Source organism: Triturus cristatus, chromosome 1_2 (assembly GCF_964204655.1).
Source record: "Triturus cristatus chromosome 1_2, aTriCri1.1, whole genome shotgun sequence".
Taxonomy (NCBI): Eukaryota; Metazoa; Chordata; class Amphibia; order Caudata; family Salamandridae; genus Triturus; species Triturus cristatus.
In genome coordinates, this window is record NC_140580.1 from 1,167,772,797 (window position 1) to 1,167,916,975 (window position 144,179).

A 144,179-nucleotide genomic window follows, 5' to 3' on the forward strand; every position below is an offset into this window, starting at 1 on the left:
AGAGATGCGCTCGCAGCCGCATGATCTGTGATTGACGTGCAACTAGAGGGTGAAGGGGACTTGACATTTAGCTCTACATGTGGAGACAGAAGTCTGGGGGTCATGTCAACCTAATCCCAAATCATATCTAATATCCTATGTTTAAAGAACTGTGTTATCCAAAAGGAAAGGTTTCTAGGATAGAATCTATTCTATACTGACTGTTAGTGCGTGTACAAGCGTCTAAGTGTCTACATGAGATGCGAGGGGGTAGGAATATTCCATGGTAACGGGGGCTATGAATTACTTGCATGAGGACAGCGAGGCCTGGCCCTTTGCACGGTAGCTGGAGGAATGTTTACCTAAACTACTAGACAGGAATGCATCGGATGAGGAGCGGAGTAGATAATCTTGAAGGTGAAATACAGTTTTTGGCAGGCAACAGGCTGGATCAGGCACCGTTAGCCGCGCAGGGAGTAGGACAAAGTTCATGGATACAGATGCAGGCTCAGACTGGAGCTTTCAGAGGCAGAAGGCAGGAAAAGGCTTGATGACAGAATTCAGGGCCTACTCGCCTGAATCTGTAAAATGTGGAAAGTGAACCACATAAAGTCGGTGGCCTTTCATACTTAGGAATGGAATATCTGACCCATTCATGGCGGATCTGAAAGAGGACATGTTGACGGTGGACGCACATATATTTGCGTCTTCAAAACTGGAACTGGAGGGAACATACATGTACTTATAGCATGCACATGGAGCCGTTGGGGTCTACGATAGGGGACATAACTGATCACAAAATTCATATTTCCTCACCTGTTCCAGAAAATGTGTAACAAGGGGGGCATTCATTTTCTTAGTCTTAATAGCTGATCTATGCTCTAGGAGGCGAATTCGTAGTTCTCGGCTTGTTTCACCAATATAGGCGTGTCCGCACGGACATTTCAGGAAATAGATGATGTTCTTGCTACGGCAATTGTTGAGAGTGTGTGTCACAATCGTTCTGCCGTTGTGTTGTATCTCTTTGGCCACGATGCACTGGGCACACACTGAACAGTTGCCGCATCTTACATTGCCTGTTGGTTTGGAGTTGTCGATCGTTTTCTGTTTTTGATTGCTAACCTCTCTATACGTGTGGACCAATTGATTGCGTAAGTTGGTGTTGCGTTTGTGCGCAAAAATCGGTCTCTCTAGTGTCACGGACTCTTCATTGTTCAATATAGTCCAATGTCTGTTGATGACATTTTTGATCTTATTACTGATTCCATAAAACTGACTCACAAAGACTATCTTGGTCATCTTATCTTCTTTCTTTTTAGGTTGCTCAAACATGGCCTCTCTGTTGTAGAAGCGCGCTCTTTTGAAAGAATGGGATATCAGCTTTTTGGGATAGCCTCTATCACCTAGTTTCTTCTTGAGGACCTGTGAGTGTTTGTAGAAATCATCTAGCTCTGTACAGTTTCTCCTTAGCCTGAGAAACTGGCTGAAGGGAATGTTATCCTTCTGGGATCTAGGGTGGTAGCTGGAGTAGTGAAGAAGAGTGTTTTTATCCATAGGTTTGGTATATAGTTCTACTTCCAATCTACCACCCCTTGCTCCAATCGTGATATCTAGATAGTCCACACTAACCTTGCTGTAATGTCCTGTGAACTTTAAGTTGGTATCCCCTAGGTTCAACCAACTCAGGAACTCTTCTAACTGTTCAGTGGGGCCAGTCCAAATAAAAAATACATCATCGATAAAACGATGCCATTCGCTGATGTTTTCATAAAATGGTGCCAATTGGTTGTAAATGTGCCGATTTTCAAAATGTCCCACATAAAGACATGCTAGACTGGGCGCACAGGTTGCGCCCATGCTGGTCCCCTTCTTCTGGCGAAAGAGTTCGTCTCTGAATAGAAAAATATTGTTTTTCAATACTAAGTTGGTGCATTCAATAATGAACTCTTTGTTAACTCCCTCAAGTGTTGTGTCATTGAGAATCTCTTCAATGACCTGGACAGTGGATTGTTGCGGTATGTTCGTGTAAAGAGCTTCAATGTCAAGGGTGACAAGACATTGAGTCTCCTCACAGAACATTTTGTTCTCAACCAAACCTATAATGTGGGTGGTGTCTTTAACATAGGATTTGAGTTGGCTCACCATGGGCTTAAGAAAAAAGTCAATATATTTGCTAAAGGGTTCTAGAATAGAACCCAAACAGCTGACAATGGGTCTCATGGGGGGATTTTGGGGGTCCTTGTGGATCTTCGGAAGACCGTATATGGCCGGGATTTTAGGGTTGGTGTTATATAGGAACTTATATTCTTGTTCACAGATCCAGTTTTCTTCTCTCGCTACTTTCAAGAGATCACTACATTTTTTGGAGAGAGCACTAATCTCCTTTTCATGAATTCTTTCATAATGTTCCGCAACATTAAGTAAACTTAGCATTCTATTGTCATAATCATGTGTGTCAAACACCACGACCCCACCCCCTTTATCCGCGGGTTTGATCGTGATGGAATGATCTTCCTTAAGAGTGCTAATAGCTATTCGCTGAGCTCTGTCTAGATTGTGTGTTTGAGTGAATTCATTTTTAAGGATGTTTTGGACCTCAATCTCAACAACTCTCTCAAAGATTTCTATGTTGTGCCCCACTGAGCCTAAGGTGGGCGTAAATGTAGATTTAGGTTTGAATCCTGTGATGTTGTTAGACTCACTAATGGGTTTGTCTTCAAAGAACCTCCTTAGCCTAATTTTCCTGAAGAATGATCGTAAGTCCCTTTCCAATTGAAATCTATTAGTTGTTGGTGTGGGGACAAAACTAAACCCCCTACTCAATATGTCTATTTCGTTCTTATTAAGTGCCCTATTGTATAGATTAATTATGGGCATTTTGTCTACCGCCAATATCTCTGGCGCCTGGTTTGCATGTACTCCTGTTGAGGTTGGTTCCGAACTGGTTGACCCCCTGCTTGGTTCCCATTGTACCTGCCTCTTCTGTTTCGTTGTTCTAAAAAAGTGCCCTGTTGTTCAATTGGTCCTCGTGCGCTATCTTCCCTATGTGTATATTCCTCATCACTGCTTGATCCCGTGGTATCAGAGAATGTTAAATGTTTTCTGTTATTACGTGTATATCTAGGTCTTCTAGAGTAATTTCTATCCCATCCTGGTTCAATTTTCTGATCATAATAATTTTCTTTGAGGAAAGGGTATGCAAGTTCCTGGCTAAATCTGTTTATATCTTTTTTCAGTTTGTTGGTCTTTTTGTTGGTAAGGTAGTCTCTATACCCATCTACATCCTTGTTAATCTCCTCCAATTTGGATTTAGCATCACCAAGCGCTGTTTTTTCAGACAATTCCTGTTCTAATTTGTCAATAGCTTCTCTTTCTATTATGATTATTTCTTGGGCAGTTTCTATAATGAGAAGCATCCAATCGCGACTACAGCGATTGGATATTTGAGTCCAAGTTTCTAAAAATTTTTTGTTTTTGTTCTCAATGAATAAACCCGGTTCATTGCGAATCTGGAGGCCAATCGGTATGACACCAGATTTGACATATTCAATTAAAAATTCCGCATGGGCTTCTGTTCTTACCATCTTCTTTTTTAAATTGAGTAAGGAGCCCCATTTTTCACCATTACCAGTAACCACTGTGATTTTGTTGCTCTTGTTACTATTTATGATTCTATTGTATTGGTCCTCACTAAACCCAAAGGTTTTAAATGGATCCATTTGTCAAAGCTAGTTAGGAGCCGAGGAACACAACAGTGTATTGAAATATACTGTACAAGGGACAAAGTCCCTAACTCTCCAGTCACACGGACTGTGCTTAATTGTCAAAAAACAAAAGAGAGGGGTCCCACTACACCAAGGGGAACAGGACACCAAATTAAGACACTATGTCAAATAAACAAGACCCCCTTGGGTATCTTATGTAGCATACATCCGTTCATTCACATTCAGATGTGTTAAACCCAGAAAAATAAACAAACTTTTGTGCAAAAGTTTGTGAACTACCTTTTGGTGGTATTGGGCAATGTTCCCTTTGGTGGTATGTGAAAACATTATGTGGGGCACTAGTTTTATGCAAAAAATTATGACCAGAATGTTGGCAACAATACAAGGTGTCAAAATCAGATGCATCATCACACATTTCATTTTTTCGAAAATACAGCAGATTGTTCTAAATCAGACAGCATACTATTTACAGTTTCAAAATCCCAATCATCAGAGAATGTACTGGAGGTGATGATATCATTCAAAGAAATTTTAAATACATGTGGTATTTTCAAAAGTTCAGTAGGACCAAAGACATCATATGAAACCCTATCCCAAACTATTCCTTCAGGAACGGGAACTGGTGTAATGTTCACAAAGGACAGGCCTCTTTGTTAACGATGAGATGACGTGTGTGGTTTCAGGACCAAGTTCACATGTGATGCGGTGGAGCATTCTGGGAGATGATGTCCATTCAGTAGTAAGAAAAAGACAGTCACTAAGCCTATCCAGAGGACTAGGAACAGTAGAACAAGTGCTATCTAAAGCTGTAGCCAGGGTGAAACTAGGTAAGTCTTTTTCAGCCAAAGGTAGAAAGCATGAAGCAGCTTTTTGTGAGAAACTGGAACTGGCGGTGACTCAGGTTCACTTGGATCCAGAAAGAAGGTGTCGAAATCAATGAAATAGCCAGATGCAGTTCGATCTATCTTTAGTAGCTCAGCAGGTTTTGTTGAACTTGTAGATGACTCGTTTTGAGGCATATTCACATAGATGTCGGTATTAGGCTGAATTGAAATCTGTGTTTCATTTGTGCTTTGTCGTTGTTCAACTTCAATAGGAACAAGTCCCTTTCCATTGTTGGCAACTTCATTACTCCGTAGACTAAAATCTTCAAATGTTATTAGTCTTTCTGTCTGAACCTCCTGTATGGTAGCGAAAGGAGATTGGTGGCCACTCAGGATCTCACGTGGCCTCTATTCAGTATTGGACACATAGTGTGGTTTAATCAGATCAGTGGAGACAAATCGTTTTTCTTTTTTACCGGCAAAGAGGTGGAAGAAGTCATTTTCTTGTTCCTTCGACAGCCAGGACAGGTACAGGCGTTCTGTAAGATGGCCCAAATTCTTTCTTGTCCACAATCTTTTCAATGACCAGGTCCCCGACTTTTGGGACCCAGACAGGTCTTACTGTGACTAATTTTACTTTCCCAGTGGTGGTGTGTTTTACTTGGATGCTGCTTTGTAGTGCTTGGAATTTATTGAGTTCCTGTAAAGCAGCCAAGCAGTTATCGATGTGAAACGGTTTTTCATCCGGCATTGTGCTGCCACAATCGAGGTTGGGTATCCACATTCTCGTCCCAAATAGGACCTTTTAAGGAGTATGGCCTCCTAGAGAAATTCTTGGCATGTTATTCAGTGCCCTCTGGACCCCATATAGGTGATTGACCCAACTACCACCCTAGACTAATACCTTTGCTGTTAAGGATTGCTTTAAGTCCTGGTTTTTCTTCTCCACAATTGAATTTCCGTTGGGATGATACAGAGATGAGTACCGCACTGCAACATCCAAACTTCCCATGGCCTCCTTGTAAACCCGCAAACTAAATGCAGGCCCATAATCAGAATGTAATGTGCCAATTGTGTCTGTCCCTATAAAGACTTACAAATCCTTTAGAACAGTTCGGGCATCAGCTGAGCACTGAGGCCAAACCCACAGGAATCTAGAGCATGAATCCACTGCCGCCAAGATATACTTGTAAGCCCCTTCAGATTGTAAGGGGCAGCAGTGGTCCAAATAGACACAAGTGAGAGGTCTGTCTGATATCGGTAGTGGTGTTTGTGCTGGACATGCCACGGTGGAACCCTTCATCTGCTGACAGATGTCGCACTTGAGGACAAATGCTTCTGTCTGTTTTGTTGAACCTGGCCAGCAATAGCGTTGTTTCAGTAGTAAAACTTTTGCAGTAATCCTTGCGTTTGCTGAACATAGTCCCTCGTGTGCAGCTAGAATTTAACCTATTTTGTGATCCATGTTTGGTATTACTCTATCCCCCACTCCTGGAATTTGAGCAAACGGAATATTTTGTGCATCTAACTTTTAGGAGTACTTGAGTGGAAAGCTTTTTGGTATGGCTGAGCTGTCTTCGCGTGAAGCAATGACAGCTACCATTATCTCTCTGTCTATTTTCGTGGAAGAACGAGTGTTTGCAGCTACGGCAGCAGTTCGCACTTTCACCTTGACGGCTTCATCAGCCAATGAATTCCCTTCAACATGTACGTCAACATGTTGATGACTCAGCGTATGAATCACGTGAGCCAGTGGCAAGCATTTTTTCAGCTTTGCTACTTGTTCCCAAAGCAGGTTATGCTTTCTTGTGCAAACTTTTGAGTCTTTAAAACCAATCTGACCCCAGTAGTGAAGATATTCATTATAGGACTAGACACAATAGAATGAATCGCATATAATAAGTGTGGGGAATTCTCGATCCATATTCTTTAGTGCCAGTACTAGGGCTTTTAGTTCTGCCAGCTGAGCTGTGAAATCTCCTAGAGACTGCATCTGCGTGTTGCTAGGATGAAACTTGCTGAACCGCATATGTCCTTTTACTATCGCACAAGCTGCGCTGTATTGCTGTTTACTTCCTACGACAGGCTGAGCAGATCTGTCAGCGTACATTATGTTTTGGTGCAATGGTAGTGGTGGTTTTGATAGTCGCACATCAGAATCTAAACATTTCTCAAGTAATGAATTAACCTATATATTGACGGTGCCCATCGGGGTTAGAAAAACATCCCAGTACCAAAGATGTAAAATGAACAGGACCTTCGGGGGGAAAGCCTGTTACCAAATACGTTTTAATTACTTAGAGCCACCCCGGCACTCTAACGTTAAAGTTGCAATGTCAACCAGTATTCTAAAACAATGAATAAACCCAACCATAAATGACTTCACAAATGATTGGTACTGTCCCCCAATAAGAGACCATATGTGTCATGGGACGCTTCCTTGAATGAACCGAAAAGAACATCAATGAGCAGACATAAATTGAGTAATTAATATCCGCACAGTTTAATCTGAATGGTTATGAAGCACAGAAAGTGCAGACAATAAACTAATATTACAAGCATACTATAAGTTACAATGAAGTTTCCTATAAGTACAGCACACTCTGTGTGGTTTCTAATTGATTCTTCAAACACTGTTCAAAATTCAGAGATACAGTTACAATATTCCGTTGTCTCATTAGTAATGCACCATATACATAGTAATGACCCAATGTAAAAGTCTGGTCTGAAATTTTCTCGAATAAGATTTTTTTAGGAGAAGACCAGAGAACACAAAGCCCCGTGGGGCAAAACAGTCCAACGTTGCCTCCCCGCCGGGGAATGATCCAGGACAGCCGACACGTGTTTCGTTACAGTTCGTAACTTTATCAAGGCTTAAATTCTAAAGGCACCAATTGCGAATATCGCAAAGTCCAATATGTGGGCCCTCGTCCATGGGACGGCACCAAGTAATTAAAGTGTACATTATGTATTCTTACTGATTTAGAGGCATTATTTCATTCAGGAGAGGATATTCTTGTTCGTACTGCAGAAATGCTTGAGTTTTTAATGTAGAATCAAATTTGTGGCCTACATCTGTTGCAGTGAGAGATTAGCCCTTGTATCCATTGTGGATGTAGTGCTTTTTCGTTTGGAATGCTAGCTTTTGTAACAGCCTCTAAAGCTGGTACTATAGTCACGACAAATATTAGTTTCCCCGTGTCAGTGCTCTATCTCTCACTACAGACGTCTGTACTGCTGTAAGAATCTTTTCAGTGGATGCAAAGCGCATCTCAGCATTTGAGTACAGATGAGATTTGTATGCTATGGGTACAGTTTCCCCGATTGAACCGCAACTACACGGATCACCAAATTCGTAGATGTTTAGACGTGTGTGTAAGTGTTTGAAAGCTATCATGTTAGCTTGTAGGGAACAAAGTATCTCTGTATGTTCCTGTGTCCAATGATAGACTGAGAAATCAGGTCTGATTAAGTCGTAGAAAGGTTTTACTTTTTCTGCGTAATCCAAAATGTATGTTCTGCCAAAATTTAGGAATCCTTATATGTTGGATGTTTTTCAGAGTCTTTGGAGGTTGGAGCAGCGCACACTTTTCTAGAAAGTTAGCTGCTAGGCTCTTCCCTTCACTTGACAACTCATACCCCAAAAATATGACATTGAGGTAGGCAAAATTAGATTTTTGAAAATTGAATTTTAGCCCTAAGAGGCGAACCCCCAAAATTATGTTGTTCACCCTGGCCAAATCATCCAATAGTTCATCATCCGTCAGATAAATATCATCTACATAGTACAATGCCTCCTCATCAAAAGTTTATACCAACACTGTTACCCTTTCTGAAAACAACCCGGGGCTACTCTTATACCCTTGGGGCAATCGACAGAATTGATGCTGAAAGTCTAGGGCTAAGAATGCTGCCAAATATCTGCTCTCATGTGCTATATTTTGGAAAAAGAATCCATTTGAAAAATGTTGTGTTTTGTATTTCTTCTGCACAATGTAATCATCAATGCAGCACTATGTGCATTTTGTACTGCACATGTGTTTGTGCATGTGTTCAAATGCCTACAGTCTAAAACTAGACAATATGAATTATCGGGTTTCATTATGGGAAACAAAGGATTATTCATGGAATAAGTGCAATTCTCTATTACACCTTGGTATTCAAGTTGATCTAAGATCTCTCTGACTTGTTTTTTCTCATCTAGTTGAGGAGACCCACCCCTAGATTCTGATCTGTTCTTTCTATTTTTTTGTTTTGTATTATCCCATTTCTTTTTAGAAGAACCAGGTGTTTGCTTAGTGGTATCTTTTTCAGGACTAGCCATTACTTGAGGTTTTGTAGCTCTAGAACCCAAATTATCTCTACCTAATTTGGCGTATGTATCTTCGATAATTTTAGGTAATTCTTGTTCTTGTTGTGCCGTAGTGCATTCCCTCAGGCATTGGCGTATAGCCACCGCAGCTGCCTCCACTTTTATGTTTGCTAACATAATTGTTGATACCTGGGGAAAATTGCCCAACATCTTCATCCCCAAGTTTAGAGGAGGTTCTTCTCCATACTCATTCTGTATGTGTCTGAATACTTCTGGTATCACTGCAATTGAAGGGATATCGTGAGTTCTGCTGTAGATGGCAGCGAAAACTGTACCCAAAGGGGTACAATCCTCTATCGGGGGCTATCCCCATTGGCAAGCAAATTGTCAGTATTCTGTGTTTTTCTTGTGGTCTTGTGTGTGGAAACACTGCCTCTAACTATGCTATTTTCTCTGCTATCCAGAATGGAATTTGCTCAAGTTTAGTGGGCATTCTTCCCATAACCGTGTTCAGCGTTTGTGGGGGTGATTTTGGTTGTAGTCCCTTGAAGCTGACCTGCTGTGGTAATTTTAGTTGGTTGACGTGTGAGTGTTCTCATAACGAACAGTGTCAAGTTTCTGTAAAGTTTGATTATTTCTTTGTGAAGTGGACGTAGGGCTGCTATTGGCAATGTGTCAATGTCTGGATGTGGTGTGTAAGCCGCTAGGACTGGCCAAGTCGCTCCGTCTCTGCTGCGCAGACCCAGTCTTACTTTATCTTTTGTGTGTGGGAGGGCGCCTTTAAGCCAGTTTATATGCTACTGGTAACTGAGCAGAACTTCATTGTCCTAGTACGGGCAGTATTCTTCCGGTGTTTCATCCAGGGTGTTTTCTGAAATGTTTATAGTACCTTCCTGCTCCCCTTCCCCTGCTGCATTCGCATATAATGCTGGTGAGCATTATCTTCAACAGACATTGTTGAAATTTCAAGGAAAATGAGATAAGGTTTTAAGCACAATACGGAACTTATAATCCTTAAAGCTTGAACAAACCTACAGCCAACACATATGATATGCCTACTCAGCGGTGGCAGAGCTTTTCCCTTCCCACTCCAGACGTCTCTGGGTAAATATGAGCACAATCGCAGGAAAAATGTAGGTGAAAGGTAAGGTGACTACCCAGACCTATATTGGGGTACATTATGAACCATAACACAATTTACTGATGGAAATTCTGGCATTGCAGAGGGAAAGAGCTACATTGTAGCCCAGACTCATTCAGTGGCCTCCACCCGACCCACAGCCAGTACTTTATTTGTGAAATAATAGGTGCCGGTACGCAAAGCTTTGCTCAGAAGACTGTTGCCGACGCTATCAAATGTTGGGGTGCCAGATACCACGGTAGTATAGTCTCGATTCCACCTCATGGCTCTTTCATCAATGACCAAAACACCCCCCAGGTACTTTGTCATCCCTTCTTTCTTTCTTTCTCTTTTTCCATCTTTCACTTATTTCTTCTTAACCCCCCCCCTTTGTGCTTTACTGCCTCTTATACTTGGTTGAAGTATGAAGCGACCACCGGCACAAATCAAGCACTGCTCTCAGCCAAGGTACCGGGGGGACATGTAATGCAGTATCCTCCACTTCCTAACCTCCAACCTAGCCCCCACCCTTCCAGTAGACAATTCCACAACTGTATGAAGAACTTTGCAGCCTGGATGATGAACAATGCCTGAGGCTCAACACAGACAACACCGAAGTCATGATCTTCAGCAGACACACTGCACTCTGGAACGACTCCTGGTGGCCATCGGAACTCAGACCCACCCCTGCTCCGAAATACCGCACCCGCAACCTTGGCACCATCCTGGACAGCGATCTTGCCATGAAATGTCAGGTCAACACAGTCTCCTCAGCTTGCTTCCACTCTCTCTGCATGTTCCACAAGGCCTTCAAGTAGCTTCCCTTCAGCACCAGGAAAACAGTGAGGCATGCCCTCATCACCAGCCGGCTGGTCTATGGCAACCCACTCTACAAAGGCACCACCACCAAACTCATGAAGATACTGCAGACTATCCAGAACGCAGCAGCCAGACTGATCATCAACCTACCCAAGAGGGCCCATATCACCCGGCACCTGAAGGACATCCACTGGCTCCCCATCCAGAAGAGATACCAATTCAAGCTTCTGACCCACACCTACAGAGCCCTCCATGACCTAGGACCCGCTTACATGAACCGCCACCTGAATTTCCACCCACCTCCCAGGCACCTTCGCTCCACTCACATCCCCTCGCACTGACACCACGCATCCGTTGCTGCCACGTCGGAGGACACTCCTTCTCCCACCTTGCTGAGAAAGCCTGGAACACCCTCCACCTCCGCACTGCACCCTCGCTGACCCACTTCATGAAGGGACTCAAGTCCTGGCTGTTCGACTAAGAACTGCAGCACAGCGCCTGGATACTCTCCCAGGAAATATGCTGCACAATATAAATACCGCTTTTGGATTAACAATTACCACCTGTTCAGAGAAAGTGGTGAATATCTGGGTTAAACCCCCCATAATAGAGTATTCTGTGAGGTAATCTGGCCAGTACTTCCAAGTACACGGAGTTATTCCCCATTCTGGAAGTTTAACTCGTAAGTGTATGCAGCGATTCCGGCTGATTTCAGAGATTTCGACAACCCAGGATCAGTGTTTAATTTGTTATATATAAGTGTCCCTTGTCATGAAGTCACTGCAGCTTGCACCACCCATTGCTCCGTCAGCACTGTTGTTGTGATTGTCTCTAAATAAACAGCGCCACCACATGGCAGACCACCATAAATGCCGGTGTTGAAAATTAAGTGCCGGTGCCGAGCACTGGAACCCACTAGCTCAAATTAAGCACTGTCTGGGATCTCTGCACACAGTTCTTCACAGGTCGTGATGAGGGCCAAAACAGAAATCAGACTTTGACGTGACAATTGAATAACTTCAGAGAGCTGACTTATGTCAGGTATATGCAGTTCTTCCGGCCATTTCATCCTCCTTTGCATTCTGTACCTGCAGTTTTAATAATTTCATTATAAATATAGAAGTACTTATCCCTGAATAAAATTAAAAACCAGGACTGGAGAACTCTGCAATACAGCACTTTTCTGTGTGTGATGAGGTGTTCCTGGCAGCATCACATTAGGCCTCCAAACATTGTGCCATGGGCTGCCCTTCGAGGAGCTGTACTCGATGTGAGCGGGCGGCTCTGAATGCAGATACACCTTTGAGTTGACGCACAAGAGGATTTGTTTTCAAATGTATTTGCACTGACCAGTCACTGGATAGCAGGACAAAGCGCAGCCATAGAGTTCATACCAGATCAATTAATTTAAATGCAAACAAAAATCCCACCCAGTGGTACTCAGTGATTAATTTGTTAAAAAAAAAAAGTGGCAGGGCCCAAGGCACATTATAAGAGTCAACAGCAGTTGGTACCACCAACAGCCCGGCCACCGCTGCTGAATGCCAGCTCCCACTTTACCTATGTGCTAGATTTATAATTTTTAAATAAACACTGCGCTGATAAATTCCGCTGAAAATAGACCTACAGCGCCACTATGTGGTGTAATCCCATAAATATGTGTCAGTGTTTAGGAATAAGTGCTAGTGCCAAGCACCTGAAAACACCAGCATAAATTAAACACCTGCAGTAAAATCTTAGCATAATAAATGAACAATGTGGCTCCATGGCTGTTTGGGCCTGAGGACTTCAGCAGATGCAAAACCTTAGCTGCCATGAATGGAACATTTTAAAGACCGAGTCACACAGCAAAACAGCACATGCAGAAATCACTTCTTTAGCCACAAAGTACTTGGTAAAATATTTATTTTTAAGAGTACTTTTTACAAAAAACATTCATTTCAATAAAAAAAAACATATTGATACAAAAAAACACATACATTTTTATTAAAAAGAATGCATAACAAAAAGGCAAGGCCTTACGAAATGAAGTGACATTGGAATCTCTGGCTCCGCCGGCCGTTGTCGTGGTATATTAGTGTCCATGGGGGCAGTGAGATGGGAGAATGGACTATAGGCGAGGACTGAACCATGAAGGGCAGTTGACCCCCACGTCTCTCCTTAGCCTGGAGGCACAGGGCATGGAATGCTTCTACCGCCACCTGCCAGACTTAAGAAGTAACTGCAAAGAATCTTGTACTCTTCACAGGGTTATGGTGCTGAGCGAAAGCCGCACCACTCAAGTGAAGCCACATCTGTGACATTGCTTCATTCACCCAAAATCAAAGCCATGTGTCACTCGCACCACTCTCCTCGACTGCTGTCTCAGTCATGAGAAGCTAAGTGTCACTCACCTCACTCACTGGAAATGAAGAGCCCGATTTGCAGCTTGTTGGAGAGTGAACTCCATCGTGATGGAGTCCCCTCGCCTCCTCTCCTAAGACTGTGGTCCGGCTGCCCGATTCAAATTCGGGTGAACAATGGACGTCAGCAGAGAGTACTCCATCTCTGCCGGGGTCAAACTCCTTCCACAGAGTAAGTGCCGTCGGAGGTTTGGCTGTATGTCCACCCACCTAATTTAGATGGGTGGACATATAGCCGTATTTCAATGCCAGGAAAAATCTGGCAGTAAGGGGCACTGAAAAGTGGTCAATGCCCTCATTGCCATGGAAGGAAACTCCCATGGCAAGGGGAGCTTTGTTTTTTCATTTCTAAAAATAAAATGCAGCTATGAGATTTTCTTTTTTATGTTATGTTTGACAGAGCCGTCCGGCAAAGTTACAAGGCACTGACAGCGACCGCAGTGACAGCAGTTTCTGCTTGAAATGTCTGCTTGACCAGCTGACATCTCATAATTTGCTGGGCAGTACCCCCGTCAGGGCGACAAAGTAATTTACTCCGCTGCTCTGGGGAGGATGGGCCGCACGCCAAAATACAAATCAGGCCATAGTCTGACTGATCATCTCACTGAATAGAAGGAATGGCATACAAACTATCTCACTCAGAGGAGGTCAAACCTTACCCATTGGAAGACACATCTCACTAAGCGCATGCCTCACTGGAATTGAGGCCTCACTCATCAGTGGAAGTGCAATGTCCTCATCTCCCTCATCCGAAGTGAAGGGTTCAGCCCTCTGAAGGCAAGTCTTTCTCCGTGTCTCACCTGCCAGAAACAAGGTTGTTCTCATTGGAAGTCAAGCCTCACTCACTGCCTGCCACACTGAAGGTAAACCTTCATTCAAAATGGGTAGTCACGTCTCACTCTTTGTCTTCCTCCTGAGCAGTCATGTCTCACTCTTTGTCTTCCTCCTGAGCAGTCACGTCTCACTCTTTGTCTTCATCCTGAGCAGTCATGTCTCACTCTTTGTCTTCCTCCTGAGCAGTCATGTCTCACTCTTTGTCTTCCTCCTGAGCAGTCATGTCTCACTCTTTGTCTTCCTCCTGACCAGTCATGTCTCACTCTTTGTCTTCCGCCTGAGCAGTCATGTCTCACTCTTTGTCTTCCGCCTGAGCAGTCATGTCTCACTCTTTGTCTTCCTCCTGAGCAGTCATGTCTCACTCTTTCTCTTCCTCCTGAGCAGTCATGTCTCACTCTTTGTCTTCCTCCTGAGCAGTCACGTCTCACTCTTTGTCTTCATCCTGAGCAGTCATGTCTCACTCTTTGTCTTCCTCCTGAGCAGTCATGTCTCACTCTTTCTCTTCCTCCTGAGCAGTCATGTCTCACTCTTTGTCTTCCTCCTGAGCAGTCACGTCTCACTCTTTGTCTTCATCCTGAGCAGTCATGTCTCACTCTTTGTCTTCCTCCTGAGCAGTCATGTCTCACTCATTGTCACATAAGAAGTAAAGTCTTCGTCACCTGCTCGGCCTTTATCCACAAACACCTGCACAGTTGGCTTGGTCGCTGCCCGCATCACATGTCTTAAGGATCTCCATCTTACATGTCACATGCGTCACCCGGACCTCCTTACATGCCGCATAGGTCTTAAGCACTTCATTCTTACATATCAAACAGGTCTTAAGGACTTTCTTCTTACATATCACACTGGTCTTAAGGACTCCATGCTTACATATCACACAGGTCTTAAGGAATCCCTTCTTACATTTCACACAGGTCTAAAGGACTCCTTTCTTACATATCACACGGGTCTAAAGAACTCCCTTCTTACATATCACACATGTCTAAAGGACCCCCTTCTAACATATCACACAGGTATAAAGGACTCCCTTCTTACATATCGCACAGGTCCTAAGGACTCCCTTCTTGCATATAACACAGGTCTAAAGGACTCCCTTCTTACATATCACACATCTCTAAAGGACTCCATGCTTACATATCACACAGGTCTTAAGCACTTCAGTCTTACATATCACACAGGTCTTAAGCTTAAGGACTCCCTCCTTACATATCACACAGGCCTAAAGAACTTTCTTCTTACATATCACGCAGGCCTTTAGCTTTTTCTTTTTACTTGTGACACTGGTCTTAAGGACCCCCTTCTTACATGTCATTAAGCCATAAGGGCTGTCCTTAAGTATTTCCTCTTACATGTCAGACAGGCCTAAATCACTTCCCTCTTCCATGTCACACAGGTCTTAAGGATCCCCTTCTTACATGTCACACAGCCCCTAAGGATCGCCTTCTTACATGTCACACGGACCCTAAGGATCCCCTTCTTACATGTCACAGAGGCCCTAAGGATCCCCTTCTTACATGTCACAGAGGCCCTAAGGATCCCCTTCTTACATGTCACACAGCCCCTAAGGATCCCCTTCTTACATGTCACATGGGCCTAAAGGATCCCCTTCTTATATGTCACAGAGGGCCTAAGGATCCCCTTCTTACATGTCACACGGGCCCTAAGGATCCCCTTCTTATATGTCACACAGCCCCTAAGGATACCCTTCTTACATGTCACATGGGCCCTAAGGATCCCCTTCTTACATGTCACACAGCCCCTAAGGATCCCCTTCTTACATGTCACACGGGCCCTAAGGATCCCCTTCTTACATGTCACAGAGGCCCTAAGGATCCCCTTCTTACATGTCACACGGGTCTAAAGGATTCCCATCTTATATGTCACAGAGGCACTAGGATCCCCTTCTTATATGTCACAGAGGGCCTAAGGATCCCCTTCTTACATGACACACGGGCCCTAAGGATCCTCTTCTTACATGTCACACGGGCCCTAAGGATCCCCTTCTTACATGTCACAGAGGCCCTAAGGATCCCCTTCTTACATGTCACACGGGCTCTAAGAATCCCCCTCTTACATGTCACACAGCCCCTAAGGATCCCCTTCTTACATGTCACACGGGCCCTAAGGACTTCCATCCTATATGCCACACAGGACTTCAGGACTTCTTTCTTATATGTTATACAGGTCTTAAACACTTTCTCCTATGTCACGCATCTTTTTACTGCACCATTCTTACATGTCACACAGGTCTTAAGGACCCTCTTTAACACATGGGTCTTAAGGATCCCCTTCCCACATGTCACACAAGTGTTTACGACCCCTTTCTTATATGCCACAAGGGTCTTAAGCACTTTCTTCTGAAATGTCACACTGGTCTTCAGGATCCCCTTCTTACATGTCACACAGATCACTGGAACATTCCTTTAATGTGTCACAGGGGTCTTCAGAACTTCCTTCTTACATTACACACAGGTTTCAAGGACCTGCTTTTTACATGTTACACAGGCTTTAAGCATTTCATTCTTACATGTCTAACGTCTTAAGGACCCTCTTTATCACATGGGTCTTAAGGATCCCCTTCTCACGTGTCATACAAGTGTTTACGACCCCTTTCTTACATGTCACACAGGTCTTCAGGACCTCTTTCTTACGTGTCACAGACGATTTCAGGACTCAATCTTACATGCTCCCCCCTAGTTATGCTGGGTCGAGAGCTGATGGGAGGTCGCTCCAAGGTTCCACAACCAATCCTGCGGTGTTTCTGCTTCATCCATGATAGAAACATTGTTCCTGAATCCATGCCAAGCCGGTGCTCTTACTTCCCTTTCAAGTAAGTGCTGGTTGCTGTAGGTCTCAAGATCAGAGAAGTGCTCTAGTAACACTCAGTGGTGCCCCCTTGAACTTCTTTTCTTGTAAAACACTTTTAGATCTTGTTACATCAACTGCTCAAACAAAATGTAGTGGATACTTCTACATGTTTTCCAGACTCAACCACTAGAAGGCGAAATAATGCTCAGCATGAGAACCTAGAGTAGGCTCTCGCTGCAAAACACTAACAACCCCTAAAAGACAAAGTGTCAGCTACTGGTTGCCATGAGTATATGTGCGAGGGGTGTGTACTCCAGCCTTGAGGTTAGCTCCTCGCAGACCAGCGTCTGCAGGTAGTGGGTGTTCCCAGCAATGAAATCTCGTAAATGTACCTCTTCCATTTCCTCACAGTGCTAACACTTAGGATTAGTCACCTCTAAGCACTCCTGATGTTTACAGATGAGGTGAACAAAGAGAGCTAAACCGAAGGGGAGAGGAAGACAAGAGATGCAGAAGAAGGTATGAGGTGGCTGGGCCGAGCGGAAGACGGAAGAAGACAGGGTTTAACAGATCGACAGAGGCAGAATGTTTGGCTTAAGGATGACTTCCAGACACTTCACTGTCCTAAAATTACATTTTGAATCGTGAGTGTTTTTTTTACATTAATCCATAAAAAGAAAAATAGGAACGCGTAATGAATTCGATAAAATGATAGGGCGTGGAGGTCTGTCACTGAAGCATGCAGATGCTCATTTTGAGGGGTAAAGACGCAGAGCCCCAGACTTTTGGCCTAATTGAGTTTGAGTGGAGTATTTTTCATTTGTCGGTGCTTTGAGTTTTCATTCTCTGCCAAGGGGACAGAGAGGGATCTACCACTACATGTGGCCCTCACCCAAGTGGCAGAGAAGGATCTACCACCACCTGTGGCCCCCCCAGGTGACAAAGAAGGATCTACCACCACCTGTGGTCCCCACCCAGGTGGCACAGAAGGATCTACCACCACCTGTGGTCCCCACCCAGGTGGTAGAGAAGGATTTACCACCACCTGTGGTCCCCGCCCAGGTGGCAAAAAAGGATCTACCACCACCTGCGATACCCGCTCAGGTGGCAAAAAAGGATCTACCACCACCTGCGATACCTGCCCAGGTGGCAAAGAAGGATCTAGGCTGTCTGTGGCAGATTCTAAACTTATTGACAGAAAGTAAAGAATGATGACATAGAAAGAAAGAAAGAAAGAAAGAAAGAAAGAACAAAAGAAAGAAAGAAAAAGAAAAAAGAAAGAAAGAAAGAAAGAAAGAAAGAAAGAAAGAAAGAAAGAAAGAAAGAAAGAAAGAAAGAAAGAAAGAAAGAAAGAAAGTGTGTTGAAAGGTGTAAGGAGTGCACAATCTGGTAATTTCAGGTAAAAAATGTGAAAGTGACTGAAAACGGTGACGTATGGAGACACAGGAGGATCGGAACGGATAAACAGGAGAAGGTGATGGAGAAGTTTGCAGCTGCAAAGGTGGAGATGAACAAAGAAAGGTGGACTGCGATGAAGGAGGAAGCAAAGTTGCGGCAAGCAGGTGGTGGTGGCAATATACGTTCCTTTTCACTGCAGCGATGGCGGGAGTGGTGGGGCAGTGCTGGTCCCGAGGCAGTCTGGCTGGGCAGTAAGATGTCTTTCTCTGAAGATTAAGGTCTGCAGTTACAAGTGGGTTGGAGTTTTCCGACCCTTGGACTTCGCCTCAAGTGGGGTGAATTGGCTTCTTAAATACAGGACATCTGGCTTTTGTCCCCGTGGTATCCCCCATTGCACTGGGGAGCATTTGCAATAGGTGCTATTCATTGCATCCATTCAATTCCGAACCCCAGGGCACCAGGTGTGGTAAACAGCGAATGCAACTTTGAGGCTCGTAATCGAGGCATACGTGTGTTGAGGGCTTGTGTTTCTATTAATTGAGTGTACCCAGTTGCCCTTTCTTCTCTATCTTATCACAATAGCCGTTCCCCTTGTTCTCAGTTTTCCTATGTTCCCAATCCTCTTATGTTCTCAGCTCTCAATGTCCCCATGTTCTCAGTTTTCCCATCTTCGCAGTTTTCCATGGTTCTTTGTCCCACATTTTCTGTGCTCCCACGTTTCCAGTTCTTCACAGAGCTTTAAATGGGCACGGACTGTCGGGTACTGAGTACCTGGACTTCTTTAATGTGAAAGGGAGAGTACCTGCACTTCTTTAATGTGAAAGGGAGAGTACCTGCACTTCTTTAATGTGAAAGGGAGAGAACCTGCACTTCTTTAATGTGAAAGGGAGAGTACCTGCACTTCTCAGCACTGCTGCGAAACATTTAATGAGAGAGAAGAGGTACTCTGGATTGTGAGTACCTACACTTCAATATTTCCATTTAAAGCACTGGTTCTTCATGTGCTTCCTCCTCCCACGTTCTCAGTTCTTCCAAGTTCACAGCTCTCCCATTTCCTCAGTTGTCAGTTGCTCTAAATTGCCAGACCCCCCCCACATTCTCTATCCTCCCCTTCTCTCAGTTATCCTATGTTTCAGTTCCCTCAGGTTCTCTATCCTGATATGTTCTCTGCTGTTCCGTGTTCTTCTTCCTCCCATGTTCCCTTTGTCCCTGGTTTATGTGCCCTCCACCCTCCTCTCTGTCAGAGTCCTTCCGGAGCCACCTCTGGGCACAGTCAGTTGACAGTGGGCACCTGGTTCTGGAACAGGCTGAACTCCTTGGCTTTCAGGCGCAGGCTGGCGATGCTGTTGGCCATGTTCACTCCCTGTGGAGGTGGTGGGCTACTGCTGGTGGCTGGTTGGGTGTAGGGTGGTACCGTGCTGAGGGGAGAGAGCAAAAGAAGACATGAGAACACACCTCACCTGGAGTACCACTTATGAACTACCCTACTGCCACACCTGGAGTACCACCCAACACACCTGGAGTACCACCCACAACACCTAGAGCACCACCCGCCACACCTGGAGTATTACCCACCACACCCAGAGTACCACTTCTTACTCACCCACTTCCGGTCTGCCAAAGTGGCAAGAAACAAGAGAAGCAACTTAGGGTGTGGGGAGTGGAGGAATGGTCCTGGGACAGTACAGAGAGGGTTCTGGAATAGTACAGAGAGCCCCAGAGTGGAATGATAATAAATCACAACAGGTTTGAGTTTTACGTAGGTACGACAGGCCTTAGTGGCTGTACCACTGTCCTGGTGCTGTCGCTGTACAGCCCTCAGAGGTGGGCAATAAGAGGGATTTCCTTTATTTTTCACACAGATTGAATCGGTGGAAGTCCCATTTTCCTGTTCATGGCCCAGATGTATCAAGCCTTCGCATTGTCCTTACATCACCCAAGACGACGCAAGGACAACACAAAGGCTTCAGTATTATTTACAAAGCCACGCAAGGGGTGATTTGTGCTGCCTCGTGTGGCTTTGTCAAGAAGTGTAACGCAATGCAGCAGCTTGTGCTGTGTTGCATTACATTTCAACTTGGGAGGCGTTCCATGGGTGAAGCGTGGGCATTCCCATGTATCAACCCATGGACTTTGGCGCGTACCCAAATTTACTAAGGCTAGAAAACCTGAGAATGTGTCAAAATTATTTGCTTTCCTCTATGAGGCGTGACGAGGACAAATATCTTTATTTCTCTTTGTTATTTCCTCTTCCAACGTGAGCGGCATTCTGCAGCACATGTAGAAAGAGGGAAATGCTCGAAAGGATTGTTTTTGTGCAAGAAGGTATTCCTTCCTGCACACAGAAACAATCCTGCCTGTAACATAGCCACCCGTGCACTCGAGTGCAAGTGTGTGTGCACCGGCACTAGGTAGCACACAGCTCACCAGCAGAGGCAGAGAGCAGAAATCTGACCTTATCTTTGTACGTAAGGAGTATTTCTGCCCTCTTCCTTTCAGGCAATGCAGCAAAGCAACTCTGCTTGCTGCCCTGCGCTGCGTAAAAGATTAGTAAATATATTCCAATGCGTACACGGGGCACCTGTAGTGCTGAACAGAATATTCAATTTACATTGACAGGTGTGAATGGAAGCTGCAAATTATGTGTATTATGTGTATAGTGTGAACATCATATAGATTACATGAAGTACGAGGCAAAGATTTAGGTTCAGTCATTACCACGTCTTATGATCTTTGTGTTTTTAGTCATTTTACACACAGTTTTTATTTCCGGGCTTCCTAAAGTTTGTTTGGAAGTCAAGAAATGTCTATACTTTTGCTGTATGTGGCATCCGTTTTACGCCTTTATCATGAATAACCGGAGCGGAATCCTGGTATCTACTGCCGTGCCATCACAACAGTGGTTAACTAGTCATGTGACGTCACCCAGGGAAAGCACTTGCTTCCCCTTTGTTCAGCCGCCTCGCTGAGCGCGACAGCAGAATGGCGGTTGGTGGTCCCGCCCCTCTTCCCTCGCCTACCCCAGGTCTCCACAATCCCAAAGGAGATGGGAGAACATGGGCAGCGCTGTTCTGGCACCAACCGCACCGACAAGCAGCGCCCACAGACCCACTGTTAGCACGGTACCGACTCTCCGCTCTCAATGTCGTAACAGAGAATACAGCTTTGGACTAGGAGGGGTGGGTGGCAGGAGACTAGGTTTTTTTGGGGGGGCACATTTTCTTAAGAGGGAATTGACTAGATATATGCAGAGGGTGGTGTGGGAGTAAGGCAGGAGGGCAGGGTTTTTGGTACTTTATGCAGGAACATGTTTTGGGTGGCAGGATGCCAGGCTGGTTACTTTTTTAATATATGTTGTTTATGGCTGCCTCATACACCTCTCCCCCTGCATGTATGTTGAAAGCGAGGGCGGATGATTTGGGGGGCCATACACAACAATACTACAGATAGGGTAACTGTGAATAACAGGCATGTTATTCACCTCGGGGTTCTGCATAACACCATACACAACGCGAGCTCTGCTTCCGTTGTCTGTTCGATTTCACTCAGACTCACTCTGTGAACAAAATCCACATTACCCATCTATAATTCGATATGTAATTGTCTGTGGAATGTTTTGAGATCAGTGGCGGCTAGTGACCTTCAAAATGTAGTACGGCGTAATCCTTGGTTCGAAGTCCAATCAGCTTCTTCTTGAAGGGTTCTCTCACACTTTCTTGCACGAAGGGCCGTATTTACAAAGATTTGGCGTAGGGCAGCACCGCATGTCTTCATTCTGTGCTGCCCTATGCCAAATCGAAAGGTCAGGCATGCTCCGACCCTACGACACACATGCATTCCTGTCCTTTCACCAAGTGCCGGCGCACAACTTGGTGCCCGGTGCCAACACAGGCACCCTTGTTCCGACTTTGTGGCAGGATTGTTGTGCAGGAAGGAATTCCATGGAGGCGCTGTCCTCGTTCACTGTGTGACTTTGTAAATCTGGGGCAGTGTCAAAATCCATGGGTGTCCATGGGAACACCCACCACAACGCCCATGCAACGCCTCCTTGACACAGAGCATGGCATGCAACGCTCAGTGCTGCCTTGTCTTACTCCATATCTATGAGATCATACAAAGCAACTCAGGGTGGCTTTTCTTCGCCTCACAGATAGGATTGAGAGGCCTGCGCCACCAGATCGAATAAAAAGTGATGCTCTGGCGGTGGCCTCTTGTGAATAACCCCCTATGTTTACTGTCTCCCTTTGACTCACTCAGTCTCACAAATTCACTCTGTCTCACGAATTCTACTCTGACCCAGTCTGTCTCACTCAGTCCCACACATTCTCACTCATTCTGAATTACTCAGTCTTACTGTGCCTTACACACAGTAACACTCAGTTACACTCACTGCCAATCCCCCTCACTCACTCACATGCATTCTCACACATACTCAGTCTTACTGTTACTCTTTCTCACTAACTCTGACTTACTTCTTCACTGACTTTCACTTTCACCTGCACACATAGTCACTCTGACATGCTCACAGTGCTGGAATGGCGCAGGCACCTTCATGCACCCGTGTCAGCAATCAAACAATGTCACTCGCTGCCTCAGTGTGTTGCTGGACCTGAAGCGGGTCTGCATTTTATTTTTATTGAAAAAAGACTGAATAATTATTTACTCTTGAAAAAAATGGACCACAAAACAAGGAGGGTGTTGTGTAACTGTGGAGCCCATAAAGGAGAGCCACCACTGGTCCAGGGACACCCATCCATCAAACCAATCCATTCACTCAATCATCCATCCTTTCACTTATCTGCCCCCTTTCATCTATCCATTCATCCATTATTTCAATCATCCACCATTCCTTTTGCTTATCCATTCACCCTTTTGCATTATCTATCCATCCTTTCACTCCATCCATCCATCATCTTCCCTTTGGCTCATCCATCTATCCACCCTTTCACTCAGCCATCCATCGTTACAACCAACCATCCACCCTTCGGCCCATCCATCCTTCCATCCATTCACCCATCCATTGTTCCATCCATCCACCCACTCATACATCCCTTCATTTAGCTTTTCACTCAGCCATCCATATTTTTACTTACTCCTCGATCTATTCATCCATCCATCAATTCACCCTTTCACTCATCCATCCATCCATCCTTTCATCCAGACATCTGTCTACTCTGCCTTTCACTCATCCATTGTTTTCCTCATCCATTTTTACATAAATCCTTCCACTCATCCATTCTTTTGCTCATCCATCCATATTTTCCCTCCATCCATTCATCCACTCATCCAGCCTTTTACACTTCCACTCATTCATCCATCCTTTCACCACTAATTATTCCATCCATCCATCTTTTCTCTTATCATCCATTGATCCATCCTTAACACTCCTCCATCTTTTCACCCTTTCACCTATCCATCCATCCACCCTCCCTATCACTCATACACCCTCTCTCCCTTTCACTCTTCCATCCATCCTTTCACTCATTTATCCATGCATCTATCCATCCACCATTCCATCCATCCAACCACCCTTCCTTTCACTCACTCACCCTCCCAAGTTCATTATGAGACGTTGTCTGCCAATCTGCAGACAGAAGAGACCCCATCAGCAACCCCACTCCTTCTGTAGCAGCTAAAGAAGGGAGGGGGTGGGGTGGGGGTGACGATGCCCCTGATGCAGAAGCTTAACTGCACACTTACTTACCATTTAATCCACTAGTGCAAATGTTGTCCCAGTTGGTTCCTTCCTTCTCTTGGGCTTGTACAGTGGAGATAAGGAGCACTCAGTGTGCTCGGCTCCATAATGTTTTTTTCAAAGTGAAACCAAATGAAGAAGTGAACACGTGTTACTGCCAGAAGAGCACCCCCTTGCACCCCTCCTACAGGCATCCCCTCTGTGATCATCAATCAATTGTTGCCACCCAGTGGTGGCTGCTACTGAACGGGGGTGGTGGGCGGGGCAGGGAGGTGTTGAAAAAATAAAAAACGATCATTTACCTGTAAACTGCCGCTGCCTCGCCCTCTCCTCCGTCCTCTTCTGACTCCCGGCAGCATGGAAGCACACGGGCTCCCAGACTCCCCTAAGCCAATCACGACACAGCAGTCACCAGCATGACAGCAGCCTCATGATCGGTCTGAGCAGTCTGTTTGGCCGCTCAGGCAGTGCTTGGGTCAGTCCTCCACCCGTCTGTGCTACACAGCCAGATGGAGGAATGCTGAGTGCGCACAGGGCCGGCTCTACGGCGGTGCGATCGGTGCCACCGCACCGGGTGCTGACTTCGCATGGGGGCGCCTGTCTGCTAGTTTATATTGTGCTTAAAAGCACCTGCTGCTGAGCTCCTGGCCTCCAGCAATTTTCAGGCAACAATTAATATGTCCAGAAAACTCCGGTGATTAATGTTCTTCCAGGCGAGATCGGAGTTTTGTCTAGTAGAAGTTTTAAAGCGTGGAAGTTTTGATTCATGGTAAGGTAGCGCAGAGGGTTAATATACCTGCTGCAAAGCACATGTACCATGCAGATCACAAAGTGAATGTAATGTAAACAGGTCTGTGGGTTGCTGCTTTTGTCTGAGACTTCCTTTTGTTAGTTGCAGTTTACAGTGAGCTCTTAACTGTCAAAGAGCTGCGTGCAGGCTTCAAGGTATAGATCAGAGCATATGGATTCTTTCCCCAGGCTATTATTATTCTAATGTTGCAAAAAGGGTTCATTTGGTTAAAAATCAGTTCTTGTTATTAAAGAGACATTTTAAATTCAGAGTTTGTGCTTCTCCAGACCAAGTACTCTTCAACTCTACTGCCTACCTGTATAGATGACATGTGAACGCACCCCTTGTCGTCCTCTATCTTATGTAACATTTCCTATACACTGATTTACACACCTATGATTGGTAGTCTCTGTGTAATGTGTGTGTTATGTAAAGTGCTCTGACACCCTTCACTTTTATAAGTGATGCTATAAAATTCATTAAATGCATCTGAGAGAGAGTGGTTCTGGCGGCTGTTAAAGGGTGGTGGGGAGGGAATCCGTGGTGGAGGTGGTCATTGGGGGGCACCAAAAACCTTGTCGCACTGGGCGCCACCAGTGCGAAAGCCGGCCCTGATTGCCCATGTCTGTTTGGCCGGGCCAGGACAGCCGACCAAGCTGCTAATGAGCACCAACCGCTCCTCCCAGTGACCCCAGCCCCACCTCCCCCCATCGGGCCCCGTAGCCCATACTACAAGGAAAATGATAATAATGTTGTGTTATTCATTTTCCTTTTCTACACTGATCAGAGAGGGATGACACACCTCCGCCCTAGGGGAGGAGCCGCTGCTGGTGCCCCCCACCCCCTCCTTGCCCTCATCAGCCCGCCCCACGCCCAGCATTGAAGGGCATGGAGCGTTGCAACTCTTCCCATGGCCACAGTTTAAGCGCCCCAGGTCCATGGCTTCCTAACTCGGCACTCCCTCTCCTGTGATGCCACTGCACTCCCTCTCATGTGAAGTCACTGCACTCCCTCTCATGTGAAGTCACTGCACTCCCTCTTATGTGATGCCACTGCAATCCCTCTCATGGGATGCCACTGCACTCCCTCTCCTCTGAAGTCACTGCACTCCCTCTCATGTGATGTCACTGCACTCCCTCTCATGTGATGTCACTGCACTCCCTCTCATGTGATGCCACTGCACTCCCTCTCATGTGATGCCACTGCACTCCCTCTCCTCTGAAGTCACTGCACTCCCTCTCATGTGATGTCACTGCACTCCCTCTCATGTGATGTCACTGCACTCCCTCTCATGTGATGTCACTGCACTCCCTCTCATGTGATGCCACTGCACTCCCTCTCATGTGATGCCACTGCACTCCCTCTCCTCTGAAGTCACTACACTCCCTCTCATGTGACGTCACTGCACTCCCTCTCATGTGACGTCACTGCACTCCCTCTCATGTGATGCCACTGCACTCCCTCTCCTCTGAAGTCACTGCACTCCCTCTCATGTGATGTCACTGCACTCCCTCTCATGTGATGTCACTGCACTCCCTCTCATGTGATGTCATATCATGTGATGTCACTGCACTCCCTCTCCTCTGAAGTCACTGCACTCCCTCTCATGTGATGTCACTGCACTCCCACTCCTCTGAAGTCACTGCACTCCCTCTCATGTGATGTCATCTCATTTGATGTCACTGCACTCCCTCTCATGTGATGTCACTGCACTCCCTCTCCTCTGAAGTCACTGCACTCCCTCTCATGTGATGCCACTGCACTCCCTCTCCTCTGAAGTCACTGCACTCCCTCTCATGTGATGTCACTGCACTCCCACTCCTCTGAAGTCACTGCACTCCCTCTTATGTGATGTCATCTCATTTGATGTCACTGCACTCCCTCTCATGTGATGCCACTGCACTCCCTCTCCTCTGAAGTCACTGCACTCCCTCTCATGTGATGTCACTGCACTCCCTCTCCTCTGAAGTCACTGCCCTCCCTCTCATGTGATGTCACTGCACTCCCTCTCCTCTGAAGTCACTGCACTCCCTTTCATGTGATTCCACTGCACTCCCTCTCCTCTGAAGTCACTGCACTCCCTCTCATGTGATGTCACTGCACTCCCTCTCATATGATGCCACTGCACTCCCTCTCCTCTGAAGTCACTGCACTCCTTCTCATGTGATGTCATCTCATGTGATGTCACTGCACTCCCTCTCATCTGAAGTCACTGCACTCCCTCTCATGTGATGTCACTGCACTCCCTCTCATGTGATGTCACTGCACTCCCTCTCCTCTGAAGTCACTGCTCTCCCTCTCATGTGATGTCATCTCATTTGATGTCACTGCACTCCCTCTCCTCTGAAGTCACTGCACTCCCTTTCATGTGATGTCGCTGCACTCCCTCTCCTCTGAAGTCACTGCACTCCCTCTCATGTGATGTCACTGCACTCCCTCTCATGTGATGTCACTGCACTCCCTCTCCTCTGAAGTCACTGCACTCCCTCTCATGTGATGTCACTGCACTCCCTCTCATGTGATGTCACTGCACTCCCTCTCCTCTGAAGTCACTGCACTCCCTCTCATGTGATGTCACTGCACTCCCTCTCATGTGATGTCACTGCACTCCCTCTCCTCTGAAGTTACTGCACTCCCTCCCATGTGATGTCATCTCATGTGATGTCACTGCACTCCCTCTCCTCTGAAGTCACTGCATTCCCTCTCATGTGACGTCATCTCATGTGATGTCACTGCACTCCCTCTCCTCTGAAGTCACTGCACTCCCTCTCATGGGATGTCGCTGCACTCCCTCTCATGGGATGTCGCTGCACTCCCTCTCCTCTGAAGTCACTGCACTCCCTCTCCTCTGAAGTCACTGCACTCCCTCTCATGTGATGTCATCTCATGTGATGTCACTGCACTCCCTCTCCTCTGAAGTCACTGCACTCCCTCTCATGTGATGTCGCTGCACTCCCTCTCATGTGATGGCACTGCACTCTCTCTCCTCTGAAGTCACTGCACTCCCTCTCATGTGATGTCACTGCACACCCTCTCCTCTGAAGTCACTGCACTCCCTCTCATGTGATGTCACTGCACACCCTCTCCTCTGAAGTCACTGCACTCCCTCTCATGTGATGTCACTGCACTCCCTCTCATGTGATGCCACTGCACACCCTCTCCTCTGAAGTCACTGCACTCCCTCTCATGTGATGTCACTGCACTCCCTCTCATGTGATGCCACTGCACTCCCTCTCCTCTGAAGTCACTGCACTCCCTCTCCTCTGAAGTCACTGCACTCCCTCTCATGTGATTTTACTGCACTCCCTCTCCTCTGAAGTCACTGCACTCCCTCTCATGTGATGTCACTGCACTCCCTCTCCTCTGAAGTCACTGCACTCCCTCTCATGTGAAGTCACTGCACTCCCTCTCCTCTGAAGTTTATACTGCAACAGATGCACCCGTACTTCATGTCATATGTACTCTGTTTACGTAGATCATAGGTACCTCTATTCCATTCCTATCTCGTAATTCAGATTACGTCCATTTGTCACCTGTTGTAGTAGAGTGGCACAATGAAAGGATCTGTGCCCACCGCCCTTCAACGACGAGTACCCTCTCCGCCAAACTCTATATCTGCCCCTTGGTCTAAGGTTTTCTGGAGCAGCAAGGGACAGAGCGCCCTAAAACGGTGTGTGTGCTGAGACGTGAGTGTAGCAGCGCCATTGTGTAGTGTGGCATAGTAGGGCGCGGTAGATGATTGGGGATGAGATGACATGGCCCTATGAGAGTACTGTGAAGCAGTGTGGCATAGCGGGGCACTAGTGTGGATAGAGGGCGAGATGGCTTGGGACCATGGCAGCTCCACGGTGCAGTGTGGCATTGAAGGGCACTGTCGAGGTTACTGAGTGAGATGGCATGGGACTATAGCAGCGCCATGGTGTAGTGTGGCATAGCAGGGCGCTGCAGAGGATAGTGGGTAAGATGGCATGGGGCTATAGCAGCGCCATGGTGTAGTGTGGCATAGCAGGGCGCTGCAGAGGATAGTGGGTGAGATGGCATGGGGCTATAGCAGCGCCATGGTGCAGTGTGGCATCGGAGGGAGCTGCAAAGGATAGGGGTGAGATGGCATGGGGCTGTGACAGTCATGGTGCAGGATGGCATCGAAGGGTACTGTTGAGCATAGTGGGTGAGACGACATGGGACTATGGCAGTGCCATTGTGTAGTGTGGCATAGCAGGGTGCTGTAGAGGATGGAGGTGAGATGGCATGGGACAATGGCGGTCATGGTGCATTGTAGCACAGCATGATGCTGTTGAGGTTAGGAGGTGAGATGGCATTGGACTGTGGCAGTGTCATAGGGCAGGGTGGCATAGTAGGGCGCTGTCATCAATAGGAGATGAGATGGCATGGGACTATGGCAGCGCCAAAGTGCAGGATGGCATAGCAGGGTGCTGTTATCAATAGCAGATGAGATGGCATGGGACTATGTCAGCGCCATGGTGTAGTGTGGCATAACAGAGCACTGCAGAGTATAGTGTTGAGATGGCATGGGACTAAGGTAATTAAGGTGCAGTGTACCAGAGCAGGGCACTGTTAAGGTTAGGAGGTGAGATGGCATGGGACTATGTCAGTGTCATAGTGCAGGGTGGCATAGCAGGGTGCTGAAGTGGGTGGAGGTGAGATGGCATGGGACTATGGCAGCACCATAGTGCAGGGTGGCATAGTAGGGCGCTGTCATCAATAGGAGGTGAGGTGGCATGGGACCATAGCAGCGCCATAGTGCAGGGTGGCATAGCAGGGCGCTGTCATCAATAGGAGGTGAGATGGCATGGGACTATGGCAGCGCCATAGTGCAGGGTGGCATAGTAGGGCACCGTCATCAATAGGAGATGAGATGGCATGGGACTATGGCAGCACCATAGTCCAGGGTGGCATAGCAGGGCGCTGTCGTCAATAGGCGGTGAGATGGCATGGGGCTATGGCAGTGTCATGGTGTAGTGTAGCATAGTAGGGGGCTGAAGTGGGTGGAGGTGAGATGGCATGGGACTATGGCAGCACCATAGTGCAGGGTGGCATAGCAGGGCGCTGTCCTCAATAGGAGGTGAGATGGCATGGGACTATGGCAGCACCATAGTGCAGGGTGGCATAGCAGGGTGCTGTCGTCAATAGGAGGTGAGCTGGCATGGGACTCTGGCAGCGTCATGGTGTAATGTAGCATAGTAGGGGGCTGAAGTTGGTGGAGGTGAGATGGCATGGGACTATGGCAATGCCATAGTGCAGGGTGGCATAGCACGGCACTGTCCTCAATAGGAGGTGAGATGGCATGGGAGTATGGCAGCGCCATAGTGCAGGGTGGCATAGCAGGGCGCTGTCCTCAATAGGAGGTGAGATGGCATTGGACTGTGGCAACACCATAGTGCAGGGTGGCATAGCAGGGCGCTGTTGTCAATAGGAGGTGAGATGGCATTGGACTGTGGCAGCGCCATACTTCAGGGTGGCAGGATTGGTCTCTGTGAGGCAGCACATGGAGTAGCGTGGCTGAGAGGGCAGAGCAGGTCGAGGTACCACTAGACGGGCATACTGTGGGTTTAGTAAACCATTGACCTCTCTAGAGGCAGGTTAGGAAAGCCGAGGCTCAATTTATTCGTAGGAAGCAGCTGGTGATAAGCGGGGGCAGGTGCCCTGGCGAGCAAACACCAGTGAGCTGTGGAGAGTGTTGGAACGACTGATATGCTGTAACTGATGTTACAGGGGGGGTCAGGCCTGGTGTACTAAACCTGCAGTTATCGGTCATCCCCTGTGAGGCAGACATAGTGTCCTTGAGAAGCAGTTAACTGTAGGAGGGGCGGGCAGGCTGTAAAGAGCAGTGCCGGTCTAGTGCCCTGAAGCCCAAGGTCCTGAGTTTTAAAGCTGTAGTGAGCTGTACAGCGGTCAGTCTTTGTGTACTGCACCTGCACTTACCTACAAAGGGGTGGTAGGCATATTTGCCTAAGAATGTGGTTCCGTTTTAAAGGGGCAGCCCTAGCTAGTTACCTGTAGGGGGGGCTGCTGCTCCAGGACAGGTAGTCCGAGTTGTGTCCCGCGGGGCGGGGGGCTACAGGCAGCTCTGTCACCACTTCTGGGCTGTAGGATTTCAGGAGGGACGCAGACCGGCTCGCCAACATCGCTCGCTCGTTGCGCCGGAACTTGGCCCTTCGGTTCTGAAACCAAACCTGGCGTTTTGAACAGAAAGAAAAAGGCAACATGTCAACGCATGTCACTAGTGTGTGAGCAGTGGTGCCCCTCCGCTCACTCCTCCACTCAGCTCTTCTATGAGGTGCCCTGGGGCGCCACCCAGTGGTAGCACTCAGCAATATCCCCCTACTAAATACCAATGCGAAAACAAACCTCCTCCTTCCTCTCATCTAGATTACAATTTGTAACAAGCACTGGCAAAGCCAATAGGTCTCAACCTTTGCATCTATTGCCCTTGACAATGCGGTGACAAAACTAAAACAAAGGTTCGATAGCGCTACATAAATATGTTGTCGTAAAAACTGGGGCAGTAGTGAGAGCTTCTTCTGATCAGTGAAAGTCATCGTGAGCTACTGAAGGCCCAGCCACTGGCGCAGTGTTAGCAGACACCCCCTCGCCCAGCTCCCTTGACTTTAAGCCCAATGACCATGGAGCCCAGTACTATGGTTTGAACAAAATACTGTGACTAGTGGTACTGTGACGGAGCTGCCGTGTGTGTCAGTGAGAGCGTCGTCATTTGAGATGTATGAGCGTGTGCGTATGAATGGTTTACATGTGTATGGGTGAATGAGAGCCTGTGTCATATGTACTTGTGGCACAGTGGCCACCTTTCGCCATATATTGCGCCGTTACATGTATAACACAAACATACAACCATTTTTAAAAGGGAGAAATATAAAGTTCAGAAAAATGTTCTGCAAAAATTTCATAATATGGAACATTTTTCTGCACTTTCAATTTCTTCCACTTATAAAAATGGCTGTATGTTTCAGTTATAAACATGACACTGCGTCTACCAGCCACTGGGAACAAGATGTCTTCTTTGTGCAAATGTGACACTTTGAAATGGGAGAAAATTAGACTGAAGAGTTAACTTTGTTTATATGAATTCCATAAAACTCATAATTTAAATTTTCTCCCATTTCAATGTGTGACATTCACAAACAGTAAGCATCTTCCACACAATGGCCTGTTGACACGGCGCAAAAATTATGACAGAAAAATACAGCCATTTGTTTAAATGGGAGGAATTGAGTTGAGAAGGATTTTTATTTAAGAGTTAAATACCCCAGTGCTTTAGTTCTTCACCTCTGTGCCCCAGCCTCAACCTGGAACATAAATCTGACTCAGCACTGCTCATTATCAGGCCTAAATCTGACTCAGGCCTAAATCTGACTCAGCACTGCTCATTATCAGGCCTAAATCTGACTCAGCACTGCTCCTTATCCGGCCTAAATCTGACTCAGCACTGCTCATTATCAGGCCTAAATCTGACTCAGCACTGCTCATTATCAGGCCTAAATCTGACTCAGCACTGCTCATGACTCAGCACTACTCATTATCAGGCCTAAATCTGACTCAGCACTGCTCATTATCAGGCCTAAATCTGACTCAGCACTGCACATTATCAGGCCACGCTCTCTGCCGCCTCATGATAATTATGTAAAATAAACACACTTTCCCTTAACTTTAAAAGGAAAATGTGACCCTGTGCTTATTTAAAAATTAACACCAGGCTGTGAGCTACTCTGAAAGCGTTTGCGAGTTTCTGGTGGCTCGCGACTGGTTGGAGGCACCTGCCGCAGAACAATGTTCACTCGAAGTGTCTCTCAGCTCTTGGCAGGTCTCACTTGAAGTGCCTCATGCAGCTCCTAGCAGGTCTCTCTTGAAGTGTTTCTTGCAGCTCCTAGCAGGTCTTTCTTGAAGTGTCTCTCACATTTCCTGGCAGGTCTTGCTCGGAGTGTCTCTCACAGTGCCTAGCAGGTCTATCTTGAAGTGTCTCTCACAGTGCCTAGCTGGACTCTTTTGAAGTGTCTCTCTCAGCTCCTGGCAGGTCCTTCATGGAGTGTCTTTTGCAGCTCCTGGCGTGTCTCTCTTGAAGTGTCTCTCACTGCTCCTGGCAGGTCTCCCATGAAGTGTGTCTCACAGCTCCTGGCAGGGTTCGTTTCAAGTGTGTCTCACAGCTTCAGGCAATGGTCGCTTCAAGTGTGTCTCACAGCTCCTGGCAAGGGTCACTTCAAGTGTGTCTCACAGCTCCTGGCAGGTCTCTCTTGAAGCGTCTCTCACAGTTCCTGGCAGGGGTCGCTTCAAGTGTGTCTCACAGCTCCTGGCAAGGGTCGCTTCAAGTGTGTCTCACAGCTCCTGGCAAGGGTCGCTTCAAGTGTGTCTCACAGCTCCTGACAGAGGTCGCTTCAAGTGTGTCTCTTGCAGCTCCGGGCAGGTCTCTCTAGAAGTGTCTCACAGCTCCTGGGAGGTCCTTCATGAAGTGTCTCACAGCTCGTGGGAGTTGTTGCTCAAAGTGTCTCTCTCAGCTCCTGGCGTGTCTCGCTTGGTGTGTGTCTCTCCGCGTCTCCCCACCCGTCTCTTACCCGAGAGGCTCCTTTCCTCCCAAAGGTGGGTGGTTACAAACACTGATCATGAGGCTGAGGCCAGGCGGGGGCATTTGTCCAACCTGCCCCTCAAAGATCCTTTTAATGCATGGACTGCTTAGCGTTATATTTACAGAATATAGAAAGCCTTCCCGGCCTTGGGTTTAAAGACAGGCTCGAGGGGGCGAGGGGAGCCCTGGGTGTGCCCCTGGTGTGTTAACAAGGCCCCGTGCATGGGGATGGGGGGCGAGGCTGCCATTTATTCTCAATTCGCCCCGCGGACCACTCTCCAGTCCATCCTCACAACTGGTCGCCTTCACTGTGTCTCCCCGACCACCCCCCTGCATTTCAATCACAACATTCACCAACTCACACGAGACACTTCTCAGGACTAGCACGAGCAGCACACTTACAACAGAAGCACAACAGGTGACATCACATCCCGCAGCCACGAGACACACACGTACACACAAGCCCAAGGCATAGCACGGCGACGTCAGTGGTTTAACCGGCACCAAAACTGCTGCTTCTGCCTTGGCAGAAAGTGTCTCTATTCTGACCTCACCGGTAAGAGCCAATCGTGCCCTGAGGTCTAAGGCGCTGAATCCCTCCGCCATGTGCTGAGGCTCTGCATCCCTCCACCATGTGCTGAGGCTCTGCATCCCTCCACCATGTGCTGAGCTCTAAGGCTCAGTATCCCTCCGCCATGCGCTGAGGCTCTGCATCCCTCCACCATGTGCTGAGCTCTAAGGCGCTGTATCCCCCGCCATGTGCTGAAGTATAAGGCTCAAGTATCCCCCCCGCCATGTGCTGAGGCTCTGCATCCCTCCACCATGTGCTGAGGTTTAAGGCTCTGTATCCCCCCCCCCGCCATGTGCTGAAGTATAAGGCTCAAGTATCCCCCCCCCCCCCCCGCCATGTGCTGAGGCTCTGCATCCCTCCAGCATGTGCTGAGGGCTAAGGTTCTGTATCCCTCCGCCATGTGATGAGGGTTCTCCTCTGTATCCCTCCACCATGTGCTGAGGTCTAAGGCTCTGTATGCCTCCACCATGTGCTGAGGTCTAAGGCTCAGTACCCCTCCGCCATGTGCTGAGGCTCTGCATCCCTCCACCATGTGCTGAGCTCTAAGGCTCAGTATCCCTCCGCCATGCGCTGAGGCTCTGACTGCATCCCTTCACCATGTGCTGAGGTCTAAGGCTCTGTATCTCTCCGCCATGTGCTGAGGCTTCTCCTCAGTATCCCTCCACCATGTGCTGAGGTCTGAGGCTCTGTATCTCTCCGCCATGTGCTGAGGCTTCTCCTCTGTATCCATTCACCATGTGCTGAGGCTTCTCCCCTGTATTCCTCCACCATGTGCTGATGTCTGAGGCGCTGTATCCCTCCACGGGGTGCTGAGGCGCTGTATCCCTCCACGGTGTGCTGAGGCGCTGTATCTCTCCACGGTGTGCTGTGGCTTCTTCCCTGGATCCCTCCACCATGTGCTGAGGCTACTCGGAAGTGTGTAGCTGTCTGGGGTAAGCAGGTGCCTCCCACACATAGTGCTTGTTCCCACAAACAGATTTCATAACAACTTCTATCAAGGAACTGCGGATACCTTAAGGATTTCGGGGCCCCTGGGCCAAATGTATTTTGGGGCCCCTCTTCGGAATAGCTTTGAATTTAAGATCCAGTTTCTGCTCTTTCCTGCCCTCTGTGACCCCCTCCCAGTTCTTATATGTGAGATCCTGTTTTGTTTTAAAAGGATCTTTTCTAGGAATGTTGCATCAAACATAAACACATTTCTCTGCAAAATGTCCGTAATAGGCTCTCACACATCACCCACATTAAAAATAAATTAAAGTAGAAACAGTATTTTAAACAATCTGTTTACAAATTATTCACGGTCATGAGGGCAAGACTCTCTGCAGAACAGGGCTGGATCTATCAGGGGCCCACAAGGGCCCACTGAAAGGCTGGGGCCCCGGGCCAGAGCCCACTTGGCCTTAAAATGTCTCTGCCCTTAGGACACATTTATTTCTTCATTTTGTGTGTTTTATAATAGTGTGAACATGACTCAACGGTATTTGAGCGCTGTGTAGATAAAAGGCCATACATAAGCAAAAATGGAATATAACATTGTTATTGGAGTAGTGCTGTGAAAATGCCGCTCTTGTTGACCCAAATGCATTATACGTGGGCCTGGGTCAGTGATTTCCCGAATATCGCTGGCTCTACTAAGAGGGAGCCGCACTTCTTAGAGAGCGACTACCACCTGATAAAGTTAGATTGTGGGCTCCATACTCAGGTGTACCACAGTGCCGGCCTTTGTGAGTCAGGCATGCTATCCTAAGAAGCATTGTTGCTTCGACCGGGAACCCTGGTCGAGTCTTGAGTGAGGGTGTCACAGTTCTGCCCCTCTGAAATGACCTGACCTCTGCTTCAGATCGGTCAGCACCCCAGTTCACAGGACTCTATCAGTATAGATGTGACGATTTGTATCCCAAGCCGCAGCGGGTACACAGTGTGGAAAACCCATTCGTAACTGACAGCCGGCTCCACTAGATATCCCATGGTTGGAAAGAATAACAAGCATTTGCAATGCAATAGGTCTCGCATTTGCGAGAGTTTGAGCTATTGGCATTGTAAATGACAATGCCTTTTATTTATGTGTTGGTTTTTAAAACATCAATAAAAGGAATTGTCAGATAACAGGAGAGGAGAAGTGAAGCGAACAAGGTCTATCACAAACAGGCACAAGAAAAAAGCCATAGCCTCATGCATTTAATCAAACTCCACCACCAGCAAGTAACTCTTCAACATTGTAAAAGAATTCTCCCACCCCTCAGCCACGGCAAACAACCTCACCCCCTCACAGCAACTCTGCAACAAACTCACAAACTTTTTCCATGACAAGATTGCCAAAATCTATAGGAATTTCAACCCCCAGCCCAAGTGCACCGACTTCTTCAACCAATACAACAACCCTGCTACCACTGCAAACAACTGACTGACCAACTAGAACTAGCTCGCCACCCAGGACACCACCTCCATCAGGAGCTCGATCCACTCGGGCCTGCACTGACCCTTGTCCACACCACATATTCAACCTAGGCAGTGCCAGCTTCAGCCATGAATTCACCACCCCGTTCATCACCTCGATAGCCACGGCCACCTTCCCCGATGACTGGAAACCCTTAAAGGTTAATGCCCTACTTAAGAAATCTTCAGCCGACCCAAGTGAATTCAACAACTACCACCCAATCTCCCTGCTCCCTATCCCGGCCAAACTACTAGAAAAAGCCATCAACTAATGACTCTCCTTATATCTGAAATGAAACCACCTACTTGATATCTCCCAATCTGGATGCTGCAGCAACCACAATACAGAGACAACCTTCATCCGGCCACAGATGACATCTGAGCCCCAATCGACCAAGGAGAGACAGTGGCTCTGATCCTCCTGGACCTCTTAGCAGCGTTCAACACGGTCTCTCACCAAACACTCATCGCAAGGTTGCACAACAGCAGTATCCAGGGAGCTGCTCTCATATGGATCGCCTCCTTCCTCACCAGAAGAACCCAAAAAGTCCACCTACCACCATTCACCTCCGAGCCCAAAGAAGTCATCTGTGGAGTACTGCAAGCATCCTCGCTCATCCCCACCCTCTTTAGCACATACATGACAACACTTTCAAAATCCACGGACTCAACATCATAACTTACACCGACAATTCACAACTCATCCTCTCTGAAGGCAGCACCACCAACACCAACACCAACTTCCACACCTGCATGACAGACAGTGCCAACTGCCTGAAGGACAACTGCCTGAAGTTCAACACGGACAAGACAGAAGTACTGATCTTCAGTGACAAAGGCTCCCCTTGGCATGCCTCCTGGTGGTCAACGGAGCTCCGGCCCACACCAACCCAGAGAGACCATGCTAGAAACGTAGGCATCATCCTCGACTGCAAGTTTACGATGACTGCCCCGACCAGCCCTACTTCCTCCTCCTGCTTCCTCATCCTTCGCATGCTTCACAAGATCCTCAAATGGCTCCCTCAAAGATCCAGACATACCATCACCCAGGCTCTCATCTCCAGCCGATTGTACTATGGCAACACGCTCTACGCAGTGGTCACAGCCCAACTCCTCCAAAGCCTACAGGCCATCCAGAATGCCGCAATCAGACTCGTACTTGAACGCCCAAGACGAACCGACATTACAGCTCATCTCAGGGATCTCCGTTGGCTCACTATTCAGAAAAGATGCCTGTTCAAGCTTGTGACCCACGCATTTAAAGCCACACACAACTGCAGACCCACCTGTATGAACCTCCACCTGAACTTTCACCAGCCCACCAGACACCTCCACTCTGCCTCCCTCTCGCGAGCCCACATCCCCCACATCTCACGAAGCAGGAGTAGAGGACGCTCTTTCTCCTACCAGGCAACGAAGACATGGAACAAACTACTGCTACATCGCCGGACCTCCCCATGTCTTCTGGAGTTCTGTAAGGCTCTGAAAACCTGGCTCTTTGGCTAAAAACCTGGACCTTTTTCAGCGTCTGGATACCCTCACCGGTGACAAGCTGCGCTCTGCAAATTGACTGATTGATAGCAGAAAGTGGGTATGGCCAGGCTGGACAGTCCCAGCACCTGCAGACACCTCAAGGTAGTTACAAGGAAAAGTCAGTCTGTAGAAGACGCTCAAGTACTGGTGAGACATCATGTCAGAAACTGGGTAGGCAAAGCCTGATTAGACATCCAACACCTACAGGCACCTCCTGGTAGCAACCAGGAATAGCCAGCCTGTAGCAGATGTCAACACCTGGGGATACTGCTTGGTAGGAAGGAGGACAAGCCAGTCGGTAGGAGATTTCAACACCTGGAGATACCTCATGATGAGAAGGAGGAAAGGCCATCTGTAGCAGATTTCAACACCTGGAGATACCTCATGACAGGAAGAAGGAAGGGCCAGTCTGTATCAGATTTCAACACCTGGAGATACCTCATGACAGGAAGGAGGAAAGGCCAGTCTGTTGCAGATGTCAACACCTGGAAATACCTCATGATGGGAAGGAGGAAAGGCCAGCCTGTATCAGATTTCAACACCTGGAGATACCTCATGACAGGAAGGAGGAAAGGCCAGTCTGTTGCAGATGTGAATACCCTGAGTTCCCTCCTTGTATGATCTGAAAAGCTCAGACCAACATACTCTCAACATTAGGAGATATTTCCTGGCAGGAGTGGTAGTAGTGTACGGGTGGTACTCATGGTAGGTAGAAAGCGTGCCCATGTGCAAGAGATGCCAAATGGCTGAGGATAGCTCGTGGCGTGCAGTCTGAACAAACACCCACACCTCAAAGAGTAATGTTCCGCTCTGTCAGCTTACCACTGGCGTGCTTACGTCTAGTGGCCTGTGCCGTCGTGGTTCAAGGCCAGGCTCGAACCCACAGGATACCTGGGTGCAATGCTCACCTGTACTCTGGCCTCGCTGAGGGTGACCCTCCGCGCCAGCTCCTCCCGGACGAAGGCGTCAGGGTAGTGCGTCCTCTCGAAGACCCTCTCTAGCGCCTGCAGCTGGCTGCTGTTGAAGGTGGTTCGGTTGCGCCGTTGCTGTTTCTTCTTCCGCTTGGCCTTGCTGTGCTGGGGGCTGAGAGCTTCGTCTGGGGCAGAAGAACCGAGAAATTATTAAATACAGTTCCGCCCCTCTTGTAGACATACACAATGCATACATTAGTACTGTTCGCTTTGTTGGGATTTCTAGCGTGATATTGAGTGGTCCCACAGAACCAATGCCCAGAGCTTGTAGCAACCATGAATAATGCATTTATTTATCATGTCTCCACAATGACGCCGGGAAGGAGGTAGGGAGTAGGGCGTGTGGTGGGTCTGATTTGTGACACCTGGGCCCATGTGATGTAAGGGGAGCACTGTCCCTGTTTGCACCACTGCGCACTTTTAAGCAAGTGCACTGGTAAAACAGGGACCGCGGACGCTGTTACAATCATCGCGCTGCTCCAAGGCAGCCACGAGCGCTATTACAGTCCATGCGCTGCTCCTAGGCAGCCACGAGCGCTATTACAGTCAATGCGCTGCTCCCGGGCAGCCACGAGCGCTATTACAGTCAATGCCTGCTCCTAGGCAGCCACAAGCGCTATTACAGTCAATGCGCTGTCCTAGGTAGCCACGAGCGCTATTACAGTCAATGCGCTGCTCCCGGGCAGCCACAAGCACTATTACAGTCAATGCCTGCTCCCGGGCAACCACGAGTGCTATTACAGTCAATGCCTGCTCCCGGGCAGCCACGAGCGCTATTACAGTCAATGCGCTGCTCCCGGGCAGCCACGAGCGCTATTACAGTCAATGCACTGCTCCTAGGCAGCCACGAGCGCTATTACAGTCAATGCCTGCTCCCGGGCAGCCACGAGCACTATTACAGTCAATGCCTGCTCCCGGGCAGCCACGAGCGCTATTACAGTCAATGCGCTGCTCCTAGGCAGCCACGAGCGCTATTACAGTCAATGCGCTGCTCCTGGGAAGCCACGAGCGCTATTACAGTCAATGCCTGCTCCCGGGCAGCCACGAGCGCTATTACAGTCAATGCGCTGCTCCCGGGCAGCCACGAGCGCTATTACAGTCAATGCGCTGCTCCTAGGCAGCCACGAGCGCTATTACAGTCAATGCCTGCTCCCGGGCAGCCACGAGCACTATTACAGTCAATGCCTGCTCCCGGGCAGCCACGAGCGCTATTACAGTCAATGCGCTGCTCCTAGGCAGCCACGAGCGCTATTACAGTCAATGTGCTGCTCCTAGGCAGCCACGGGCGCTATTACAGTCAATGCGCTGCTCCCGGTCAGCCACAAGCGCTGTTACAGTCAATGCGCTGCTCCCGGGAAGCCACGAGCGCTATTACAGTCAATGCCTGCTCCCGGGCAGCCACGAGCGCTATTACAGTCAATGCGCTGCTCCCGGGCAGCCACGAGCGCTATTACAGTCAATGTGCTGCTCCTAGGCAGCCACGAGCGCTATTACAGTCAATGCCTGCTCCCGGGCAGCCACGAGCACTATTACAGTCAATGCCTGCTCCCGGGCAGCCACGAGCGCTATTACAGTCAATGCGCTGCTCCTAGGCAGCCACGAGCGCTATTACAGTCAATGCGCTGCTCCCGGGCAGCCACGAGCGCTATTACAGTCAATGTGCTGCTCCTAGGCAGCCACGAGCGCTATTACAGTCAATGCGCTGCTCCCGGGCAGCCACGAGCGCTATTACAGTCAATGCGCTGCTCCCGGGCAGCCACGAGCGCTATTACAGTCAATGCACTGCTCCTAGGCAGCCACGAGCGCTATTACAGTCAATGCCTGCTCCTAGGCAGCCACGAGCGCTATTACAGTCAATGCGCTGCTCCTAGGCAGCCACGAGCGCTATTACAGTCAATGCGCTGCACCAAGGTAGCCACGAGTGCTATTACAGTCAATGCGCTGCTCCCAGGCAGCCACGAGCGCTATTACAGTCAATGCCTGCTCCTAGGCAGCCACGAGCGCTATTCCAGTCAATGCGCTGCTCCTAGGCAGCCACGAGCGCTATTCCAGTCAATGCGCTGCTCCAAGGCAGCCACGAGCACTATTACAGTCAATGCCTGCTCCCGGGCAACCACGAGTGCTATTACAGTCAATGCCTGCTCCCGGGCAGCCACGAGCGCTATTACAGTCAATGCGCTGCTCCTAGGCAGCCACGAGCGCTATTACAGTCAATGCGCTGCTCCCGGGCAGCCACGAGCGCTATTACAGTCAATGCCTGCTCGTAGGCAGCCACAAGCGCTATTACAGTCAATGCGCTGCTCCTAGGTAGCCACGAGCGCTATTACAGTCAATGCGCTGCTCCCGGGCAGCCACAAGCACTATTACAGTCAATGCCTGCTCCCGGGCAACCACGAGTGCTATTACAGTCAATGCGCTGCTCCCGGGCAGCCACGAGCGCTATTACAGTCAATGTGCTGCTCCTAGGCAGCCACGAGCGCTATTACAGTCAATAGGCTGCTCCCGGTCAGCCACGAGCACTGTTACAGTCAATGCGCTGCTCCCGGGAAGCCACGAGCGCTATTACAGTCAATGCCTGCTCCCGGGCAGCCACGAGCGCTATTACAGTCAATGCGCTGCTCCCGGGCAGCCACGAGCGCTATTACAGTCAATGCGCTGCTCCTAGGCAGCCACGAGCACTATTACAGTCAATGCCTGCTCCCGGGCAGCCACAAGCACTATTACAGTCAATGCCTGCTCCCGGGCAGCCATGAGCGCTATTACAGTCAATGCACTGCTCCTAGGCAGCCACGAGCGCTATTACAGTCAATGCGCTGCTCCCGGGCAGCCACGAGCGCTATTACAGTCAATGTGCTGCTCCCGGGCAGCCACGAGCGCTATTACAGTCAATGCGCTGCTCCTAGGCAGCCACGAGCGCTATTACAGTCAGTGCCTGCTCCTAGGCAGCCACGAGCACTATTACAGTCAATGCACTGCTCCTAGGCAGCCACGAGCGCTATTACAGTCAATGCGCTGCACCAAGGCAGCCACGAGTGCTATTACAGTCAATGCGCTGCTCCCAGGCAGCCACGAGCGCTATTACAGTCAATGCCTGCTCCTAGGCAGCCACGAGCGCTATTACAGTCAATGCGCTGCTCCTAGGCAGCCACGAGCGCTATTCCAGTCAATGCGCTGCTCCAAGGCAGCCACGAGCACTATTACAGTCAATGCCTGTTCCCGGGCAACCACGAGTGCTATTACAGTCAATGCCTGCTCCCGGTCAGCCACGAGCACTGTTACAGTCAATGCGCTGCTCCCGGGAAGCCACGAGCGCTATTACAGTCAATGCCTGCTCCCGGGCAGCCACGAGCACTATTACAGTCAATGCTCTGCTCCTAGGCAGCCATGAGCGCTATTACAGTCAATGCGCTGCACCTAGGCAGCCACGAGCGCTATTACAGTCAATGTGCTGCTCCCGGGCAGCCACGAGCGCTATTACAGTCAATGCGCTGCTCCCGGGCAGCCACGAGCGCTATTACAGTCAATGCGCTGCTCCTAGGCAGCCACGAGCGCTATTACAGTCAATGCCTGCTCCTAGGCAGCCACGAGCGCTATTACAGTCAATGCGCTGCTCCTAGGCAGCCACGAGCGCTATTACAGTCAATGTGCTGCACTAAGGCAGCCACGAGCGCTATTACAGTCAATGCGCTGCTCCCAGGCAGCCACGAGCGCTATTACAGTCAATGCGCTGCTCCTAGGCAGCCACGAGCGCTATTACAGTCAATGCGCTGCTCCTAGGCAGCCACGAGCGCTATTCCAGTCAATGCGCTGCTCCAAGGCAGCCACGAGCGCTATTACAGTCAATGCGCTGCTCCTAGGCAGCCACGAACCTGCGGGTGACGTGGGGGGTGTGCAGTCAGTGAAATACGGAGCGACGGCTTACAAACCCCTCCAGGTTCATAGCGCGGGTGGCTGCCGCCCTGCACTTTAAAGAGAGGACCACACACACAAAACACACTGCTATACACTGCCACACACAGATGAACAATGCAGTCCTGCACAAAGATACGTCTATCTCTCTCGCACACACACACGCACATGCACACACACACTCAGTATCACAAACCCACACAGCCACAAAAACACAAGACACACAATCACACACAGACTCTTACACACATATGGACACACAATTACACAACAAGTCAATGTCCCACAAAGAGACACACACATCACACTCAAGCAGTCACACATACAGCCAAATAAACACAGGCACATGGACACACACACAATCATGCACAGACTTTTTTACACACACACATACATTCTCACAGTCACTCAAAGAAACATTGACACATACAGTTCCACAGACACACACACATCAACACACTATCACTCACACACTATCTCACATACAGTTCCACAGACCCAAACACACAAACACAGATGTGCCCAGGCACACATACAGACACACTGTCACACAACGGCCAGTCAAGTACAGAGATACACACAGGTATAGAGAAAGAGAGCAGACAGGGGGCTCACTGCATTGCAAACATGTGACACAAGGAAGCAAGACTTAAGGGCATATTTACAAGGAAACTGTTGGAGCGAGGTGTTAAGCAAAGATTGCTAACTCCACACTCCGACAGTTTCCAGATACAGTGATGCGCCGTATTTACAAGAATGCGACTAATCCCTGCATTTCCCCTAGTCCTGGCACTAAATGTAGCTGCCTACCACCAACTCAGGCACCCTTGCATCATGGTGTGAAACCCGAAACTGGTCCTGGGATGCTTGTTTCCGGTCCAGGGAGGACCTGGCTTGGCAGTTCGGGCTGCACTGTTCCCATGAGGCACAGGGTCAAGACTGCTTTGCATATGGCTAGACTGGGGTGACATAGTGAGGAAAAGAATGATGGATTTAACCCAGATCTCTTGACTGGGGGTGAATGTTTTGATTTGTTCTGCATTCCGTCCATCAATTGTGTGTCTTTTCCTTCCTCACCCTAAGTGTGCCGGGTATGTCCAGACCTGGGTCCCAGGCTCACTGTGGCACTGGAATCAAGCAATCATGGCTGATGAAGGGTGAAACCCTGAAACTGGTCCTAGGATGCTTGTTTCTGGTCCAGGGAGGACCTGGCTTGGCAGTTCGGGCTGAATCAAGCATCCTAGGACCGGTTTCTGGCTATCAGCCGTCATCAGCCAGGATAGCTTGACTCCAGTGGCGTAGTGAGCACGGGTCCCACGTCTGGGAATACCCATCCCACTTAGGGCGAAAAGCGTTACAACAAACAAATGATGGACGGAATGCTGACAATGCAGACATTCTCCCCCAGTCAAGAGATCTGGGTTAAATCCATCGTTCTTTTGCCCACTACGCCACCCCAGTTCAAACATGGCCATATGCAAATCAGTCTTGACCCTGTGCCTCATGGGAACAGTCCAGCCCGAACTGCCAAGCCATGTCTTCCCTGGACCGGAATCAAGCATCCTAGGACCGGTTTCTGGCTATCAGCCGTCATCAGCCAGGATAGCTTGACTCCAGTGGCGTAGTGAGCACGGGTCCCACGTCTGGGAATACCCATCCCACTTAGGGCGAAAAGCGTTACAACAAACAAATGATGGACGGAATGCTGACAATGCAGACATTCTCCCCCAGTCAAGAGATCTGGGTTAAATCCATCGTGTAGTGGGCAAAAGAACGATGGATTTAACCCAGATCTCTTGACTGGGGGAGAATGTATGCATTGTCAGCATTCCGTCCATCAATTGTTTGTTGTAAATAGGAAGCAGCATCAAAAACAATAGGTGTTGCAACGGAAAGCCCAACACAACACTGATTGCCGACTCATTTATTGCTAAGAGATGCGTGAAAGGGGGCCTCATTCACAAGGCGGCATTAAGCCACATTAAGTGGCTTAAAATCAACTAGTAAATAAGGCGAAGGGCTTATCGCCACCAGAACATCACATAAAGTGACGTTCTGGTGGCGATAAGCCCTTGTAAATATGCCCCGTAGTATCAATATTTATCAATGCAATCTCTGCCCCTTGTCCTGGGAAGACATCGGGTCTTGTGATGTTACTTCTTCTGATGTCATTCTGTTCAAAGAGTGTGCCATGTTACTTCTGCTGCCCTGGAATCAACATCTATGGTAGCTATGCTCACAACCCAGAGACGGTACCCTCTCTGTTACAACCCCTGACAGCCTAGAGACTTTCCCCTCTCCCTCACAGCCTAAAGACCCCTTCTTTTCTTCATAACCTTTCACAACCTAGAGATCAACCCCTCTCCCTCACAACCACACACAAACCCTACATTTTCCTTCCCAACTCTGATGGGCTCTCACAGCCTAGAAACTCTCTGCTCTCCATCAATGCTCCGAGAGTATCTCACTGCCTAGAGACAGACCCTCACCCCTCCCTCAATACACCGAGAGGGTCTCACAGCCTAGAGTCTGACCCTCACCTCTCCCTCAAAGCTCCGAGGGGACCTCACTGCCTAGAGACCTTCCCCTGTCTCTCAAAGCTCTGAGGTGGCCTCACAGTCTAGAGACCCTCCTCTCTCCCTCAAAGTTCTGAGAGGATATCACATCCTAGAGACAGACCCTTGCCTCTCCCTCAAAGCTCTGAGAGGATCTCACAGCCTAGAGACAGACCCTAACCTCTCCCCCAAAGCTCAGAGAGGATCTCACAACGTAGAGACAGACCCTCACCCCTCCCTCAATACGCAGAGAGGGTCTCACAGCCTAGAGTCTGACCCTCACCTCTCCCTCAAAGCTCCGAGGGGACCTCACTGCCTAGATACAGACTCTTGCCTCTCCCTCAAAGCTCTAAGAGGATCTCACAGCCTAGAGACCTTCCCCTGTCTCTCAAAGCTCTGAGGTGGCATCACAGTCTAGAGACCCTCCTCTCTCCCTCAAAGTTCTGAGAGGATATCACATCCTAGAGACAGACCCTTGCCTCTCCCTCAAAGCTCTGAGAGGATCTCACAGCCTAGAGACAGATCCTCACCTCTCCCCCAAAGCTCAGAGAGGGTCTCAGAGGCTAGAGACAGACCCTCACCTCTACCTCAAAGCTCCAAGAGGATCTCACAACGTAGAGACAGACCCTCACCTCTCCTTCAAAGCTCCGAGAGGGTCTCACAGACTAGAGACAGACCCTCACCTCTACCTCAAAGCTCTAAGAGGATCTCACAACGTAGAGACAGACCCTCACCTCTCCCTCAAAGCTCCGAGAGGGTGTCACTGACTAGAGACAGACCCTCACCTCTCGCTCAAAGCTCCAACACGATCCTTCATCCTTGAGTACCTCGTCTCTACCTAAAAGCATTGAGGTAGTCTCAAAGCCTATAAAAACTCCCCTATCCCTCAAAGCTCTGAGAGAATTTCCCAGTCTAGAGATCCTGCTCTCGCCCTAAAAGTTCGGAGAGGATCTCACAGCTTAGCAATGCTCTCCTCTCCCTCAAAACTTCGAGAGGATCTCACAGCCTAGAGGCCCTCCCCCCTGTCTCTTAAAGCTCGGAGGTGGTCTCACAGCTTTCACAGTCTAGAGCTAACCCCCTTTCCTCACGGTCTAGAGACCCTCACGTCTGTCTCATAGCTCTGAGGGGACCTCAAAGACTATAGACCCTTAATTTACACTCACAGCTCTGAAGGGATGTTATAGCCCTCCCAGCCTAGAGACGCTCTCCTATCCCTCAAAGGTCAGAGAGAATATGACAGCCCAGAGACCCTTCTCTCTCCCTCAAAGTTCCAAGAGGATCTCACAACCTAGAGACAGACACACGCCTCTCCCTTAAAGCTTTGAGGTGACATCACAGCCCAGAGACCCTCCCGTCTCCCTCAAACCTCCATGAGGATCTCACAGCTTAGCGATTCTCCCTCAAAGCTTCGAGAGGATACCACAGCCTAGAGACCATTCCCTGTCTCTCAAAGCTCAGAGGTGGTATCACAGCTCCCAAAGCCTAGAGCTAATCCCCTTTCCTCACGGCCTAGAGACCCTCACTTCTGTCTCATAGCTCTGAGGGGACCTTAAAGCCTATAGACCCTTCCTCTACACTCACAGTTCTGAAGGGATGACACAGCCCCTCCCAGCCGATAGATCACTTCCTCTCCCTCACAGCCCCTCACTGTCTAGATACCCTCCTCTCTGCCTCACAGCTAAAAGGGGATCTCACAGCCCTCACACCCTAGAGACCCTCCTCTCCTGCTGATAAACCGTCACAGCCCAGAAACATTCCTTTACCCCTCACTGCTCTGAGGCCCTCCTTAACGCCTAGAAGCCCTCCTTTATGTTGATAGCTCCAAAAAAAAACAGCAAGCCCCTCACAGCCCAGAGATCCTCCCTTTTCCCTCACAGATCTGAGGGGGTCTCAAAGCCCCTCACTACCCAGAGATCCTTCTTTCTCCCTCACAGATCTGAGGGGGTCTCAAAGCCCCTCACAACCCAGAGATCCTCCCTTCTCCCTCACAGATCTGAGGGGGTCTCAAAGCCCCTCACTGCCCAGAGATCCTTCCTTCTCCCTCACGGATCTGAGGGGGATCTCAAAGCCCCTCACAGCCCAGAGATCCTTCCTTCTCCCTCACAGATCTGAGGGGGTCTCAAAGCCCCTCACAGCCCAGAGATCCTTCCTTCTCCCTCACAGATCTGAGGGGGTCTCAAAGCCCCTCACACCCCAGAGATCCTTCCTTCTTCCTCACAGATCTGAGGGGATCTCAAAGCACCTCACAGCCCAGATATCCTCCCTTCTCCCTCACAGATCTGAGGGGGATCTCAAAGCCCCTCACAGCCCAGAGATCCTCCCTTCTCCCTCACAGATCTGAGGGGGTCTCAAAGCCCCTCACAGCCCAGAGATCCTCCCTTCTCCCTCACAGATCTGAGGGGGATCTCAAAGCCCCTCACAGCCCAGAGATCCTCCCTTCTCCCTCACAGCCTAGAGACCCTGCACTCTCGCTCACAGCCTACAGACGCTTCTCTCCCCGTAGACAGTTTGAAGGGATGTCACAGCTGTTCACAGCCTAGAGGCCGCCTCTCCCTCACGGCTCTGCGCAGCCTAGAGACCTCCCCTCTCCCTAACTGCCTAGAATCCCACTCCTCTCCCTCAACTCTCATAAGGGATCGCACAGTTTAGAGTCCACTCTCTCACTCAGTACTCTGCCCAGCCCCTCACCTCCAAGGTTCATTTTCTTCCTGTCTGTTTCCACAGTTAACATACACTCCCACCCGTGTCTACGTTCTCCGTCGGCCCTCCTAGGCACGCATGTCCCTGGCCTCCACCCCCACGCCCCTCTCACTGCCTGGAGGGGTCCTAACGTTGCCAATCAATCAATCAATCATTGACACTTATAAAGCGCGCTACATACCCGTAGGGTCTCAAGGCGCTGGGGGGGGGGGGGTGCCGCTACTGCTCGAACAGCCAGGTCTTCAGCTTCTTCCTGAAGGAGAGGTGGTCTCCTTCAGGAAGCCACTCCAAAAGCCACTTACAGCCTAGAAAGGTTCCGCTCACAGCTTTAAGGGGTCCCGATAGACTATGAAAAGCTCCTCACAGATACAAGGGGTGCTGACACACTGTGAAAAGCCCCTCACAGCCCCCTCACAGCTATGAGGGGAGCTAACAGAGTGAAAAGCACCTCAAAGCTCCCTCACAGCTACGAGGGGAGCTAACAAAGAGTGAAAAGCCCCTCAGAGCTTCCTCACAGCTCAGAGGGGAGCTAACAAAGAGTGAAAAGCCCCTCACAGCTCCCTCAGATCTCAGAGGGGAGCTGGCATACGGGGGAAAACATACCACAGACCCCTCACTGCTCAGAGGGGGCTATCATAAGATCCTTTTCCGGCCTCGCTGCAAGGACCTGGAACTCCCTTCCTGTGAATCTCAGGCGATCACCATTTCTGCCTCAATGCAGGAAGGACCTCAAGACCTGGCTCTTCGACTGAACAGCTGACTCCCCCCCCCCCCTATCCCTGCAGCGCCTTGAGACCCTTGCGGGTGAGTAGTCACGCTCTACAAAACACTGAGGGCCCGATTCACAGAACTAACTTAAGACAAAATCCTAAACTTACTACCATTTTGGTATTCACAGAAGGCACTTACTCATTTCGGTATTCACAGAAGACACTTACTCACTTCGGTATTCACAGAAGTTAGGAGTCCTAACTTTAGGACTCCTAAATGCCTTCTGTGAATACCGAAAGTCTTAAAATTAGGATTTTTCTCAGTTTAGGAGTCCTAAAGTTAGGACTCCTAACTTTACTACTACTAAACGGAGACAAATCCTAATTTTAAGTCTTTCGGTATTCGCAGAAGGCATTTAGGAGTCCTAAAGTTAGGACTCCTAACTTTACTTCTACTAAATTGAGAAAAATCCTAATTTTAAGACTTTCGGTATTCACAGAATGCATTTAGGAGTCCTAAAGTTAGGAGTCCTAACTATACTACAACTAAACTAAGAAAAATCCTAATTTTAAGGCTTTCGGTATTCACAGAAGCCATTTAGGAGTCCTAAAGTTAGGAGTCCTAACTTTACTACTACTAAACTGAGAAAAATCCTAATTTTAAGACTTTCGGTATTCACAGAAGGCATTTAGGAGTCCTAAAGTTAGGACTCCTAACTTCTGTGAATACCGAAATGAGTAAGTGCCTTCTGTGAATACCGAAATGAGTAAGTGCCTTCTGTGAATACCGAAATGAGTAAGTGCCTTCTGTGAATACCAAAATGGTAGTAAGTTTAGGATTTAGTCTTAAGTTAATTCTGTGAATCGGGCCCTGACTGATTGAACATACAGTGGAAAGCCCCTCACAGCCCCCTCACAGCTACGAGGGCTCCTAACATACAGTGGAAAACTCCTCACAACCTTTTCACAGTGAGAGGTCCTAACATATAGTGAAAAGCCCCTCACAGTCCCCTTACAGTTATGAAGGGTCCTAACATACAGTGAAAAGCCCCTCACAGCGCTCTCATCACTCCAAGGGGTTCTAACATACAGTAAAAAGCCCCTCACAGCGCTCTCATCACTCCAAGGGGTCCTAACATACAGTAAAAAGCCCCTTACAGCCAGCCCCCTTACCGCTCCGAGGGGTCCTGACATACAGTGGAAAGCCCCTCACGGCTAGGACTACGGGTCCTAATATACAGGCGAAAGCCCCTAACAACCTCCTCCCCGCTCCGATGGGTCCTAACATTCAGGTTAAAGCCCCTCACAGCCTACGGATCCTCCCACCACCTTTACCACTCTGAGGTGTCCTGACATACAGTGGAAAGCCCCTCCCAGCCCCCTCACAGCTACGAGGGCTCCTAAAATACAGTGGAAAGCCCTTCACAGCCCTTTCACAGTGAGAGGTCCTAACATATAGTGAAAAGCCCTTCACAGTCCCCTTACAGCTATGAAGGGTCCTAACATACAGTGAAAAGCCCCTCACAGCCAGCCCCCTTACCGCTCCGAGGGTTCCTACATCTAACATACAGGGGACAAGCCCCTCACAGCCCCCTCACAGCTACAAGGGCTCCACACATACAGTGAAAAGCCCCTCACATCTTGGGAACCCTCCCGGCTCACACATAGCTCTTCGCAGCCTAGAGGCCCTCCGAGCTTCCTCCAAGCCCATCAGAGCTGAGGGACCCTTCCCCTCACCGCTCCAAGGGGTCTTGCTGAACCCACACTTCCCTCTTACACACACAGTCAGGGGCACCTCTTGTCGGGTGTCTGTTTTCTCCATATTCCCTCCAGGCCCTATGATGCCATCACCAGCAGGGGGCAGATGCCGGAGGCTATCCTGACAAGGCTGTGGTGTCGGGGGCTGCAGGACCATGTTGCAGTAAAAGACGAGTTAACAAAGTGGCCCTGGACCGTGTGGTGATTTAGTGACTCATACAGACAAGCATTTGCAATGCAATCGGTCTCGCCTTTGGGATCTTATATGTATTTGGCTATGCAGCACATTAGCCTGGGCGCTGAAACATCTACAGTTCTTCAACATGGAGGGCAAGTAAGCACCAAACTGCGTGACACGCCAGGTATGGGAGCACATGAAGAGAAATATTGCCTTTCAGCGGGAAATGGTAGGGTCCAAAACTCTGTTTTTAATATAAAATCATTGCCTTCGGTGTTCAAATTACTGAAAATACAAGATTTGAAAAAACTATTGTCTACGGGTGCCCGTGGAAGACAATTTCTATGGACTGGAATCTAGAGAATGCTAGAGTGATTCTGGTATTTTACTGACCTCTACTGGTCGTTTTCTATCAAGAAAGTTAAATAGAGGCAGTTGCCAGAATTTTTTTTTTTTAAAGTCACTGAGCAGAAAGCAATCCTGGCATTTTACTGACCTCTAATGGTCGTATTTTATCAAGACAGTTAAATAAACGCAGTTGAACAGAAAAAAAGTCCCTAAGCGGAAGCAGACAAGTCCTAGGGCTGATCTCCAGAGCCCACTCAGTACATACACATATAAGTAAATACTAAAGTATATACAAGAGGTCTCAAATGCTCAACCTAAGAAGTAAATTTTCCGATTCCTAAATAGACAATAATACAGATTCACCGTTTAGACGCCACAAAGTAATATATATCATGAGTCCAGTGTCTTAAATAATGATTTCTTGGGATTCGCTGCTTAAGGATACCGGGACAGAAGTATGAAGAACGCATTTAGTAAAAGGGGTAGCAATTCGCGCATCAACTTATAGCAAATAAATTTGTATTTTGTGAACCGTCCCATGTAATAATAGGTCGGTTCACAAACTACAGAACCATAGTGGTTTGCAATTTGACCTACCTCACCAATATTCACGAGGCAGGTCGCATATTGTGACTCATTACGATTGGTGGCAATCACAGGGATGGTGGCCTGCTGGGGTCAGCAGACCACAAGGTCTGTGATTGCTTTCAGATAAAGCAAACTTGAAAACAAATGCAGCCCATTTACTTTAAAGGAAGGATGGGTTTAAAAAATCACAGAAAAGTTACAAAACCTTTTCCAAATCCTTCCTTGGTTTAATACATTTCAAAAAGTGCTTTAGAGGTCGCAAGGGATCAGGCCTACTGAATCTGAGGGGCTGCAACCATTGACCCCTTTGTACAAGAGGCCCTTGATGAAGTATCAGTAGAGATGAAGGGGGGCAGAGCTCAGAGAGAGCCCACTTTCAGTATCCCGGGGGGGGGGGGGCCACACCACCATTCCCTGGAACCCTGGAATGGGTGTGTGCAGTGTAGGGACGGCCCCCTAGGAGGGGGCGGCAGTGACGTCCTTAGGACACGTCATTCTTCCCAAAAACAAAAGAAAAAGATGAGTCCATCAGTGGAAAACAAAACAATGCGAACCAGGATGTCAGTCTGAGTCTTTCAGTCTCAGAATCAGTCGCCAGGACACTAGTGGAGAGCTGGACGAACGATGCCGCCGGCGACAGGTCGAACGGCGACAGGTCGAACGCTGTGCAGCGGAGCCCACAATCCTTTGACAGCATCTTGGTGGGTCATGTCCCGAGAGTATAGAGTCTGCCTGTCTTGCTGATGCTCAGAAGAGATCGTGGCCAGAGTCCAGAATTCAAACAGTGCATCAGTAGCGTTGCCGCAGTCCTGAGCCTCAATATTGTGATTGAGGAGGGGAGTTCTATGCCTTAGTACTGTGGGTGAAGAGGGGAGTTGTATGCCTCAGTGCTGTGGGTGAAGAGGGGAGTTCTATGCCTCAGTGCTTTGGGTGAGGAGGGTAAATCTGTATTTGTAAAGTGCGAACTACTCACCCTTACGGGTCTTAAGGCGCTGGGGGCCGTTGTGGAAATTAAGGGAGCTATTGCCCAGAGTCACATGGTGCTGAGCTGAGCTGCCGCCGGAGCCGGGGATCGAACCGTGAATCTTGTGCTCCGAAGTCAGCTGCCCTGGCTGTGGGTGAAGAGGGGAGTTCTATGACTCAGTGCTCTGGGTGAAAAGAAGAGTTCTATGCCTTAGTACTGTGGGTGAAGAGGGGAGCTCTATGCCTCGGTGCTGTGGGTGAAGAGAAGAGTTCTATGCCTTAGTACTGTGGTTGAAGAGGGGAGTTCTATGCCTCAGTGCTGTGGGTGAAGAGGGGAGTTCTATGCCTCAGTGCTGTGGGTGAAGATAAGAGTTCTATGTCTTAGTACTGTGGGTGAAGAGAGGAGTTCTATGCCTCAGTGCTGTGGGTGAAGAGGGGAGTTCTATGCCTCAGTGCTGTGGGTGAAGAGAAGAGTTCTATGCCTTAGTACTGTGGGTGAAGAGGGGAGTTCTATGCCTCAATGCTGTGGGTGAAGAGGGGAGTTCTACGCCTTAGTACCGTGGGTGAAGAGGGGAGTTCTATGCCTCAGTGCTATGGGTGAATAGGGGAGTTCTATGCCTCAATGATGTGGGTGAAGAGAAGAGTTCTATGCCTTAGTACAGTGGGTGAAGAGGGGAGTTCTATACCTCAATGCTGTGGGTGAAGAGGGGAGTTCTATGCCTTAGTACTGTGGGTGAAGAGGGGAGTTCTATGCCTCAATGCTGTGGGTGAAGAGAAGAGTTATATGCCTTAGTACTGTGGGTGAAGAGGGGAGTTCTATACCTCAATTCTGTGGGTGAAGAGGGGAGTTCTATGCCTCAATGCTGTGGGTGAAGAGGGGAGTTCTATGCCTCAGTGCTGTTTGTGAAGAGAAGAGTTCTATGCCTCGGTGCTGTGGGTGAATAGGGGAGTTCTATGCCTCAATGCTGTGGGTGAAGAGGGGAGTTCTATGCCTCAGTGCTGTGGGTGAAGAGAAGAGTTCTATGCCTTAGTACTGTGAGTGAAGAGGGGAGTTCTATACCTCAATGCTGTGGGTGAAGAGGGGAGTTCTATGCCTTAGTACCGTGGGTGAAGAGGGGAGTTCTATGCCTCAATGCTGTGGGTGAATAGGGGAGTTCTATGCCTCAATGCTGTGGGTGAAGAGAATAGTTATTTGCCTTAGTACTGTGGGTGAACAGAAGAGTTCTATGCCTTAGTGCTGTGGGTGAAGAGGGAAGTTCTATGCCTCAGTGCTGTGGGTGAAGAGAAGAGTTCTATGCCTTAGTACTGTGGGTGAAGAGGGGAGTTCTATGCCTCAATGCTGTGGGTGAAGAGAAGAGTTCTATGCCTCAGTACTGTGGGTGAAGAGGGGAGTTCTATGCCTCAGTGCTGTGGGTGAAGAGGGGAGTTCTATGCCTCAGTGCTGTGGGTGAAGAGAAGAGTTCTATGCCTTAGTACTGTGGGTGAAGAGGGGAGTTCTATACCTCAATGCTGTGGGTGAAGAGGGGAGTTCTATGCCTTAGTACTGTGGGTGAAGAGGGAAGTTCTCTACGTCAATGCTGCCGGGGAGGAGGGTAGGTGTATGCCCGAGTGCTGTGGGTGAGGAGAGCACTTGTACGCCTCAGTGCTGCGAGTGAAGAGGGCAGTTTTAAGCCTCCTTTTTGTGGGAGAGGAGGGTAGGTGTATGCCTCAGTGCTGTAGGTGATGAGGGCCGTTCTCTACCTTGAGGGTGTGGGTGAGGAGACTGGTTCTATGCCTCATTGCTGTGGGTGAGGAGGGCACTTGCATGCCTCCATGCTGCGGGTGAGAAAAGTTGGTGTATGCCTCAATGTTGAGAGTGAGGATAGGTGTTTGTCTCAGTACTGTGGGTGGGGAGGGTATGTGTGTGACTCAGTGCTACGGGTCAGGAGGGCGATTGTATGCCTCCGTTCTGGGGCTGAGGAGTGCAAAGAGAACAATTGATGGAGGGAGTACTGAACAATGGCAAACACTCACCCCAGTACAGAGAATTTGGCCTAAATCCATGTTGTTTTGCTCACCACCCCAGTTTAGACCCATCCATATGTCCCTGCTCCTCATGGGAACAGTCCAGCCCGAACTGCCAGGCCAGGTCCTCCCTGGACTGGAAACAAGTATCCTGGGACCGGATCAGGGGTATCACCCCTCATCAGCCAGGCTAGCTTGACTCCAGGGAGATAGAGTCAGTCACATGTCAGCCTGACCTGTGAAAAAATGGCAGGATTCAGATAGAGTCAGTCACATGTCAGCCTGACCTGTGAAAGAATGGCAGGATTCAGATAGAGTCAGTCACATGTCAGCCTGACCTGTGAAAGAATGGCAGGATTCAGATAGAGTCAGTCACATGTCAGCCTGACCTGTGAAAGAATGGCAGGATTCAGATAAGAGCCAGTCACATGTCAGCCTGACCTGTGAAAGAATGGCAGGATTCAGATAGAGTCAGTCACATGTCAGCCTGACCTGTGAAAGAATGGCAGGATTCAGATAGAGTCAGTCACATGTCAGCCTGACCTGTGAAAGAATGGCAGGATTCAGATAAGAGTCAGTCACATGTCAGCCTGACCTGTGAAAGAATGGCAGGATTCAGATAGAGTCAGTCACCTGTCAGCTTTACCTGTGAAAGAATGGCAGGCTTCAGATAGAGTCAGTCACATGTCAGCTTTACCTGTGAAAGAATGGCAGGATTCAGATAAGAGTCAGTCACATGTCAGCCTGACCTGTGAAAGAATGGCAGGATTCAGATAGAGTCAGTCACCTGTCAGCTTTACCTGTGAAAGAATGGCAGGATTCAGATAGAGTCAGTCACCTGTCAGCTTTACCTGTGAAAGAATGGCAGGATTCAGATAGAGTCAGTCACTTGTCAGCTTTAACTGTGAAAGAATGGCAGGATTTAGATAAGAGTCAGTCACATGTCAGCCTGACCTGTGAAAGAATGGCAGGATTCAGATAGAGTCAGTCACATGTCAGCTTGACCTGTGAAAGAATGGCAAGATTCAGATAGAGTCAGTCACATGTCAGCCTGACCTGTGAAAGAATGGCAGGATTCAGATAAGAGCCAGTCACATGTCAGCCTGACCTGTGAAAGAATGGCAGGATTCAGATAGAGCCAGTCACATGTCAGCCTGACCTGTGAAAGAATGGCAGGATTCAGATAAGAGCCAGTCACATGTCAGCCTGACCTGTGAAAGAATGGCAGGCTTCAGATAGAGTCAGTCACATGTCAGCTTTACCTGTGAAAGAATGGCAGGATTCAGATAAGAGCCAGTCACATGTCAGCCTGACCTGTGAAAGAATGGCAGGATTCAGATAGAGTCAGTCACATGTCAGCCTGACCTGTGAAAGAATGGCAGGATTCAGATAAGAGTCAGTCACATGTCAGCCTGACCTGTGAAAGAATGGCAGGATTCAGATAGAGTCAGTCACCTGTCAGCTTTACCTGTGAAAGAATGGCAGGCTTCAGATAGAGTCAGTCACATGTCAGCTTTACCTGTGAAAGAATGGCAGGATTCAGATAAGAGTCAGTCACATGTCAGCCTGACCTGTGAAAGAATGGCAGGATTCAGATAGAGTCAGTCACCTGTAAGCTTTACCTGTGAAAGAATGGCAGGATTCAGATAGAGTCAGTCACCTGTCAGCTTTACCTGTGAAAGAATGGCAGGATTCAGATAGAGTCAGTCACTTGTCAGCTTTAACTGTGAAAGAATGGCAGGATTTAGATAAGAGTCAGTCACATGTCAGCCTGACCTGTGAAAGAATGGCAGGATTCAGATAGAGTCAGTCACCTGTCAGCCTGACCTGTGAAAGAATGGCAAGATTCAGATAGAGTCAGTCACATGTCAGCCTGACCTGTGAAAGAATGGCAGGATTCTGATAGAGTCAGTCACCTGTCAGCTTTACCTGTGAAAGAATGGCAGGATTCAGATAGTCAGTCACCTGTCAGCCTGACCTGTGAAAGAATGGCAACGTTCAGATAGAGTCAGTCACATGTCAGCCTGACCTGTGAAAGAATGGCAGGATTCGGATAGAGTCAGTCACCTGTCAGCTTTACCTGTGAAAGAATGGCAGGATTCAGATAGAGTCAGTCACCTGTCAGCCTGACCTGTGAAAGAATGGCAGGATTCAGATAGAGTCAGTCACATGTCAGCCTGACCTGTGAAAGAATGGCAAGATTCAGATAGAGTCAGTCACATGTCAGCCTGACCTGTGAAAGAATGGCAGGATTCAGATAGAGTCAGTCACCTGTCAGCTTTACCTGTGAAAGAATGGCAGCATTCAGATAGAGTCAGTCACCTGTCAGCTTTACCTGCGAAAGAATGGCAGGATTCAGATAGAGTCAGTCACATGTCAGCCTGACCTGTGAAAGAATGATAGGATTCAGATAAGAGTCAGTCACATGTCAGCTTTACCTGTGAAAGAATGACAGACTTGGGATAGAGTCAGTCACCTGTCATCTTTACCTGTGAAAGAGTGGCAGGCTTGAGAGAGAGTCAGTCACATGTCAGCGTGACCTATGAAAGAATGGCAGGATTCAGATAGAGTCAGTCACATCTCAGCCTGACCTGTGAAAGAATGGCAGGATTCAGACAGAGTCAGTCACATGTCAGCCTGACCTGTGTAAGAATGGCAGGATTCAGATAGAGTCAGTCACCTGTCAGCTTTACCTGTGAAAGAACGGCAGGCTTGAGAGAGAATCAGTCACATGTCAGCTTCACATGTAAATGACTTGTAGGCTTGAGATAGTCAGTCACGTCAGCCCAACCTGTGAAATAATGCCAGACTTGAGATCGGTTCCGTTACATGTCAGCTTCACCTGTAAAAAAAGTGCTGCTTTGAGGTAGTATCAGTCACTTGTCAGCCTCACATGAAATAATGATAGGATTGAGATTGAGTCAGTCACATGTCAGCTTCACCGGTGAAAGAAGTGCAGCTTTGAGATAGTATCAGTCACTTGTCAGCCTCACATGAAATAATGCCAGACTTGAGATAGAGTCAGTCATATGTCAGTGGCGCATAAAATAATGGCAGGATTGAGATAGAGTCAGTCACAGAGCTGCTTGGCTTGACAAAGAATGATAGACTCGAGACAGAGTCAGTCACATGTCAGCTTCACCTGTGAAAGAAGTGCAGCTTTGAGATAGTGCCAGACACTTGTGAGCCTCACATGAAATAATGGCAGGCTTGAGGTAGAGTCAGTCACATGGCTGCCTGGCTTGTGAAAGAATGATAGACTTGGGATAGAGTCAGTCACCTTTCAGCCTCTCTCTTGAAAGACTGGTAAGGTTAAATCAGACTCCGTGATGTCTGCCACACCTGGAAAAGACTGGCAGGTTCATGTCAATGAGGCACATGCCACTCCTTTCATGCTATGTGTAACAGGGTGTTGACAGTCCACGCATATATTAGAAAAATCCGAACTACAACTCCCAGAATGCCAAGGTCTGTAGGCTAAGATCCAGTAGAAGGTATGCCACTTGGCAGCAGTGCCTTAGGGAGGCTGGAGTCACTCATGCAAGCAGGAGGATATGGGACACGCCCGGATACTGGATCTTGGAGCCAGAACTGGGAATCGACCCGTTTTTTCCACTTTGTGGCCAGCTTCAAAGGGAGGCGGCTTGGATCACGCTGATGGCTCCAGGACTTGGAGCCAAACAGTCAGAGGCTCCACCAGGGAACTCGGAAATTGCTGAACAAGAAGGAAAGTCCAAGAGGCCTCTGGAACCAACAGAGAGGGCGGGACCAGCTTGTCCTAGCTGAGCAAGGGCTTCTGGGTAATGCTGGCCCAGCATCAAGTGCACATTGAAATGCACTGGAGGAACGTGGGCCGGGGTTATCCAGATATTTGAGGCAACGCAGCGCAGCGCCCAAAGTTACTGCGCTGCCTTGCACGTAAGTGAGAGACAGAGCAATGCACCACAGCTACTAAGGTAGGGCACATTTGTTCTCTTCCATGCGCGGGCGCTATTTTGGGTGCCATGTGCCAGTATACACACCCTTGTGTGATAGTGCAAGGGTGTGTGCGTTCTTTAAAGCATGGGCCTTATTCTGGGAGGGATTCCTTCCAGTACAAAAGCTATCCTTTAAGACTTTTCCGCTCTGTATGTGTGTTGTACAACGCAGCCGTGAGGCAAAGTTTGAAAAAAAGCAGAGGTGAACACATTTCTCCTCGTTACACCTGCCTCGAGGTGGGGTGAGGTTTTGGCTCAAATCCCTGTCTAGCAATATTAGGAGCTAGGGATTGGCGTCAAAACCTTTTGGGAGCTGTATGGGAACATCCATGCGCCACCCATGGAGCGCCCCCTTGAGGCAAAGTAGCACCAGTGATACTTTGGTGAACTTCCCAATGCCACTCCCGTTCTGCGTTGTGCTGTTAATCCCACTCAGCGCGTCATGCCGGGTCTGCATCAGGCGTGTGATGCACACCCGGTGCAATGCATTCGCAAATATGAACCTTGGCGGTCACTACTCATACATGGTATTTGTAACAACAAGGGCTGGACGCTTCTAACGATGATTCAGGCCTGTGGCCAGAAGGATATTTTTGGGGGGCATGGTGACCAAACATTAAAGCTGTCCAATATAGGTGCATTCTGTCCCAAATATGTTTATGGAATACGGTACCGTATGCGTGGTTTTAAAGCACACATTTGTTTTGGGTGTTTTTTTCATTATTGGCGTGATTCTATTTGAAGCAAGGCGGGAAGTTTTTAATGGTGCATATTAAAGCACATTCAATCAACTTTCCACAATTCAACTTTGGATCCCATCAATGGCATGTGATTTAATGTAGCGGGGTGTCCCGCTGTAGAGTCGGCTGAGGGCTCAAGCTTTGTGACATGGAGAGCTTGTGAACGGCTCTTTTTAAGAAGATGACCTGGCCTCAGCTGGGAGCCTCCCTCCCACACCTCTCTCTTGAGGTGGGGGGTGTCCACCCGCTACACATTGGAGGGTGGCCTGGCTGGGACATGCTGCTTCAGGACATCATCGCACCTGGAAGGCTCAAAGGGATCAACCTTACCTCCAGTATAGTTACTTTGTAAAGGGTGGAGTGTCCGAACTCCACCCAACTTCATACGTTTACAGAGAGTTTGGGGCTTATCCATTAAGGACAGCTTGGGAAATAAGTGGCGAAAAGGGCTGCAACAATTGTGAAAACTAAACAGAATTTAAATGCAGTATCACAGTGGGTGCTTTAAAAATCCCACAATGCATTTCACTATAAAGTTGTGACAAAAGGTGCATCGTTCAATCACATGGGATGAAAAGCAGCAGTCGAAGCTGCCTGGGCTTGAAGCAGGCGTTGGCACTGCCTGCACCCCTCAGTCACAGGCAGGTTGGCTAAAGCTGCTCTCTGAAGGGAGCCCTTCGTCAGACATCCACCAGCAAGACAGGCAGGCGCGGTGAAGGATGGGGGTTTGGTGAGCCGAACCCCCCCCTACAAGAACAAACCCACGAAGACGTCAGAAGATGAAAGGATTTTAAGAAGCAGCTCAAGTGGAAAAAGCCGAGCCGGAAAAGCGACCAATGAAAGGAGCAGGAACAGTCAATTCAAATCCTCTCCTCACTCGCTTTATCATAAATGTTAGGAGAATCTTTTATGTGGCTTGAAATACATTTCGATTCGCCTGAATCAAAGTGGATACTGAGATGATGAGATACTGGTTGTGTGTTCACCACTTCAATTCGAAAAAAGATGACGTCTTAACAGAATAATGGTCTGTTTCATTATAACATTTCTTATACAGATTAAGTCTACACAGAAGTCTGTGTCGTCAGATTGTGTTTATAAACGAGTTCCAAGGGAACACCTGTTTTCAGTTCCTACATGTTATCAATGATGTCATCGATCCTTTCAGGAGTGATGTCATAAGGGCGGTAGTTAGCAGTGCGTGGCGAGAGTGCCATTGGCCGTGTGAGCTGCTGCTGCGCATGACCTTCCGCCGTGTGCGGTGTGGGCTGGGTGGAGGTTTGGTCTGTGGCGAGGTCATGGGCACACCCCCGCAGGTAGCCAACCCCCATTGTTGGCCAACACCCCAAGGTCACGCAGCACCAAGAAACAACCACCCAACATTTTTTGTCTTTTGATTTTTTTGTTCCCAAACTCATTTTGTGGTATTCTCATGAATTTTTAGTACCGCAAGTCCAAGGTGACGTAGAATTTTTGTTTACACTTTGAACCCAGGAGGGGTCCCTCGAGAACACCACCATAAGGGTCAGGCTACCTCTTCCCTGCTCCCTTATATGTGTTTTACTTTAATTTTCAGGACACGCGGACCGAGTCCCCGAGCCCTAAAATGGCGGCTGCAACTTGTCTCTCCATGCTGCGGCCAGCCAATAGCAGCTCTCGGTCTCCCGGGTCAGGTCCCAGTCCGCGGGACCATCCAACCAGGATATGTATTTGCTGTTTTTCCCTAAGCAGTACCTCAGTGCCCCCTTTGTAGCACGGTACTGCTAGATTTATAAACATTTTCAAGCCTAGTTTCCTTCAAATGGCTGAACTGATTTTCACCAAATCACAGTAAACACACTTTCTGAGTCAAGAATTCGCCTTCTGTCAAATCTGGTGTCCTTCCGTACAGCCGCTGTGGCTGTAAGTCTGCTCAATGTTCCTATGGGATATTCCATGGGGGAAACATGTTTTGGGACCGCCCCTTTTTCCTGGGCCTTCTTGACAGACAACCAGGCACTTTTCATGAAGCAGCTGAGCTGGCGGAACCTTTTTGTGGAAAGTTTTATGAAGATTCGTCAAAACGCGCCAACGGTATTACCAAATCAAAAAATCCATTTCCTATGGCAACCTGGTCCTAACTATTATTACATTAAGGTGATCGCCACTGTGTAATATTTATATGCAAGCACATGCAAAGTCACTTGAACATTGTAAGTAAACTATGACTTAAACATTACTAAAAGAGGACGAGACCATGGGGCATATCAACAACAACCGGCGATAATTATCGCTAAGCGCACTTAGCGCTAGGATAATTATCTCCGGCTAGCGTTGATTTTTATCGCTGAGATAGCGTGCTATTAGCAACGCTTATCTCAATAGCGATAAAAATCCTCACGCTAACAGGCTAACGTGAGATTATCGCTGGAAACCCAGCGATAATCTCACGTTACCTTGTTGATAGGGACAGGCAAACTTAGCCATGATATCCTCCTTCCATAGGATATCATGGCTAAGTCAGAAAAATACCAGACGGAAAAAAGCAGCGTTAACCGCGGTTAGCGCTGCTTTTTTTGTCTCTAACAGGGTTAGGGATATTCTTGATAATAGGAGAAATGTCACTTAGCAACATTTCTCCCATTATTTTACTCTGGAACGCCCCCTTTGCATCTCATTAGAGATGCAAGGGGAAGCGTAGAGTAAAAGGGTGCTAACATGCAAATGTGCATGTTAGCACCCTGTTGTTGATAGGGCGCTAGTTTTATCTCTGCTTTTTTGGCTTTTAAAGCCAAAAAAGCAGAGATAAAGCCCTTGTTGATATGCCCCATAGAGAGACATACCTAGATCCATACAAAGTCACATTTAAACACGGTAAGCAGATCTGCAGACTCATGTATTTACAATGATCGTTTTTCAGGATTTTATTTTGTAAAATTGCGAGCCTGGGAGTCTGACCACAGAGTACCCTAAGCTGAAATACAGACCCTGTCTCTGCCAAGAACAAGGAATGGAAGGATAGCTGACAGATGCCTGAGTGTCTGAGGGCCGCATGTGGAGCATGGCGCCGCTCTGCGTCAGTGGTTTGGGGGGAGTGGGATCGGCCTTGCGCCCCCAACCACAAAGTCTGCCATTGGGCACAGAAGAAAGAGGGCAGGACAAGACTGCTTATGGGCAAGGAGTAGGAGTCATGCGAGGACAGTCTCATGAAGCTCTCTCTTACTGTTGATTGACAGTCTAAACTCACACAAGCCCAGCCCGTTAACGAACAGCCCACTGGGCTGGAGGTGGGGGGGGGAAGGGGGGAAGTGTGCTGGGCCAGTTTGGTGTGGCTGGCAGAGACGAGTCACGGTCGCCTCCCCCCCCCCCCTCCCCGCGTGAGTCAGATTGCGCGGCCCACTCTTGTTCTGACTGTAGAAACAGCTCATTCAAGGTTTTTAGGTCGAGCCTAACAAACAGCGCATGTCTGGTTGTGAAAGACATATTGAGGGCTTACCAAGAACATACAATGGAGTGCAGCCCGTCACTTGCTTACCACTGGTGGGCTTTACTGTTACTGCCATTAGCGTGCGTCTTATTCAATGGCTTTCCTTGTCCATCTTATGTCAGTCCCTCCTCTGGAGCAGTGCCAAGTTACTTGTGTCCTCCCACTGTTCACTTTTAGGGAACTACTTTTTTGTTTCGAGTCAAGCACTCCATGAGACTGCATGTGTTTTCGAGCTGTCTCCTTAGTGGCTTCTCTTTCCTCCACGTTCCATGTTGTTCATTCTCTTCTGTACATCTTCCCTGCACCCTTCCATGATGCGTTTACTCTCCTGTGCTTCTCCCCTTGCATCCTACATTGCTCTCTTTCGCACCCATTTGCTTTTCTCCCTGTCCCCATGTTTCCCCCTCCCTGCCTGCTCCCCGACTGCCTCCGCCATGTTGCATGCATTGTGTGCGTGCCTACAAATGACGTGGGCGGCCACATCATAAGACTATTTGTATTCTACTCCAGCTATTCTGCAGATCATTGAGGACGTTGCACGGTATCACGAAACCCATTGGGGAAACAGATAGGTCCCAAAAGCAAGAGCTATTGGCTTTGCAAATGATTATTTAACCAGATAACATTTCCTGTGACGAAACCAACATTGACATTCTACATTACGGCGATGAGAGCACTAAAAAAGGCTTTAAATAGAGTCTTCTTGCGCACCAGCCCTCAGTGAGTTAACCTTTGCTGCTGATCTCTGCTGTGATCTGCACGTCACAAGTTTGAATCTCAGCAAGACCAACTCTGCCTCTCGTTCTTCTGAGGTCAGTACATTGAGTGCCATTGGCAAGTGAGGTCAGTCTTGGGAAATGTATGATCAGCCCCAATTTAGCTTCCTGCGCCCTTCAGCACATCCATAATTATTACTGCAGTTATGCAGCGCTTTCTGGCATTTATCTAGGCTTTGGGAGTAGGTCTTATATATCACCCAAAGAAATTGAACTCATTCCATTAGCCTCAGAAGGATGAAAAGCAGAGTGGACTAACAAGGACTCAAAGCTGTAACTTTCAGGTTACACAGAAATCTCAGTAATGGATACATTGACCCCCTGAGCTGTCTTACCACCTCATCACAAGGCTAGTACACTGCAGAGATTGCTTACGAGATCAAACACATGTTAGCCGCGCCAATCATGATTGATTAATACTCTGGACAGATATTCGCTCATCAGAAACAGCCAAACTTAAGCAGGCAAGGAAAATCCCTGAACTGAGCGGAGACGGCACCAGGACTCCGAAGGATCTACATAACCAGGCACAAGAGCTGCACACGTACTGAAAACATAGCATTACATGGTTAGTTATGTCATTAATTTACAGTGCTTAGAAGCTGTGGAATTGTGATGTGAAGTGCTTTATATAAAACAAGTTATTATGCTAATGTGGTCAATTCTACAAATGCAAAAGGGATACCCCCTAATTTACGAGACCTATTCTCCGTCCGAGAGTGCTTTCCGGGTCGTATCTGTTGTAGGTTATGTCATTTACCACTGTGAACTTACCACAGTGTCTCTGGTCCTATTGCACTCACTTAGATAATCAAGCTACCCCACCTGCACAATTGAGCTCTGAGTAGTGAGGCAGCCACAGATAAGCCCCAGGAGACGAGGGTATGTTTGTAAGGAAGCCACAGCGCGGAACAAGTAATCACACACCATACACTCAAGTCCGGCCGGAGCTGCTAGACTCCGCTCGTTGGTGACTGTTCTACATCCACCAAGCTCTACACAAGGCCCTACGTTCCTAATCTGTGCATCACAGAGAAGTTCCCTTCAGATACCGGAGCCTCTTAGCCTCAGCTCGCAACCGATAGCATTACCCATCAACTACAAACTATCACTGAGAAAACAACAACCTCCTCCATGTTGTGAGTTGCAGCCTGCCTGTGCCCAGATCGCAGTGAGCAGAGTCCAGGAAGTGGTAAAGAGACAGACTAGTGCTGTCTCTTTCCTAAAAAAGTTTAAAAACCGATTTTCCCTACCTGTGTGTGACTTCGTTTTTTGGCCAGGAGAGGGAGTAAAGCTTCATACAAATAGTGTTGTTAGAGGACAAGTTTGTTAGGGCCTTACCAAAGTGTGGATTGAGCCTGTCTGTCTCCTAGGAGATTTCTGAATAGAGCAGCAGCTTCCAACTCCCTGGCCAGCAAACCTTGTCTGAGGTCGCTGGGACCTCATAGAGTCTGATATTGTTTGGTACATGTGTACACTGACTGGTGGTTGTATCTGATGTTTCTATTGGATATAGGTTAGTGTCCTCATTGGTTGGGTATTTGAGGGTTCTGATTGGTTTCTTGGTCTGTGATCCAATCAATGTAGGGTTGGGACCAGGGCTAGGGTTCGGATTTCTATTGGAAGTAGGGACTAGGGCTTCCTGTGTTATTGGTTGTTGGGACTAGGGTGGGACTAGGGCTAGGGTTAGGCCTTTAATTGGAAGTAGCGATTAGGGCTTCTGGTGTTATTGTTTGCTGGACTAGGTGTGGGACTAAGGGTAGGGTTAGGCTTTCTATTGGAAGTAGGGACTAGGGCTTTCTATGCCATTGGTTGCTTGGACTAGGGTTGGGACTACTGGTAGGGCTAGGGCCTCTATTGGACGTAGAGATCAGTTTTTTTTAACTGATTGGTTGCTTGGACTAGGGCTAAGATTGGCTGTAAGGTCCTGGTCTCCTATTGGTTCTAGATTTTAGGGCTAATGTTGTGATCAGATAGTGTTGGGGCTAGGGTCTCCATTGGCTGAAGGGGTCACCTGACTACTAGGGCTATAAACGACCAAGGTTTAGGGTGTTTCAGCCCGGGTGTCGAGGCTAAGGGTGGAGAGGACAAGGGTGAGTACCTGTTTGAGTCTGTTCGAGACTGGTCGGGACCTGGGCCAGAAATGCTGCCCATTTTCCCATTTATTAATACCCACCCTAAGTATGTGTCCCTCTGTATATAAGCATTAATTTCACTCTAGATATGTACCTATCTTTGTGTATTGCTTTGTATAAACATGTAGAATAATTATGTTGTTGTAAAAACAAACGAAAACAACCACAAAAAAATCATCTTTGGTCTACATGTACTTGCTTCCATTGTGCATCTATGTCCCTCCATGTACTTGGATCTGTGTGCCTGTTACTTCTCTCCTGACAAAGCATATCCAATGCACTACCCTATTTCTCATCCTGTACCTCTATCAATATCTTTAATCTGCATATACTTACCTCCTTTATGCATCTATATACTTTCAATGTACTTATGGATCTATATATTTATCACTTTCCTCTAATTTAGCATTTTCAATGCACGACCCAATTTCTCAGCCTATACTTCTCTCAATATATCTTCTAGCCCAACTTTCTGACTCAATTCAAACTTCTTTCTACTACTCTTTCCAATGCACTACCCTATCTCTCACCCTATACATCTATCATTACATCCTCTACACCCACTCTCTCATTTATCCCAAACCCCATACCACTACTATGTTCCCCAAAATAACCCTTCTTGACTCTCTCCTACTCTACCCCTCCTTGCATCATCTGACACTTCTTTTACTATACCGATCCCCAAAACAAACCTTTCTAAACTCTTCCCTCCGACTCTTCCCCTCCAAAAACCCTTTTTACTCATCCAAAAGCCTCCTCCTACTGCTATGACCTAAAAAAAAGAAATACTTCACTCTATTCCTCCACTATCCTTTTCAATCAAAATAACAGACTAACATGTTCACTTCTCTAATTCCATATTCCACTATACTAATTCACCACTAATCCATTATGGGTTCCAGAGTAGCGTGCTATTCGCCAACAAAGCATTTCAACACCTCATCAGGGTTACAAGCGCTATATAAATGCAAACCTTTCTCCCTTTTTTACCCCTCCCCAACCCTTCTCAATCCAAATAAGTGACTAACATATGCACCACTCAAATTACTTCATATTTTGCTATACTAATTTTCAACACTAATCCTTTATGGGTTCCGGAGTAGCCTGCTACTCGCCAGAAAAGCGGTTCAACACGCCATCAGGGGAAACAGCCGCTGTATGAATGCAAACCTTTCTTTCCCTTCTATCCCCCCGCTATCCATCTCACTCCAAATAACTGACTAATATCCCCCACTCAAATTACTTTCTTATTTCCCCATACTAATTCACCACTAACTCTTTATGGGTTTCCGGAGGAGCGTGCTACTCGCCAAAAAAAGCGCTTCAACACCCCATCAGGGGTAACAAGTGCTATATAAATACAAACCTTTTTCCCACTTCTATCCTTCTGCTATCCTTCTGAATCCAAATAACTGACTAACCTATCCACCACTTAAAATTTACTTGCATGTTTCACTATACTAATTCGACACTAATCCTCTATGGGTCCCGGAGTAGCGTGCTACTCCCTGAAAAAGCGCTTAAACGCCTCATCAGGGATAGTAAGCGCTATACAAATGCAATTACAATACAACACAATACAATATCAGCCCTGAGAAAGCCCTTGGCTTGATGGGCCGAAACACGTATTGACTGAATTGTTAGAAGATTAAGAGAATTTAAACAAGAAGTGAAATGCTGAAATTACGAGAAGACTAATAAAGTCAAAGAAAAGAGCTCAACAGGAGCTATCAAATGGATAATTGTTTAAACAGAGTGATGTTCATTAAAATAATGTTCAATCTATGATAGCTTCCCGAACTACAAACAATCTCCCAGGCTTGTTCCTGCTTCCATAATATTTTCAAGTCTGAAAGCGAAGCACATCTCAATGGAATTTGTAGAATTAAACACACAAAAGATGATGGGAGGAATGCTTGCAAATAGTCTAACCACTGGCAATTTTTCGGGTAGCATTCCAAACCATCATTTTTTTGCCCACCATGCCACCTCAAATTAGACCTGACCATATGCAAATCATCCTTGTTGCCTGCTCCAGTAGGAACAGTCCAGCCGAACTGCCATGCCCAGTCCTCTCGGAACCAGAACACAAGTAATACAGGACCGGGTTTATCCTGTTTGGGTCTCTTCAGTCCAGTGCAGTTTAGTTCCAGTGGCACTGTGAGTACAGGGCTCACATTTGGGCAAACCTTTGCTACCTAGGGCACTACATCAAACACCTTTGCCCCCTCTGATTGGACCCAGACATATGGAAATCAGCCTCCGTCCTGCTCCAAAATGAACAGTGCAGCCGACCAGCCGAGCGGCCGAGCCAGGCTCTCTCTGAAACAATTTTTTTTCTCGCATTTTGCGATGCAGCGCGCGCTATGAAATTCGTTTTATTTATTTAATTGTTTACTTACCTGCAATTATCCATATTCCGGTTTTTAGAACCCCCCACCCTGCCCTTCCCCGCCCCGCCTTACCGCCCCATGGAACTCCCTCCATGGGCCGCGGCTGATTTTAAATGCAGTCACCTGTAGGTGAAGGGTTAAAACAAGGCTCTCCCATGTACACACCCATAGGGGCAGCCTTGCTATCCGCGTGAGTAAGCGCTGCAGCGCCCCCCATGGAGGGAGCAAGCTCGCTGGCCCCACCCCACCCCCACTACAGTCAGGGTCACAGTGCCCATACTTTTTTAGACACTTCGGCCACTGGTAACAAAAGTTGAAATTGCACTGTGAACAAAATCAGTTTCCTGTGAGGGTTAAAGGAAGCTCCTAGCAGACCCTTCCAGGTGACCTTTGCCCTTCAGCTGCCCCTGGATGCCCTGGTCTTAGGAGGGAGGACAGGGTGGGGGGTCCTACTCCTGCCACAGTACTGGGGGAGGGAAGGAGTGGTCTCCGGGTGCCCCCTGCCCTCCTTAAGGGCAATGTGGGGTTTATGATCCTGCCAGACTCCTGGGGGAGTGGAGTGGTCTCAGTGTGCCCCCTGCCCTCCTTAAGGGTAGTGTAGGGGGGGGGGGGGTTATGATCCTGCCAGAGTACTGGAGGAGTGGCGTGGTCTCCGGGTGCCCCCTGCCCTCGAGCGCCCCATACTCCTGGGTGAGTGGGGTGGGGGGCAGCGTGGGGGCTTATGCTCCTGCCAGACTCCTGGGGAGAGTGAAGTGGTCGCCGGGTGCCCCCTGCCCTCGGGCGCCCCCTGGTCCTGGGAGGGGGATCATGTTCCTGGCAGCCCGGGGGCTCCAGAGGTGCCGGCGCCTCTCACATCTGGAGCTGCCTCGGGAGCTGGCGCCGACCTCAGCCACAGGAAGAGAGCGGCAGCCTTAACGAGCTGCCGGGGAGGGGGCGCCCGTGACGCCCCCATTACCAGAGCCCCCTCTTCCCCTCAAAGGAGGCCAGCCATCCTGTTCCAGGCCAAGAGGAGGCCCGCATTTGGCGCCAGAGTCACCCACCATATTAGAAAATTTATTTTATAGTGTTTTAAAAAAGCGCCTCCACCGCAAAGCGCTTGGAGAGCGCGCCCAGCCAGCACTGAAAAACAATATAAGAGATAATATAACGCAGCCAGTCAATCCGAGAGAGGTGGCACAGCATGCCAGGCTGTCAGCAACACCCCACCGCCCCCGAGTATGGAGGGGCTCCCAGCGAATGCCTTATATAGACCGTCCTCTAGGTGTCACTGCTGCACCGGTGTCTGAATGCTCCAAGCTGCTCATCAGACAAAACGAGGCGCTTACCACTAGGTGTCACTGCTGTACCAGTGTATGTAAGGCTTCTCAAATTAAAATGAAATTGAAATACTCTGTATTTGCGAGACCAAGATCACACTGTTGGAAACGTCATCACAGCGCGGGGACCGAGTGTACTCCGGGGGAAGGCCCAGACATACAGAAGTTGTCTAGAAATTCTTTAAGGCATTTCACCCAACCCAGAGGAGAGGAGGGGGCGCAGGAAATGTTCGAACCCCGTCAGAAGTCTGGGAACTACTGTATAATAGTAAGTATATCAAAGCAAAGACAGAAAAAAAGTAATGGTAATGATTAATTTATTGGTAGCAAGATACAGACAGGCACGAAGGGATGGAAGGAGCTAGAGAGGAGATGGGAACAGAGAGACAGAGGAAGACAGCAAGAGGGATACAAGCTGGAGAGAGTGGGAAGAGAGAGGAAAAGGGGCAGAGGAGAAGAGAGGAGTGTAAGAAAGGGAGAAGAGACAGAGGAAGACAGCAAGAGGGATACAAGCTGGAGAGAGTGGGAAGAGAGAGGAAAAGGGACAGAGGAGAAGAGAGGAGTGTAAGAAAGGGAGAAGAGAGACATACTTAAGAGGTGGGAGAGATAAGCCCAGCGAAAGAAAATGAGCGAAGAACCTAGAGAGAGACAAAGGGTGGAGAGAGAGAGGTAAATTCATGGACCACCTCTTCGGTTTCTTCATTCCTACAGCCAGGGCCACTGGAATTATGCAGCAGGAGAGGCCCAAATTATGCAACAAGGCTGAGTAAATAATGCTGCAAGAAAAGCAACATTTGGCGGCATAATGTGCCACATTTTCAAGTAGTACTGCTTCTTCATTTTTAAACTTAGTAACACTGTCTGGGCATTGGTTGCACCTCAGTAGTCCCAGCGTAACACACAAATACAGCAATAAGCAACAGAAAGGTGACCAGTGCAGCTTTGCAAAGGGCCTTTCACCGCACGGCAACACGTCAATGCATTTTTTGTAACTTTTGAACAGTTAGAGCTAGAAACTATTTTTTTTGCTAAAATCTGCAGATTATGCGGCAGATGATGGATTATGTGGCAAATGTGGTAGATTTATAATTTTGTGAAAATCGCAGCACAATCGCATAATTCAGTGGCCCTGCATATAGCCGTCAATCACCCGACTTCCACACTGTTTGCCAACTAGGCACGCGGCACATGAACATATTAGACAGTACACCTCACATGCCGCAAAGTAGCATGTGACTCCCAACACTGCGAGTGTGGTCACAACCTTCATTTGTAGTCTGCAGTGTACTACAGCTGTAGGTGAAGATCTGCGGACATTTCATAGCAGGAGAAACATCGACTGGCTCTTTACGCCTGTGTTTGCTCCACAGTGAATGATGCTTTCTTTTTTTCCACGGGGGGTCCTCCCCCCCCCGTCCCGCGCTCCTGCGCTCAGTTTTCCACCTTGCAGATGGGCATTTCGCCACCTACAGCTGCAGCGGTTTTGAAATAGGCGCTGCAGTGTAGGCGTTGAAATGCCCGTCGCCAAGAATGACGCGGCACAAAGCACGCATACTGTAGGTGAAAACCTCCACCTCACCTGTCTTTTCTATGGCGAGAGCCTCACACGTGTTAGGTTCTATAAATGTGGGCAAGACCAGTGGAAGTGGTGGGAAATAGGGAGTATCTACTACTAAAAGGGAGGGGCTTACGGAGGGCTGGGGTGGTCCCGGGATGGGCAGACGCCCACCACAAAAGAGTAAGCTCATTGCTGTTCACAAACTGCACTTCAGGGGGCACAAAAGATGACACAGGGAAAGAGTCGGACAAGGAAAACAAGCATTTGCAATGCAATAGGTCTCGCATTTACTCGAGTTTAAGCTATTGGCATTATAAATGACAATGCCTTTTCTTTGTTTTAGAAAAGAAAAATAAAAAGCATATTTATTTGCAATGTCAATAGCTCAAACTTGCGTAAATGCGAGACCTATTGCATTGCAAATGCTTGTTCAATTGTGCCTCTTAGTGCGCATTCTTCACAGGGGGCAAATTGGTGTGTGCCATTTCTGATGCACGTATTAGTGGGCATTCTTCACAGGGTGCACCTTTGTACGTCACGTTGGTGTGTGCATTTTGCACACTGGTGAGTGCGTGTTCTAATGCACAGCAGTGTGCACTCTTGACACTGCAACTTCCGACCGCACTTTGGTGTGTGTGTTGCACATTGGTGTATGCATGTTCTGAAGCACATGGCAGTATGCACTCTTGACACGGTGCACCTTCCTACTGCACTTCTGTGTGTGCATGTTGCACACTGGTGAGTGTGTATCCTAATGCACAACACAGTGTGCACTTTGACACGGTGCACTTTCCTATTGCACTTCGGCGTGTGTGTTGCACATTGATGGGTCAGAGTGTACTCTTGACACAGTGTATATTACTACTGCACATTAGGTGTAGTTTTGCACTACACATCACCTCGCATACTTTTCTACCACGCATCATTACGTGCGCTCCAGGATTAGAGCTCTGAAGAGAAGCCTACGCATTGAACAGTGAGTGTGGGTGCGGGTTAAAGATGGGACACTGCTTCCTTTGGGGAGGCCTGCTGGGGCAGGGTGGGGCGTGGCTATCCAAGTATCTATCACTAATGCACTCTACTCCCCATCTATACCAACGGAAAGGGTGATGGAGAGATGCGGAGGTCAGAGGGTAAACTTCACGACTGCCGCACGTCATAACAGTGAGCCCACAGCAGCCTCGCCCAAAGCAGATCTCGCATCCCACAATATCCCAGAGACTGGAAGCCCCCAGCATGGCTGTGAGTGTTAAATGACTTCAAAAGAAGGGGGCTGTAACCAACACCACCCCCACTCCATCACTACCCAACCTGATGTTTCATGTGCATTGCACTTGAATTAGCTGTAACTGGTTAGAGCACACATACATCTGAGAAAGAGAAAAATAGAGACCGTAAAGGCAAGAGACAGAGACAGAGACAGAGTGACTGTGAGAGAAAGAAAGAGAGAGATAGCGACTGATAAATAGTGAGGGATGAAAGAGCACTGCACTGTTTACAGTAGTTTTTTTACTCCTGCTCTCGCTAGTTTGTTACAACGTTATTCACGCCTTCGATCAAATTAAAGACTTATTGTTTTTATTAACATGTACCTTCTGCCGAAGTTATTGATTGGTACCTCTCGGTCATCATTTTGAAAATAAGCCTTGCATCCCAGTGTTTTTAATCAGGGTGTTCTGCTCTCGCTTCTTTGTGAACAAGCGCGGCCTCTAAAGTCAGCGGACCGTGCTCCAAATCAATTAAATAAATAAACCTAGCGCGGCCGCTTAAGTCAGTGGACTGCACTCCAAATCAATTAAATAAATAAACCTAGCAGGGACGGTAAAGTCAGCGGACCGCGCTCCAAATCAAATAAATAAATAAACAAGCGCGAGGACTGCGCTGCAAATAACAAAACAAGCTGTCGCCATTGGCGAATGAGGAAAAGAGTGCTCATAGAGTAATTGAAGGAGGCTGTATAACGCCGCAAGTAAAAAACTCCAGCCCGGATGGGCCATTGAAGAAGGAGACAGGGCGGTAACGAAAAAGCCTCATTCTCAATCACGACACAGCATTTAAAATAAACGATGCTGCCAGCCAATGAGATTGATGGGCGAGGCTTCAAGTCCCCTTCTGAAATCTTCTCGATTACAATAAGCCTCGCAGAGCGAGGAGCACATGCGCGCTCCAGCACTAGGTCTGCGAGACCTAAAAAGGTGAGCGAGGATAGAGGGCGGGAGGGGCTGTGAGACAAGGGGCAGAGAAGGCCACTGTGGGAATTAAAGGACAGAGAGCTGCTGTGGGAAAAGGAGAAGGCGTGGCTGTGCAAAACAGGACAGCAGGGGTTGCTGTGGGATAATGGGCACTGGGGGCAGCCGTAGTAAATGGGGCAGAGGGGGTCAGGGTAGACGGGCCAGAGGGGGAGGCTGTGGATAAAAGGGCAGAGGGGCAGATGGTGGAAAATCAGGCAGATGAGGCATTGGTGAGAAATGGGGCAGAAGGGGTGGATGTGGAAAAACGGCTGGGGGTTTGAAAAGGGGCATAGAGGGTAACTGTAGCAAAGGGGCAGTGGATGAAAGGGTTGGGGGAACAGCGAGGTAAGAGGCTTACAAGGGTGATTAACTGCCCTGGTGTGTGAGCATGCAGGCAGCTTTTGTCCAGCAGAGGGCACGGCCCAGCCCCACATGCAGTTGGATGGGGGACAGGTAGACAAGAAGGACAGGTTAATAAGGAGGGCGGTGGGGGTGGAGGGGGCAGAGGGCAACACTGGAGAGCGGGACAGCAGCACCGTGATCAGCCCTGCCCCTCTGGGGTGGAGTGACCACCTTCTACTCACAGCACCCTCTGGCATCTCCTCCACCACCAGCAGCATGCCCCAACAGACATGGCAGCCAGGCAAGAGGGTGGCATTTGTCCCTCTTACGTGGCTGAGCCAGGTGGGGAGACATCAAGACGAGTGCACTGCAGGTGGTGTTCATCCCATGCTCAGCAAAAGGGGCTCTGAAGCCCCCCCTCCCCACCCCGCACCAGAGATGCTCCAAATTCGACTAACTGTGGAGACACCTGAGCCACAGTGCCCGGATGAGAGATGCAGGCCCGGATGAGGGAGGCAGGCCCGGGTGAGGGATGCAGGCCTGGGTGAGAGATGCAGGCCCAGATGAGGGATGCAGGCCCGGAGGAGGGATGCAGGCCCGGATGAGAGATGTAGGCCCGGATGAGGGATCCAGGCCAGATGAGGGATGCAGGCCCGGATGAGGGATGCAGGCCCGGATGAGAGATGCAGGCCAGATGAGGGATGCAGGCCCGGATGAGGGATGCAGGCCCGGATGAGGTATGGAGGCCCAGATGAGGGATGCAGGCAGGGATGAGGGACGCAGGCCGGGATGAGGGACTCAGGCCCAGATGAGGGATGCTGGCCTGGATGAAGGAAGCAGGCCTGGATGAGAAATGCAGGCCCGGATGAAAGATGCAGGCCTGGGTGAGGGATTGATAGAAATTGGATTTTTGGCAGGCTAGGGCATGTGCCAAAGCCAGGCATAAACCACCACTCTAGTCAGGATAAGGGAGTTACACTCCTAAAATAACCCCTGCTCACCCCCTTGGTAGCTTGGCACGAGCAGTCCGTCTTATCTTAGAGGCAGTGTGTAAAGCATTTGCACATAACCAACGGTAATACAATGTAAGCACTACAAAAGGACACCACACCAGTTTAGAAAAATATCCAATAATTTGTATATACTTAAGACAAGACCAACAAGCATTGGCATAGCCAATAGGTCTCGCTTTTGGGACCTTATAAGTGTTTAGCCATGCAACAGTTGATGTTGTTGCACCAAGGATATTGTGCTGCATAACTAAATACGTATAAGGTCCCAAAAGCGAGACCTATTGGCTATGCCAATGCTTGTATGTGCATGTGTGTGTGCGTGTGTGTGCATGTGTGTGTGTGTGTGTGTGCGTGAGTGTGCGTGTGGGTGTGTGTTGTGTGTGTGTGTGTGTGCGTGGGTGTGTGTATGTGTGTGTGGGTGTGCGTGTGTGTGTGTGCATGTGTGTGTGCGTATATACAGACATATATAAGGGCAGCTTTGAATGTGCGGCAGCTTCCGCTGCTCTTCTGTGCTTTCTTTAAAGTGTAGATAGAGACGGTAAGTGGAATATTATCCGTGACACCATAGTACTTGTATGTCTACTGTGCTCATGTATGGGGGCCTGAGCGGCTACTGTTGATGCTCTGAAGATCTCTGTGGGTGGTGCTGTACACATACATAGACCCTGATTACAAGTTGTGCAGAATCTTAGAAAAGGGTTTAGTAAATTCCATGTTCGACCTGCGCTGGGATAACTCTTGCGCATCATTAAACATCTTAAATCAACGGCCAATGGGAGCCCGGGATTGCAGGGCTCCGCTTCCATGGATATGTGAAAAGGCCGCCATTGTCCTCCAGCTGGCTAAGGACCCACAACCCCCCGCGGTCTCCTCCCGTGGAATGCAGTACACGCGCAGGCGCAGAGCGGCCAGCCTCGCTTTGAGACAGGAAGGAGGGAGTTAAAAGGACAGGGTCACTGCTTTATTGTGGAGTTTGCAGTCTCAGTCTCTTGAACATTGGAACTTCTACTTCCGAAAACAATTAACTTGAACATTTAGAGAGAAACCTATAGTTAGAAGTTAACTGCTTGTAGTTTACATTTTGTTTAAAAATAGCTCATTTAAGTTGAGGGGGGAAAAGAGTTAAAAAACCATTTATTGTCATCTTCTCTTGGCCTGGGCATACTATTACGTCACGTGGGCTGATTGGGTGTCAATGTAAGTTCATAAATATTTAATTAAGGAATCTAATTATTTGCTGAATTTATTGCCACAGTCTAAACAACAATTGGTCCTGACCTACCTATTTGAAGCCACCAAAGGGGCGGAGTGCACACACTGTCAATCAAACCAGCCATTCAAAAGATATTTCTATGAATAGAGAATAATACACTCTAAAGGGGTGAACCAGAGAGAAAGGCAAACAACACTGAATATGTAAGACAACATCTTTGTTTATATAATCTTTGTAAATAGACAATATTCAATAAAGCATGTTGGCACTAGGCGGCATCCAAAAGAAAGGGCTCATGTGCAATGTGAATGAAGGGAGGGGAAAATCAGACAATTGAGAATCAAAATACCATAATTCGTACATAAACAACACTGGTTGGGATGGTTTTCGAGATAACAAAACCAATGTTAGGCCTGTTTACAATATCAATATGGCATATTATTATTTATATGACCTCACTACAGAAGGATGCCACATTGTCTAACATGCATCATCCAATCCTTCAAAATGGACAATGAGTTGTATTCCAGGCCACAGACAATGAATTGCCAACGTTTCGACCCATCTTGGGCAATGAGGGAAGGTTTTACATCTGCGTGCGGGTCTTCATCAGGACATAAACATGGTAAGAATGCACTTAGAGCCTGTCTCCCTGGTGAAGAATGTTAGTAAAAAAGAAATTGATGAAAACACTGAGAGTGATTGTTGCCTGAAAAGCCAGGGCAATCCAATCAAGTTTGTCGTCCGTAGTATTAGAGTGGATTAAATCCTTCCACAGAACACGAAAGTAGGTGGTCTACAACATGAAATTTAACCTTATTAGAACCACCATCCTACGGAAACTTAAACCAAAGTGTATGTTGTTTTAAAAAGCCATAATTGTAAACTTACCCCCACTTCGGAGTGTTGGGGCTCCCTAAAGAGCTTCCAAAAATTCAGCAAGGCAAATATTGTATGCATGAAACTTCACGGACATCTCGCCCGGGGTATCTAAGTGAATAAATAAAATGCGCCCTAAATTGTGTAGGAGGACTCGAATAATTGGGTGCACTATGGAAAAGAGTGGAAAAACTACCTTAATGTTCGACGATGCAAGGAATAAACTGCATTATTGACTTTGCGGAAAGGAATGGGATCCCTGCTGGAATCCGAAGGGGAAGTGAGCCAAGCAGGAAATGAGGGCGTGAGCTCTCCCGGCTAAATAATTGAGCCACACACCTCTGGTGTGCACGACTAGAGTGGTTGGCATGAGGCGGCAGTGAGCAGACCACTGTGAAACGCCGTAAAACGCAGTGAACTGTCACCGGCTGGCAGCGCCAGTGTCAAAGCAATGAAAAGCATTGGCCACGAAAGTCATCGCGATCACGATCGCTGTGAAAGCGAAAGTGATCGCGATGACGCGCTAAAACACGCACGGGATGCGCGCGCAAGCACGCGTGCTTGTTGCGCGTTCTAGCAAGCTGGCTAAAAAGCTGGGGAGAAAATGCTACTGCCGGCCACAGCTTGCGCGCGCCCATGCACATGCACTGCAAGCTGTAGCCGGCGGTAGCATTTTTTGAAGCCCTCACTTACTAAAGTCTCTCCAAGCAGCGCATGCGCGCTGACTCAGCAAGACCTAAAAACGATAAAAATTCACAAAACGGTACTTAAAAAATACGCTTTAAAAACAGTTTCTTGATGTCAATAGCTCCATCCGGGGCTATCACGGCGTTGTGAGCAAACAAATCCAAACAGTTCTGGCTGACCGCAGAGTCGCGGGCCAGCTACGGTGTCGGGAAGAGTCACAAACCGTACCTTTTAGAAATGCAGGGCATCATCAACCTCTTGTTGAGCTTCCGAAAACATGGCGTCCGCAGGCCTCGGGCCTCAGTTCCGGAGGTCGGTGCAGGAGTCGTCGGGGCCCTCGAAGTCACACGCATTGCAGGTCGATCTCCTCTCTGTTTGAGTCTGGAGCACTGACGTCGGCAGGCGTCGTGTGCTGCAGTGCGAAGTCCAGCGGTGCAGCGTGCAGTGCCCTCAGGTCGCGGTTCGAGCAAAGGCTCATCGCGGCATCAGATGGCGTCGTCGGTAAGACCAGGATCGCGGTGCGAGATGAAGGCGGTGCTCGTCACGGTGCTGGCAGGTCACGGTGCACGCAGCGTCGTCGTCGTTGCTGAAGCGCTGTCATCAGCTGACGAACTGGAGTCGTAGGCGCCGGCATCGGTAGGCCAAGGCTGAGGTGCAGGATGAGGGCGGTGCGTCGTGTAACTTTACGAGTGGTGCCCTCGAACCACGGGGCAAGCAGCAGCGGCGATTTCGACGTGGAGTAGCGTCATCGTGAAGCGAGGCGGTGCGGAGTGCGGTGCCCACAGGTCGCGGTGCAAGCAGTGGCTCGGTGGTGGCATCAGTAGGCGTCATCAGTGAGACCAGGGTCGCGGTGAGGCATTGCGGCGGTGCCCTCTGCAGTGCCTTCATGACACGGAGTCGGCAGCGGAGTCGTAGACGTCGTCGGGTTGCTTTTCTTCTGTTACGGCACAAAACACACAGTCCCCAGTGCTGAGGGCAGAAGAGCTTGAAGTCTTTGCTGTTCCTGAGACTTCTTGAACAGGGTGCAAGCTCTACCTCAAGCCCTTGGAGAAACTCAGAAAAGTAGATTGCAGAAAGTTCAGTCCAGCCCAAGACAGAATCAGCCACTGCAGGCCAACACAGCAAAGCACACATCAAAGTGGTAGTTCCTCCTCACAGCTTCTCCAGCTCTTCTTCTTGGCAGTCTTCTTGATCCAAAAGAGTTCTAAAGTTCAGGGGTCTGGGCCCAGTATTTGTATCCAAAAATCCTTTGATCTCTTAGGCAGAGCATGTCTGTGCCCAGCCAGAACCTGTTCTGCCTTCTCTGGTATGATTTCCCTGCATGGGGTGGGGACGGCATTGTCAGAGGCAGACCAGGCCCTTTGAGGTGCAAGGAAATCTCCTCCCTCTTCCCCCATCACAGCCCAGGTCTATTCAGCCCTTTCCTGACCTACCTAGACTATCGGGAGCCACACTTGCTTCCTAGGAATCTGTCGTCCAAAACCCAGACAGGTAATCCACATTCCAGCAGAGGCACACTGGATGACTGAGCAAGAAAATACCTACTTCCTAAAAGTGGTATTTTCAAACACATAATGTAAAAATCACCTTTACTAAAAGATGCATCTTTAGATTCTGAGTTCAGGCATACTAAACTTCATTTTCCTACCTAGTTCCCCGGAACAGTTATGTTTATTAGATGTTATAAACAAACTTCCCATTCTGTCCTATGGGGAACAGGAAGCCTTAAAATAGTAAAAAACGAAATGGGCTGTAATTCACTATCAGGACATGCCACACACACCAGGGCATGTCCTACCTTTCACATACACTGCACACTGCCCACAGGGGTACCTTGGGCCTTCCTTAGGGGTGCCTGATATGTAAGAAAAGAGAAGGCTAGTGAATGGCAAGTGTGTGCACTGGCCAAGTCGACATGTCAGTTACAAACTGCGCGCAGACTCTGCAATGGCAGGTCTGAGTTTACCTTTTTAGCTCTACCTGCGTGGGCGGCACAATCAGTGCTGCAGGCCCACTAGTGGCCTTTGATTTACAGGCCCTGGCACACGCTGTGCACTTTACTAGGAACTAACAAGTAAATCAAATATCCAATCATGGAAACACCAACCCATAACACAATTTACACAGAGAGCATATGCACTTTAGCACTGATTAGCAGTGGTAAAGTGCCCAAAGTCCTAAAACCAACACAAGCAAGTCAGGAAAAAATAGGAGGAAGAAGCAAAAGGTTTGAGGATATCCTTGCAAAAAGGGCCATTTCCAACACAACCCTCTTCCAGCCTAAAGCCAGGGTAGACCTATCCATACCTCAATGGACTTCCCTGTTTGAGGCCATAGAACATGGGACCTGGCCAGCAACAGCATTGTTTTATTCCTGTTCTACACCTTCCTGAACCTAGTTGGGTCCCTCTATCCATACTCTCAGGGCCCACTAAGCTGACACATGGGGATCCCTTCTCCTCACCTGTGGACCCCGTCTGTGCAGCACCTAAACTTACTTTGCTCACAGATGTGTCCCAACAGGCAGGCAGTACCCACATGGCCAACACAAAGGTGTGGCACCCGGGAGGGTAACTACTTTCCACCTCCCAAGGGCAACTCTGTCCCTCCGGACAGCCAGCCACAGGGGCCACTGACAACTGTCAGCGATGAGAGCCAGGTCTTATGCCTTTCAGGCCACTCCAACCGTCCAATGAGGGATGCAGGCCCCGAATGAGAGATGCAGGGCCCGGATGAGGGATGCAGGGCCCGGATGAGAGATGCAGGCCCGGATGAGAGATGCAGGCCCGGATGAGAGATGCAGGGCCCGGATGAGGGATGCAGGGCCCGGATGAGAGATGCAGGCCCAGATGAGGGAAGCAGGCCCAGATTAGGGATCCAGGCCCGATGAGGGATGCAGGCCTGGATGAGAGATGCGAGCCCAGAAGAGGCCCGGATGAGGGATGCAGGCCCGGATGAGAGATGCAGGCCCGGATGAGAGATGCAGGCCCGATGAGGTAGAGAGGTGTGGCTCACTGGTTAGAGGCGGCAGACCCGTAAGCAGAGAATTGGCCAGGGACCAGGGTTCAATTCCCGACGCGGCAGGGTCGTGGACCAGGGTCAAAACGGATTTGATAATTCTCGCCTCGGTACCTACTCTAACCAGGAACACACTCGGCAACTCTGGGCATTAAGCTTGCCTCATCTCTACAACGGCCCCCCCACAGACGCCGGGGATGCCTGGTTTCACCTTGGAGATATCCATGAGGGACCATCTCACAGGGATAGCCAGGACGGGTTCCCCAGCGGTCTATAGCGCCGGGACACCTCCTCGTGAGGTAGCTGTTCGCGCTCTACAAATATCAGTATTATTATTATGAGGGATGTAGGCCCGGATGAGGGATGCAGGCCCGTATGAGGGATGCAGGCCCGGATGAGGGATGCAGGCTTGATGAGAAATGCAGGCCTGGAGAAGGGATGCAGGCCCGAATCAGGGATGCAGGCCTGATGAGGGATGCAGGCCTGGATGAGAGATGCAGGCCCGATGAGGGATGCAGGCCCGGATGAGGGATGCAGGCCCAGATGAGGGATGCAGGCCCGGATGAGGGATGCAGGCCCGGATGAGGGATGCAGGCCCGGATGAGGGATGCAGGCCCGGATGAAGGATGCAGGGCCCGGATGAGGGATGCAGGCCTGGATGAGGGATGCAGGCCCGGATGAGGGATGCAGGCCCGGATGAGGGATGCAGGCCCGGATGAGGGATGCAGGCCCAGATGAGGGATGCAGGCCCGGATGAGGGATGCAGGCTGAGGGGAAACCATACACGGACGCTTCACTGTCCATGACTGCAATGGAAGCATGTCTTAAGCTGTACAGATGAAATGCATAGAATGCCTGATAGTAATGGGGATCCTTCCAGTGCTGATAATGAACTGTTTGGGATGTTTCATGAACATGATCAGCTGGGTTCTCTATGTATTGTTTATACTGCTCCTTTTTGGAAATAAAGATAAATGAATAAATAAATAAATAAAATGCGAAAGCAGCACTGAAAGGAGCACTGACAGGAGCACTGACAGGAACACCGAAAGGAGCACTGATAGGAGCACCGACAGGAGCACTGACAGGAACACCGAAAGGAGTACTGACAGGAGCACTGAAAGGAGCACCGAAAGGAGCACCGACAGGAGCACTGAAAGGAGCACCGACAGGAGCACTGAGAGGAGCACTGACAGGAGCACTGACAGGAGCACTGACAGGAACTCCGAAAGGTGCACTGATAGGAGCACTGACAGGAGCACTGAAAGGAGCACAGAGAGGAGCACTGAAAGGAGCACTGAGAGGAGCACTGACAGGACCACTGAAAGGAGCATTGACAGGAGCACTGAGAGGAGAACTGAAAGGAGCACCGAAAGGAGCATTGTAAGGAGCACTGACAGGAGCAGCGAAAGGAGCACTAACAGGAGCACTGAAAGGAGCATTGACAGGAGCAATGAAAGGAGCACTGACAGGAGCACTGTAGGGAGCACTGACAGGAGCACTGAAAGGAGCACTGAAAGGAGCAGTGAAAGGAGCACTGACAGGAGCGCTGAAACGAGCACTGACAGGAGCACTGAAAGGAGCATTGAAAGGAGCACTGAAAGGAGCACTGACAGGAGCACTGAAAGGAGCAGCGAAAAAAGCCCTGAAAGGAGCAGCGAAAGGAGCACTGACAGAAGCACCGAAGGGAGCACCGACAGGAGCACTGACATGAGCACTGACAGGAGCACTGAAAGGAGCATTGACAGGAGCACTGAGAGGAGAACTGAAAGGAGCACCGAAAGGAGCATTGTAAGGAGCACTGACAGGAGCAGCGAAAGGAGCACTAACAGGAGCACTGAAAGGAGCATTGACAGGAGCAATGAAAGGAGCACTGACAGGAGCACTGTAGGGAGCACTGACAGGAGCACTGACAGGAGCACTGAAAGGAGCATTGAAAGGAGCACTGACAGGAGCACTGAAAGGAGCAGCGAAAAAAGCCCTGAAAGGAGCAGCGAAAGGAGCACTGACAGAAGCACCGAAGGGAGCACCGACAGGAGCACTGACATGAGCACTGACAGGAGCACTGAAAGGAGCACCGACAGGAGCACCGACATGAGCACTGACAGGAGCACTGACATGAGCACTGACAGGAGCACCAACAGGAGCACTGAAAGGAGCACTGACAGGAGCACTGAAAGGAGCACTGACAGGAGCACTGAAAGGAGCACTGACAGGAGCACTGAAAGGAGCACTGACAGGAGCACTGAAAGGAACGCTGACAGAAGCACTGAGAGGAGCACTGAGAGGAGCACTGAAAGGAGCACTGAGAGGAGCACTGAGAGGAGCACTAAGAGGAGCACTGACAGGAGCACCGACAGGAGCACAGACAGGAGCACCAACAGGAGGAGCACCAACAGGAGCACTGAAAGGAACACTGACAGGAGCACTGAAAGGAGCGCTGACAGAAGCACTGAAAGGAGCACTGAAAGGAGCGCTGACAGAAGCATTGAAAGGAGCACTGACAGGAGCACTGAAAGGAGCATTGAAAGGAGCACTGGCAGATGCACCGAAATGAGCACCGAAAGGAGCACTGGCAGAAGCACTGAGAGGAGCACTGACAGGAGCACCGACAGGAGCACCGACAGGAGCACTGATAGGAGCACCGACAGGAGCACCGACAGGAGCAGTGACAGGAGCACTGACAGATGCACCGAAATGAGCACCGAAATGAGCACCGAAAGGAGCACTGGCAGAAGCACTGAGAGGAGCACTGACAGGAGCACCGACAGGAGCACCGACAGGAGCACTGATAGGAGCACCGACAGGAGCACCGACAGGAGCAATGACAGGAGCACTGACAGATGCACCGAAATGAGCACCGAAATGAGCACCGAAAGGAGCACTGGCAGAAGCGCCGACAGGAGCACTGAAAGGAACACTGACAGGAGCACAGACAGATGCTCCGAAAGGAGCGCTGACAGAAGCACTGAGAGGAGCACTGAAAGGAGCACTGACAGAAGCACTGAAAGGAGCACTGACAGAAGCACTGACAGGAGCACTGACAGGAGCACCATACAAATTCAATAGATGGCAACAGAGTGTCCATTGAGGGAACCTTCAAAGGCAGCAAGAAATCTGTGTTAGGTGAAGATCCCTAGGATTATATGATGCAGCCATGATGGATTGGGACTTGTAATTGGAAAGTCGCGCCCCTAACATGGCTGCCACCGGTTCCAGACATATGAACTTGAAATGGAGTTTTCCATGCCCACTCTTCCTGACAGCCCCATGAAATAGGGAACCCCTCCCGGCCCGTCCATGCTGCAACAAGGAGCCCCACCTCCAGGGACCCCACACTAGCCCCTAACCTGCACAGAAACTGTGTTCACGCCCTCTCGGTAGGCTACACTTCCTCACTGACAGCCACTCTCTCTCACATCTGTAAAGGTGTGGAGGAGGGCGAGCCACTGAAGGCCCGAGCCAGGCTCGAGCCTGAAGCCTGCCTGTCTCTGGCTCAGCTCGAAGTACCTTTGGAACCTAAGGAGCCGAGCCTTCTAGTGGCTTCTGCCGGCCCCCTCATGCACAAAGAGGGAAAGACAAGGCATTAACATTGAAGGTAAAGACAGACAAATAGATCTCTCTCTCTCTATCGCTCTCTCTTTCGCCCTCTCTCTCTCCTCTCTCTTTCTTTCTCTCTCTCTATCTCCCCCTTCTCTCGCTCTCTCTCTCTATCCCTCTCTCTCTCTCCCTCTCTCTCTCTATCTCCCCCTCTCTCTCTCCCTCTCTCTTTCTTCTCCATTGTATTTATCTCTCTCTCCCTCTCTCTCTCTCTCCTTCTCTATTTCTCTCTGACTCTCTCTCTCCCTCTCTCTCTCCCTCTCTCTCTCCCTCTCTGTCTCTCCCTCTCTCTCTCTGTCACTCTCTCCCTCACTCTCTATCTCCCCTGTCTCTCTCTCTCCCCCTCTCTCTCCCTCTCTCTCTTTCTCCTCCTTTGTGTTATCTCCCCTTCCTCTCTTTATTCGTCTCTCCTTCTCTATTCCTCTCCCTCTCTTGCTGTCTCTCTTTCTTTCTCTCTCCTCTCTCTCTATCTCCCCTCTCTCTCGCTCCCTCTCGCTCGCTCTCTCACCCTCTCTCTATCTCCCCCCTCTCTCTCTCTCTCTCTCTTTCTTTCTCCTCCTTTGTATTTATCTCTCTTTCTCTCTCTCTCTCTCCCCCCTTCTCTATTTCTCTATTTCTCTGTCTCTCTCTGTCTCTCTCTCTTTCTCTCTCTCTCCCCCTCTCTCTCTCCCTTTCTTTCTCCTCCTTTGTTTTTATCTCTCCCTCTATCTCCCACTCTCTCTCTCCCTCTCTTTCTTTCTCCTCCTTTGTTTTTATCTCTCTCTCTCCCTCTCTCTCGCCTCTATTTCTCTATTTCTCTCTGTCTCTCTCTCTCTCTCTCTCCCTGTCTCTCTCCCCCCTCTTTCTCTCAATCTCTCGCCCATCCCCTCCCTCCTTTGTATTTATCGCTTTGGTTTCACAGGCCGCGGATGTGGTTCAGCTGCTTGTGGACTCTGGCCCAGGGCCCCAGCCTTTCAGGGGCCCCTGATAGATCTGGCTATGTTCTCCAGCAGGAGGTCAGGGGCAAAGACATTTCCTCACTTGCTTCGGGGCCCCACCCCGTGCAAATGAGGGATTGTCCCTTTGGGGAGAGCTGACACAGAATGTGCCCCTGTGCAATTCATATTACAGAAGGGGCATCGCAAACATCTACGTTAATTAGCACCAAGGGCACAAAATGTAACTGTAATTCCATTTATACAGCACTTACTACCCCTGACGAGGCGTTGAATGATTATACCCTGGACAGCACACCGGCTTCAGGTGGAAATGCTTGTTTGACCCCTGGGCACTTTCGGTAAGAGAGTTTTGAGTACCTTGAGCAGAGTGGGGGGGTCTTCGCCCCCCCACTTCTCTGCTAGCAGCGCCAGACGGATCTCTCCAGCAGCCAGAGCCTGTAGAGGGCTGTGGGGTATGTGGGCACCTAGGCACATCCCAGACCATGGGCGGCTCTCCCCTCCGCTCTCCCGCCCCCCTGGTTCCCCCAAGGTGCTCTTGGAAGCGACTGAACGGCCAGGAGAGCCGTGAAGGCCAGAGTCGAGCACCAGGCGCCCTCCCCGCCAGTGCACATGTCTTGATGCACATATAAGGGTGCCCAGAAGAAATGGTGCCAGCCCCCTCCTGCTCTGAAGAGCCCTTGTGTTGACCCGGCACTGTGTTGATGTGGTCTTCAAGGCCGAGGTGAGGCTTAAAACCCTGACCCCAGCCCAGCACCTGCACCTGCACCCCGCGAGGAAGAGGAGGGGGCTGACGGAGGCACAGCTCCCAGAGGTCCTCTGTGAGGAGCTAATCCAGGAGGAACAGTCTGCCCACGACTCTTGTTCGCACCTCTGACTTGGGATTGTGTGTTCTCCCAGATCATGTCGCCTTGTAGTGATCTTCAAGGAGGTGGTTCACTGGCTCCTCTGCGGTGGTGCAAAGCACAGGGTGTTCACCAACAAAGCTATGCACTAATTCACCCTGGCGGCTCAGCGGGCACCTTACAACTTGACTGGGAACTCAAGGAAACCCTGCTTCGGATGTTCCAAAATAAGGGGCATATCAACAAGGCGCCGCGATAAAATGATCGCCGCTTTAGCGTCCGTTTTTGGGCGAAAAGCGGCGATAATTTCATCGCATTATCAGCAAGGTCACGCTATCGCGTGAATCCTTGCCTTAGCGCCCTTTCCCTCAACGTCCAGATTTGCATCTCTAATGAGGTGCAAAGTGGGCGTTCCGCTCAAAAATAACGCGAGAAATGTCGTTAACCGACATTTCTCCTATCAACAAACCTACTACTAACTTGCATGGCGATAAGAAAAGTAGCGCTAACCGCGCTTATCGCTACTTTTCTTACTCCTGCTTTCAACCTGACGTAGCCATTATATCCAATGGAAGGTGGATATAATGGCTGAGTCTGCCCTGCCCTATCAACAACATATCGCCAATCGTTGTGCGATTATCGCTGGATTTCCAGCGATAATCGCACATTTGGCAGATAACTCTGGAATTTTTATCGCTTTGGAGATAAGCGTCGCTGATAGCGCGCTATCTCCGCGATAAAATCCAGCGATAGCCGGCGATAATTATCCTAGCGCTAAGCGTGCTTAGCGATAATTATCGCCGGTTGTTGCTGATATGCCCCTAAATATTTTGTAAGGAAATTGCATTTCAGTGCTACCGACCTCCCCAGACACAAGCACTGTCCGCAGCGCCCTGGACAAGAACTACCTGTGAGCACCATGTTCACATTCACTTACCATTAACCGTAGGACTCAACCTTACAGCATCCGTAGCGCCTAGAAATGTCACCCTCGGTCCCAGACTGGGGCGCAAAGCAGGGTCAGAGCAAAGGCATGGATTGGGTGATGGTGGGGGCCTCCGTTGTTGATCAACAAAAGCTCCCAAATGGATCACCGCCTTCTTGACGAGGACATTATTTTGTCTATTTTAAATTTATTTGAAAATAAGTGTACATGGGGACCTGTACAAATTCTATAGAGAAAACTTAGAGCAAGTAAAAAAGCAAGTAACAAAATACAAACGAGAACAGAACTCCCGATGACCGCATGATGTTGAAATACCTCCATGCAACGTGCTGACAGCTCATCACACAGCGAAAGCGAAGTAGCACACGCCACCATCAATAAAGCCATCAACAGAGGCAGAAGGCTGTTCAAGACAATCAAGCACAGCATCAACCCTCTGCCAGAACCACCTATTCCTCAATCCACAGAAAGGTGCAGTGCCATCAACCCCTTCTTCAGTGAAGAAAGATCAGCAGCCCCTCAACAACACTAAGGTGCTCCATCCCTTAAATCCACCCCTTCCTGCAGGAGCCTGCAATGGCCACCCTCCAAAGCCCTCTTAATCAAACCTAACTCACACTCAAATCGATCAAAACCCCTTCCTATGGAGATGACGTCTTACCCCCGTCCTTCTTCAAAGCTCTCTCTGGAGATGCTCTCTTACCTCTGCTTATCATTGTTAAGACCTCCCTCACTCCAGGCCTCTTCCCAGGAGCACCCAAGACTGGTCAGACCCTCCCACTCCTAAAGAAATCTACCCTTGGCCCTCATGACCTCACCAGCTACCGGCCCATCACTCGCCTACCCTTCCTCAGCAAGATCATTGAAAAAGCAGCTTATGTCCAACCCCAAAATCACATCAGTTATAACCATCTCCTCTACGACTCTCAGTCTGGCTTCAGATCCCGCTGCAGCACGGAGAGCTTAGTGACCACAAATGCAGATGATCTTGGCCTCCTGATATTACTGGAACCTTCAGCTTCCTTCGACACAGTCGGTCATTCCACCCAGTATGCACACCCTGGAGTTTCAGACGGGATTGAGCTGTGATGTCCTTATTTGATTCTCCATCTTCCCAACTGTGAGAAGTTGGCCTGGTATATGATGCTCACTAGTTAAAGTGATCACCTTGTACCATGCCAAGCAACCCTTATGGTGTGGTTGTAAGTCAACCTTTTCGGACTAGCTGCCCTAGTGGTAGCGTAGGCTAAGCAGTCTTTGAGGCTAAACTCGTGAAGCGTGTTAAGCCAGCTGTTTTACCAAATGCAACCCCCTTTTATACCAATGAAAGGACACCACACAGATATATATTCAAAATATATATGTATTTATTTCTCAAAGTAACCCCTAGTCTCTTTATGAGCACAGGAGCACAAATCGTCAAACAAGATTACAGTAGAATACACAGAAGTTGCACTTTATATGGATAGGCCCTGGTGGCCGCTCGAACCATATACTAAAATAGTGGTATAAGTACCACGAACAGAAAAGGGAAAAGGCCTAGGGCCTCTAGAATCGCTGGGCCTACAAGGAGCTAACTTCAGTTAGTGACCAGGAGGTCCACGGGTGGCGTGTGCAGAGCAAATAGTCACACGCGTGCTCCCATAGGTTTCAATGGGTGCGTAAAAAGTACAAAGTTACTGCAAAGAGGATCTTCCGGATGGACTAGGAACTCAAGATTTGGAACACAGGCACTAGAGATGTAATACTACACTTGGGCACAGGTGTGCCAGCTTTACCTCACCCACAGAAAGCGGGTGCATAGGCCTCGAAGTGCGTCGGGTTTCTTCTATCTGTTCCGTGGAGCTTGAAGACAAAGATGCTGCAGGCGGTCGGTCCGGGAAAGATGCCGTGGATCCAAGAGTGGATCGGAGATGTTGAAGACCTGTAAGCAGAGGGGACAGTGTTCAGTCACTAGCCAGTGACCAGCGTGGCACCAGGTGGGTACCAGGCAATGTCGGGTGCAAACAGGAAGAAAGGTGTAGCTTGTCTCTGCAGCCACGTGGTCCCTGGAGGTCAACGACGTCCAGGAGTCGGTTCACGAGCTGTCCCACGCAGGCTCTCGCTGTCGGCGGTGTCGGCGACTTGATCAAAGCAAACAAGCCTTGGCAAAAGCAATTGTTGTAGGAGATGAAATAAGCTGATGGTTCTGACCAGCAAGGTCAGAGGGACTGCTCCTTTGGAGGGGAGCAAGGGCCAGTCTGGAGCAACCAGACCAGCGGTGTATTTCTTGAAGTTCGTCGCCAAGATGGCTACTAGCCAGCGGGCCAGCAACCGGTTAGGCGCGTCGAGTGGCAAAATGCAGAAGGGCCCCACGCAGATCGTGGAGATGCTGGAGGGCTCACCTTTGGTGCAGATGCTGCTCGGGTGTTGGGCTTCTCAGATCCCAAAGCACAACTTGGAGGGAGCCTCGGTTGTTGCACTTGTCAGCTTGTCGTGGTCGTTTCAAGATGGCTGGCTCCACGTGACTCGGTGCCTCCACGGGTCTCCTCTTTTCAGGGACTGTGGATCGGGCGGTGAGAGGTCTGGAGGTCCAGGTCTTGTCAGTCTCTGGGCTCGGGCTCCGGCGGGAGGCGGCGGCAAAGCAGACGTTGATTCGCTGGATGGTGCTTGCGTTAGCAAGGTGGTCACTCCCTGACCACAGGGGAGATTTCCTTCAGTCTTCTGTGCAGCAGAATGTCGAAGTTCCCGTCTTCTTCTTAGTTTCAAGTTGATTCCAGGATGTCTGAAGTCTTAGGACACAGCTCCTACCTTTAAGCGGATTCTAGGGGCCGGACTACCTGCTAGGTCCCTCCCTAAGGGTGGGACCAGGAAGGGGGGTGGTTACACCCCCAATCCTTTGTCCAGCTCGCCCCAGGCCCGGGACTGGTGTGCCCCAGGACCGGTTTGAACTGGCATATGCACCGAAGCTCCTTGTGAGCCACAGGCATGTCTGGTTTCTTTCAAGCCCTACCTGACCAATACACAAAATCCTGTCTGGGGTGGTGCATGCACCTCCCCTGGCAGGAAACCCTTTGTCCACACCTCCCAAGCTGGAAGGACTCCCAGCAGCAGGAGGGCAGACTTGTGTCTGTGGTGGCAGCATCCATTTTGTGGAGCTGAGGCTATGTCTGATTTTACCCGGGTTTCAGGTACTGTACATGTCGTGTCCCTCTAGAAGGGTGGAATGCTAACCCCGTCGCCAGAATTGGCGAGGGGTTAGTATTCCAATTCGTATGACACCTTACTCGACATGTTTTGATAAAGCCAAACCAAAGTTAGCATTTAACCGCGAGGTTCATAATGCACTTAAGAGTATATGGTATGACGATATCTGGAAACAGTAGAAGGAAGTTGTTCCGACCACTGCAGACAGGCTCAGCTCATGCTAGAGCACCATCTCACATGGAACCAAGCACTCTGCCTTCAGGATTGTTAAGGCCTGCCATAGGAGTGACTTATAGGTTACCAGGTGTCCCACTTAAGGTTAGGTATAGGTATACTACACCTAAGTAAGAGGTGATTACACCAACTTACCCCAGCTGAGTGATCAGCCAGTTGTGTCAGATTGTTAGGCCAAGCCTGGGGTGGCATAATACATGCTTCAGCCCCTGGCAGGCCTTGGGTACACCAATGCCCTGGGTACCTAGTGTACACTGGTACAGGGGCTGACAGGGTGATCCACTTCCAATTGGTTATGCACCTAGGGTGCATAGTTTTTATTTAGTAGAGCGAACAGCAGGCTGGGGGTCTGATTGGCAGGCCCACAGCCTCAATATGTCAAAAACCAGTGAAGCAAAAAGCAAAAATTTGGGGTGACCATAGGATAGCAGACCCTACTCTCCTACACAACCCCCCCCCAAACGCTGGGACATTAAACTAGCCTTGACCAGTCTCGTCTTCATGTCCTAAGTGGAAGCACCTGGAGAGACCATCTGCATTCCCATGGTCAGTACCTGGCCGGTGCTCCACTGTAAAGTCCATCCCCTGTAGGGAAATGGACCACCTAAGCAGTTTGGGGTTTTCACCCTTCATCTGATTTAGCCACAAGAGGGGCTTATGGTCGGTCTGAATCTTGAAGTGAGTGCCAAACAAGTATGGCCTCAGCTTCTTCAGGGCCCACACCACAGCAAAGGCCTCCCTCTCAATAGCTGACCAATTCTTCTCTCTGGGGGTCAACCTTCTGCTAATAAAAGCAATGGGTTGGTCTTGACCATCTACATTAAGTTGTGACAGCACAGCTCCCACACCCAACTCAGAAGCATCTGTTTGGACAATAAACTCTTTGGAGTAGTCAGGACTTTTCAGGATAGGTGCAGAGCACATGGCCTCCTTCAGGTCATCAAATGCCTTTTGACAGCTTACTGTCCACTGAACCTTTTTGGGCATCTTCTTGGATGTCAGATCATTAAGAGGAGTCACAATGGACCCATAGTTCTTAACAAACTTCCTGTAGTACCCAGTCAAGCCCAAGAAAGCTCGAACTTGAGTCTGGGTGGTTGGAGGAGACCAGTCCTTGATGGATTGTATCTTACTCTCCAGTGGTTGAACTTGGCCTCCACCTACAAGGTGGCCCAAATATACAACCTTACTCTGCCCTATCTGGCACTTAGTAGCCTTGATAGTGAGGCCTGCCCTTTGCAGAGCCTCAAGAGCCTTCTTCAGGTGGATCAGGTGATCCTCCCAGGTGGAGCTAAAGACAGCAATGTCATCAAGATATGCTGCGCAAAAGTCATCCAACCCAGTAAGGACTTGGTTCACCAGCCTTTGGAAGGTGGCAGGTGCATTCTTCAGACCAAAGGGCATCACCACAAACTGGTAGTGCCCACCTGGGGTTGAGAATGCTGTTTTGGCCTTAGACTCCTCAGCTAATCTGATTTGCCAATAGCCAGCTGTTACGTCAAATGTGCTCAAAAACTTTGCAGAAGCTAGTTTGTCTATGAGCTCATCTGCCCTTGGAATAGGGTGTGCATCTGTCCTGGTGACAGCATTGAGCCCTCTGTAATCCACACAGAACCTCATCTCTCTCTTGCCATCTTTGGTGTGATGTTTGGGGACCAGAACCACTGGGCTAGCCCAGGGGCTCTCTGAGGGTTCAATGACACTTAATTCCAGCATTTTATGTACCTCAGCCTTTATACAGTCCCTGACGTGGTCAGGTTGTCTGTAAAGCTTGTTCTTTACAGGCAGACTGTCACCAGTGTCCACCACATGGGTACACCAGTCAGTTTGACTAGGTATCAAGGAAAACATATGTGAAAATGATTGTAGAACCTGTCTACATTCAGTCTGCTGATGGGCAGTGAGGTTGCCTCCAAGGGTCACTCCTTCAACTGAGCCATCTTCAGGGTTCTGAGACAACAGGTCTGGGAGAGGGTCACTCTCTTCCTCCTGTCCCTCATCTGTAGCCATGAGCAAGCCCATGTCTGCCCTGTCAACATATGCTTTAAGCCTGTTAACATGGAGTACCCTGTGGGGACTCCTGGGAGTTCCTAGGTCTACCAAGTAGGTGACCTCTCCCTTCTTTTCCAGGATTGTATGGGGTCCAGACCATTTGTCTTGGAGTGCTGCTGGGGCCACTGGCTCCAACACCCATACCTTCTGTCCTGGCTGAAACTCAACCAAGACAGCCTTTTGGTCATGCCAAGCTTTCTGTAAGGCCTGGCTTGCCTCAAGGTTTTTGGATGCCTTCTCCATATACTCAGCCATCCTGGAGCGGAGACCAAGTACATAGTCCACTATGTCTTGCTTAGGCTTTTTGAGAGGTAACTCCCATCCTTCCTTCACCAAACACAGTGGGCCTCTTACAGGGTGCCCAAACAACAATTCAAAGGGGCTGTAGCCAACTCCTTTTTGTGGGACCTCTCTGTAAGCAAACAGAAGGCAGGGTAGAAGGATGTCCCATCTTCGCCTGAGCTTTTCAGGTAATCCTTTGATCATACCCTTTAGGGTCTTGTTGAATCTCTCAACAAGCCCATTGCATTGTGGGTGATAAGGGGTGGTGAACTTGTAGTTGACACCACATTCCTTCCACATAGCTGTCAAGTATCCTGACATGAAGTTGGTACCTCTGTCAGAAACTACCTCCTTAGGAAACCCCACTCTGGAAAATACTCCCAGCAGGGCCCTGGCCACAACAGGTGCTGTAGTGGTCCTAAGGGGAATTGCCTCTGGATACCTGGTGGCATGATCCACTACCACCAGTATAAATCGGTGCCCAGATGCAGTGGGAGGATCCATGGGACCCACTATATCTATTCCCACTCTTTCAAAGGGGACCCCCACCACAGGTAGTGGTATTAGGGGGGCCTTTGTTGTGCCACCTGATTTGCCACTGGCTTGGCAGGTCACATAGGAGCGACAAAACTCCTTTGTATCTTCATTCATGTGAGGCCAGTGAAAGTGAGGGACAAGCCTGTCCCAAGTCTTATTCTGGCCTAAGTGTCCTGCTAAAGGAATATCATGGGCCAAGGTAAGAAGGAAGCCCCTAAATTGCAGAGGTATAACCAACCTCCTGGTAGCACCAGGCTTGGGGTCTCTAGCCTCTGAATAAAGGAGCCCTTCATCCCAATACACTTTATGGGTACCTTGAGCATTCCCAGCAGCCTCAGCAGCAGCCAGCTGTCTGAGGGGTTCAAGAGAGGGACAGGATAACTGAGCCTGCCTCAAGTCAGCCCTTGAAGGTCCCCCTGTCCCCAGAAACTCAACCTGATCAGGTTCAAGCTCTTCAGGGACAGTTCCTTCAGGGTCCTCTAGATCAGCTTCCTGGGAAGGCTGATCATCACTCTGAGGCAGGGGGGAAGGCACAGCCTTGACCCTCCTGTTCTTCTTCTTGGTAGGTGCTTGGTCCATTGTTCCAGGATCCAAGACCTGAGGTTCAGTGAGGCACTTTTTGGCCTGTGACCTGGTCACAGCAAGGACATGTGATGATATACCTAACATCTCTGCATGAGTCCTGTACTCCACTTCTGACCATAGAGAACTCTCTAGGTCATTGCCCAACAAACATTCTACTGGGAGGTCTGCACTAACCACAACCCTTTTGAGGCCAGTTACCCCTCCCCATGAGAAGTTAACAACTGCCACACTATGTGAAGTAGTGGCATTGCTGGCATTGGTCACCAGGTAGTTCTCACCTGGTATGTACTGTCCAGGGTCCACAAAGCCTGGTGTCACCATAGTGACACTGGCACATGTGTCCCTGTAGGCTTGAGCCACTTTGTCATTAATTAAAGGAGTCTGTCTGTACTTGCCCAGGTTACTGGGGCTCACAGTCAGGGACAAATCAATGTCCCCATCACAGATCAAGACTGCCTGTGTCAGGGTTCTGTCTAAGTCAGAATCTCCTTCAGTTCCCATAGTGATTCCCACTACACCCTTTGTCTGGGGACCAACACTGCTAACAGTACTACTGGGAGCAGGTGCCTTAGGGGCAACAGTGTTGGGGGCTCCACCCTTTTTGCAATCACTAGTCCAGTGAGTTGTATTTTTGCAATGATTGCACCAGGGTTTCTTTTGACCTTCTTTCTTCTTTTTGGACTGTTGGGACCCACCCTCCTTAGCAGTAGTTTGGGGCCCTGTTGAAGACTTCTGGTCTTTAGGTTTCTGATCTCCACCCTTTTGGTCTGTTTTCTTCTGAATACCCCCTTGGCCCTGGTTCTGGTTCTTTTGCTTAACCCTGGTTCTGACCCATTTGGCTGCCTTCTTTCCCAATTCTTGGGGAGAGGTCAGATCAGAGTCAACCAAGTGTTGATGCAGTTGCTGGTTTTGACAGTTATTTAAAATCTGTTCTCTCATCATCAAATTATACAATCCTGTAAAATCAGATACCTTACTTCCCAGCAACCAACCCTCCAAAGCCTTAGTGGCACATTCAACATATTCAGACCAGTCCTGAGTCTGTGTCTTTTGGGTGTCTCTGAACATTAACCTGTACTGTTCAGTGGTTAAGCCTAACCCATCAACCAGAACACTCTTCAGGACTCTGTAATTTCTGACATCCTCTTCTCTAACAGTGAGGAGTCTGTCTCTGCCTCTTCCTTCAAAGGAGAGCCAGGGGATTGCTGCCCACTGGTCTTCAGGAACCTGCTGTACTTTGCAGGCTCTCTCAAGAGCAGTTATCCATTTGTGGATGTCATCCCCACTTTTGTAGGGGGGCACAACCTTAGACAGGTTCCTATTATCAAAGACCCTATCTTTGTCCTTAGGGACAATGCTGCCACCAGTGGGTATAGACCCACTCTCTCTAGGTTGCCTAGCCTTGTTCAGTTTTTCTTCCATCAGGGCTACTTCTAGCTCCTGCTTCCTGATCCTCAGGTGGGCTTCCTGCATTCTGGCCTCATGTTCCCTCCTCTGAGGGGTGGTCATCCTTTTCCTGGAGTGACCTTGAGAGCCTCTAGAGCCATGAGAAGCATTGGAGTCACCTGAGCGATTCCTTTGCCTCCCAAGCCCTGTGTTAAGTCCACTGGGGAGATCCAATGGGATGATCCCATTGTCAGTCCCCAATAGCCTTAGTTTAGCTGGGCCAAGTATAACACTTGGCACTGGGCTAGTTCTCCCTTCATCATCACTACTCTCTGTATCCTCTCCACTTTCCTCCTCTGTAGTATGGTTCTCATCTAAGGGATGGCTATTGGAAAGGGGTACTTCTGTAGCATCTTCAGAAGGGGGGCCTCCTGTTCCTGTCCCTAAGGGGGCTAACTGGGAAGCTTTCTTGAGCTCTCTCTGATTTTCATCATTTTGCAAGAGTTCTCTGAGCTCAGCAGAGGTAGGGTTCTTGGGCTGTTTAAGGCCTCTAAGAGTTGCCAAATGCCTGAGCTCATTCTGATTAAGGGTAGCAAAGATGGATGGTGCCCTCTGGGGGTCACTCTCAACAGAGATGGGTACAGTGGACCCCTCTGCCCCAGCCATTGCTCTTAAGTGTGGGTGGATGTGTTGCAATCTACCTACACTTGGGTTTACCTACTAAACCTATCTAGTAGTTGTAGTCAGGGTGTGCTACTCCCTTTGCTCTACAACAACTAAGTTCAGTAGAACTTATGTATATCTAATCTTGTTTTATATGTACCTACAGGTACCTATGTGATCTTTCAATTGGTAACCAAGAGATTACAATGGTAAAACACAGCAAGCTCAAATCCAACCGCTGCTCACCAATGTGAGAAGTTGGCCTGGTATATGATGCTCACTAGTTAAAGTGATCACCTTGTACCATGCCAAGCAACCCTTATGGTGTGGTTGTAAGTCAACCTTTTCGGACTAGCTGCCCTAGTGGTAGCGTAGGCTAAGCAGTCTTTGAGGCTAAACTCGTGAAGCGTGTTAAGCCAGCTGTTTTACCAAATGCAACCCCCTTTTATACCAATGAAAGGACACCACACAGATATATATTCAAAATATATATGTATTTATTTCTCAAAGTAACCCCTAGTCTCTTTATGAGCACAGGAGCACAAATCGTCAAACAAGATTACAGTAGAATACACAGAAGTTGCACTTTATATGGATAGGCCCTGGTGGCCGCTCGAACCATATACTAAAATAGTGGTATAAGTACCACGAACAGAAAAGGGAAAAGGCCTAGGGCCTCTAGAATCGCTGGGCCTACAAGGAGCTAACTTCAGTTAGTGACCAGGAGGTCCACGGGTGGCGTGTGCAGAGCAAATAGTCACACGCGTGCTCCCATAGGTTTCAATGGGTGCGTAAAAAGTACAAAGTTACTGCAAAGAGGATCTTCCGGATGGACTAGGAACTCAAGATTTGGAACACAGGCACTAGAGATGTAATACTACACTTGGGCACAGGTGTGCTAGCTTTACCTCACCCACAGGAAGCGGGTGCATAGGCCTCGAAGCGCGTCGGGTTTCTTCTATCTGTTCCGTGGAGCTTGAAGACAAAGATGCTGCAGGCGGTCGGTCCGGGAAAGATGCCGTGGATCCAAGAGTGGATCGGAGATGTTGAAGACCTGTAAGCAGAGGGGACAGTGTTCACAGTCACTAGCCAGTGACCAGCGTGGCACCAGGTGGGTACCAGGCAATGTCGGGTGCAAACAGGAAGAAAGGTGTAGCTTGTCTCTGCAGCCACGTGGTTCCTGGAGGTCGACGACGTCCAGGAGTCGGTTCACGAGCTGTCCCACGCAGGCTCTCGCTGTCGGCGGTGTCGGCGACTTGATCGAAGCAAACAAGCCTTGGCAAAAGCAATTGTTGTAGGAGATGAAATAAGCTGATGGTTCTGACCAGCAAGGTCAGAGGGACTGCTCCTTTGGAGGGGAGCAAGGGCCAGTCTGGAGCAACCAGACTAGCGGTGTATTTCTTGAAGTTCGTCGCCAAGATGGCTACTAGCCAGCGGGCCAGCAACCGGTTAGGCGCGTCAAGTGGCAAAATGCAGAAGGGCCCCACGCAGATCGTGGAGATGCTGGAGGGCTCACCTTTGGTGCAGATGCTGCTCGGGTGTTGGGCTTCTCAGATCCCAAAGCACAACTTAGAGGGAGCCTCGGTTGTTGCACTTGTCAGCTTGTCGTGGTCGTTTCAAGATGGCTGGCTCCACGTGACTCGGTGCCTCCACGTGTCTCCTCTTTTCAGGGACTGTGGATCGGGCGGTGAGAGGTCTGGAGGTCCAGGTCTTGTCAGTCTCTGGGCTCGGGCTCCGGCGGGAGGCGGCGGCAAAGCAGACGTTGATTCGCTGGATGGTGCTTGCGTTAGCAAGGTGGTCACTCCCTGACCACAGGGGAGATTTCCTTCAGTCTTCTGTGCAGCAGAATGTCGAAGTTCCCGTCTTCTTCTTAGTTTCAAGTTGATTCCAGGATGTCTGAAGTCTTAGGACACAGCTCCTACCTATAAGCGGATTCTAGGGGCCGGACTACCTGCTAGGTCCCTCCCTAAGGGTGGGACCAGGAAGGGGGGTGGTTACACCCCCAATCCTTTGTCCAGCTCACCCCAGGCCCGGGACTGGTGTGCCCCAGGACCGGTTTGAACTGGCATATGCACCGAGGCTCCTTGTGAGCCACAGGCATGTCTGGTTTCTTTCAAGCCCTACCTGACCAATACACAAAATCCTGTCTGGGGTGGTGCATGCTCCTCCCCTGGCAGGAAACCCTTTGTCCACACCTCCCAAGCTGGAAGGACTCCCAGCAGCAGGAGGGCAGACTTGTGTCTGTGGTGGCAGCATCCATTTTGTGGAGCTGAGGCTATGTCTGATTTTACCCGGGTTTCAGGTACTGTACATGTCGTGTCCCTCTAGAAGGGTGGAATGCTAACCCCGTCGCCAGAATTGGCGAGGGGTTAGTATTCCAATTCGTATGACACCTTACTCGACATGTTTTGATAAAGCCAAACCAAAGTTAGCATTTAACCGCGAGGTTCATAATGCACTTAAGAGTATATGGTATGACGATATCTGGAAACAGTAGAAGGAAGTTGTTCCGACCACTGCAGACAGGCTCAGCTCATGCTAGAGCACCATCTCACATGGAACCAAGCACTCTGCCTTCAGGATTGTTAAGGCCTGCCATAGGAGTGACTTATAGGTTACCAGGTGTCCCACTTAAGGTTAGGTATAGGTATACTACCCCTAAGTAAGAGGTGATTACACCAACTTACCCCAGCTGAGTGATCAGCCAGTTGTGTCAGATTGTTAGGCCAAGCCTGGGGTGGCATAATACATGCTTCAGCCCCTGGCAGGCCTTGGGTACACCAATGCCCTGGGTACCTAGTGTACACTGGTACAGGGGCTGACAGGGTGACCCACTTCCAATTGGTTATGCACCTAGGGTGCATAGTTTTAATTTAGTAGAGAGAACAGCAGGCTGGGGGTCTGATTGGCAGGCCCACAGCCTCAATATGTCAAAAACCAGTGAAGCAAAAAGCAAAAATTTGGGGTGACCATAGGATAGCAGACCCTACTCTCCTACACCAACCAACACCAGTTTATTCACTCGGGCACCTCCAGGACACAAAAGCCACCCATCCCCCCAGGAGTCCCCCAGGTTTCCATAATGTCCCTGCCATCTTGGACATCTGCGTGGCCTCACGGATAAAGCATCAAGAGTCATTAATATGTCGATGGTAGCTCTACTTAAATGTCTTCTCTGCTTCAGACATCCAACGCCTCAAACACTGCCTGCACATCACTCATGCGATACTGAGTGACGATCCTGTATCCATTGCATATGTGTATCACTACATCACTTGTTTTCAAACTTTTATTACATTTTCTAGGCAGTCGAGGACCCCATGAGTAGGCGACCTGGACCCCTTGGAGTCCCCGGACCACAGGCTAAACACTGACCTATATCACAAAAGACTGCCGTGTTACACATAGATGTATTGTGACTCTCACCTTTAGGTCTTCCTTGATGGGGTTGGCCTAAGGAGAAGGTTTTGTCTACAAAAATCTGCATTTCTACTACGGCTCAGCATCGTGGAGGGTGGAGAGAAGGCGAAACTAAAGGAAGGGCCTCGAGAGTCGGAAACCTCGACTGCGGTCCTTCACCGCGGCTTCCATGTTGGATCATATGGTATCAAAGGGAGACCACAAAGGTGGGTGCTGCCCCCCAATACTTGGGGGAGACCTTCGATCGCCTCCCAAGTGTGACGATGGCGTTGTCTACGATTGTAAGGCTCCCGCGATCAGTGCAGTAGGAGAAGCTTTGGAGACAACATGTGCTAGAGAGCAGCCTTTTTGAATTCTTGTTTCCTATAGATTTCCCCGAGGTATTATTGGGAAACTCAGGAGGGCTTTGAGGAGCAGCACATCATCTAAAGAGACTTTAAATCGTTATGAGTTTAATGTATTCTAGGAAGTGACTCTCCACCTGGGGATAGGACATGTACTGAACAACTCTTTCATTGTGGTTTATGTAATGAACTAATCCCTGTTGTACCTTAAGACGCGTGACCGTGACTTGCAAAGGGTGAGTGTGACAGAGGGAACAAACATCCAAAGATTTACTGAACTCAGTGTCAGAATGGGCCCCTCCTTTTCATTTCTTTTTGATATGTAGGATCAGAAGACAGATGAGAAAGAGCCTAAGCATCCTCACCTCAAGGTACTTTTAGTCTGAGACTATTTTCAGGTCTAATGTTGGGTTTTTGGTTGGAGTAAAGGTATCATCTTTTGCAGAACCATCAGGAACCTTTAGGACGAAGAGTCCACTGAAGAGCGAGAGAGGAAGACATGTTGTACCCGCTGTTTCTCTCTTATACCTTTCCCCTGTCCCCCCACCCCACAAATGTTTCCTGATTTTCTACAAGGAACCCAAGAATACAAGGGTTTGGCTGGAATTAAGATCTGGATCAGGAATTGTGTCACTTCTGCAGAAGGGACATTTGTGAGTTTACAGAATCGTGACAATCTGGACCTGAGAGTCCATCTACTCCCTGAAACTCAACCAAGAACAACGAACAAGATACAAACCTAGCTCAAGGACACGAAACATGAAACTTGATGGCTTTGAACCCCAACTTTTACTGAATGCCAAGTCACTTGGGTTCACCCTGGACACCAACCTCTACTCTAAAGAACACGTGGACAAAAATAAAGACAGAGCAAACACAGGGAGATGATGGACGGAGAGCTGAAACGTTTCAGACACACTCCCCCAATCACAGATCTGGGTTGTCATCGTTCTTTAGCTCACTTTGCCCCCCAGGTCAGACACAGCCATATGCAAATCAGTCTGACCATGTGCTCATGGGAACAGTCCAGCCCGAACTGCCAAGCCAGGTCCTTCCTGGACTGGAAACAAAGATGCTAGTTTCCAGTCCAGGGAGAACCAGGCCTGGCGGTTCGGGCTGCACTGTTCCCATTGGGCGCAGTGTCAAGACTAATTTGCATATGGCTGGGTCAAACCGGAATGGCATGTACAGCAAAAGATTATGGATTTAGGCCCAGATCTGAGTACTGGGGTGAATGTACGACATTGTTCTGCATTCTGTCCATCAGCTGTTCTTTTTGCATTTGTCACCACGAGTGGGACGGGTATGTCCACACGTGGGTTCCGTGCTCTCCATGCCACTGGAGTCAAGCTATCCTGGCTGATGAAACTGGTCCTGTGTTTCAAGTCCAGGGAGGACCTAGCCTGGCAGTTCGGGCTGGTCTGTTCCCATGAGGCACATGTGCTCATGGGAACAGTCCAGTCCAAACTGCCAAGCCATGTCTTCCCTGGACCAGAAACAAGGATGCTTGTTTCCAGTCCAGGAAGAACAAGGCCTGGCGGTTCGGGCTGCACTGTTCCCATTGGGCGCAGTGTCAAGACTGATTTGAATATGGCTGGGTTCAAACTGGAATGGCATGGGGAGCATAAAAACGATGGATTTAGGCCCAGATCTCTGTACTGGGGTGAATGTATGACATTGTTCTGCATTGTGTCCATCAGCTGTTGTTTTTGCATTTGTCACCCCGAGTGGGAAGGGTATGGCCAGACGTTGGTCCCGTGCTCTCCATGCCACTGGAATCAAGCTATCCTGGCTGAAGAGGGGTGAAACCCCGAAACCGGTCCTAGGATGCTAGTTTCCAGTCCAGGGAGGACCTGGCTTGGCAGTTCGGGCTGGACTGTTCCCATGAGGCACAGGGTCAAGAATGATTTGTATATGGCTGGGTTCAAACTGGAATGGCATGGTGAGCAACAAAACGATGGATTTAGGCCCAGATCTCTGTACTGGGGTGAATGTATGACATTGTTCTGCATTCTGTCCATCAGCTGTTCTTTTTGCATTTGTCACCCCGAGTGGGACAGGTATGTCCACACGTGGGTTCCGTGCTCTCCATGCCACTGGAGTCAAGCTATCCTGGCTGATGAAACTGGCCCTGTGTTTCAAGTCCAGGGAGGACCTGGCCTGGCAGTTCGGGCTGGACTGTTCCCATGAGGCACAGGGTCAAGAGTGATTTGAATATGGCTGGGTTCAAACTGGAATGGCATGGTGAGCAAAAAAACGATGGATTTAGGCCCAGATCTCTGTACTGGGGTGAATGTATGACATTGTTCTGCATTCTGTCCATCAGCTGTTGTTTTTGCATTTGTCACCCCGAGTGGGAAGGGTATGGCCAGGCGTGGGTCCCGTGTTCTCCATGCCACTGGAATCAAGCTATCCTGGCTGAAGAGCGGTGAAACCCAGAAACCGGTCCTAGGATGCTAGTTTCCAGTCCAGGGAGGACCTGGCTTGGCAGTTCGGGCTGGACTGTTACCATGAGGCACAGGGTCAAGACTGATTTGTATATGGCTGGGGTCAAACTGGAATGGCATGGTGAGCAAAACAACGATGGATTTAGGCCCAGATCTCTGTACTGGGGTGAATGTATGACATTGTTCTGCATTCTGTTCATCAGCTGTTCTTTTTGCATTTGTCACCCTGAGTGGGACGGGTATGTCCACACGTGGGTTCCGTGCTCTCCATGCCACTGGAGTCAAGCTATCCTGGCTGATGAAACTGGTCCTGTGTTTCAAGTCCAGGGAGGACCTGGCCTGGCAGTTCGGGCTGGACTGTTCCCATGAGGCACAGGGTCAAGACTGATCTGAATATGGCTGGGTTCAAACTGGAATGGCGTGGTGAGCAAAAAAACAATGGATTTAGGCCCAGATCTCTGTACTGGGGTGAATGTATGACATTGTTCTGCATTCTGTCGATCAGCTGTTGTTTTTGCATTTGTCACCCCGAGTGGGAAGGGTATGTCCAGACGTGAGTCCCGTGCTCTCCATGCCACTGGAATCAAGCTATCTTGGCTGAAGAGGGGTGAAACCCCAAAACCGGTCCTAGGATGCTAGTTTCCAGTCCAGGGAGGACCTGGCTTGGCAGTTCAGGCTGGACTGTTCCCATGAGACACAGGGTCAAAACTGATTTGTATATGGCTGGGTTCAAACTGGAATGGCATGGTGAGCAAAGAAACGATGGATTTAGGCCCAGATCTCTGTACTGGGGTGAATGTATGACATTGTTCTGCATTCTGTCCATCAATTGTTCTTTTTGCAAAAATAAAGACAGTCAAGTACCAGTTCTCACCTTTAAAAGAAGTGGAACAGTTTCTTCCAATAAGTACCTGCAGAACTCCTGATCAACTCCTCAAACTCTTGCATCTGGATGGTGATAATGCCCTACTCCAAGGCCTCTCAGCCTCCACACTGGCACCTCGAGGGGCATCCTACATGCTGTGGCACATCTCATCTAGTGCCTGAAGAAATATGATCGCATTACACCCAACTTGCTGCAACTCCATGGCTCCCCTTGTCTGCCCACAGCTTCTTCAAAACAAGCGGCTTCATTTACAGAACTATGGACACCAGTACCCCTGTTTATCTCACAGGCAAGCTCCCCGTCTCTGGTGGTGTCTGGCCCACTCACAGCCAGGACTCTAAGAACAGCAGACTAACAAGCGTAAAAAAGAAAAAACAATGCAACAGGCCTTTTCCATCTATGCACCAAGGACCTGGAACAACAGCCCTATATCCATCAACACCTCCCCAAAGCTGCTCCAACTTAGGAAGGATCTGGAGACACGCCTTCTTTAGAAACAGCACTTCACACCAGCCACCTCCCCTTTCACTCACTGACTTTATGCGTGTCTTTGACCCTGTTAATTGCCATGTTAATGCATACATACATGAAACACTGGGATAAAAATAAGATTATAAAATTAAAAAGGCAAGGAGACATTAGGGTTTTGCTTGTAGGTTTCTTGGAAGGGAGGTCATAAAGGAATGCTTTTTATTTATTTAGTTTTTTCCAAAGGTAGTGAAGGTAGCGTACAGAACATGACGAGTAAGGACGTCCCTGATGCGGGAGCTGCAGCAGAGGCAGGGACTCCGATAGAGTCTGGTGGACCTGGAGCACCAGCACACAGTGACAACGCTCCTGCCCTGACATGCTTGCATGTACCCCACACCCTTTAGTGGTAAGGGAACTGTAGGGTTTCTGCCGGCACAGCTGCAGCTAGCTGTACAGTTGGACACCCTTGACCAAGCGGCCTGTTCTCCACTGAGACACTTTGGTCGCCTCAACGGTAGCCCCGCCATCTTTAAGTCAGGCTTCAATCACTGCTTTGTCAGGGAGGAGGCATGGACGACCTTAAAAGAAAATGTAGTAGTAGCATGCGCGTGCGCGCAGTTCTCGCAAGATGTACGTCCGACGCAGGAGAGAGACGGCGAGGAGAAGGGCTGCCCGGAGACGTTGCAGTACAAGTAAGTGTGCTTTTATTTCTTTTTAAGTTAATTTGTAAATATTTTTATTGGGGGGTGGAGGCGGGTGACGGAGCGAAGTTCCACAGAGTATTTTCCCAACTCCGTGGACCTCCGCGTAGTCGCACTACGCCAGCTCCGCCCGGGGTTAGTTGTAATAGCAGTAGCAGCAGCATTACTAATAGTAGTAGCAGTAGTAGTAGAAGCAATAATAGCAGTACCACTAGTGGTAGTAGAAATAGCAGTAGCAGGAGCTGTAGCACTAGTAGTAGCAGCAGTGGTAGGAGCAGAAGCAGCAGCAGCAGTAATAGCAGCATTAGCAGTAGCACCAGTAGCAGCAGTAGTAGTAGAGGTAGCAGTAGTAGTAGCAGTACTCGAAGCAGGAGTAATAGTAGCAGTAGTAGTAGCAGCACTGGCAGTAGAAGTAGCAGCACTGGCAGCAGAAGTAGCAGGAGCGTTAGCAGAAGTAGCATTAGTAGCAGCAGTTCTTGTAGCAGTAGTAGCAGCAGCACTAGCAGTAGTAGCAGCAGAAGTAGAGGCAGCAATATTAGTAGCAATAATTGTAGTAGCACATGTAGCGGTAGTAGCAGCAGTAGGAGCTGCAGTAGTGGTAGTAGGAGTAGTAGCAGCAGCATTAGTATCAGAAGCAGTAACAGTAGTAGCAGTAGTAGTAGCAGCAGCAGTAGTAACAGTAGTAGCATTTGTAGCAGTAGTAGCACTCATTGTATTAGTAGTAGCAGTAGTAGTAGCAGTACTCGAAGCAGGAGTAATAGTAGCAGTAGTAGTAGCAGCACTGGCAGTAGAAGTAGCAGCACTGGCAGCAGAAGTAGCAGGAGCGTTAGCAGAAGTAGCATTAGTAGCAGCAGTTCTTGTAGCAGTAGTAGCAGCAGCACTAGCAGTAGTAGCAGCAGAAGTAGAGGCAGCAATATTAGTAGCAATAATTGTAGTAGCACATGTAGCGGTAGTAGCAGCAGTAGGAGCTGCAGTAGTGGTAGTAGGAGTAGTAGCAGCAGCATTAGTATCAGAAGCAGTAACAGTAGTAGCAGTAGTAGTAGTAGCAGCAGTAGTAACAGTAGTAGCATTTGTAGCAGTAGTAGCACTCATTGTATTAGTAGTAGCAGTAGTAGTAGCAGTAATAGGAGTAGTAGCATTAGCTGTAGTAGTAGCAGTAGTAACAGCAGCAGTAGAAGTAATACTAGTAGTTTTATCAGTAGTAATACCAGTTGCAGTAATCATAATAGTACTAGTAGCAGCAGCAGTAGCAGTAATAACAGTAATAGCAGTAGTAATAGCAGTACTAGTGTACGCAATAATAGCCGTCATACTGTTATTAACAATATCACCCCTAGTGCCTGGCTACTCTTAATAATAATAATGTAAAAGGAGAACAACAAACATTGCAGAATTAAGAATGTATTTCAATAAAAATGATGACTACATTACTTTTGGAATTAATACAACCAGCAGCATAGCTGGGAGTATCATTCTTACTACGATTCCTGCTGCTCGTTTTTTATTATCAGCTGTTCTTCCATTCATGCCACTACAATTATTATTACAATTAGCAGGATTATACGGCTCACGCATTGGGCGTGGTCCGATCGCCACTTCTCACGCGTCCTTTAAGCCGGGCGCGTGAACTAGTCTGAATTGAGCCCCTCCCTGCCTGCACTCCCTGCCTGCACCCCCTGACTGCCGTGAGGGTTGATGTCAGTATCGGAGACACAGGGCCTGGGGCAGGAGGGCCAGGCTGAGCCACACAGGGCTGCAATCCTCACTTCCGATCCAGTGACCTCACTTCCTACCAGTTCCGATTACCGAATAGGCAAGGTGAGCACGGCCTATGGGCCCCGTGACATCAGATCAAAATAATAGTAATTTGATTTTTAAACTAAATTACAATTTAGCTTTTTAAAATATGGATTCCAAAAGATAGAAACAAATTTATAAACTCGAAAAAATTAAAACTTTACATTGAAGGCTCTATAGAGAAAGTATTGTATTAATGTAATGCACCCATTAACAGCTTAAAGTACATAAGCCTGAGACATCAGATTCACATAACAGTTTGTCTCTTCAAGCTCATTTTCTGGCAGCTGTCTGTAAACTAATCTGGTGCATTGGGTATTAGGAGATAATTTATGAGGGGGCAACATTTGGACTTATCAGGGGTGCAGTGTACTTAATGTGACAGGGCCAGCAGTTACCAGGGGTGCACTGTACTTATTGTGATAGGGCCAGCACTTGTCTGGGGTAGAGTGTACATAGTGGACAGGGCCAGCACTTACCAGGGTTTGCAGTGTACTTATGTGACAGGGCCAGCACTTACCAGGGTTTGCAGTGTACTTATGTGACAGGGCCAGCACTTACCAGGGGTAGAGTGTACTTAATGTGACAGGGCCAGCACTGATCAGGGGTGCAGTGTACTTAATGTGACAGGGCCAGCAGTTACCAGGGGTACAGTGTACTTAATGTGACAGGGCCAGCACTGATCAGGGGTGCAGTGTACTTAATGTGACAGGGCCAGCACTTATCATGGGTGCAGTGTACTTAATGTGACAGGGCCAGCAGTTACCAGGGGTACAGTGTACTTAATGTGACAGGGCCAGCACTGATCAGGGGTGCAGTGTACTTAATGTGACAGGGCCAGCACTTATCATGGGTGCAGTGTACTTAATGTGACAGGGCCAGCACTAACCAGGGGTGCAGTGTACTTAATGGGACAGGGCCAGCACTTACCAGGGGTGCAGTGTACTTAATGGAACAGGGCCAGCACTTACCAGGGGTGCAGTGTACGTATGTGACAGGTCCAGCACTTATCAGGGGCGCAGTGTACTTAATGTGACAGGGCCAGCAGTTACCAGGGGTGCAGTGTACTTAATGTGACCGGTCCAGCACTTATCAGGGGTGCAGTTTACTTATGTGACAGGTCCAGCACTTTTCAGGGGTGGAGTGTACTTAATGTGACAGGGTCAGCACTTATCAGGGGTGCAGTGTACTTAATGTGACAGGGCCAGCACTTACCAGGGGTGCAGTGTACTTAATGTGACAGGGCCAGCAGTTACCAGGGGTGCAGTGTACTTAATGTGACAGGGCCAGCACTTACCAGGGGTGCAGTGTACTTAATGGGACAGGGCCAGCACTGATCAGGGGTGCACTGTACTTAATGTGACAGGTCCAGCACTTATCAGGGGTGCAGTGTACTTAATGTGACAGGGCCAGCAGTTACCAGGGGTGCAGTGTACTTAATGTGACAGGGCCAGCACTGATCAGGGGTGCAGTGTACTTAATGTGACAGGGCCAGCACATTAAGTACACTGCACCCCTTACCAGGGGTGCAGTGTACTTAATGTGACAGGGCCAGCACTTATCATGGGTGCAGTGTACTTAATGTGACAGGGCCAGCACTAACCAGGGGTGCAGTGTACTTAATGGGACAGGGCCAGCACTTACCAGGGGTGCAGTGTACTTAATGGAACAGGGCCAGCACTTACCAGGGGTGCAGTGTACGTATGTGACAGGTCCAGCACTTATCAGGGGCGCAGTGTACTTAATGTGACAGGGCCAGCAGTTACCAGGGGTAGAGTGTACTTAATGTGACAGGGCCAGCAGTTACCAGGGGTGCAGTGTACTTAATGTGACCGGTCCAGCACTTATCAGGGGTGCAGTTTACTTATGTGACAGGTCCAGCACTTATCAGGGGTGCAGTGTACTTAATGTGACAGGGCCAGCACTTACCAGGGGTGCAGTGTACTTAATGTGACAGGGCCAGCACTTACCAGGGGTGCAGTGTACTTAATGTGACAGGGCCAGCACTGGTCAGGGGTGCACTGTACTTAATGTGACAGGGCCAGCACTTACCAGGGGTGCAGTGTACTTAATGTGACAGGGCCAGCAGTTACCAGGGGTGCAGTGTACTTAATGTGACAGGGTCAGCACTTACCAGGGGTGCACTGTACTTAATGTGACAGGGCCAGCACTTACCAGGGGTGCAGAGTACTTAATGTGACAGGGCCAACATTGATCAGGGGTAGAGTGTACTTAATGGGTCAGGGCCAGCACTAACCAGGGGTGCAGTGTACTTAATGGGACAGGGCCAGCACTTATCAGGGGTACAGTGTACTTAATGTGACAGGTCCAGCACTTATCATGGGTGCAGTGTACTTAATGGGACAGGGCCAGCACTTATCAGGGGTGCAGTGTACTTATTGTGACAGGTCCAGCACGTATCAGGGGTGCAGTGTACTTAATGGGACAGGGCCCGCAGTTACCAGCGGTGCACTGTACTTATTGTGACAGGGCCAGCACTTATCAGGGGTAGAGTGTACTTAGTGGACAGGGCCAGCACTTAGCAGGGGTGCAGTGTACTTATGTGAGAGGGCCAGCACTTACCAGGGGTGCAGTGTACTTAATGTGACATGGCCAGCACTTGTCAGGGGTAGAGTGTACTTAATGGGACAGGACCAGCACTTATCAGGGGGGCAGTGTACTTATGTGACAGGGCCAGCACTTACCAGGGGTGCAGTGTACTTTATGTGACAGGGCCAGCACTGATCAGGGGTGCAGTGTACTTCATGGGACAGGGCCAGCACTTATCAGGGGTGCAGTGTACTTAATGGGACAGGGCCAGCAGTTACCAGGGGTGCACTGTACTTATTGTGACAGGGCCAGAACTTATCAGGGGTAGAGTGTACTTAGTGAACAGGGCCAGCACTTACCAGGGGTGCAGTGTACTTATGTGACAGGGCCAGCACTTACCAGGGGTGCAGTGTACTTAATGGGACAGGGCCAGCACTTGTCAGGGGTGCAGTGAATTTATGTGACAGGGCCAGCACTTACCAGGGGTGCAGTGTACTTAATGGGACAGGGCCAGCACTTACCAGGGGTGCAGTGTACGCATGTGACAGGTCCAGCACTTACCAGGGGTGCATTGTACTTAATGTGACAGGGCCAGCAGTTACCAGGGGTGCAGTGTACTTAATGTGACAGGGCCAGCACTTACCAGGGGTGCAGTGTACTAAATGGGACAGTGCCAGCACTTACCAAGGGTGCAGTGCACTTAATGTGACAGGGCCAGCACTTACCAGGGGTAGAGTGTACTTAATGGGACAGGGCCAGCACTTACCAGGGGTGCAGTGTACTTATGTGACAGGGCCAGCACTTACCAGGGGTGCAGAGTACTTAATGTGACAGGGCCAACATTGATCAGGGGTAGAGTGTACTTAATGGGTCAGGGCCAGCACTAACCAGGGGTGCAGTGTACTTAATGGGACAGGGACAGCACTTATCAGGGGTACAGTGTACTTAATGTGACAGGTCCAGCACTTATCAGGGGTGCACTGTACTTATTGTGACAGGGCCAGCACTTATCAGGGGTAGAGTGTACTTAGTGGACAGGGCCAGCACTTAGCAGGGGTGCAGTGTACTTAATGTGACATGGCCAGCACTTGTCAGGGGTAGAGTGTACTTAATGGGACAGGACCAGCACTTATCAGGGGTGCAGTGTACTTATGTGACAGGGCCAGCACTTACCAGGGGTGCAGTGTACTTTATGTGACAGGGCCAGCACTGATCAGGGATGCAGTGTACTTAATGGGACAGGGCCAGCACTTATCAGGGGTGCAGTGTACTTAATGGGACAGGGCCAGCAGTTACCAGGGGTGCACTGTACTTATTGTGACAGGGCCAGAACTTATCAGGGGTAGAGTGTACTTAGTGAACAGGGCCAGCACTTACCAGGGGTGCAGTGTACTTATGTGACAGGGCCAGCACTTACCAGGGGTGCAGTGTACTTAATGGGACAGGGCCAGCACTTGTCAGGGGTGCAGTGAATTTATGTGACAGGGCCAGCACTTACCAGGGGTGCAGTGTACTTAATGGGACAGGGCCAGCACTTACCAGGGGTGCAGTGTACGTATGTGACAGGTCCAGCACTTACCAGGGGTGCATTGTACTTAATGTGACAGGGCCAGCAGTTACCAGGGGTGCAGTGTACTTAATGTGACAGGGCCAGCACTTACCAAGGGTGCAGTGCACTTAATGTGACAGGGCCAGCACTTACCAGGGGTAGAGTGTACTTAATGGGACAGGGCCAGCACTAACCAGGGGTGCAGTGTACTTAATGGGACAGGGCCAGCACTTATCAGGGGTAGAGTGTACTTAATGGGACAGGGCCAGCACTTACCAGGGGTGCAGTGTACTTAATGGGACAGGGCCAGCACTGATCAGGGGTGCAGTGTACTTAATGGGACAGGGCCAGCACTTATCAGGGGTAGAGTGTACTTAATGGGACAGGGCCAGCACTTACCAGGGGTGCAGTGTACTTAATGGGACAGGGCCAGCACTTATCAGGGGTGCCATGTAATTAGTATGAAAGGGCCAGCACTTATCAGGAGTAGAGTGTACTTAATGGGACAGGGCCAGCACTTACCAGGGGTGCAGTGTACTTAATGGGACAGTGCCAGAACGTCTTACCAAGGATGAAGAACACTTAATGAGCCTGTGCCATCTGCCATCCATTTCTACCATACTTGCAATGCACTTAATGGGACAGTGCAGCACTTCTTACTAGGGCTGAAAAGCACCTGCGACCGTGCCATCAATTCTTACCGGGGGTGCAGTGTAGATAATGGGTAAGACACAATAAGAATTAGTGGCACTGTCCCATTAAGTGCGATTCAAAACTGGCAAGAAGTGCAGTCACTGTCCCATTGAGTGCTGAATAATACTAAATGGGAGAGTGCCAGCACTTCCTACCAGGGCTGTGGTGCACTTAATGGGATAGCAGCAGCACTTCTTACCAGAGCTGAAGAGCATTTTACTGAGGCAGTGTGAGCACTTCTTATCAGAGCAGACGAACACCAAACAGCACAGTGCTAGCACTTCTAACACGGCTGAGGAGCAATGACTAGGACAGTGCCAGCACTTAGTGCCAGTGCTGAAGAGCACTTCTTGGGACAGTGCCAGCACTGCTTACCAGTGCTGAAGGGCACTTAATGGGACAATGGCAGCGCTTCTTAGCAGGACTGCATGTTACCTAATGGGACAGTGCCAGCATTTCTTACTGGCAGTAGGAAGAACACTTAATGAACCAGTGCTATCCCTTCCTACCACGGTGCACTTATTATGAAAGTGCCAGCACTTTTTACCAGGGCTGAAGTCACTTAATGAGACCATGCCAGCACTTCTTACCAAGGGTGCAGTGTACAAAACGTTACAGTGCCAGCACTTAACAGAACTGAATAGCACTTAATGTGACAGCGCAAGCACTTCTTATCAGGGTTAAAGAGCACTCAATGGGACAGTGCCAGCACTTCTTACCCGAACTGAAGAGCACTTAATGTGACAGTGACAACCCTTCTTACTAGGGTTGAAGAGCACTTAATAGAACAATGCTAGCACTTCTTACCAGAGCTGCATTTTACATATTGGGACAGTGCCAGAACTTCTTACCAATGTAGAAGATCACTTAATGAGCTAGTGCCATCCCTTCTTATTTTGCAGGGCATTTAATAGGATAGTGCCAGCACTTCTTACCAGGGCTGAAAAGTACTTAACGGGTTATTGCCAGCACTTCTTACCAGGGCTGAAGAGCACCTAATAGGATAGTGTCAGCACTTCTTACCAGGGCTGAAGAACACTTAATGGGATAGTGCCAGCACTTCTTACCAGGGCTGAAGACCACTTCTTGGGACAGTGCCAGCACTTCTTACCAGGGCTAAAGAGCACCTACTGAGACAGTGTCAGTGCTTCTTAGCGAGTGTGCAGAGCACTGAATGGGACAGTGGCAGTGCTTCTGACTAGTGCTGCATAGAACTTAATGGGAAAGTACCAGCACTTCTTACTGGGGTTGAACAGCACCTAAATGGGACTGAGACAACATGTCTTACCAGAGCTGCAGTGCACTTAATGGGACCATGCCAGCACTTCTTACTTCATGGGAGCGACAGAAGGACAAGGACAGACGAGCACTTAACGGGACAGTAACAGAACGTCTTTCAAAGCACTTCTTACCAGGGATGCAGTGCACTTAATGGGACAGTGCCAGCACCTCTGACCTGGGCTGAAGAGCACCTAAAGCGACAGTGCCAGCACTTCTTACTAGGGATGAAGAGCACTTAATGCTTACCAGAGCTGCAGTACACTTGATGGGACAGTGCTGGGACTCCTGATCAGGGCAGATATACCTCTAATGGACAGTGCTAGTACTTTTCAGCAGTGCTGCCAAACTTTCAGTTTCAGTGACAGGGCTTCTTATCAGGGCTGGTGTGTCTTCATTTTACAGTATCTGCACTTCTCTGCAAGTAGCTCTCCTTTAATGGTACAGTACAGACTTCTAGGCAGGGATTCTGTGCTTGTAATGGTACAGTACCAGCACTTTTTACTAGGGCTGCTCTTCCCACCTGGGCTGCTATACTTGTAATGGTACAGTGCGAGCACTTCTCACCAGGGTTACACTTCTCACCAGGGTTGCACTTCCTATTGGGGCTGCTATCCTTTGAATGTTACAGCGCCAGCACTTCTTGCCAGGGCTAATACCAGCACTTCTTATCAGAGTAGCATTTGTCACCAGGGCTGCACTTCTCATTAGTGCTGCACTTCCTATTGGGGCTGCTATCCTTTGAATGTTACAGTGCCAGCACTTCTTGCCAGGGCTAATACCAGCACTTCTTATCAGAGTAGCATTTGTCACCAGGGCTGCACTTCTCATTAGTGCTGCACTTCTTATCTGGGCTGCTATCTTTTGAATTCTACAGTGCCGACACTTCCCACCTGGGCTGCTATACATGTAATGGTACAGTACAAGCACTTTTCACCAGGGTTGCACTTCCTATCAGGGCTGCTATCCTTTGAATGTTACCGTGCCAACACTTCCCACCTGGGCTGCTATACTTGTAATGGTACAGTACCGAAACTTCTCACCAGGGTTGCACTTCTCACCAGGGTTGCACTTCTCACCAGGGCTGCACTTCTCACCAGGGTTGCACTTATCATCTGGGCTGCACGTCTTACCAGGGCTGCTATGTTTTGACTGTTTCAGTGTCATTACTTCTTATCAGCCCTGCTATCCTGTGAATGCTAAAGTGCCAGCACTTCCCACCACGACTACTATACTTGTCAAGGTACAGTACAAACACTTTTCACCAGGGTTGCACTTCCCACCTGGGCTGCTATACTTGTAATTCTACAGGTTGCACTTCTCCCTTGTAATGGTACAGTACGAGCACTTCTTGCCAGGGTTGCATTTCTCACCAGGGTTGCTATACGTTGAATGTTACCATGCCAACACGTATTACCAGGGCTGAACTTCTTACCAGTGATGCTATACTTGTAACGCTACAGGGTAGTACTTTTCATCAGGGCTGCTATACTTGTAACGGTACAGTACCAACACTTCTCACTAAGGTTGCACTTGTCACCAGGGCTGCACTTCTCATCAGGGCTGCTATACTTGTAACGGTACAGTACCAACACTTCTCACTAAGGTTGCACTTCTCACCAGGGCTGCACTTCTCACCAGAGCTGCACTTCTCACCAGGGCTGCTATACTTGTAATGGTACAGTACCAACACTTCTAACCAGGGCTACTACACTTGTAACGGTACAGTACCAACACTTCTCACCAGAGCTGCACTTCTCACCAGGGTTGCACTTCTCACCAGGGCTGCACTTCTCACCAGGGCTGCACTTCTCACCAGGGCTGCTATACTTGTAACGGTACAGTACCAACACTTCTCACTAAGGTTGCACTTCTCACCAGGGCTGCACTTCTCATCAGGGCTGCTATACTTGTAACGGTACAGTACCAACACTTCTCACTAAGGTTGCACTTCTCACCAGGGCTGCACTTCTCACCAGAGCTGCACTTCTCACCAGGGCTGCTATACTTGTAATGGTACAGTACCAACACTTCTAACCAGGGCTGCTATACTAGTAACGGTACAGTACCAACACTTCTCACTAAGGTTGCACTTCTCACCAGGGCTGCACTTCTCACCAGAGCTGCACTTCTCACCAGGGCTGCTATACTTGTTATGGTACAGTACCAACACTTCTAACCAGGGCTGCTATACTTGTAACGGTACAGTACCAACACTTCTCACTAAGGTTGCACTTCTCACCAGGGCTGCACTTCTCACCAGAGCTGCACTTCTCACCAGGGCTGCTATACTTGTAATGGTACAGTACCAACACTTCTAACCAGGGCTGCTATACTAGTAACGGTACAGTACCAACACTTCTCACTAAGGTTGCACTTCTCACCAGGGCTGCACTTCTCACCAGAGCTGCACTTCTCACCAGGGCTGCTATACTTGTAATGGTACAGTACCAACACTTCTAACCAGGGCTGCTATACTTGTAACGGTACAGTACCAACACTTCTCACTAAGGTTGCACTTCTCACCAGGGCTGCACTTCTCACCAGAGCTGCACTTCTCACCAGGGCTACTATACTTGTAACGCTACAGAGTTGCACTTCTCATCAGGGCTGCTATACTTGTAACGGTACCGTACCAACACTTCTCACTAAGGTTGCACTTCTCACCAGGGTTGCACTTCTCACCAGGGCTGCACTTCTCACCAGAGCTGCACTTCTCACCAGGGCTGCTATACTTGTAATGGTACAGTACCAACACTTCTAACCAGGGCTGCTATACTTATAATGGTACAGTACGAGTACTTTTTACTAGGGTTGCACTTCTCACCAGGTTGCACTTCTCAGCAGGACAGTTATACATTTTAAGGGGCGGTACCAGCACGTTTCAGCAGGGCAGTTATACGTGTAATGGGGCAGAACCGGCACTTCTCACCAGGTCTGCACTTCTCGGCAAGGCTGCAATACCCTTTAAGGGTCAGTCCCGGCTCTTCTGAGCAGGGCAGTTATACTTTTTAAGGGTCGGTACCGGCCCTTCTCACCAGGGCAGTTATACTTTTAATGGGGCAGTACCGGCACTTCTCACCAGGGCTGCTATGCATCTACCATTGTTTCGTCGTTCTGAGCACTTACTGGACTCCACCCCACCCACGACTCGCCGTCAGCCCTGCCCACGAATCGCCATGACTGACCTCCGGGGCCCGGGGCCCTCTCGCTGTCGCTGCTGACATCCTCCTCGGGGTCCTCGCAGCCATCCGGGGGGTCCCGCTCCACGACCCTCCCCGCCTCCTCCAGGTCCAAAAGGTGGCTGACGCTGAAGTTCTTCCTGCTCTGCGGGGGGTCCAAGATGCGCAGGGCCTGGGGGCCACAGGGGGCCCCGGGCGCCTTCTCCAGGGTCAAGAAGTCCCGGTCCATGGCCCCGGAGTCCCAGCCCTCCACTCCTCTTCCGTCCACACCTATCTCTCCTTCTCTTGCTTCCCCTCCCTATGTCACCCCCTCCTCCTCGCCCCCCTCCTTTCACTCGTCTCCGCTTCTTTCTCTCACTTCCTAGTTGCCTTATCACCCCCTCCTTGTGTAATTCTTCTAACGGCTTTTTCTTTTTTCCTTTCTTTCTCCCTTGTCCCTCCTCCCTTCCGTCTGTGCCCCCCCACCCCCTCCGTTCCTCCTTTCTCGTGCCTACTCCAAGGCTTCGCCGCCTCCTAGCCCCGCCCCCTCTCCTCCGTTCCGCTCTCTTTCCTCAGTTCTTTATGTCTTTGTTTCTCTTCCTCCTAAGATTTTTTTCCTTTCCTCTACTTTCTTCTTTCCAAGCTACCCTTTCCTCCCTTCACTTTTTCTTCCATCTCTCTCTTTCTGCACTCTCTCACTCCACAAGTTTCCCCGGACCCTCTCCCCCCTCCTTGGTACTGGTAGCTTTCTCCCTCTCCCTCTCCTTCACTGTCTCTCTCTCTCTCGCTCCCTTCTGTTCCGCCTTGCTGACGTCTTGAAGAAAACAAACTTTTTCTCAAATTTCTTTCCTCTGGGGACCCCCTATCTCTGCCCCCTCTTCCTCCTCCGCCTTCTCTTCTCTCTCTTCCAAATTTCTCCTCTGACTCTCGGCGTGTCGCAGTCCGGTGAGGCCGGGCCCGGTCTCTGCGTCTCTGAGTCCCGGCTCCTGCCTCCTCACAGGGGTGATGTGCTCTGAGGGTGTCTGGCGGCAGTGAGGGTCCAGAAACCTTGGGCCCAGACCCCCTGAGTCCAGGCTCCTCACAGGGGTGATGTGCTCTGAGGGTCTCTGGCGGCAGTGAGGGCCCAGAAACCTTGGACCCTCTGAGTCCCGGCTCCTGCCTCCTCACAGGGGTGATGTGCTCTGAGGGTGTCTGGCGGCCCCTCTAAGTGTAGGGTTCTGTCAGAGGCGATGGGGTTTGGGGTTGTCAGGCAGCCGCAAGGGTCCACATGCCCCGAGTAAGCCCCTGTCAGTAGTTCGCAGAGCCGAAACTCTGCCACTGAGTGAAGGGCCCTTCCCTGCCAGGAGCTGTGTGCCCAGACGGTCTCAGGCAGCAGTGAGGGTCCCCATGCCCTGGGTACAGACTACCGGGCGCCCCCTGCTGCGGGGGTTGCTCGGAGGGCCTCGGGCAGCACTGAGAGTACAGGGGTTCAAGATGGGGGGGGGGGGGGGGGGACATCAGAGCCAACACTGCCCCTCTGTTCAGGGCGCAGATTCCCGGGCGCTGATGCTGCCAGGCGCAGAAGTGATGCGAGGGCTTCAGTGCGCAGTGTCCAGGGGGTCTGGCGGGGGGAGTGGGGGGGGAGCTCTCGGATTCCACTGGAGGGAGTGCCTGACCCTGCTTGACACCGACGACCACATGCAACACGGGAGGAAAACCACTCAAAACAGCACTTCTCACTTCAAAAAGAGTTGTGCGTCAGCCTGGAGCAGCAGCTGCCCCCGCAAGGCCAGCGCCTCGAGGGCAGGACCCCACCCCTCCCAGGGGAGCCCCCCCCCCCCCCGCACCCCACCATGAGTTAATTAGACTTTGGGGCAGAGTTGAAGCCGTCGAGCCCCAGTCACCTCTGTCCCGCAGCGGCTCCCCAGATGCCTGTCCGGGAGCAGGGGGGCCCAGGGGGGTCCAGGCGGCCGGGGGCTTCTCTTTGAAGCCGGCTTTGAATGTTAGTACCAGGGCTGACGGGCGAGGGGTGGGAATAAAACGCTGCTTTTAGCGGAGGCCAGAACACAGCGGCTCATTAAGGAGGGAGATTGAGTGGTACACCCCCCCGCCCCCCCCGCCCCCACGAGTAGTCACGAGAGGGGTCTTTAGTATTCTCTTCCCCGTCAGCCCTGCAGGTCATGACAGCCATCCTTTACGAACCACTTAAAACACAGGAATGAGCCACAAGACTCGCACAGAAAAACGGAAAGACAGAAACAGATTACAAGCATAACAATAATACATATACTATAAAACATCCCTCAAGTAAAAAATAATATATATATATACACACACACATATAAATATATACACACACACACCACCCACCCACACACCACACACACACACCACACACACACACACACACATATATATATCTGCACAACCCCTCCCCCACAAGGAAGAGAGCGGGCACACGAGGGCTGCTGGTTTAAGGCTTCTTTATTACATTGGGGCTCATTCTCCCCTCCTTCTAACCCTCTTACATGCCCCCAACTTTTCGCCCCTCCTTCTAACTTTCATACCTGCCCCCACCTTCTCGTCCCCTCATTCTAACTCTCTTCCCTGCCCCAGCTTCTCTCTCCTCCTTCTAACTCTCTTAGTTGCCCCAATTTCTCTCCACTTCTTCTAACTCTCTTACCTTCTCCTACCTTCTCCCCTCCTTCTAACTCTCTTACCTGCCCCCACCTTTTCTCCCCTCCTTCTAACTCTCTTACCTGCCCCAGCTACTCCCTCTCTCTTCTAACTCTCTTATCTGCCCCCACCTTCTCGTCCCCTCATTTTAACTTTCTTACCTGCCCCCACCTTCTCTCCCCTCCTTCTATCTCTCTTACATGGCCCACCTTTTCTCCCGTGCCTTTTAACTCTCTTACCTGCCCCCACCTTCTCTCCCTTCCTTCTAACTCTCTTACCTGCCCCACCTTCTCCCCTCCTTCTAACTGTCTTACATGCCCCCACCTTTTTTCTCGCCTGACTTTTAACTCTCTTACCTGTCCCCATCTTCTCTCCCCCTCATTCTTTCTTATGTGCCCCTCCTTCTTCCCCATTCTAACTCTCTTACCTGCCACCACACTCTCTCTACTCCTACTAACTCTCTTACCTGCCACACCTTCTCTCCCGCTTTATAATTCTGTCAACTGCCCCCACTTTCTCTCCTCCTCATTCTCTCTGACCTGCCCCCACCTTCTTTACCCCTACTTCTAACTCTCTTATCTGCCCCCACTTTCTCGTCCTCTCATTCTAACTCTCTTACCTGCCCCAGCTTCTTTCCCCTTCTATCTCCCTCACTTGCCTCCACTTTCTCTCCCCTCCTTCTATCTCTATTACCTGCCCTCAGCTTCTCTCCCCCTCCTTCTAACTCTCTTACCTGCCCCACCTACTCTCCCCTCCTTCTAACTCTGTTACTTTCCCCAGCTTCTCTCTCCTCCTTCTAACTCTCTTATCTGCCCCACCTTCTTGTCCCCTCATTCTAATTCTCTTATCTGCCCCACTTTCTCGTCCCCTCATTCTAACTCTCTTACCTGCTCCAGCTTCTTTTCCCCTTCTATCTCCCTCACCTGCCTCCACCTTCTCTCCACTCCTTCTATCTCTCTTACCTGCCCCCAGCTTCTCCCCCTCCTTCTAACTCTCTTAGCTGCCCCACCTTCTCTCCTCTCCTTCTAAGTCTCTTACCTGCCCCAGCTACTCTCTCTCTTCTAACTCTCTTATCTGCCCCCACCTTCTCGACCCCTCATTTTAACTCTCTTACCTGCCCCCACCTTCTCTCCCCTCCATCTCTCTTACATGGCCCACATTTTCTCCCGTTCCTTTTAACTCTCTTACCTGCCCCCACCTCCTCTCCCTTCCTTCTAACTCTCTTACCTGCCCCACCTTCTCCCCTCCTTCTAACTCTCTTACATGCCCCCACCTTTTCTCGCCCGCCTTTTAACTCTCTTACCTGTCCCCATCTTCTCTCCCCCTCATTCTTTCTTATGTGCCCCACCTTCTTCCCCCTTCTAACTCTCTTACCTGCCACCACACTCTCTACTCCTTCTAACTCTCTTACCTGCCCCACCTTCTCCCCTCCTTCTAACTCTCTTACCTGCCCTAGCTACTCTCTCTTTCTTCTAACTCTCTTATCTGACCCCACCTTCTCGTCTCCTCCTTCTAACTCTCTTATTTTCACCCACCTTCTCGTCCCCTCATTCTAACTCTCTTATCTGCCCCACCTTCTCGTCCCCTCATTCTAACTCTCTTATCTGCCCCCACCTTCTCGTCCCCTCATTCTAACTCTCCCACCTGCCCCAGCTTCTTTCCTACTTCTATCTCCCTCACCTGTCTCCAACTTCTCTCCACTCCTTCTATATCTCTTACCTGACCCCACCTTCTCGCCTCTCCTTCTAACGCTCTTACCTGACTCACCTTCTCTCCACTTCTTCTAACTCTCTTACCTGCCCCACCTTCTCGTCCCCTCATTCTAACTCTCTTATCTGCCCCCACCTTCTCGTCCCCTCATTCTAACTCTCTTACCTGCCCCATCTTCTCTCCCACTTCTATCTCCATCACCTGCCTCCACCTTCTCTCCCCTCCCTCTATCTCTCTTACCTCCCCCGCCTTCTCTCTCCCCCATCTAACTCTGTTACATGTTCCTCTGACCCCCTCGGTTTATCTGTCTTACCACTTTCACCGTCTCTCACCTTCTTTCTCTCTTAATTGTTCCCCCAGTCCATCTCCCATCCTCTCTTTTACATTCCCCACCCTCTGTAAAGTGCCCCAGGGGGCACATGTAGTGCACTCACTCGCCTCTATGCACCGTGAGCCGCGCACCACATGGTGCATGGCACACTGTGCATGGATGTGCAGCATGGTGCATGGCACACTGTGCATGGATGTGCAGCATGGTGCATAGCACACAGTGCATGGCTGTGCAGGAAGTGGGCTTGTGCTGCTGCACTTTTCCTGGGTCACAGCTCAAGATGCTGTGTAAAGGACCACTGTGAGTACGCTAGCCCATCGGTCGCACCGCCGTGATAGAGGATGGCGGATTGCCCGTCCGCTATAACAATCAGCCCTTAAGCGCCAAACAGGCCTGCTCGTGACACTATTTCTCTTACCTGCTCCTCGGTCCTGTGCCTCCTATGTCTCTTATTTGTTCTTCTGTTCCTCTCCCTCTATCTGTCTTACCTGTTCCTCTGTTTGTCACCCCTATATTTGTTCCCTGTATCTTCACCCTCTATAACACTTATCTGTTCGTCGGCCCTTCAACTTCTATTTTTCTTACCTGTTCCCCTGTCCCACTCCCTCTATCTCTTACCGCTTCCTCTGTCCCCTAGACTTACCTGTTCCTCTCTCCCCCACCCTTACTGGTTCCTTTGTCCCACACCTTACTATCCCTTACCAGTTCCTCTGTTCCCAGCCTTCCGAGTTCGCCTGTCCTGTTCCCTCTATCTCTTATCAGTTCCTCTGTCGCCCACCCTTATCTGTTCCTCTCTCCCATGCCCTCTATCTCTTACCAATTTTTGTCTCCACCCTTACCTGATTCTCTCTCCTGTGCCCTCTATCTCCTTTACCGGTTCCTCTATACCCCACCCTTACCTGTTCCTCTGTCCCCCCCCCACTGGTTCCTCTGTCCCACACCCTCTATCTCTTACTGGTTCTTCTGTCCCCCATCCCACTGGTTCCTCTGTCCCCCACCCTCTACCTGTTCCTCTGTCCCACACCCTCTACCTCTTACCTGTTCCTCTGTCCCACACCCTCACCTGTTTCTCTGTCCTGTGCCCTTTATCTCTTACCGGTTCTATTGTCCCCCATACCACTGGTTCTTCTGTCCCGGGCCCTCTATCTCTTACCTGCTCCTCTGCCCCATGCCCTCCATCTCTGTTACCGGTTCCTATGTCCCCCACCCTCTACCTGTTCTTCGGTCCCACACCCTCTACCTCTTTCCTGTTCCTCTGTCCCACACCCTTACCTGTTCCTCTACCCCACAACCTCTATCTCTTACCATTTCCTTTGTCCCGTACCCTCTATCTCTTACCTGTTCCTCTCTCCCATGCCCTCTATCTCTTATGGGTTCCTCTGACCCCCACCCATATCCGTTCCTCTCTCCCACGCCCTCTATCTCTTACTAATTCCTCTGTCCCTACCCTTACCTGTTCCTCTCTCCCAAACCCTCTGTCTCTTACCTGTTCCTCTGTCCCCCAACCCACTGGTTCCTCTGTCCTACGCCCTCTAGCTCTTACCAGTTCCTCTGTCCCCCATTCCACCGGTTCCTCTGCCCCACACCCTCAATCTCTTAATGATTCCTCTGTCCCCCATCCCACTGGTTCCTCTATCCCCCACCCTTACCGGTTCCTCTGTCCCAGGCCCTCTATCTCTTTTACGGGTACCTATGTCCCCCACCCTCTATCTGTTCCTCTGTCCCACACCCTTACCGGTTCCTATGTCCCCTACCCTCACTGGTTCCTCTGTCCCACGCCCTCTATCTCTTAGCGGTTCCTCTGTCCCTCACCCTTGCCTGTTCCCCTGTCATGTGGCCTCTGTCTCTTATCTCTTCCTCTGTCTCACACCCTTACCAGTTCCTCTGTCCCCCCACCCTTACCGGTTCCTCTGTCCCCCACCCTTACCGGTTCCTCTGTCCACCCCATCCTTACCTGTTCCCCTTTTCCACACTCTCTACCTCTTACCTGTTCCTCTGTCCCACACCCTTACCGGTTCCTATGTCCCCCACCCTCACCGGTTCCTCTGTCCCACGCCCTCTATCTTTTACTGGTTCCTCTGTCTCTGACCCTTACCTGTTGCCCTGTCCTGTGCCCTCCGTCTCTCACCTCTTCCTCTGTCCTCCACCCTCACCGGTTCCTCTGTCCCACACCCTCTACCCCTTACCTGTTTGACTGTTCCACACCCTTACCGGTTCCTCTGTCCCCCTGTGAGAAGTTGGCCTGGTATATGATGTTCACTAATTAAAGTGACCACCCTGTACCATGCCAAGCAACCCTTATGGTGTGGTTGTAAGTCAACCTTTTCGGACCAGCTGCCCTAGTGGTAGCGTAGGCTAAGCAGTCTTTGAGGCTAAACTCGTTTAGGCATGTTAAGCAAGCTGTTTTACCATATGCAACCCCCTTTTATACCAATGAAAGGACACCACACAGATATATATTCAAAATATATATGTATTTATTACTTAAAGTATCCCCTAGACTCTTTATGAGCACAGGAGCACAAATCGTTAAACAAGAAAGTATCACAATATACGAAAGTTGCACTTTATATGGATAGGCCCTGGTGGCTGCTCAAACCATATACTAAAATAGTGGTATAAGTACCACGAACAGGAAAGGGAGGAGGCCTAGGGCCTCTAGAATCGCTGGGCCTACAAGGAGCTAACTTCAGTTAGTGACCAGGAGGTCCGCGGGTCGCATGTGCAGTGAGGAAAGTTACACGCGGGCGCCCATAGGTTTTCAATGGGTGCGTAATTGTTCAAAAGTTACTGCTAGAAGGTTCTTCTGGGTGGACTACGAATTCAAGACTTCAAACCTAGACATTAGAGATGTTACTCTACACTTGTGCACCGGAGTGCCAGCTTTACCTCACCCACAGGAAGCGGGTGCATAGGGCTCGAAGTGCGTCGGGTTTCGTCTATCTGTTCAATGGAGCCTGACGACAAAGATGCTGCAGGCAGTCGGTCCAGAAGAGATGCGGTGGATCCAAGGATGGATCGGAAGTGTAGAAGACCTGTAAGCAGAGGGGACAGTGTTCACAGTCACTAGCCAGTGACCGGCGTGGCACCAGGTAGGTACCAGGCGATGTCGGGTGCAAACAGCTGAAGAGGTGTAGCTTGTCTCTGCAGCCACGTGGTCCCTGAAGGTCAACGACATCCAGGAGTCGGTTCACGAGCTGTCCCACGCAGGTTCTCGCTGTCGGCGGTGTCGGCGACTCAGAAGAAGCAAACAAGCCTTGGCAAAAGCAGGAGTTGCAGGAATCGAAGAAAGCTGTTAGCTCTGACCAGCAAGGTCAGAGGGGCTGCTCCTTTGGAGGGAAGCAGGGGCCAGTCTAGAGCAACCAGACCAGCATCATAGTTTTTCAAGATGGTTGCCAAGATGGCCACTAGTCAACGGACCAGTAACCGGTTAGGCGCATCGAGTCGCGAAGTGCAGAGGGGCCCCACGCAGATCGTGGAGATGCTGGAGGGCTCACCTTTGATGCAGATGCTGCTCGGATGTTGGGCTTCTCAGGACCCAAAGCACAACTTGGAGGGAGCCTCTGTTGTTGCGCTCTCAGCTAGTCGAGTGTCTTTCAAGATGGCTGGCTCCACGGGTCTCGGTGCCTCCACGGGTTCCTTCTTTTCAGGGACTGTGGATCGGGCGGTGAGAGGTCTGGAGGTCCAGTCCTTGTCAGTCTCTGGGCTCGGGCTCCGGCGGGAGGTGGCGGCAAAGCAGATGTCGATTCGCTGGATGGTGCTTGCGTTAGCAAGATGGTCACTCCCTGACCATAGGGGAGATTTCCTTCAGTCTTCTGTGCAGCAGAACGTCGAAGTTCCCGTCTTCTTCTTAGTTTCAAGTTGATTCCAGGATGTCTAAAGTCTTAGGACACAGCTCCTACCTTTAAGCGGATCCTAGGGGCCGGACTACCTGCTAGGTCCCTCCCTAAGGGTGGGACCAGGAAGGGGGATGGTTACACCCCCAATCCTTTGTCCAGCTCGCCCCAGGTCTGGGGCTGGTGTGCCCCAGGACTGGTTTGAACTGGCATATGCACCGAGGCTCCTTGTGAGCCTCAGGCATGTCTGTTTCTTTTCAAGTCCTACCTGACCAATACACAAAATCCTGTCTGGGGTGGTGCTCGCACTTCCCCTGGCAGGAAACCCTTTGTCCACGTCTCCCAAGCTGGAAGGACTCTCAGCAGCAGGAGGGCAGACTTGTGTCTGTGGTGGCAGCGTCCATTTGGTGGAGCTGAGGCTATGTCTGATTTTACCCGGGTTTCAGGTTCTGTACATGTCGTGTCCCTCTAGGAGGGTGGAATGCTAACCCCGTCGCCAGAATTGGCGAGGGGTTAGTATTCCAATTCGTATGACACCTTACTCGACATGTTTTGATAAAGCCAAACCAAAGATAGCATTTAACCGCGAGGTTCATAATGCACTTAAGAGTATATGGTATGGCGATATCTGGAAACGGTAGAAGGAAGTTGTTCCGACTACTGCAGACAGGCTCAGCTCATGCCAGAGCACCATCTCACATGAAACCAAGCACTCTGCCTTCAGGATTGTTAAGGCCTGCCATAGGAGTGACTTATAGGTTAACATGTGTCCCATTTAAGGTTAGGTATAGGCATACTACACCTAAGTAAGAGGTGGATACACCAACTTACCCCAGCTGAGTGATCAGCCAGTTGTGTCAAATTGCTAGGCCAGGCCAGGGGTGGCACAATACATGCTTCAGCCCCTGGTAGTCCTCAGATACACCAATGCCCTGGGTACATAGGGTACACTACTACAGGGGCTCACAGGGTGATCCAGTTCCAATGGGTTATGCACCTAAAGTGCATAGTGTCAATTTAGCAGAGAGAACAGCAGGCTGGGGGTCTGATTAGCAGGCCCACAGCCTCAATACGTCAAAAACCAGTGAAGCAAAAATTTGGGGTGACCATAGGATAGCAGACCCTACTTTCCTACACAACCCCCCCCCCCAAACGCAGGGACATTAAACTAGCTTGGACCAGTCGTGTCTTCATGTCCTAAGTGGAAGTACCTGGAGAGACCATCTGCATTCCCATGGTCTGTACCTGGCCGGTGCTCCACTGTAAAGTCCATCCCCTGTAGGGAAATGGACCACCTAAGCAGTTTGGGGTTTTCACCCTCCATCTGATTTAGCCACAAGAGGGGCTTATGGTCGGTCTGAATCTTGAAGTGAGTGCAAAACAAGTATGGCCTCAGCTTCGTCTGGGCCCACACCACAGCAAAGCCCTCCCTCTCAATAGCTGACCAATTCTTCTCTCTGGGGGTCAACCTTCTGCTAATAAAAGCAGTGGGTTGGTCTTGACCATCTACATTAAGTTATGACAGCACAGCTCCCACACCCAACTCAGAAGCATCTGTTTGGACAATAAACTCTTTGGAGTAGTCAGGACTTTTCAGGATAGGTGCAGAGCACATGGCCTTCTTCAGGTCATCGAATGCCTTTTGACAGCTTACTGTCCACTGAACCTTTTTGGGCATCTTTTTGGATGTCAGATCATTAAGGGGAGTCACAATGGACCCATAGTTCTTAACAAACTTCCTGTAGTACCCAGTCAAGCCCAAGAAAGGTCGGACCTGAGTCTAAGTGGTGGGAGGAGACCAGTCCTTGATGGATTGTATCTTACTCTCCAGTGGTTGAACTTGGCCTCCACCTACAAGGTGGCCCAAGTACACAACCTTACTCTGCCCCTATCTGGCACTTAGTAGCCTTGATAGTGAGGCCTGCCTTTTGCAGGGCCTCAAGTACCTTCTTCAGGTGGATCAGGTGATCCTCCCAGGTGGAGCTAAAGACAGCAATGTCATCAAGATATGCTGCACAAAAGTCATCCAACCCAGGAAGGACTTGATTCACCAACCTTTGGAAGGTGGCAGGTGCATTTTTCAGACCAAAGGGCATCACCACAAATTGGTAGTGCCCTCCTGGGGTTGAAAATGCTGTTTTGGCTTTAGACTCCTCAGCTAGCCTGATTTGCCAATAGCCAGCTGTCAAATCAAATGTGCTCAAAAACTTAGCAGAAGCTAGTTTATCTATGAGCTCATCTGCCCTTGGAATAGGATGTGCGTCTGTCCTAGTGACAGCATTGAGTCCTCTGTAATCCACACAGAACCTCATCTCTCTCTTGCCATCTTTGGTGTGAGGTTTGGGGACCAGAACCACTGGGCTAGCCCAGGGGCTCTCTGAGGGCTCAATGACACCCAACTCCAGCATCTTGTGTACCTCAGTCTTTATACAGTCCCTGACATGGTCAGGTTGCCTGTAAAGTTTGTTCTTCACAGGAAGACTGTCACTGGTGTCCACCACATGGGTACACCAGTCAGTTTGACTAGGTATCAGTGAGAACATATGCTGAAATTATTGTAGCACTTGTCTACATTCAATTTGCTGATGCTCAGTGAGGTTGCCTCCAAGGGTCACTCCTTCAACTGAACTATCTTCAGGGTTCTGAGACAACAGGTCTGGGAGAGGGTCACTCTCCTCCTCCTGTCCCTCATCTGTAGCCATGAGCAAGCCCATGTCTGCCCTGTCAACATATGCTTTTAACCTGTTAACATGGAGTACCCTGTGGGGACTCTTGGGAGTGCCTAGGTCCACCAAGTAGGTAACCTCTCCCTTCTTTTCCAGGATTGTATGGGGTCCAGACCATTTGTCTTGGAGTGCTGCTGGGGCCACTGGCTCCAACACCCATACCTTCTGTCCTGGCTGAAACTCAACCAAGACAGCCTTTTGGTCATGCCAAGCTTTCTGTAAGGCCTGGCTTGCCTCAAGGTTTTTAGATGCCTTCTCCATGTACTCAGCCATCCTGGAGCGGAGACCAAGTACATAGTCCACTATGTCTTGCTTAGGCTTTTTGAGAGGTAACTCCCATCCTTCCCTCACCTGACATAGGGGGCCTCTTACAGGGTGCCCAAATAACAATTCAAAGGGGCTGTAGCCAACTCCTTTTTGTGGGACCTCTCTGTAAGCAACCAGAAGGCAGGGTAGAAGGATGTCCCATCTTCGCCTGTGCTTTTCAGGTAATCCTTTGATCATACCCTTTAGGGTCTTGTTGAATCTCTCAACAAGCCCATTGCATTGTGGGTGATAAGGAGTGGTGAACTTGTAGTTGACACCACATTCCTTCCACATAGCTGTCAAGTATCCTGACATGAAGTTGGTACCTCTGTCAGAAACTACCTCCTTAGGAAACCCCACTCTGGAGAAGACTCCCAGTAATGCCCTGGCCACAACAGGAGCTGTTGTGGTCCTAAGGGGAATTGCCTCTGGATACCTGGTGGCATGATCCACTACCACCAGTATAAATCTGTGCCCAGATGCAGTGAGGGGATCCATGGGACCCGCAATATCAATCCCCACCCTCTCAAAGGGAACCCCCACCACAGGTAGTGGTATTAGGGGGGCCTTTGTTGTGCCACCTGATTTGCCACTGGCTTGGCAGGTTACACAGGAGCGACAAAACTCCTTGGTATCTTCATTCATGTGAGGCCAGTGAAAGTGAGGGACAAGCCTGTCCCAAGTCTTGTTCTGGCCTAAGTGTCCTGCTAGAGGAATATCATGGGCCAAGGTAAGAAGGAAGCCCCTAAATTGCAGAGGTATAACCAACCTCCTGGTTGCACCAGGTTTTGGGTCTCTAGCCTCTGAATAAAGGAGCCCATCATCCCAATACACTTTATGGGTACCTTGAGCATTCCCAGCAGCCTCAGCAGCAGCCAGCTGTCTGAGGGGTTCAAGAGATGGACAGGATAACTGAGCCTGCCCCAAGTCAGCCCTAGAAGGTCCCCGGGTCCCCAGAAACTCAACCTGGTCAGGTTCAAGCTCTTCAGGGACAGTTCCTTCAAGGTTCTCAAGATCATCCTCCTGGGAAGACTGATCATCACTTGGAGGCAGGGGGGGAAGGCACAGTCTTAACCCTCATGTTCTTCTTCTTGGAAGGTGCTTGGTCCATTGTTCCAGGATCCAAGACCTGAGGTTCAGTAAGGCACTTTTTGGCCTGTGACCTGGTCACAGCAAGGACATGTGGTGATATACCTAACATCTCTGCATGTGTCCTGTACTCCACTTCTGACCATAGAGAACTCTCTAGGTCATTGCCCAACAAACATTCTACTGGGAGGTCTGCACTAACCACAACCCTTTTGAGGCCAGTTACCCCTCCCCATGAGAAGTTAACAATAGCCACACTATGGGAAGTAGTGGTATTGCTGGCATTGGTCACCAGGTAATTTTCACCTGGTATGTACTGTCCAGGATCCACAAAGCCTGGTGTCACCATAGTGACACTGGCACATGTGTCCCTGTAAGCTTGAGCCACTTTTGTATTAATCAATGGTGTCTGTCTGTACTTGCCCAGATTACTGGGGCTCACAGTCAGGGACAAATCCATGTCCCCATCACAGATCAAGACTGCCTGTGTAAGGGTTCTGTCTAGGTCAGAATCTCCTTCAGTTCCCATAGTGATTCCCACTACACCCTTTGTCTGGGGACCAACACTGCTAACAGTACTACTGGGAGCAGGTGCCTTAGGAGCAACAGTGTTGGGGGCTCCACCCTTCTTACAATCACTAGTCCAGTGAGTTGTATTCTTGCAAGATTTGCACCAGGGTTTCTTTGGACCTTCTTTCTTCTTTCCTTTAGATTGTTGGGACCCACCCTCGTTAGTACTAGTTTGGGGCCCTGTTGAAGACTTCTGGTCTTTGGATTTCTGGTCATTACCCTTTTGGTCTGTTTTCTTCTGATCACCCCCTTGGCCCTGGTTCTGGTTCTTTTGCTTAACCCTGGTTCTGACCCATTTGTCTGCCTTCTTTCCCAATTCTTGGGGAGAGGTCAGATCAGAGTCAACCAAGTGTTGATGCAGTTGCTGGTTTTGACAGTTATTTAAAATCTGTTCTCTCATCATCAAATTGTACAATCCTGTATAATCTGAAACCTTACTTCCCAGCAACCAACCCTCCAAAGCCTTGGTGGCACATTCAATATATTCAGACCAGTCCTGAGTCTGTGCCTTCTGGGTATCTCTGAACATTAACCTGTACCGTTCAGTGGTTAAGCCTAACCCATCAACCAGGACACTCTTCAGGGCTCTGTAGTTTCCGACATCCTCCTCTCTAACAGTGAGGAGTCTATCTCTGCCTCTACCTTCAAAGGAGAGCCATAAGATTGCTGCCCACTGGTCCTCGGGAACCTGCTGTACTTTGCAGGCTCCCTCAAGAGCAGTCATCCACTTGTGGATATCATCCCCACTTTTGTAGGGGGGCACAACCTTGGACAGGTTCCTATTATCAAAGACCCTATCTTTGTCCCTCGGGACAATGCTGCCACCAGTGGGTATAGACCCACTCTCTCTAGGTTGCCTAGCCTTGTTCAGTTTTTCTTCCATCAGGGCTACTTCTAGCTCCTGCTTCCTGATCCTCAGGTGGGCTTCCTGCATTCTGGCCTCATGTTCCCTCCTCTGAGGGGTGGTCATCCTTTTCCTGGAGTGACCTTGAGAGCCTCTAGAGCCATGAGAAGCATTGGAGTCACCTGAGCGATTCCTTTGCCTCCCAAGCCCTGTGTTAAGTCCACTGGGGAGATCCAATGGGATGATGCCATTGTCAGTCCCCAATAGCCTTAGTTTAGCTGGGCCAAGTATAACACTTGGCACTGGGCTAGTTCTCCCTTCATCATCACTACTCTCTGTATCCTCTCCACTTTCCTCCTCTGTAGTATGGTTCTCATCTAAGGGATGGCTATTGGAAAGGGGTACTTCTGTAGCATCTTCAGAAGGGGGGCCTCCTGTTCCTGTCCCTAAGGGGGCTAACTGGGAAGCTTTCTTGAGCTCTCTCTGATTTTCATCATTTTGCAAGAGTTCTCTGAGCTCAGCAGAGGTAGGGTTCTTGGGCTGTTTAAGGCCTCTAAGATTTGCCAAATGCCTGAGCTCATTCTGATTAAGGGTAGCAAAGATGGATGGTGCCCTCTGGGGGTCACTCTCAACAGAGATGGGTACCTTGGACCCCTCTGCCCCAGCCATTGCTCTTAAGTGTGCGTGGATGTGTTGCAACTACCTACACTTGGGTTTTCCTACTAAACCTATCTAGTAGTTATAGTCAGGGTGTGCTACTCCCTTTGCTGTACAACAACTAAGTTCAGTAGAACTTAAGTATATAACTAACTTGTTTTATATGTACCTAAAGGTACCTGTATGATCTTTCAATTGGTAACAAAGAGATTACAGAGGTAAAACAACAGCAAGCACAAATCCCAACCGCTGCTCACCAATGTGAGAAGTTGGCCTGGTATATGATGTTCACTAATTAAAGTGACCACCCTGTACCATGCCAAGCAACCCTTATGGTGTGGTTGTAAGTCAACCTTTTCGGACCAGCTGCCCTAGTGGGAGCGTAGGCTAAGCAGTCTTTGAGGCTAAACTCGTTTAGGCATGTTAAGCAAGCTGTTTTACCATATGCAACCCCCTTTTATACCAATGAAAAGACACCACACAGATATATATTCAAAATATCTATGTATTTATTACTTAAAGTATCCCCTAGACTCTTTATGAGCACAGGAGCACAAATCGTTAAACAAGAAAGTATCACAATATATGAAAGTTGCACTTTATATGGACAGGCCCAGGTGGCCGCTCAAACCATATACTAAAATAGTGGTATAAGTACCACGAACAGGAAAGGGAGGAGGCCTAGGGCCTCTAGAAACGCTGGGCCTACAAGGAGCTAACTTCAGTTAGTGACCAGGAGGTCCACGGGTCGCGTGTGCAGTGAGGAAAGTTACACGCGGGCGCCCATAGGTTTTCAATGGGTGCGTAATTGTTCAAAAGTTACTGCTAGAAGGGTCTTCTGGGTGGACTACGAATTCAAGACTTCAAACCTAGACATTAGAGATGTTACTCTACACTTGTGCACCGAAGTGCCAGCTTTACCTCACCCACAGGAAGCGGGTGCATAGGGCTCGAAGTGCGTCGGGTTTCGTCTATCTGTTCAATGGAGCCTGACGACAAAGATGCTGCAGGCGGTCGGTCCAGAAGAGATGCGGTGGATCCAAGGATGGATCAGAAGTGTAGAAGACCTGTAAGCAGAGGGGACAGTGTTCACAGTCACTAGCCAGTGACCGGCGTGGCACCAGGTAGGTACCAGGCGATGTCGGGTGCAAACAGGTGAAGAGGTGTAGCTTGTCTCTGCAGCCACATGGTCCCTGAAGGTCAACGACGTCCAGGAGTCGGTTCACGAGCTGTCCCATGCAGGCTCTCGCTGTCGGCGGTGTCGGCGACTCAGAAGAAGCAAACAAGCCTTGGCAAAAGCAGGAGTCGCAGGAATCGAAGAAAGCTGTTAGCTCTGACCAGCAAGGTCAGAAGGGCTGCTCCTTTGGAGGGAAGCAGGGGCCAGTCTGGAGCAACCAGACCAGCATTGTAGTTCTTCAAGATGGTCGCCAAGATGGCCACTAGTCAATGGACCAGTAACCGGTTAGGCGCGTCGAGTCGCAAAGTGCAGAGGGGCCCCACGCAGATCGTGGAGATGCTGGAGGGCTCACCTTTGGTGCAGATGCTGCTTGGATGTTGGGCTTCTCAGGACCCAAAGCACAACTTGGAGGGAGCCTCTGTTGTCGCGCTCTCAGCTAGTCGAGTGTCTTTCAAGATGGCTGGCTCCACGGGTCTCGGTGCCTCCACGGGTTCCTTCTTTTCAGGGACTGTGGATCGGGCGGTGAGAGGTCTGGAGGTCCAGTCCTTGTCGGTCTCTGGGCTCGGGCTCCGGCAGGAGGCGGAGGCAAAGCAGACGTCGATTCGCTGGATGGTGCTTGCGTTAGCAAGATGGTCACTCCCTGACCATAGGGGAGATTTCCTTCAGTCTTCTGTGCAGCAGAACGTCGAAGTTCCCGTCTTCTTCTTAGTTTCAAGTTGATTCCAGGATGTCTAAAGTCTTAGGACACAGCTCCTACCTTTAAGCGGATCCTAGGGGCCGGACTACCTGCTAGGTCTCTCCCTAAGTGTGGGACCAGGAAGGGGGGTGGTTACACCCCCAATCCTTTGTCCAGCTCGCCCCAGGTCTGGGGCTGGTGTGCCCCATGACCGGTTTGAACTGGCATATGCACCGAGGCTCCTTGTGAGCCTCAGGCATGTCTGTTTCTTTTCAAGCCCTACCTGACCAATACACAAAATCCTGTCTGGGGTGGTGCTCGCACCCCCCCTGGCAGGAAACCCTTTGTCCACGTCTCCCAAGCTGGAAGGACTCCCAGCAGCAGGAGGGCAGACTTGTGTCTGTGGTGGCAGCGTCCATTTGGTGGAGCTGAGGCTATGTCTGATTTTACCCGGGTTTCAGGTTCTGTACATGTCGTGTCCCTCTAGGAGGGTGGAATGCTAACCCCGTTGCCAGAATTGGCGAGGGGTTAGTATTTCAATTCGTATGACACCTTACTCGACATGTTTTGATAAAGCCAAACCAAAGATAGCATTTAACCGCGAGGTTCATAATGCACTTAAGAGTATATGGTATGGCGATATCTGGAAACGGTAGAAGGAAGTTGTTCCGACTACTGCAGACAGGCTCAGCTCATGCCAGAGCACCATCTCACATGAAACCAAGCACTCTGCCTTCAGGATTGTTAAGGCCTGCCATAGGAGTGACTTATAGGTTAACATGTGTCCCATTTAAGGTTAGGTATAGGCATACTACACCTAAGTAAGAGGTCGATACACCAACTTACCCCAGCTGAGTGATCAGCCAGTTGTGTCAAATTGCTAGGCCAGGCCAGGGGTGGCACAATACATGCTTCAGCCCCTGGTAGGCCTCAGATACACCAATGCCCTGGGTACCGAGGGTACACTACTACAGGGGCTCACAGGGTGATCCAGTTCCAATGGGTTATGCACCTAAAGTGCATAGTGTCAATTTAGCAGAGAGAACAGCAGGCTGGGGGTCTGATTAGCAGGCCCACAGCCTCAATACGTCAAAAACCAGTGAAGCAAAAAGCAAAAATTTGGGGTGACCATAGGATAGCAGACCCTACTCTCCTACACCCCCCCACCCTTACGAGTTCCCCTGTCCGCCACCCAATGCCTCTCACCTGTTCCTCTGTACCTGACCCTTAGCTGTTCCTCTGTGTCACACCCTCTATCTCTTACCTGTTTCTCTATCCCACACCCTTACCTGTTTCTCTGTCCTGCGCCCTCTATCTCTTACCTGTTCCTCTATCCCACACCCTTACCTTTTTCTCTGTCCTGTGCCCTCTATCTCTTACATGTTCCTCTATCCCACACCAATACCTGTTTCTGTGTCCTTTGCCCTCTATCTCTTACCTGTTCCTCTGTCCCCCACCCTTACCTGTTCCCCTGTCCCACGCCCTCTATCTCTTAACAGTTCCTCTGTCCCGTGCCCTCTATCTCTTATCAGTTCCTCTGTCGCCCATCCTTACCTGTTTCTCTTTCCCATGCCCTCTATCTTTTACCGGTTCCTCTGAACCCCACACATATCCGTTCCTCTCTCCCACACCCTCTGTCTCTTATCAATTCTTCTGTTGTGAGAAGTTGGCCTGGTATATGCTGGTCACTAGTTAAAGTGGCCACCTTGCACCAGTACAATTGGGCTCTTATGGTAGATAGGTTTAAGACAACCTTTTAAAGAAAGCTATCCTAGTGGTAGCTGTGGAGAGCAGCCTTCAGGCTAAGTCTCAGAGGAATGTAAAGCAGCTTGTTTTACCTTATAATCTCTTGAATCATTAAATGAAAGGACACCACACAGGTATATATATAAAATATATATGTATTTATTACTAGACACACTCTACTAATCTCTTTATGAGATTTGAAGTCAAGGACATATGCACAAATCAACATTTCACAACAAATTAAGCACTTATATGGCTGGGGCCCTTTGTGCGTTCCAGACCATACACTAAAAAAGAGGTATAAGAAGAACGACTTGAGAAGGGAGAAGGCCTAAGGTCTTCAGAAGCGCTGGGGCCTCACTAATCCACCCAAGGCAGGTAAGTAAAGTACCCACGGGAGACGCATGCAGTGTGAGAACACAGCCGCAGATCCCAATAGACTTCAATGGAGCAAGTCGCGGTTGGAATTTTAAAGTAGTTCTGGAGCCAACACACACAGGAGCACTGGAGTACTCGAGTTACCTCACCCAGGGAAGCCGGGTGCATAGGTGTTTTTTGGTGTTGGGTCGCGGCGTCGTTTTCAATAGGAGCCAAATAAAACTTGCTGCTTGTGAAGACAGGAGAAGTGTCCTCCTAGGCTGGATTCTGAAGAAAGAAGCAAAAACAATAATTGATGGACAGAATGCAGAACAATGTCATACATTCACCCCAGTACAGAGATCTGGGCCTAAATCCATCGTGTTTTTGCTCACCATGCCATTCCAGTTTGAACCCAGCCATATGCAAATCAGTCTTGACCCTGTGCCTCATGGGAACAGTCCAGCCCGAACTGCCAAGCCAGGTCCTCCCTGGACTGGAAACAAGCATCCTAGGACCGGTTTCGGGGTTTCACCCCTCTTCAGCCAGGTTAGCTTGATTCCAGTGGCATGGAGAGCACGGGACTCACGTCTGAGCATACCCGTCCCACTCGGGGTGACAAATGCAAAAACAACAATTGATGGACAGAATGCAGAACTATGTCATACATTCACCCCAGTACAGAGATCTGGGCCTAAATCCATCGTTTTTTTGCTCACCATGCCATTCCAGTTTGAACCCAGCCATATGCAAATCAGTCTTGACCCTGTGCCTCATGGGAACAGTCCATCCCGAACTGCCAAGCCAGGTCCTCCCTGGACTGGAAACAAGCATCCTAGGACCGGTTTCGGGGTTTCACCCCTCTTCAGCCAGGATAGCTTGATTCCAGTGGCATGGAGAGCACGGGACTCACGTCTGAGCATACCCGTCCCACTCTGAAGAAAGAAGACCTGAGAGCAGTGGAGACAGTGTTCAAATTCACTTACCAGTGACCCGGGGCCAGGAAGCTGGATGCCCACAGAAGTTGGGTGATTTCAGGTGATCACGGGTGACTTGACTCTTCAGCCACGAGGTCCAGGAGGCGTCGGCGATGACCAGGAGTTGGATTCAGAGTTTCCCACGAAGTCTGCAGCTGACTGAGGTGTCGGCAACTGGATTGGAGCCTACAAGCCTTGGTAACAGCAAGTCTTGTGGAAAGTGAAGAAAGTCAGCGGTGCAGACCAGCAAGGTCTGAGGGACTCACCCAGCGAGGGTAAGTCAGGGCAGGCCTGGAGCAACCAGGGGAGCCCTTTGGTTCTGTAGAAAAGTCTTCAGGGGACCCACAAGCGAACCGGTAAGGGATCGCGAAGACGCCTTGTGAGGATTCACTTCACAGGAGCCCACGGTCACTCGGGATGAAGTAGGACTCTGATTTTCAAGGAAAATCCTGCTGGAGGCTTGGGCCACACGTGGTCCAAAGCACAAGTTCTTAGAATGCCGTGAAGGGGTTGCACTCGACAATAGTGCACGGTACCCGGGTATTGCTGTTCCTCGTCACTCGTGGGGTTCACTCATCTCAGCTTCGCTGGGGACTCACAATGGCCGTCGAGAAGTCAGGAAATCCACTTCCGGGGCTGCAGGGACTTCGGACTCTGGCGGGAGCGGGAATCTTTACGACCATTGATGCAAAGCTTTGGTGCCTGCCCAGCAGGGGAGTCACTCCTTGACTCCAAGGGAGATTCTTCAGTCTTCCAGAGGCAGTGGAACGTTGAAGGTTCAGGATTCTTCTTCAGAGTGTCATCCAGGGATATCTAGTTTGCAATGGCAAGGGTTCGCTAACTTATACTACAAGGAAGGGAGGGACTAGCTCTATTACCACGCCTATGGGAGGGTCAGGGGAGTGGGTGGCTACACCCACTTCCCTTTGTCCAGTTTCGCGCCAGAGCAGGGGCTGGTAGCCCCTGAACCGGTTTGAGCTGGCACATGCACAGAGGAGCCTACTGCTCCCCCAGTGCAGGACTTCAAAGCACTCTAGGAGTGCACCCACCCAGCCCCAATACACTAAACCCTGTCTGGAAGGTGGTTACACCTCCCTGTGACAGGATGCCTATTGTTGGGCCTCCTCCACTGCGAGTTTCAGTCAGCAGCAGGAGGGCAGCCCAGTGTCTGTGCTGGTGGCATCCATTTTGTGATGCCAGGGCTCTTCAGGATTCAACCGTGTTTCCACAGTGGGTACATGTCTATCCCTCTAGAAGGGTGGGATCATACTCCCACACCAGTTACTGGTGTGGGGGTATGATTCCAAGGCGTTTGACACCAAACACGACATGTTTTGATGCAGCCATTCCAAAGTTAGCATTTACCGCTAGGTTATAATGCACTTCAGAGTATATGGTTTAACCGCATCCCCAAACAGCTACAGAGAATGGACTCTGAGAGCTGCAGAGGGGCCCTGCTCAGGCAGAGGCACCCCCTCACATGGAAACCAAGCACCCTGCCCTCAGGATTGATAGGGCCTGCCTTAGGGGTGACTGATAGGTTTATGTGTGTGTGTAAGGTGAGATATAGGAACCTATACCTCAGTGAGGAGTGCTAACACTATCTCACACAGGCTGCAGTAGCAGGCCTGTAGTGTCAGATTTAGTCTGCTTCCCAGGGGTGGCATAATATATGCTTCAACCCCTGGTAGGCCCGTGAAGTACCTATGCCCTTGGTACCTAAGGTACCATATACTAGGGGCTCATAAGGTACCACAGTATCCAATCACTAGTGCATCTAATATGCACTCCAAGTTGTTTAGAGAGAACAGAGAGGCTGGTGCCCTGATTAGCAGGGACCCAGCCAGACTGTAGCCAGAAACCAGTGTAAACATCAGAAAAAAAGTGGGGGCAACATAAGTGCAGATCCTACTCTCCTACACAACCCCCCCCCCCCCAAACGCAGGGACATTAAACTAACCTTACCAGTTGATTCTTCGTGTTCTAAGTGGAAATACATTGAGAGTCCATCTGAATTGGCATGTTGGGTCCCAGGTCTATGTTCCACTGTATAGTTCATCCCCTGTAGGGAAATGGACCACCTTAAAAGTTTTGGGTTTTCACCTTTCATCTGTTTGAGCCATAGGAGGGGCTTGTGGTCAGTCTGAAGTATGAAGTGAGTGCCAAACAAGTATGGCCTCAGCTTCTTCAGGGCCCACACCACAGCAAAGGCCTCCCTCTCTATAGCTGACCAACGTTTCTCTCTGGGGGTCAGCCTTCTGCTTATAAAAGCTACTGGCTGGTCTTGACCTTCATCATTGAGTTGAGACAGTACAGCTCCCACACCCAGCTCTGAAGCATCTGTTTGGACAATAAACTCTTTGGTGTAGTCGGGACTCTGTAAGATGGGGGCAGTGCACATGGCCTGCTTTAGATCTTCAAATGCCTTTTGACAGCTAGCTGTCCACTGAACCTTTTTGGGCATTTTCTTTGAGGTAAGATCAGTTAAGGGGGTCACTATAGATCCATATCCCTTGACAAACCTCCTATAGTACCCAGTCAGGCCCAAAAAGGCTCTCACCTGTGTCTGGGTGGTTGGAGCAACCCATCCATGATGGTTTGGATTTTGCTCTGTAAAGGCTGAACCTGGCCTCCACCTACAAGGTGGCCCAGGTACACAACCTGACTCTGCCCTATCTGGCACTTAGTGGCCTTGATAGTGAGGCCTGCTTTCTGCAGGGCCTCCAAAACATTTCTGTGGTGGACCAGGTGATCCTGCCAGGTGGAACTAAAGAGAGCAATATCATCTAGATAAGCTGATCAATAAGTTTCCATACTTGTCAGAACTTTGTTCACTAACCTCTGAAAAGTGGCAGGTGCATTCTTCAAACCAAAGGGCATCACCACAAAGTGGTAGTGCCCACCAGGGGTTGAAAATGCAGTTTTGGCCTTGGCATCCTCAGCTAACCTGATCTGCCAGTAGCCAGCTGTTAGGTCAAATGTACTCAGATACTTGGCTGAGGCCAAAGTATCAATCAGTTCATCTGCCCTAGGAATTGGATAGGCATCAGTCCTGGTGACTGCATTGAGGCCTCTGTAGTCTACACAAAACCTCATTTCTTTCTTACCACTCTGGGTATGAGGTTTGGGTACTAGAACTACTGGACTAGCCCAAGGGCTATCTGAAGGCTCAATCACACCTAGTTCCAACATTTTCTGGACTTCAGTCCAGATACAGTCCCTGACATGGTCAGGTTGCCTGTAGATTTTACTCTTGACAGGCAGACTGTCTCCAGTGTCCACCTCATGGGTGCACTAGGAAGTCTGACTAGGGGTCAGGCTAAACATGTGTCTAAACTGTTGCAAAACGTGTCTGCATTCAGTTTGCTGATGGTCAGTGAGGCTACTTGCTAAAGCAACACCATCTACTGACCCATCATCAGGGTTCTGTGAGGGCAGGTCAGGGAGAGGGTCACTCTCCTCCTGGTGTTCCTCATCAGTTGCCATGAGAAAGCCCATGTCAGCCCTGCCAACATATGGTTTCAATCTGTTGACATGGAGCACCCTAAGGGGGCTCCTGGGAGTTCCAAGATCCACCAGATAGGTGACTTCTCCCTTTTTCTCAACATTTGTATGGGTGCCACTCCATTTTTCTTGGAGAGCTGCTGGGGCCACAGGCTCCAACACCCACACTTTCTGTCCTGGCTGGTATACAGTCAGCACAGCCTTTTGGTCATGACAAGTTTTTTGCAGTTCTTGGCTGGCCTCCAGGTTTTTAGTTGCCTTCTTCATGTATTCGGCCATCCTGGAGCGGAGACCAAGTACATAGTCCTTCACATCCTGTTTGGGAGGTTTGAGAGGTAACTCCCAGCCCTCCTTCACCAAACATAATGGACCTCTTACAGGATGCCCAAACAGAAGTTCAAAAGGGCTGTAACCAACCCCCTTCTGTGGAACCTCTCTGTATGCAAACAGAAGGAAGGGAAGTAAAAGGTCCCCTTTTCACCTAAGCTTTTCTGGGAGGCCTTTAATCATTCCCTTTAGGTGTTTGTTGAAGCGCTTATCTAACCCATTGCATTGTGGGTGATAGGGAGTAGCGAATTTATAATTTACACCACACTCTTTCCACATTGCTTTTAGATATCCTGACATGAAGTTGGTACCTCTGTCAGATATGACCTCCTTTGGGAAACCCACTCTGTAGAAAACTCCAATGAGGGCTCTTGCCACCACAGGGGCTGTGGTGGTCCTCAGGGGGATTGCCTCTGGGTACCTGGTGGCATGATCCACTACCACCAGGATACACCTGTGCCCAGATACTGTTGGAAGGTCAAGGGGACCAACAATGTCAATCCCTACTCTTTCAAAGGGTACCCACACCACAGGTAGTGGTATCAGGGGGGCCTTTGTTGTGCCACCTGACTTGCCACTGGCTTGGCACGTGACACAGGAGCGACAAAACTCCTTGGTGTCTTCTGACATATGTGGCCAATGAAAATGTGGAACAAGCCTGTCCCAGGTCTTGTTTTGGCCCAAGTGACCTGCTAAAGGGATGTCATGTGCTAGGGTCAAGAGGAACCCCCTAAACGTCTGAGGTGTTACCAACCTCCTGGTGGCTCTAGGGGTAGGATCTCTAGCCTCAGAATATAGGAGTCCCTCATCCCAATAAACTTTATGGGACCCACTAGCACTCCCAGCAGCCTCAGCAGCAGCCTGCTGTCTGAGGGGTTCAAGAGAGGGACAGCACTGTTGCTCTTTGCTCAGATCTTCCCTAGAAGGGCCCCCTGCCCCCAAGAACTCAACCTGATCAGCCTCAAGTCCCTCTGGGGCAGTTCCTTCTTCAGGATCTGCTTCTCCTCCCTCGGGAGGGGAATCTGTGATCTGAGACAGAGGGGGAGGCGCTGCCTTTACCCTACTGCTCCTCCTCTTGGGTAGCATCTGGTCCATAGTTTCAGGATCCAGAGCTGGTTCAGCTTTATGAATTTTGGCCTGTGACCTGGTCACAGCAAATACCTCCGCAGGTATGCCCAACATCTCAGCATGAGTTCATAACTCTACTTCAGACCAGGCTGAAGTCTCTAGATCATTTCCCAATAGACATTCGACAGGGAGGTCTGCACTGACTACAACCTTCTTAAGGCCAGTTACCCCTCCCCAGGAGAAATTCACAACTGCCAGACTATGGTTGGTCCTGACATTGCTTGCATTGGTAACCTGGTACATTTCACCCAGGATGATCTGCCCAGGGTCCACAAGATCCTCTGCCACCATGGTGACACTAGCACCTGTGTCTCTGAATGCCAAAGCCTGTTTGCCATTTATTACAGGCTGCTGTTTGTATTTGCCCAGATTACTGGGGCTCACTAGGAAGGACATATCAATGTCTCCATCACAAATCAGCAATGCCTGAGTGGGTACTCTGACTAGGCCAGAGTCCACTTCAGAACCCAGGGTCAACCCTACTACACCCTTATTCTGATTACCATCTCCACCAGTAGCTGTACTAGGGGGAACAGTTGCCTTAGGGGCAGGAGTGGTGGTGGTTTGGTCTTAGGACTTGTTACAGTCAGAAGTCCAGTGCCCTTTTTGTTTACAGAATTTGCACCAGGGCTTCTTTTGGCCTTTCCCTTTGTTAGACTGTGAATCCCCACCAGATGCAGATTTTTGGGGCCCTTGTGAAGACTTCTGGTCTTTTGACTTATCCCCAACTTTCTCAGAGCCTTTAGGATCCTGTTTCTTAGTGTCACCCCCTTGGTTCTGGGTTTTCTGCCCCATCCTGGGTCTGACCCATTTGTTTGCCTTCTTTCCCAATTCTTGGGGAGAGGTCAGATCAGAGTCCACCAAGTATTGATGCAACAACTGGTTTTGGCAATTATTAAGGATCAGTTCTCTCATCATAAGATTATACAATCCCTTAAAATCAGTAACTCTACTACCAATCAGCCAACCCTCCAGAGCCTTGGTTGCACAATCAACAAAGTCAGTCCAGTCCTGAGTCTGTGCTTTCTGGGTGTCTCTGAACTTCAACCTGTACTGTTCAGTGGTTAAGCCAAACCCATCTATTAATGCACTCTTCAGGACTTCATAATCATCAGCATCCTCTTCTCTAACAGTGAGGAGCTTGTCTCTACCTTTATCTGAAAAGGAGAGCCACAAGATTGCTGTCCACTGTTTCTGGGGAACCTGTTGAACTTTACAGGCCCTCTCCATAGCAGTTATCCATTTGTGGATATCATCCCCACTCTGGTAGGGAGGAACAACCTTGGACAGGTTCCTATGGTCTGGAATGTAATCTCTGACTCTAGGGACACTGTTGCTGCCACCAGGGGGTTATAACCCCTCTTTTCTAGAAGCTCACTGGAGCTCAAAGGCTTCTCTATCTAATGCCAACTGCTTGGCCTTGAGGGCAACTCGTGCTTCCTCATACTGTAGCAGTTTGTACATTCTTTCAGAGGAGTTTTCTCTTCTAGGAAGATATAAGTTCCTCTGCTGGACAGATTCCCTGCCAGAGTGATATGAGTGGTCAGATTCCCTTGAAGGGGACCTAGGCCTCTCTTCTACTCTGTCAGTTCTCTTAGGGAGAATTCCTCTGTCCTTTTCAGATCCCTGTGGATCTGGCCCTTCAACCACAGAGTCCAGGTCATCCTGATTTTCATCATCTGACCCAGAGACTATAGCTGACCCGCCCCCTGATTCAGACTCCTTAGCTCCTAGAGCTAATTTAAGATCATCTGCTGTCAGTAGATCTATCAGGTGTAGTGTGGAGGGACTCTGTCCTGTCCTCAGGTGCCTTGCAGCACACATGGCTTTCAAGTCAAAGAAAGTCATGTCCTTATACTGAGGCTGGGTGGACCCACTGGTTCCAACCCTTAAGGACATTCTAGTGCTGTGCAGTGTTGTACTACCTACACTAGTTTGTGGCCTACTGATCCTAGCTTGAGCTGTAGCAAGGGTGTGCTATCCCTTCACACACAGCTCTCAGTTCAGTAGAACTTGTTGATACTAAGCTTGAACTTACATGTACCTTGAGTACCTTTAGTGGTTTTCAGTTAGTAATTCAAATAGAGATTTTCTGGTAAAACAATGGCAAGCTGGAATCCCACACGCTGCCCACCAATGTGAGAAGTTGGCCTGGTATATGCTAGTTAATGTGGCCACCTTGCACCAGTACAATTCGACTCTTATGGTAGATAGGTTTAAGACAACCTTTTAAAGAAAGCTATCCGAGTGGTAGCTGTGGAGAGCAGCCTTCAGGCTAAGTCTCAGAGGAATGTAAAGCAGCTTGTTTTACCTTATAATCTCTTGAATCACTAAATGAAAGGACACCACACAGGTATATATATAAAATATATATGTATTTATTACTAGACACACTCTACTAATATCTTTATGAGATTAGAAGTCAAGGACATATGCACAAATCAACATTTCACAGCAAATTAAGCACTTATATGGCTGGGGTCCTAGGGGCGTATCAGACCATATACTAAAAAAGAGGTATAAGAAGAACGACTTGAGAAGGGAGAAGGTCTAAGGTCTTCAGAAGTGCTGGGGCCTCACTAATCCACCCAAGGCAGGTAAGTAAAGGACCCACGGGAGATGCATGCAGTGTGAAAACACAGCCGCGGATCCCAATAGACTTCAATGGAGTAAGTCGCGGTTGGAATTTGAAAGTTTTAGGATACTTCGGGAGAGTCTACAAGCAAGTCACTTACAGGGTAAGTAGTTCTAGAGCCAACACACACAGGAGCACCGGAGTACTCGAGTTACCTCACCCAGGGAAGCCGGGTGCATATGTGTCTTTTGGTGTCGGGTCGCGGCGTCGTTTTCAATGGGAGCCAAAGAAGACTTGCTGCTTGTGAAGACAGGAGAAGTGTCCGGTGGAATCCAAGGCTGGATTCTGAAGAAAGAAGACCTGAAAGCAGTAGAGACAGTGTTCAAAGTCACTTGCCAGTGACCCGGGCCCAGGAAGCTGGATGCCCACAGACGTCTGGTGATTTCAGGTGATCACGGGTGTCTTGACTCTTCAGCCACAAGGTCCAGGAGGCGTTGATGATGACCAGGAGCTGGATTTGAAGTGTCCCACGAAGTCTGCAGCTTACTGAGGTGTCGGCAACCGGATTGGAGCCAACAAGCCTTAGCAACAGCAAGTCTTGTGGAAAATGAAGAAAGTTAGCGGTGCAGACCAGCAAGATCTGAGGGACTCACCCAGCGAAGGTAAGTCAGGGCAGGCCTGGAGCAACCAGGGAGCCCTTTGGTTCTGTAGAAAAGTCTTCAGGGGACCCACTAGCCAACCGGCAAGGGATCGCAAAGATGCCTCATGAGGATTCACTTCACAGAAGCCCACGGTCACTTGGGATAAGGTAGGCCTCTGATTTTCAAGGGGAATCCTGCTGGAGGCTTGGGCCACACGTGGTCAAAAGCACAAGTTCGTAGAATGTTGTGAAGGGGTTGCACTGGACAATAGTGCACGGTACCCGGGTATTGCAGTTCCTCATTACTCGTGGGGTCCACTCACCTCAGCTTCACTGGGGACTCACAATGGCCGTCGAGAAATCAGGAAATCCACTTCTGGGGCTGCAGGGACTTTGGACTCCGGCAGGAGCGGGAAAGTTTGTGACCATTGATGCAAAGTTTTGGTGCCTGCCAAGCAGGGGAGTCACTCCTTGACTCCTAGGGAGATTCTTCAGTCTTCCAGAGGCAGTGGAATGTAGAAGGTCCTGGATTCTTCTTCAGAGCGTCGTCCAGGGATATCTAGTTTGCAATGGCAAGGGTTCCCTAACTTATACTACAAGGAAGGGAGGGACTAGCTCTATGACCACTCCTATGGGAGGGTCAGGGGAGTGGGTGGCTACACCCACTGCCCTTTGCCCACTTTCATGCCAGTTTCATGCCAGAGCAGGGGCTGGAAGCCCCTGAGTCGGTTTGAGCTGGCATATGCACAGAGGAGCCTACTGCTCCCCCAGTGCAAGACTTCAAAGCACTCTAGGAGTGCACCCACCCAGCCCCAATACACTAAATCGTGTCTGGAAGGTGGTTACACCTCCCTGTGACAGGATGCCTATTGTTGGGCCTCCTCCACTGCGAGTTTCGGTCAGCAGCAGGAGGGCAGCCCAGTGTCTGTGCTGGTGGCATCCATTTTGTGATGCAAGGGCTCTTCAGGATTCGACCGTGTTTCCACAGTGGGTACATGTCTATCCCTCTAGAAGGATGGGATCATACTCCCACACCAGTTACTGGTTTGGGGGTATGATTCCAAGGCGTTTGACACCAAACATGACATGTTTTGATGCAGCCATCCCAAAGTTAGCATTTACCGCTAGGTTATAATGCACTTAAGAGTATATCCCTAGTTCTCTATGGGCAATAATAGCTGGGGTGCTCTGCGGGATTTTAAGTAAAGACCGCAATATTTTATTTTCCTCCCGCTGTAGTTGTGTAATGTTTGCAAAGCCCCATACTTCAGCTCCATACAGGGCTTTAGAACAGCAGATGGAATTGTACATGTGCAGTACTTGTTCAGGGGACCATCTACCTAGTCTACGCCCATAGTTCATCACTGCGCCATTTGAGGATATCAGTTTTCCACATCTTTCCTCTACCAGGGATACAAATTTTAATCTCTCGTCAAACAGTATCCCTAGGTAGGAGAAAAATTGTACTCTTTCCAATTTATGAGACCCGATTCTATGTGTGAATGTGGGCCATGACTTTTTCCCTGCCCT

The 144,179-nt window shown here is 49.5% G+C and overlaps 1 protein-coding gene across 2 annotated transcripts; it reads right to left on the bottom strand.

Moving 5' to 3' along the window:
- Window positions 1–12,667: 12,667 nt before the first annotated feature.
- On the bottom strand, window positions 12,668–115,260 carry PRRX2 (paired related homeobox 2). Of its 2 annotated transcripts, XR_014965463.1 has the most exons (5): window positions 114,846–115,260; window positions 38,751–38,938; window positions 30,722–30,900; window positions 19,086–19,639; window positions 12,668–19,054 (listed from the first exon to the last, which is right to left on the bottom strand). XR_014965463.1 is itself a non-coding variant. In XM_085614000.1 (4 exons), exons 1-4 carry the CDS (start codon window positions 115,066–115,068, stop codon window positions 19,495–19,497), a joined length of 735 nt encoding a protein of 244 aa, XP_085470126.1. In that variant the 5' UTR covers window positions 115,069–115,260; the 3' UTR covers window positions 12,668–19,494. The 2 variants fall into 2 exon arrangements, 1 of the variants encoding a protein (XP_085470126.1); XM_085614000.1 differs by having other exon boundaries at window positions 12,668–19,639.
- Window positions 115,261–144,179: the final 28,919 nt, after the last annotated feature.

What these genes read in the sequence shown, in the direction of transcription:
- PRRX2 (XM_085614000.1), bottom strand. Translation starts at nt 115,068, where the DNA reads ATGGACCGGGACTTCTTGACCCTGGAGAAGGCGCCCGGGGCCCCCTGT. An exon ending in TCAGCGAGGCCAGAGTACAG is followed by an intron (nt 30,901 to 38,750) that starts GTGAGCATTGCA and finishes TCAAAACGCCAG; the next exon opens with GTTTGGTTTCAGAACCGAAG. An exon ending in AGCAGCAGCCCCCCCTACAG is followed by an intron (nt 19,640 to 30,721) that starts GTAACTAGCTAG and finishes CTCTCCCCTCAG; the next exon opens with CACGGTACCACCCTACACCC.